Genomic DNA, 144179 nt, shown 5'->3' on the forward strand with positions numbered 1-144179 from the left:
CTGATTCTTGAACTTCAGGTTTGGGGTTTAGAGAAGCAAGGAGAAAGAAGCAGAGATAGACAGCGGGCAAGGATATAGCATAAAGACCGAAACACTCAATGACGACAACAGAATTGCTTTTAAATCGCTTGTTCTCAAGAGGACAGTACCTCGTCCTAGAGGCAGTTTGGGACATGTGATGGGGAGCCTCACTACTGGCGTCCAACAGGTGGGACCCAGTGCTGCCTGAGCCCGACTGGTTGGATCCAGTTTCCCATCAGCACAGCCTTCGACTGTGCCACCGAGCAGTTCATGGAGATGGAAACCCAGTTTAGAATTATCTGGGTCTATAATCTCATTTTATCTATAACCACACAGGGAATTTTTAGTCCAGTTTGAATAGGTGTTGGAATTTCCAGCAATTACTCCACAAATTGAGAGAAACTTGTCCAGTGAAGTGGTTATGCACAAGTTGGGCAGAGCTAGATTGCTTCGATTTTAATCCCAGCTCTGCGGCTATCAGCAGTCTACCCTCGGATGCCTCCCTCGTTCGTAAAATGGGAAGAACAGTGACACTCACCTCATAAAATGGTTAGGGAAGTGTTTAGAACAACGCTGGGCACCCAGTAAGCACTACATGGGCGCAGCTCTCACAGACTTCTGTTCCATCTACAGCTTCGTCAATAATTGGCCACATTCTAGAAAATCCTATCACTGACATCAATCTGTTCCTGGTATGGAGTCGCCAACACAGCACACCTGCTACCGGTCTCCGTTCGTACCTGCCGTATTCACAGCGATACTATCTGAGGACGCAGGTACGTGCCTTGTTTCATTATTTCCACACATGTTGTAATATAATCATGTGACCATATTTACATAGTAAAATCATTATTTCACTATAAAATGTTCATATCTGTTTATATTTCATTTAGAACATTAGATTGATATGTGTGTATAGAGGCTGGTTATATTACCTATTAATTTCATTTTGGAATAGTGAAAGTGAATGCAGGTGATGCTTTTATGTGCGAACATAGGTTTTATCATCCATGATTCTTAGTTGATGACTGTAGTCATGTTGTAAAATATTTATTACAAAAAGGGCTGGGTGTTGAGTTGGGTCTGGTAGAGTTAAAAAAAATAATCACTATTTTAATGTTTCATGTCGAAAAGTATCATTCCACATCTTCATTTGCTGGCACATGTTCACCATTAAATGACTATGGAGGTGAGCAGTTTCCATGTCATTTCTAAGAAATTAGTATTAAACTACTGTTTATGTATCTCAACAGTAGAGATACACACTTTTTTTTTTTTTTTTTAGCAGTTAATCCATTTCTCAAACACAATTCAGGAGAAAACCCCAAATAAAAATAAAGACGAGGCTGTGGCACCTGACTGAACGAAGGTAGAGGACCCAGAAACTTCTCTGGTCTTCCATCAGGGCTTGAGGGAACAACAACAACAACAACAACAACAAAAAACCTGTGCAGTCACTGAAGTTGGGCACCACCTATATAGTTAAGACTGACGTCTGAAAAACGCATTTTGAGCACGGTCATTTGATCACAAGTGGCATTTTCTCCAAAGGGGGCCAACCTCCAGCTAAGACCTCCAAAATTTACTTAACTCATTCCCCAGCTGCACTTCAGCACTAAGAACCCTCCTAACTCCAGGGAGGGAGAGGAAGTGTTGCCATCCCCTGCTCTGGGCATAAAGCCAGCCCAAGCTAACGGTAAAATGGGCCAGGGCTGGTGCTCCTCCTTTTCCATAGCTGCCTGCTAGTCTCCAGAGCCCCGTTACCAGACCTCCCGCACCCCCGTGCTCGGCCCTTACACTGTATTTAAAGCACCCAATGAATCACACATTCCAAGCCTCAGAATCACACATTTCAGCCTCCTTCTGCTGAAACTCCCTCAGAGGCCGACAGGAAAAGAGCCGGACTGAATGCAATCCCTTTAGCCCCACCAGAGGCATTCTAAAAGGAAGATGTTTAGTAACTCCGGGAAATCTCTAATTTGTTGAATTTCAGGCAGTTCAGCAAAGTAAACAATTCGAGGGGTGTGTGTGGGGAGGGGCATGTTTTTGAGGAAGGGATACCAGCTCTGCCCAGGAACATACCTCAGAAAAGTTCCCAAATGTAATGTTACTGTACCGCGTGTCCTCAACGCCCCCCCAGTTCTAATCCATAAAAATCCCAAAATGCTTGGGAAGGTTTATTTTGTTTTTTAACGATAGCGCCCACACTGGCATCGGCCACAGTGGTCACTTATAAATCTGAAAACACCTTGAACACTCTTTTTCATTAACTTCATGTAAGACGCAAAACAAAGATATTTCAAATTACATGTGACTAAGAGTAAGAAAAATATACAACTATATTTAAAACACTTAAATTAACAAGATAGTACTTTTCTGTTCTAACAAAATATCATACATTCAGTTTAAACAAGAGTTAATATCCAGACACACTTTTCCAAAATACCTGATGCTAGTTGAAGATGAGTGACCGTGAGACTTTCCAAGAGATTTCTATTTAGCAAATATGTACAATTTTGAAGAATTGCCTTTTTTTTTTCTGGAAGACAGGCATTAAACAGTCAAAATGCAAACTGATGTATCTCTCATAAACCTAAATATTGTTGCTTCATTTTTCTGCATGATACTTTGGCTGTCAGCAAATCTTATAGCTTCTTTCCCTTAAAGACAATAACGTATAACATCCCCCTCACAAATAACCGTGAACTTCTTTGTGTGTAATAAGCCCTATCTAAATGTGTTCACGTGTTTCTGCATTAATTGACTTATCTATGGAGATGGTTATGACAAGGGTATGACCAAGTGTAACAGGCCTACACTTAACCCACTTCTTTGAAACAGCATGAAATACATGCTACATGTTATTTCAAAGTCAAAGCTGCTACACTTACGAATACAGTACATAGCTTGAAAAATCAACACAAAAATGTTTTCTCCCTTGGCTTTCTTTCAGGTGAAGAAGCTGGACCACAAACCAACACATCTGTGTGACAACGGCCACCAATTTTAGCCCCACCTCCCAAGCTGACAATGGCCTCATAATGGCCATACCATCCCTGGCCAAGGCCCCAGTTTATATAGCATCTCTGTGTTCCAACTCTAAGGAAGCAAGAAAAGCCGACTCTACTCATTTCTCTCCTGCCTCCACAAGCCAACACCTAAGATCCTCTGGATCTGTTCCCACCCAATGACTTTGAGATTCCAAGAAGGTCAGTATACAACTTCCAAAAGAAAAAAACAACAATGAAATTGCATAAGGTCACTACGTAATACTGTGGATGAAAACCAGAAGAGGTTGTCAACTGAGGAAGCAAGGCACTTGGGAACAGGAGACAGGGAAGAGTCCAGGGAGGGCAGGGCTCAGTGAGTCAACAGTTTCAGGCGGGTAAACCAGCTGACCAGCAGGGACGGTTCTGTAGAGGAGGACTTGGCCGCCGCGGCCACCGGCTTCTTTCTGGTCCCTTCCTCCTGGAATGGAATCGTGGCACTGCTGTGGAGATCTGAACTGATGTAGCACCTGCTCCCTCGGACATAGTCTGCGCCTCGGACCAGCTGCCTCTCTGCTGTGGGCCTTGAGAAACGGTATGTGGGTGAGGAGCTTTCTTCGATGATGGGAGGGATCCGCTCATTGCTGAAATACCGGCAGAGGGCGTCCTCACCTGTTTTCAGACAAGGCCCACAAGTCCATTAAAATAACCATCCACTGCTCGGCCTGCTCAGACCTCTGATGCCCTCCTCCCAGGGATGGGCTATGGCGCCTCACAGACAGCCAGGCCCACCCCCACTGGATGCTCAGAGAGCAGAAATGGAAGGAGTCCATCATAGGCTGCTTTCACTCCTGAGAGGCAACACAAAGGCAGAGCAGAGGGCCCTCACTTCCTTACCAGTGTTAAGAACTTTCATAACCAGAGTGAAAGGGCTGTATCATTCTATCACCCCTTCTCCATCTGTCCTTGTTCAAGGCCTGCAGCACGTCCAGAACGGTGGTTCTTACTCTGAAGCGTAGAGAACTTAGAAAGGTAGGGGTGCCTTTGACTGTCACCCTCCAGGAAGAGGCCAGCACTCTTCACTTTTAGCAGATAGCATTCAAAGATTCTCACGCTCCGCAATCCTTAAGACATTTCCGAACCAGGAAGAATGGTCCCGGCCTAAATGCCAACAGGCAGCTCCTGGGATGGGGGTAGGGGGTAGTTAAGAAACTGAATAGACACCTAAAATGCAGGGCACCTTGGCAACATGTAGCATTCTTTTGACCCCGAAATTCTGTTCCTAAAAATGTACAAAGATCTGTGTACAAGATGCTTATTGAAGTATCATTCATAATTGTGGGATGGGGCGGGGGGGCACAAAAATAAGCTACATGTCCAACAACAGCAGACCAAATAAATATGTGCTACGGCCACAAGATGGACTGCCAAATGCAGGCATTATAGAAAATACCCATGTTTTAAATAACAGTCACCTTTCACAGTATTGTCAAACACCTGTTTCTGCCACTTCGCACCTTTTTTCTAAGTGTGTAACATTAGAAAACGGAGTGATTATTTCTAGGTTGGGGAAGCAGATTACAGTTGAGTTTTATGTTCTCGTACCTTCTAGATGTTTTTCAATGTACTTGTTTTGCTTTTGTATTTGAAGCGGAAGTTACTTTCAGGAAGTGCCTGTTGTCGGGGAGCCTGGGTGGCTCTGAGCCTCTGGCCCAAGTCATGATCTTGCAATTTGTGGGTTCAAGCCCCGCATTGGGCTCTGTGCTGACAGTGCTCAGCCTGCTTGGGACTCTCTCTCTCTCCCTTTCTCTCTGCCCTTCCCTGACTCGTGCTTTTTCTCTCTCTCAAAATAAATGAACTTGAAAAAAAAAAAGTGCCCATATTCAAAGAACCACGTATCATAGGAGTCTATTTATCTGAAATGTTGAGAGTAGGAAGATCCGTAGAGACAGAAAGTAGATTAGCAGCTGCCAGGAGCTAAGGAAGGAGGGAATGGGGAACGACAACTTGCAGGTGATAAAATATTCTGGAATTAGTGCTGATGGACACACAGCTCTGTGAATGAATGAAAAACCTCTGAATTGTACACTCAACAGAGCGAGCAGATGTATGGTATGTGACTTCTCTCTCAATAAAGTGGCTTTTTCTTTTAAGTGCCCCTTGTGCAGATAGACATCTTTTCATTCTAAAATGATCATACAACAAAAATACAGAAGGTGAGATAGGAGGTCAAGTGCGTCTCCGTTTCCGGGCTTAACTCTCCCATCACCTCTATCTCTCAATACTAACAGGAAATAAAGGGCTAAACTGGGGATTAAAAACCTAAGAGAATGGCAACGAATATGTTGAAGTTTCTAAATCTAAACAAAGGACAGGCCTGCCACCTGCTGACTGCTCCACAGATTTTCACATGCCAATTAAGGGTATCTAGGACCTGACACAGACATCTCCCTTTTCCAAGTGATTCGGACACCTAAGTGACAAACTCTACCAGGTCTCAGGGAGGGGCTGACCCTCCCTCCTCCTCCAACCCCAGTGAGGGGCTGACCACTTGGGAAGTTGAGCCTCCAGAACTTTTTTCTTCTTTCTTTGACTATCTAAGGTCTACTCCACTTGAACTTGTCACCTATTCTTTGTTTCAGCAACACACGAACAATGCTAGAATGTCTTGCCAGTGCTGATAATCAAATCATTTGGCAAAAAAAATAAGAATTTATTTAAAAACGTTTCCCTCAAGACTAGTGTAATAACCAGTAACTTTGATTACAAGAGGAATTCACACAATTTATTTTCCAATGGTAATTACTCTTTAACACAAGAAGGATTTAGGGAGGGAAAAAAAAATCCATGTCTATTCACTAAAAATCAAAGAGATTCCAAAAATAATAGTCATAAAATTCAGAATGAGATTGCTTAGTGAATAACGTAGATTTCTACTTATTTAGAAACTTACAGACCATCAATGTCCACAGCCCATTAAAACAACTTTTTTAAATGTTTTATTTATTTTTGAGAGAGAGAGAAATAGAGCATGAGTCAGGGAGGGGCAGAGAGAGAGGGAGACACAGAATCCAAAACAGGCTCCAGGCTCTGAGCTGTCGGTACAGAGCCCGATGTGGAGCTCAAACTCACGAACTGTGAGCTCATGACCTGAGCCCAAGTCAGACGCTTAACCGACTGAGCCACCCAGGCGCCCCTCCACAGCCTTTTAAAGCACACGATGCTAATTAGGAGATTCATAGGCACTAACTAGGAGTATATAATTCTGCCATTCCAGAAACAGGCAGGGCCTTAGAGATTCAGCACCCCGACTTCAGAGATGAGAAGACGGGACTCAGGCCAGGTCCTCTACGCGGTTATTACAGGACAGCGAGGAAGAGGGTTGCAACAAAGGCCCCGGCTCTTTTGACTCCTGTTGGGTGTTTTTTGGTTTGCTTAAACTTACCCTTCCTCCCATGACCTCGAGGTCTGGCAAAAGGGTCCACGATCCCCATCCAGCTCCCGTCTGCAGGCATGGACAAAGGCCGGGGCTTGCCTTTGGAGGAAGGGGAAGGAACGTGGTAAGTTGTCAGACTTTGGGGGACTTCAGAGACTCTTTCCTTTTATTTATAACTTAAGACTCCCCCATATCACACTCACGTACCCATAAGCAAGAACATTATTTTAAAATAAGTAAAGTATTTTAAAGCATCATATTTCCACAGCAAGCGATTAGGACAGAGGCGGGCTGCACTTAAGTGTTGTGTGTCTACAGAGCAAAGCAGCTCCAAGCTAAAACGCAGGCACTGAAAGTTAAAACGGTAACATGATCTCACTCCGCTGGGCTTTGATGCCAGGCAGAGAGTAATGATTCAACAAGGCTTCACTTGAGAGAGATGAATAAAGGTCTCATACTTAGAATTTCATTGAGGTTTATGTTTTCCTCAGATTACCCTTCAAGTCTGCCAAATTCATCCAACGGTTCCAAATAAGGAAGGGGGCGGGGAGGGAAGTGAAAACAAATGGCAGAACAAAACAAACACCCAGAAATGTACCATGAGACGGTGTTTTCTCTCTCATTTTTGTGGGCAGAATATTGGTTTCCACCGAATACCCGGGCAACTGATCAGAATCAGCGATGGTAAATCTCCGTCTTCGGCTCTCCTGGTCCAAGAAGGAATTTGGGGACTCTGAGCCCTTAGGTCCAGGCAAGGGCTGTTTACACTTACTGAATCCTCCATAAAGAAAACTCCCGTTCTCATCCCTGGAAGACAGTGGGCAATAATTAGGTTGCTTACAAAGGTCCTCTCATACAGATGAATTACAGGAGATACTTCCTCCAGTACATACACATAAGACAATTTAAATCTTCCTTTCCACTGGAAGGAAAAAAAAAAAAACATTACTTTTTCAATCTCAGTAACCCCCTCAGTAAACACCCCCTTAACAGATATCCTATTAAATAAGAGTAAATAGCATGATCCTACTAAATAAAGGAAAATGAAATTTTTTTTCATAGATGTTTAAGCAGCAGAAATACACCTTTGAAAAGACAGCTCTGGTTTCCCTGTACTTCTATCCTATAACTGAAATCTCCTATTTCTTACAGAAATCACTAGTTAGGGTATATAGAGCCATTTTTCTGATGCCTAAAGCAGTATCTCTGCCAAGATCCAGCAAAGAAGACACTTGATGTGTAATGGAATTGTTAGATTTGAAAATTATGTCAAAAAACACAAAGGCGCCTTTATAATTCCCAACGGAGGGTGTCTATTTTCTGAACTCAGCACAGAAACTAGCAAGTGTTGGATTAACCATTCCAACTTAATTCTTTTTAAATGTCAGCTTTCATAAAACTTGAAATTAATTTTAGTTGAATCCAAGTTACTAGTTAAATTTTTTGCATTTAGAAAATTCTATTAGGTGATCTTGCAAAAACTACTAGACAAAATACAACAGCAACTGAGTCCAAAACCGATCTCAAGATCAGCTTTGCCTCCTTGCTATTTCCAATGAACCTCCCACCTGTGTGTACCCCTTTCCCTCCTATGAGCCCATCTCCTTCTATACTTTCAAACCTGGAATTTAACTTCCCCATCCACAAAGCTTTCAAGACTCAGCCACTCACTCTCCATAACCATTTGCAGGGTTCATTCCTCAGAAAGTCTCCTTCATTGATGGTGTGTACGTGTGTGTGTGTACATGTGTGCTCGTGTGAGTGCGCGTGTGTGTCCCCCCAAGCAGATAAAAAGCCCCACTTCCCTTTCCCCTTTACTATGTACGTGACCTTTTTCCTACCACTGCTTCTGTGACCCTTTGCTGAGACCCAGATGGGAACATTCAGAGTTGGGGGTTTGGGGGGGACCTCCCAGATTCTGCTGAAACAACCTATGCCCTGGTCATGAGTGAAACTGTGTTCTCCGTGTGCAAAGGCAAGTACTTGTCACTTTAAATACACTTAACATCCTGCGACCACATGGCTCTGGTCTGTGAATGCAGGGAAGAGTTCCGTCTACTAACCAGAATGCCTCTGATCGCCTAAGAGAAGTTCTGTATACTGTACTAAGTTCCGGGCAACCCAAAACCAGGGAGAGGAAAATGATGTTAATTCTTCTTTGCGCCCACGGGAGAGACACAATAGAATCAAATACTAGCTTAAAACAAAAACAAACCAACAAAAAGCTCCAATATAAAGTAATATATCACTGTTAAATTCAGCCTGAAGTTTGTCTTATGAAATATTATAGCATAATTATATAGTTCTCAATTTACTCTTGAACAGTTGACTACGACATTGGCAGTTCTCTGTGGGCAAGAACCACATCTGTTTTGTGTAAGTTGGTGATTCTGGCCCTATACTCAGTAAGTATACGTTGAATAAATGAGCCAAAATCTCTGTAAATACGTCAACTGATATAAATAAACTTATATTTCACACCTAAATGATCCTCTATATAGCAGCTAATTTGACCATGTAACAATTAAGAGGGCACCGACTTTTAGAATTTATAATAGGCACACACAAGTACACATGCATGCACAAATACAGAGCATCATACCTACATTCACATTTTTTAAGTCCCATGAAGAACACGTCTCTCTCAGCAAAACAAAGCTGTAACCGTAATTTATGTCCCAAAAATATTTATTATCTTCCCCCCCAGAGATGATTTACCTAATACCTAATGAAACTTCAGCTTCAGGGATCCCCAAACAGCCCCTTCTCACATCCCAGGAGGAGCCAAAACAACGTATTCCTGGAGCACACGCTTTCACAAAGAGCCCGCTCCCACATAACCGCACAGCGTCAAGACCCGTGAACCCTGGATCCATGCCTACATTTCCACCTAAAGGATCACACATGTTCCCCAGTTTTATTAAGATATAGTTGACATGTAACATTGTATTAGTTGTAGGTGTACAACATAAGGACTTGATATGCATACATAGTGTGAAATGATCACCATAAATAGTTCCATTAACATCCATCACCTCACATAGTTACAAATTCTTTTTCTTGCTATGAGAACTTTACAAATGTCCTCTCTCAGCAACTTTCAAATACAAAATAGAATACTGTTAACTACAGTCACCGTGCTGTACATTACATCCCACAGCTTATTTATCTTATAACTAGAAGTTGGGACCTTTTGACCCCCTTCACTCAGCCCTCCCACGCCCACACCCAGGATCACACTTGTGAAAACTGCAATCTCAGGACTCCCTGCTGTCACACAGGAGTTCAGCAACTTCTCCCCTCCAGACCCTCACAGCCTGCACACCACCACTGAGAATCTCCAGGCACAGGAGACGCGCACACCGCCAACAGGAACAGTGACCTACCGGGGCGAGTAGGGAACGGCTGGTGGAGGAGGGATATAAAGATCCAAGATGGCGGGCTTCTCCTTCTTCAGTGAGGTATCCATTGTGCTTTCAGGGGACTGGGTTGTTGTGGGTGGAGGTGAGGTCTGAAACGGAAGCCAGTGCAAGGGGTGGAAGTGAACTTAAGAGATTATTCTTAGTTAACTCTCCTTCCCCAAAAGCAACACCGGGGACTGAGGTCATTCGTGTGTTCACAGCCATTAGCGACACTCCATTTGTATTCTCTGAGACAGTCAGAATTAACTGGAAGTTTTGAAAGACTGGAAGCACAGTAAAAAGTAGAGGCTTGGGAGCCAGGTCAGAATTCTAGCTCTGAGCAAATCACTTAAATACCATGCCTCAGTTTCCTCCTCAAAAACCAGCCATGCTGGCAGGAGGTCCTGCACAGGGCTGCCGAGCAGATTGTGTTAGTTCATACAAACCGCTAACGATGCTATCCCTGACGAGGAGCATGGGCTTGGGACTCGGTCTGGGTACTATTCTGGCTATGGCTCTTATTAGCTGTGTATCTCTGGGCAAACCACTCAACTTCTCTGTGCCTCATCTATAAAGATGGGAATCAATGGGGACAAGAACAGTACCAACATTGGGTGACTTAAGTGACACAATACACATAACAGGCTTAGCTCACTGCTTGCCACACAGGAAGTACACAACTCTATGCTATTTAGTATTATATATACATATACACATACATATAAGTTAATTTTAAAAACTTTAAATCCTGGCAGCTTAATTTTAATCATGTTATTGGTCTCGAAGGACCTATTTTTTAAAATCTTGGGTGAGACCTTCAATTTTGTCACTTCTGGAGGCCAACAACGATGACGCTGTTCACGTGCTGACACCAGGTGAAGTTCACAACCAGTAACGGATACCTGCACCAGCGGTGGTTTCCACCGTAGGTTTTTCAGGGGGGCAGGGGTAAAGTTGAAAGAGCCCGTGGGACGCTTCTTAAGCAGTAATACGACGCCAGTAGGATTCTCCCTCAACTTCCTCACCAGATTTTTCAGCTGCCATCCCACCTTCAAAGAAGGAAAATGAGGAAAACGGACTCACTCAGGAATAATGAAAAATCAAAGTTATGAATTTATTTCAAGGAAATCAGGAGCGAGCAAATAGACACCAAGATGTTCATCTTAGCACTACTTAAAATTACGGAAAATTGGATATAAATTGCAAATTAAAAAAAATTCAAGCAAAATGGCTTTGGATTTAGTTGAAAGTTCTAGAGGGGAATATTAAAAGTCTTCGTCTCGATGAACAAACTCACCACAGTTTGCTGATTAACCTGAATGACTTCATCACCAGCATGAATCTTCTGAGATCTGTCTGCAGGAGACTATTAAGAACAAACACAGAGACCTGTCTTAGTTTTTCAACCCTCTATTTCTTTCTGCTTCTATTTCTTCTTCCTTCTTTCTTCTGCAGACAAAGAGCAACGGGAACACGATTTTCTCAAGAACTATCACACGGCGCGCTTACGAGATGACCCTGAAACTACACGGTCTGTAGAGTCTGGCCCACAGGTGGACACCTGACTTCCCTACTTGATGCGTGGGCAGCTGGTACAGATCACCCGTCAACTGCAACGGCTGGGTTCATCTAGCCCCTCAGGAAGAGCGGGACACACTGTCGACACAACAAACTGATAAGAGCTGCTGGTTCACCTAAAAAATATCGTACGGGGGCGCCTGGGTGGCTCAGTCGGTTAAGCGTCTGACTCTTGATTTCAGCTCAGGTCCTGATCTCACAGTTCACGAAATCGAGCCCCGCGTAGGGCTCTGTGCTGACAGCATGGAGCCTGCTTGGGCTTCTCTCTCTCCCTCTCACTCTGCCTCTTTCTCTCTCTCTCAAAATAAATAAATAAACTTTAAAAAATATCTTACATATATCCCTATCAAAATTAATTTTACAAAAGCTGACCAACTGCTTACCACATAAAGATCATCACTGTAACTCTGTCATCCCATCTCCTTTTAAGCAATTATTAAAATTAAACCTTGTTTACTCAACCTTATTTTACACATTATCACAATGCTATTAAAATAGAAAGACGATGACAATAGAAAATGTATTTCTTCAGAGAAAATGACTTTAATTTTTTTCATTTTCACGTTGATTTCTTTTTTTTTTTTAAAGTTTATTTATTTTTGAGACAGAGAGAGACAGAGCATGAACGGGGGAGGGTCAGAGAGAGGGAGACACAGAATCTGAAACAGGCTCCAGGCTCTGAGCTCTCAGCACAGAGCCTGACGCGGGGCTCGAACTCATGGACCGCGAGATCATGACCTGAGCCGAAGTCAGCCGCTTAACCAACTGAGCCACCCAGGCGCCCCTCATGCTGATTTCTAAATGAGTGTGTTTTCAGTATTAGAAGTCCAGATTTTTATTCCCCCAAATAATATGTGTGTATATAAATACCTAGATGTAATTTATTTGTCAAATATTTTGCTCATAATATTCTTGTTCAATCAATGAAACTAGCACTCTTCATGTTTAAGATAACGCCTGTGAGCAAAAGCAAAGGATAAACCCTTCATTTCAAATTATAGTCATACCTTATCTAGGCCAGAGTATTTTATTTGGTAACTTATGTAACTGATTGAATCTTCAAACACATTTATAATTATTTTTTTAAAAATAGCACTTTTGGGGCGCCTGGGTGGCTCAGTCGGTTAAGCGTCTGACTTTAGCTCAGGTCATGATCTCACAGTTTGTGAGTTCGAGCCCCACATCAGGCTCTGGGCGGACAGCTCAGAGCCTGGAGCCTGCTTCGGATTCTGCATCTCCCTCTCACTGCCCCTCCCCTGCTCACGCTCTGTCTCTCTCTCTCTGTCAAAAATAAATAAACATTAAAAAAAAGTATATAGATAAATAGATAGCACTTTTGAATGAAGTCAGGAGGGCAGCAACTAAACCCAAGACATCCTTGCTGGATCTTCTCACTCACCTGTTCTGATGGGCTCAGCAAGAAATGAGCAAGCAGCATTAAACTATAGAAACAATCTCTTTGATTTATCTAGATCCAACATGTAACTGTGACAATTATTTTTCAACACATTTAACCTGCAACCATAACAACCAGCGGTGCCTCACCTGAGAGACCAGCACAGGGGGTACCTCTGGGAGATGGTCTATTTCAAGTCTCTTTCTCTTGAGACACTTAAGGAAAAAAGTGAGTGAGTGTAGGCTCCTTTTTGCTCCTGCGTGTCAGATGCTTAACCCTCAGTTACAGACCAACTTCGCTAAGTCTGATCAGAATCAGTCTAGCCATGGGGCATCTAGGTGGCTGAATTGGTTAAGCATCCAACTCTTGATTTCGGCTCAGGTCATGATCTCCTGGTTCATGGGAGCGAGCCCGCATCGGACTCTGTGCTGGCAGAGTGGAGCCTGCTTGGGACTCTTCTCCCTCTCTCTCTCTGCCCCTCCCCTGCTTGCGCTCTCTTTCAAAATAAATAAATAAATATTAAAAAAAAAAAAAAAAAGAAAAAAAAAAGAATCAGTCCAGCCCAGATAATCTTCCTGGCCAGGGATTCATTTAAGGTAATCTTCACTTTATAAAAGATGACCCAGAGGTCAGGAAGTTCCTGTTTATAGATATGCAATCTTAAAAAACAAGCCTAAATGACCTGAAGTGACTTTCCTTCCTCGGGATCCTCACGCATTCATTTCTCAAATGTCTTACCAGGTGACTAAGAGATGTGTTTGGCAGAACACTGGTAAAGAGAGAGCTTGATACCAAAATTCTTCCTGGGGCAGTGGCTCTTGCCTATCTTCACCACGAGCCAGACTACTGAAAAATGATGCTTGTTCTGGTTTTCTGCAGAAGGGTGATGACCCGGAGAAGAATGCATCCATTCTTCAGAGGCTAATCTAATTCCCACCTCATCTCAGAGGTGGGGAAGAGAAGTATGGATGGGATCCTGTTAAGACTCCTCTCAAGGTGTTGAACAATATCAAAAAAGAAGTCAAAGAGAATCACTAGATACTGTTAGGCTGACCTTGGAATGATCCTGATTTCTCAGGTAATGTCCACCCCCCCACCCCAAAATGCACCGTAGGCCTAAGATGGTCTGCTGTCATTGCTGCAGCCTGGAGTCCAAGATGGAGAAATAAAGGAATGCAGTGGGTGATTTCTGTCCACTACCACCCACCATACTAGGCTTTCACTAAAACATTCTGATTCTGAAGTCACAACAACCTTAAGTGCTTAGCTGGAAAGCCATCCGGGAGCTCTCACTTTCTACTGCCATTTATGTGTACAATATCCAGCATTTAGGGTGAGATACTCAGAAGCCCTGGAGAAGTGGGCTCTTACCTAACTTCCCACCCTCATCTGCAAGATTTAGCACATTCCAGGTACTCTGTGAACACAAGCTGAGTGACTGAAAACAATGAGTGACACTTTCGAATGGACTGCCAGATGGGATAAGTCAAGTTTTCCTTTTTTTCATCTTTAACAAGATGGAAACCACCTGTCTCCAGGATGACTTCTGTTTGATCCTGTATGGGATCGACTATATCCAGGTCAACCCTGAATCTCTCACCCAGTCTTATGAGGCTGGTAGGAATTCTAGGAAATGGATCCTTACATTTGACCTTTCACGTCATTCAAAAGCAGCTTGTTAAGTTGACAGTCTGTCATTCAACTCTCATCCTTAAAACCAAAGGAAGGGGGTTGGTTTGAAGAGGAGAAATGTGTGCCTTCTGGTAGTAATATGATAGCGAGCTATACGCTGATCCAAGATGAAAACTGCTTTAAGAAGACCGGTAAGGTCTGGAACCACACGGGTCTGGCTGTTAAATAATGCAGTCACTATCAAGTGATAGATGCAAAACTTCAACTCTTTAAAAACTCACATGACCGTCACCATCCCTCTGAATCCACCCAGCTCCTAAACAATGAAATGAATGGTCCATGAGTATGTTCTTGTTTATGGTTCAGCTGAAATTCGCTAAGTGTCTGACAAGGATGAGGGATGAACTGCGTCACGAGTGATGTGTTTTCTCCTTTGCACCGTCCCTGACCTAAAACCAGAGTTTCCTGTGCTGTTACTGCCGATCGGGTGATGTGCTATAAAAATTCCTACTGCTTGTCAGTGCGTTTTCACCGCCGCTCAACAGAGAATGCTTCAAGATACTACCGTCTTCTCACTCACCGTCTGCCAGAACCACACAACTTATTTCAATTTCACTGGCTGCCTTAAGCAACGCCATTTCTTTCCTGCTACAAAAATCAAGCTTGCATCACAAACCCTCATCAAAGACCATGCCATTTTATTTTATCTAAAGATCTAGCAGCTGAAGTTCAAAATGCAACATGTATTTGCACCGGATTAGAAAAGCAGTTACCAAATTTCTTCTATTTTTAGGAATTATTTCCTCTTGTCTTAGTTGATTAAATAGCAGATTAATTTCACAGACACATACTTCTTTCATACAGATCCAAGAAGCTATTCAAACATTTTTAGCTTCGTGTCAACGTCACCAAAAACTAGCCATATTGTAAGTTGCAAAAAAAGAAAGCATTCAATTAGCTCTACTTTTTACAAATTCAAAATGTTTGAGGGGCTCAAGAAAAACCTTTCATGTAGTAGCATTTCCAAAAGGAAGTTAACAGTGTACAAAGACTCTCACAGTAGAAACAGTCCTGCATTTTCTATTCAAAAGATTAGGGTGCGGGGCAGGGGAACTAAATTTCAATATCATATCAAATACTACAAAACACAACTCTATAAAAAGAATCTACATTGTGCAAACAGTCTCGAAATAGTTGCTTTGGTGACGCATATAAATTCCATTAAGCAACAACAAAAAAACTGTATTTTACACATATAGCTACCAATTCCAGTTCCTGTAAGAGTGATTTTCAACAACAAAGATATCACTGTTTTTATATTTATGGGTTAACATTTCCAGGGTGCAACAGGAATAATTAACAAGGGTGGGGGGCAAAAACCGGGCAAGGTATGTGAACAACAGCAATAAAAGACAATTTAAATAATAAATTTACAACAGCTGGTGATAAGCAGTGTGCCTAGCAACAGAAATAAACAAAACAGCACCCCTACTCTCACTATAGATAATAAAACAGGAGGCACACGTTGAAATGAAAAGTATAGGGACTATGTGTCAAATTTGTTTAAACACACAATGGCTTTTACATTTAACGGATATGCACTTACATTCTCGGTGGTTCCAGTAATCACGTGCAATCCATCATAGGTTGATTTGATGTACATGCCCTAGAGGGAGTCGCAAATATATTCACTCATTACTCCAGCATTTAGAAACATGGCCGCCAGGGAGACTTCATCTTATAAAACATTAAAGGCAATCCCTTCAGAACAACACTCATTTTTAAGACTCTGAAACTTTGTGAAACGAGATCCACAAGCAGTGAAGGGGAGCTAACAAATGGAAACACTAGTGGGAGAAATCAGAAGCCAGATCTCTTTGGTATGAGAACTTGTGTACTGGGCCCACAGAATTTTGCCATAACTCTGGGGACTCAGAAGGCATCTTCTCAGACGTGCAGGATGAATGAGGCATTTCAAACAGGGACTGTTCTCTCCTGACCACTTCTTTGTCTGGTGACACAATGTATTCGGATAAATTTGCTATCGGCACTCATTGTGGGGTGACTCACTGAAGCCACCAACAACCCAGACCAGGATATATGAACAAAGACTATTAAGAAACACCACTTAGGGAGTAAACCAGAAACAGGCACGCCTCCATTTTAAGGGAAGCATAAAGACAGATACACTCTTCCTGACAGGCCTGACAGGCAAACTCAGGGGTGAATGCCATATCATGGAGGAAAGATTTCCGCCGTTGGATAGATCACGTACAAAACATTTTTAGGAAACTTTTATAAGATGAGGGGAAAGAGCAAAATCTCGCAGTCTGGGCCAAGAGTAGTTGCTCACCCTGGTATCAGATTTGCAATAACGTAGATCTTCCTCAGAAATCATCTTGACCCTGGACTTGCCCGGCTCAGCAACTACACCACACTATAATGGGACTCTCATCAAATGCTGACACTCAACATGCATATTTCTACTTGCTAAGAAAGTGAGCTTGTCGATATCTGGTTGATTGTTGTCTTCCTGAGGAGAGAGACTGCCTTGGTATCTCCCCACAGCTACCTACAGACTACTTCATGCTTCCTCCTCCTCCTCTTCCTCATCCTCATCAGTATCTGCACAGCCACCAACTACCGACAGGAACTGTGCCCCAGCAGCTGGCACCTGACACCCATCATCTCATTGAACACCGTCCACAACTCTGTGAGGCAGTAATTATTACTATTCACTTATGACAGATGAGGAAACTGACCTGTAAAGCGGTTAGGACACTTGAGGACTTGGATTTAAACCCAGCTCTCTCAGACTCAAAGCCTCTACAAGCTCATCAAGGAGGCTCATGGTTTTTCCACTTAAATTTCAGCAAACTGGGGCACCTGGGTGGCTCAGTTGGCTGGCCATCCGACTTCACCTCAGGTCATGATCTCGTGGTTTTTGAGTTTGAGCCCCACATCGGGCTCTCTGCTGTCAGCACAGAATCAGCTTCGGATCCTCAGTCCTCCCCCCAACTCCTCCCCGGCTCACGCTCACGTGAGCACTCTCTCTCTCTCAAAAATACACAAACATTAAAAAATAAATAAAAATAAATTTTTCAGGCAATTCATCACACCAGATGCATGCTAGGCACTGCAAGATCTGTGATCTAGGAAGCCAGGTATCTACCTGTTTGTATGCTGGGGGCCTGTTATTATAATAGGGCTCATACATCATTTATGAAACAGTTCTGAACTTTTTTTAAGAAATCATTTCTTTCAACCACCTCTTCTCACGTTCATCTAAGTGCTAATAGACACTTTCAGAGCAGATGTTGTTTTGTACCCCGAGACCATCTTTCCTTTGTGTAAATGTTTTATACCTCCTCGCACTAAGTCCTAAAAATAAAACTGTTAAAACAATCCCTTCAAGATACGAGAATACAGTTTAAAAACTGTATTTATTTGTATACTTTGAAGACATAAAACCTATCAACAGTTCGAGATGGCAAATTCCTAACTACATAATGGAAGACAATCTAGTTGAATTCTATTCAGAATTACAGTGAGAGCGATAAAGAATCATTAAAAAAAACCCCAAAGTTTAATAAATGGCGATGTGTTCTTATTTGGGAAGAAAACAAGTGTTTCTAGAATCTCACCAGGCCTTCCCCAGGCTTAACGTTTGGCAGGTGAACTTCCTCCAGACACGCACACTGGCTCATAACAGGATCTGTAGCAGATCGTATTGTTTTGTCACAGATGCCATTTAAAACCTTGACCTAGAGTTGGAGAGGCACACAGGAAAGGTTCAATCATTAACCAAGTTTATCTCAGGTGCAGTTTAAAGAAATGCACTTCACCTACAATCTTCAGCTCTGGTCGGTGATCATTTTAATAATGTTACTTGACGAAGGCATGGCATTGGGACTTCGTATCTGCGATCCGTGGCAACGGTGCCACTTCAGCTTTGTTTAAAGAGCGCAGCTCTTATATGAATTAGGAGCACAGACTGTACAGAAACCCCCGTTTGGCAGTTAAGGACAATCATCTATTCCTAGCCTCTGCGTGGTTTTTTCCTGATCGCTCACATTCTATACATATCAAATATTCACAAGGTTACTTTTTTTTTGCCTATACCTGCTTTTTTATGAGTAGGTTTTATTTTAAAAGCAGTTTTAGGTTTCCAGAAAAACTGAGCATAAAGTGCAGAGTTTCTATGTGCTTCCTTCCCACCCCACCCCAATTTCCAATACAGTTATAACAGGGTTAATAATAAGATATAAAAACATTGGCCTTAGTGTGGTACATTTGTTACAACCGATGAACCAAAAATTGGTACCTTATTACTAACAAAAGTCCGTAGTTGACATTAGGGTTCATTCTTTGTGGTATATAGTTCTGTGGTTTTCAACAAATGCACACCGTCTATCCACCTCTACGGTATCACACAGAACACTTTCACTACCTAAAACCCCCGTCCTATCTATTCATCTCTCCCGCCCTCCCCCACTATGAACCCTTGGCAATCACTGGTCTTTTTACTGACTTTGTGGTTTTTGCCTCTTCCAGAATGTCAAATAATTAGAATCATACAATATGTAGCCTTTTCAGACGGGCTTCTTTCACTTGGTGATATGAATTTAAGGTTCTTCCATATCTTTTCATGGCTTTTCGATCATTTCTTTTTATTGCTCAGTAACAGTCTATCGTCTGGATGTTTATCTGGTCACTCACTGGAGGACATCTTGACTGCTTCCAAGTTGCAGCCTTAAGGAATGAAGCTGTTGTAACATTCTGTACAGGTTTTTGCGGACGTAAGTTTTTAATTCATTGGGTACAACTGCTAGATCGTGGGGTGAGCATCTGCTTGGTTTTGTAAGAAATGGCCACAGTGCCTTCCAAGGTGACCGTACCACGTTGTGTTCCCACCAGCAATGACCAAGAGTGCCAACTGCTCCACATCCTTGCCAGCATTTGGTGTTGTCATGTTTTGGATTTCAGTTATTCTAACAGGTGTGTATAGTATCTCACTGGTGTTTTAATTGGCAATTCCCCTGATGAAACACGATGCTGAACATCTTTCCTATACTGATTTGTCAGCTGTGCACCTTTTTGGTGAGATGTCTGTTCACATCTTTTGCCCACTTTTTAACTGGGTTGTTTCCTCGCTGTTGAGTTTCACAGTTCTTTGTATATTTTGGATACAAATCCTTTATCCTTTTAAAACTACTTGCTCCCAGTCTGTGGCTTGTCTTTCCATTCTCTTAGCACTGCATTTCATGGAGCAGAGTTTTCCATTTCAATGAGATCTGTCCTATCGGTTTTTCTTTCACGGATTGTGCCTTTGGTATTGGATCTAAAAACTCACCAGCAAACGCAAGGTCAACCTAGATTTTTCTCCTGTTATCATCCAGGAGATGCATAGATTTGTATTTTACATTTAGGGGTAACCATCTTTTTAGTGGTGGTTCACATTCTCTGACCCCAAACACTGACGACGTGAACGTTTTGAGACATGAAGATCCCCATGAAGTGGTGGTTACGTGTTGTTGTTTCCCCCAGATTCATCTAACCTTTCAAAATCAAACCACCAAGGAAATCAGGAAATTCCAAAGAGTGATTTTTTTTCCCCCAAGGGGGAGAATCCAAGAAGTGACACTTCTTACCTTCCCTCAATTTGTTTAGCCTATTTATGGAAAATATATTTATAGCAGTTTCACTGCTAAATTCCTCAACATCAGTAGGAGGAAGGCCTTATCAAAAGGGCCCAGGCTGGCTTATGTCAAAGGGAGGAAATGATGATGAATGGTTACAAAATGCTCTTTAAACAATCACGGCACATCCCCCTGCCATCAGAAGGGTTTTGCCAAGGATTTTTTTTTTTTTTTTTTAATCATAATGTTCCTAAAGTGAAATTTACAGATCAGGGTAACCCTGATTAACAGGCTGGCTAGTAATTTAAGTATAATTGTACCTCATGAAATGTTCAGAGGAAACAGAGACCCCCATATACCCAAGTTAAGCACAGGAATTTTCACAGTAGTAATTTTCTTGTCGCTAGATTACTTTTACTCTTCTCTTTCTACCTAAATTAATAGACTCAACTCCCAAAGAGCCAATATTTCAAAGTATATCCTAAAGTCATTAGCCACAGAATATTTACTTGAATTAATGTGAGTCCCATTCGTTTGGGAAAAGGAATTTTAGTCACTTCTAAAAGGTATACTTACTACGGCTAAAACTTTATCCTCCATTTCTGCTACAAGGCAATCCTAAAGAAGGAAAGAAGAAAAAAGAAAATTGTAAGAGAGCTAGAAACTTGGCATGCCCCTCCCTCTGCAGCCCAAACAGCCCTGTATGGGATGCGAGGGGCACGGAGCAGGCACCCAACACCTTCTCAGGCTCTGCTCTCTCCTCACCAAAGAAGCTTATCATCCAAGGAACCCATCCGACCGATTATTTCATCAGAAAACCTATGAAAATCATTGAACTGAAATCCACCCACCATCTATACCGTGCAGAGAGCAAGAAACCAGAAGTCGAGTCCAAGAAGGAAACCTGACAATGGCTCCCGAATGTGACCCCGTGCTCAGCCAGCACTTGGCCAACAAGTCAGGAATCTTTTAGCTCTGGGCCTGCTTCTATAAGAATAGCTTTCAAATAAAGGCTTGAGTAAATGTAGCCACAGAAGTTTATTTTAAGCAACACTGAGATTAAATCAGATATTTTAGTCCTTAATAAATGAAAAAGGTTCAACAAAACATTCATTAACACACTGCCAAAAAAGTGGTCTTGAGGTATGCTATTGATGATGTTAAATAAAGGGCTGGAGTGCAAAGCATTATTTATTCAGCGTAAGAACAAAAGACTCGGAACTGTATGAACCCAGCTGGCTGATTATAGGAGTCACCATTGTCCTGTCTAAAAGTGGTCACAGTGAAACCACCAATGTGAAACTCTCACTGTTAACCTCCACAGTTAACTGGCCTACAGCAAAGGTTTCCCTCTACAAGGCAGAGGACATGCAGAGAAAAAGGGGGACTGGGGAGCCTGGGTGACTCAGTCAGTTAAGCGTCTGACTTTAGCTCAGGTCGTGATCTTGCAGCCCGTGGGTTCGAGCCCAGCATCGGGTTCTGTGCTGACAGCTCAGAGCCTAGAGCCTGCTTCAGATTCTGTGTCTCCCTCTCTCTCTTCCCCTCCCCCACTCACACTCTGTCTCTTTGTCTCAAACAAACATTAAAAACAAAAAAGAAAAAAAAAGAAAAAAAAAAGGGGACCAACTAGATTCTTCAGAGTTTATTTTGCACCTTTAAGTATATAATCCCAAACTGGAACATCCTAATTATTTCATGTACACGAAAGATATTAATCAACTCTGTTGGAATTGTAAAAGATTTTCACTTCAATCAAAAGTCACTTAAGGTCACTTTTCTGCTACCACTGAGGAGTGGGGAGGGGGGCGGGAGTTAGAAATGTATGATACTCTACCCTATGATTTTGTAATCAGATTTTTGGTATCTTCTTAAATTAAAAATGTGTTAAACATTAATAGTGACTCTACTGCTCCCAAAGTTTACACTTATCCTCAGGAAAAGAGCATCCAAGTAAGAAAACACTTAAAAAAAGAAACTTAGAGATAGATTTTTATATGCGTGAAGCTGATATGAACTCAAACACTACAGGAGCAACAACTTCTGTAAAACAGAATCATTCCAGCTCGACCATGTGCCTTGCATCTTCCATCTTGTGCACAGACCTAAACCACCAAGTACCATGGATGGGATGTGGATGGCTCATCCCGTGTTAACAGCATCGGAAACACAGAATTTACTAAGTATCAATTTTTAGCGAACAGAACACTTACGCAGTCTTGCGCTAGGAATAAAAGTAATAATGTGTATTTATGGTTTTTCATTACAGATCCCAAAATGATAATCACCCACTGGCAGAGAGCTCCTCTCAACACTCCACAGCCCACGATTCAAGGTGGATGTGTGACCTCGTGGTTCCTGACACTCGACTCCTTGACAGGTCCAAGAAGCCACTAGAAAATGGGCTCCCTGTGGCATTGGAACCAATGGGTGAGAGGTGCTCTCCTGCCTCCCCAAAACTGTTCAAGCCAACGTGTGAAAGGGCTCCCTTTTTACCTTCCGCAACCGTGAACACGGGTTCCCACAGCTGTTTCTACTGGGACGAAGCAGCCGCAGGCATGATTTCATGCTTTTTGGCACAAAGGCAACGGAATGGAAAAAAGGCATCCTGAAACCAAATCAACCCTCTGGAGCCAGACGGCGGGGCTGAGCTCCATCATGTTCCTCGGTCACCTGGCTCGCAGCCTCAGACCAGCCTATCTGGCAGGGACCCAGCCAGGGCAGCTATCGGGTGCTCCCTCCCTCCACTGCTCGTCCTCCTTCTACCTCGTCCCCAGCAGGGTAGCCCCGAGCAACCTGCCCAGCTGCTCCCGGCCTGCACTCCTGTCTCTGCGAGGCGGGCACGATGCACCCTCGCTCAGCGGAGAAGCAAACGCGACAACACACGTCGAGCACGAGGCACACACGTGAGACACAACCAGCGCTCCGCAAATGCTCTCGTGGCTTTTTCCTCCTCTGCTTCTGTGGCCACGCAGCTTTCTGTCCAGTTAACTGGACTCCTGGGCTTTCTAGTGTACCTACCGCCCCCTTCCCCCCGAGTTTTCCCCCAGCGGGACTCGGCACCTGCCACCGTCATCCCATCTCTCACGGCCGCCGCTGCAGTTTTCATGGCCTCGCAGCGCAGAGGACAGACTGAAGATGCAGATCCCCACCCCTCCCCCCGGAGTTCCTCGGTCTGACATCACAGCCCAGAAACTGGAAACTGACGGAATATCCACCCGTGGACTTGGACGGCACGAGGCGTGCTCACGAGAAGGGCGCAGTCTCCTTCCAGGGGAAAAGGCAGCAACGATTTACGCCTCAACTCAGGAGACCGACACGTTATCCTTCAAGGGAAGGATGCAGACGAAGTGACAAGAAACAGGAGGGGAGATGGCAACCCGTGGAGGAGAGAAAGGAGCGAAAGGACACCCAAAGGTCTCTCCTTGCAGACAGAGACGAAAGGAATAAAGACCCAAGGAGAACACGTTCCTTGTCACCGGAAGAAGGAAGGACACAACTTTCATTCCTGAAACTTCCCAGATAAAAGGAATACACGGAAAAGACAGGTTGCTTCCGGAAAGGTCAACAGACCTCCTGCCGAGAAGTTCTGAAGACGGCACTCCCCCACCCCCACTCCGCGCCCCCCCCCCGCGGCTGGGAGGGAGTGTGAGGGCTCCCCCTTTCAGGATGCAGGCGGCACCCTGCAAAAGGCACGGGGGCTCGCTCATCAAGTGCGTTGCTTCTCATTTGTGTGCACACAAATACACCCGGTGCCAAAGCACCTGTGTTCTCCAAACGCTAGAGAAAACATATGTTCAAGGAGCTAGCCATCTTTTTCAACCCACGTTCCTAAAACGATATTCCGTGTATCGTGACGCCTTGCCAGTCTTCACCCTTAAGAACTGTTCAAATTTAAATAAGCCACAGAACAAACAAACCAAAAAGGAGCAGCATATTGTGAACTCCCTTTCCTGGAACCATCAAGTCGGTGTCCAGAAAACCAGTACAAGGCATCATTTTTAGATTTCCTACTACATGCTGTCACTTCTTGTGGGCACTGCGCTTTGCATTCAGTCTTCATAGCAAACTTTCGAGGTAGGTGTGGTTATTTTTAGATAAAATATTTCACATTATTTGTATTTAATTTTACACAAATACATAAATGTGGTCACATAATGGTCTTTGTAAATTTTTTAAAAAGTGTTTCTTTTCATCCTTGGGATTGGGGGCGGGGGGGCTGGCTCCTAGGCTCTGTCCCCACTTCTCTCCCTGCTAAAGTAACCCGACTTTTCCTCCGGACTGCCTACTGAACTTACTCCCTTGTACACAGGTTCTCGGATAGCGTGTGTGTTACGAACACGTGTCTTCCTACGTTTTCATATTGGGGGGGGGGTCACCATTTGTCTTTATATTCCACTTTTTTTCCTTCTTTGCTCGTTCAACAGTAACTTGTAGAAATCTTACCAAATCATCTGGTGAAGTAAATATTAGTATTCCCATTTTACAGACAAAAAAAAAAAAAAAAATGAGGCTCTTAAGTTTTAAGCGACTTGTCTGAGGTCCCAGGGCTAAGCAGTGGTAGAGGCAGGATTTGAACCTGTGGTGGTCTGTCTCTGAAGCATATACTCAATGAGCACCAAAGGGAAAACAAAAACAATACCTCACGTGTCCCTTAAGTTTGGGTTAAATTTCTCCTGATACATGAAAGATCTGCATCGGCTTCTTTGTCAAAAGCATTATCTCATTTGTTTAAAAACGCATTTGGGGCGCCTGGGTGGCGCAGTCGGTTGAGCGTCCGACTTCAGCCAGGTCACGATCTCGCGGTCCGGGAGTTCGAGCCCCGCGTCGGGCTCTGGGCTGATGGCTCGGAGCCTGGAGCCTGTTTCCGATTCTGTGTCTCCCTCTCTCTCTGCCCCTCCCCCGTTCATGCTCTGTCTCTCTCTGTCCCAAAAATAAATAAACGTTGAAAAAAAAAAAACAAAAAAACCGCATTTAAAAAAGTTTTAAAAACCACTTATCATGTGCCAGGTGAGCTGAGGCCCACAGAAGCAGGGGCAAGTGTGGTGAGACTGCTCGGTGGACAGGACACCCTGCTCCTGACGTGAACAGATCAGGATCTGTAACTCCCACCAAGAGATGTTTTTTCTATCATCAGTTCCCAACAGTCAACAATGACTACCAAGGGGCTGGGGCGGCTCAGCCGGTTAAGCGTCTGACACTTAGTTTCGGCTCAGGTCATGATCTCAGGGTTCACGAGTTCGAGCTCGATGCAGGGCTCTGTGCTGACAGTGTGGAGCCTGCATGGGATTCTCTCTCTCCCTCTCTCTCTATGCCTCCCCTGCTCATACTCTCTCTCTCTCTCAAAATAAATAAGTAAACTTAAAAAAAAAAAAAAAAATGACTACCAGGAAAACACCCCAAGATGAGGTAATAGGCCCATTCCATCAGGACAAGCACAGAGTCATGCTGGTCAGATTCCTCAAATGTCACCGTTGCAACGGAGGGTCCCTCCAGCCACATATCCATAACTGTATCCACCTCATCCTTCCGGGGCCCTTCCCTCAGCATTTCTTAACTTCACGTGACTTAGTTGCTCTGGAGTTTCTACGAAAAAAATTAAGTGCTCTAACAGTTTAGAGAAAGTACGGGCCTATTAGCTCAACTATTTTAAAACAAAAAACGGTAATCTTTGATGTAAAAGCCACTGCCCATTGTTCAGAAACCATCGGCAACAATGCATCTAATGGAAAGCCCTTCATCTCTCCCCAGGTCGGATGGGGAAAAAATGGCAAGAAACAGAAAGAGCGAAAAAGGCACTTCATGCCTGCATGTGAGCCCTCTGAAGAAGAGGACAAGGGTAAAGGGAGGAAACAGTGTTAAAAAAGCAACGACATACTGACCTTCTGGACTGTAGTGGTCAGGTCCAGGCAGAGCTGAATGATCTTGTTCTTCGTTACTGAGAAATCGGTGATCCCTGTAAATGGAGCCCTGGAAAGCAACAAGCATTCTTTTAAAAAGGGGGGTGGGGACACTGGGATCCCACGTTGCAGGCTGACAAGCAGAGCTGGTTTAAAGGACTCGTTATGCAATGGTTTCCTCTCCCGTTAACACACAAAACAGGAATCTGAACAGAAGAGCCGCAGGAGTGCTAGATAAAAACACATTAGAAAATGAGCCAAGAGAATTCACGTCCCTTCAGAAGTCAACTAACGGCCTTCAGACCAACGAAATAATCATGAGCGTTTAACGGCACCGAAAACACCGTTGGCACGGGGGTTCCACTCTTCCCCAAGTGGACCTTAATTTGGTCCTGCCACTCATCTGTTCAGTAGCTTCCAAAGGGACCCTAAAATCCCACCACTGATCCAGAAGTCCTGGAGAGGCCCAGTGGAAGGGACATGAAGAGGCTCATTTTCCTAAGACAGGTGTGTGTGCAGCTTGGGCCCTCCTCTGATGGGACAGTGGAGCACACGCGTAACCTACCGGTCCAGCCAAGCTAACAAGGCCTTAGCAGCACCGATTAGCTCCACCACAGAGGTCAGGAGTTCGTTGGGGGGCTTGTGGGAAGTGTCCCCATCGTAAGCCGGACTTTTCCGCCGGCTACTTATGTAATTCTGTAAGTTGTGAGAAGATGCTCGCAGTTTCAGAACCAAGTTCTTCATATTATCGGTTTCAAGGCCGTAATTCTGTGGAAAATAAAATCAAAGGGAAGAATTCAAAACAATCAGCAATGTCCAATCTCTATTAGTAACTCAAAAGCCCAGCGAGCAAAACTTGAAGAACTCCTACAACAGCCACAAAATCCTCCTCATTTACCCACAGTGCGGACCTCACCCACTCGCAGTCACACCGGCCTCCTCTCTGTTCCTCCTTCAGCTTCCTCCCACCTCAGGGACTTGACTCTCACCAGCTTCCCTTGTCAAAACGCTCCTCCCACCAATCTTTGCAAGAATAGCTCTTTCTTATATTTACATACTAGCCCAAATGTTCCCTCCTCTTGGAGGCTTCCTTGACCACGTAGAGCAGTTTCTCAGCCTGAGCCCTACTGACATTTAAAGCCCAGTAGTCTCTGTTCTGGTTGGGGTGAGAGGGCGAGGGAGGATTCTGGTACATGGCAAGAGGCTCGGTGGCACCGCTGGCCTCTCTCGACTCATTAGCCGTCAGTAGCACACTCTCCCTGGCTGTGACGACCGAACACGTCTCCAGACATTGCCAAACGCCCCCTCAGGTCACTCTCTAGCACATCACCTATCTGCCACCTCCCGGAACCACCATGGTTGGCAGGAACCATCTTCCTCCATGGGGCACAAACTGTGAGACAGGGCGAGTTCTATGTATGGTTCACCCGTATCTGCAGCACAGAAGACAATTTCCATCAGGTGAGATTCACTTGCCCAGAAACAGAGCAGCGCTGACTAAATGTCAGTTCACCAGAAATGTAATTTCTGTCCCTTGAGTTCCTAACCTGTGTTCTTTCTGGATGATGTTCATCTTACTCAGGTGCTTTGAAAAAAATGAATTTCACGTGACAGGTAAGAACAAATCCCAGAGGATGACACATAAATCTGAGATGACTCTGGGGAGGGGACGGATGAACTTCTGTATTGAACTGCACGTCCATGTCCCAAGTTGGTGTTTCATTATTTTCACAGAAAAATAAAGATATTTCTGGGGCGTACTACACAGTTTCAATAGCATCCCAAAACAAGACCGTGGTACCATTTAAAAGCCGGGAATGATATGACCAACGTTATTGAACGCTTACTCCACACCAGGGATTGAACTAAGGGCTCAACAAGTATTATCTCCGGTAAATAACACGTGAAGGTGGAAATGATCGTATCTCTATTTTACAGGTGAGGGAATAGAAGCACGGAGTCATCGAATTTACTAATCTGTGGAGAGGTGGGATTCCAATCAAAGTAGTCAGCAGCGAGGGCACAAGGTTTGGATCACCATGGGGCACTGTTTCCATTTCATCCTCCCTGCCCAAGGCAGGGCAGAAGGAGAAGACAGAAAATAGGCTGGGTAAAGACGAGCAAAAGAAAAGCAGCCAGCGGCCCCGGATTCTACACAAACTAACAAGATGCTTACCTCCCCCCAAATTCCATCCCGACCTGCTCCACCCCTGATGTTCAAAGAAATATTTGCATGGTAATAAAAGTCCCAAGTAATTTCTGGTGACAATGACTCTAAGACACCGTAGTGGGGTTTTCACTGCAGTTAATTGTTCATGAAGCTTAAATTTATGTTGCTTCCTCTAGTACGATAAAAAGTGCTTTTTAAAAAAATTTAGATAGGAATTTTGAAAAGAGTGGAATACAACAAAAAAGTAGGCTGAGAAAATAAAAATCCTTCCCAGATCCACGAACTGGAAGCTGTCTTTTGTAAACCTTAAAATTTTCATAATAAATTCACAAATTCATAATTTTATGAAATAAAATTTCAAAATAAAAGTGTTTTGTACTAAACGGCAATGTTCTATTTAACTCTTAGAGTCTTCATTTTTTTCTGTCATTTTCTACAGGCTAAAATATGACATTATCCTTCAACACAGAAGACAAAACTACAAAGACGTATTTTCATCATGCTTTTTCAATTCAGAGAATCAAAGACTCACAAGTGAATGGATAAAGAGCCACATGACAAGCTTGTTTTGAAGCACTTGTGACTGATTAAAGGGAACTGTCCCCTCATTCAGTCAATTACTCAGCCTGCCAACTTCTATCAAGAGTTCTGAACTAAAGCAAGAGAGTCAGCTTTCTATAATCGACGTCACCAAAAATGAGTGGAACTCTTATGACCGTACACAACAGTTACTTCTTGAATTCAAAGCGGACTAAACGCATTTTAGTGTTGCAAGAAGTTTTAAACCTCAATCTCCTACAAACCTACCCCTTTTAATATTAAAACAAAGGGGAAGTGTCGCTTCTTGTTAACTGGTTCTTTTCATTTCCACTCAAGGTGCTCTGATTCTGTTTTTCCACCCAAAACAAATCATAGGACTAGAAGGATAGATAGATAGATGCAGCTATAATGGAGTACAATTTTAACAAGATAGAGGGAAGAAGCAAAGAAGGAAGGAAAATACCTTCCCTTTCCACTCCATTCCACAATAAGAAGAGAACAAGAAACTGATTACATTAACTCAAGAGAGCCTCTAATGTAGAAAAATAATCAGGGAAGTATTATTGACTTAAGTGACCCACAACAAAAGACAGAAAATGAATAATTTCTCAGCCCAGATTTGATTATCTCCACTAATCTTTTCCCTAAAACTTATCTCCTTCAGAAACTGCATTAAAAGTATCAACAAGACACACACCGAGTAAGAAAATGAAAGGGTCTCTGAAATTCTATATACCTACAGAAACCCTTCCACTGAGATCTCACTTCATTAGAGGTTAGCCATCAGGGATTACTTCCTGGTCTGGTTAGAGAAATCACACAGCAGACAGGAGAACAAGAAACAGGCAGATTCTTACTCTTCCGGTGCCTGAATTATACACACTCTAGCTAAAGATGAATCTTCTATTTCTCTTCTACCTCCTTTTCCCATTCCTCCTGGCCCTGTTCATGATCTAACATATGTGTTTAAGGAGGGCCAGAGAACACAGTCTAAACCATCTCACTGACTTGGGTCAATTATTAGGTCACAACTTAAGACATATATTCTGCAGTTTCCCCAAAGGCATTTTAATACAACCTCATGAGCAGGATCAAGTTAAATACAAACTGACAGCAAAGATCACTCTTCCTGCATGATTTCTCCCCAAAAAGAAGGATAACATTTTTTAATGACTTGCCATAGATGGGTAAATTATGGACAATGAATAATCTCAGGGGTATACAAGTGCGCAGAAGCACCCTGGACAAGTAAACACATTACAAGTATTTCATTTAATCACACACTTGGGTGGCATCAGTTAACGTGTGTGCTGATCCCAACTTTGTTCACTTTCTTAACCTACACCAACCTTAAAAATCTATCTGCGCCTGCCTTGGTCTTGACAGGTTGATTTGCCACAGAAAATAGGTTACAATTATAGTTTATAGTTTATTACTCTCAGTCACACCCTCCGGACCAGTGCTAGTCAAACAGAACTTGCTGCGGTGATGAAAATGTTCTCCATCTGCACTGTCTAAATATGGCAGCCGCTAGCCACCACTAGCTATGAGCTCTTGAAATGTAGCTTAGGGAGACCGAGGAGGTAATTTTTTTTTCATTTTAATTTATTTTCATGTAAATAGTTGCATGTAGCCAATAGCTATCCTACTAGAAAGAGCAGCTCTAGAGTCTGCCCCTGACAGGTAGAGAAAAATTGGGCTCAGACTCTGAATTCAATCCCGAGAGTGATCTTGGTTCTACCTCACGATACCAGTCACTTGTAAAAGACAGTGGCGTTCCCTCCCTTGCTCTCTATCCATGACCACCTATCTGTGGGCCATCTGCTCACCAGTTCTGGAATCGTTACCAACAGCTGTTCGCCAGTTTTAGGTTTTTATCCATTCTATCTGCCCTGTTCCTTCCAGAATTTTCCAGTGGTTTTGTTTTTTCCTCCCCCTTTCTTCTAAATTCTATTCATTTCCTGTCTATCACAAAACCAACATCCACTAAACTCAGTTTACATGACAACCTCTTTTATACAGCCTCAGGGCCAACTGCAAATATACATTAACTGCCCAAGGGAGGAGTTGTTCAAGGCAAAAAATTATGACCAATTTATATATACAAAGATCTATACAGTATAAATGGATTAAATAAGATACTATAATTAATATATGCATTACAATAAGAACATTTAAAGGGGAAATTACAGCAAGATGAAAAGCTATTTTAATAAAGCTCTCTAAAACCCTCCCCAAACCGGAAAAGGCACCCTCATTTGAGAACTCTCCTATCACCCTCCTGTCAAATGCATTCACCAGCCCTCTACTGCAGAAGGCATGTCCAGAATGAGTCTGAGGTCAAACTTTGTCTACAAAGGAAATTAGAAGGAAATTGTAGGAGATAAAATGCAGCTTTAGGTTCTGGCATTTGTCCAGCTTTGTTCATTTTATCCAATATTTTAAGAGGTAAGGAAGGGGCAAAAGCAAAGAGAGGCAGCTGTTAGGTTTATTATCCGGCTTGCTGTGCACCGTGTGCCTCTAACAGACCCTTCCTCCTTACCTCTCCTATTGTGGACTGCAAAGTAATTTGCCTGTCCTCAAACCCCTTCCTTCAAGTTGAAAGAGACAAACCCATTTAGCAGAAAAGATGGAAAAGTGATCTTCCCAGAAAGCGTAACAAAAGTAAACTCAAACAAGCTGCCCTGTATTAAAAAAAAAAAATGCAGCTTTAAGAACAAACAAGACTCTAAGACATCTTCTGGGCCGTGCAAAACACACGTTAGTGTGCAGCCGCATCTAGGGAGTGTTACTGTACAGATGGGGAAAACAGACACCACCGTTTCCCTGGAGGTCGCAGAGCGAGGAGTGTGTTGCAGAGGCAGGATCAGAATGCAAAACGCCTGCCTTCCAGGCCAACACTCACACCACTTGGCCACAGCGTCTCCCCGGTGGCAGCTCATTTATCAACCACAAATAATTTCCCCGTTAGTTTCGCAAACAAGAGCAGCGCATCTCAGAGCAGGAGACAAAGCTCTGTCCATTTTAAGAAGAAGAACATGCACAGTGCAGTAAGAGTTATATAATCAACCGAACGCAGACCAGCAATGGCAGAATCATCGGGAACATTCTTCCCCACCGTTCTCAGTGATGTCATTGTATATACCCCTGGCTCAGGTTCACAGCATTACTTAACCCAGACTGAATGCTGCGGTCCTGGTCCAAATCCTGACAGTTCGGGGCGCTGCATCCTTCACACGGCATCCTAACGGACACACGTGGATCCCCACCGTGTGGCAACCAGTGTGGAAACACAATGCCCTCACAGGTGTTGTCATCCCACACCTAAAACAGCTGCTCGGGCGGCCACGGGTGTAGTGCAAGAGTCAGAACCTGGCAGGATTTAACTCAACGTTCAAGTCAAAGCTCAATCATCTGCAAAGGGTACCAAAGTTCACATTTTTTCCCTTCTAGTTACCACTCCGCAGGCTGACTACTACGAGCAAACACATCAGTTATTTAAAGATCACAAATACCTGTGAAACATAAAAAAGCTGTTGATAGTACCAAAAACACACATGAAATCAGAACCTGTATCTCACTTCAGCTTAGAATATGACATTTTCATTCAGGATTATCTCCAGTGTTTTATTCTCCACAGAAGATAAGAAAACTAACAGATTTTTTTCTGTAAAAGGCAAACTCAGTTTCTGTGACAGGCAGATTTCTTCTTAAAGGGCAAGACAATAAATATATTGGACTTGCGGGGGCCACACGGTCCCCTGAAAGCATGAAAGCAGCCACAGACCACAAATAAACGAACGGTCATGGCTGTGTGCCAATAAAACTTTATTTACAAACATGGGGGGCTAGATTTAACGTGTAGGCCACAGTTTGCCACCTCTTTATCTAGAAAATGTTTCTTTTCTTCCTTTTTAGGTTATCTTCAGCTCATGTTTCATTTCAACGGATCATTAAGAAAATGGAGGCACCTGGGTGGCTCAGGAGGTTAAGCATCTGACTCTTGGTTCCGGCTCAGGGCACAATCTCGTGGTTTGTGCGTTTGAGCCCAGCATCAGGATCTGTGCTCAAAGTGCAAAGCCTGCTCAGGATGCTCTCTCTCTCTCTCCCTCCTTCTTTCTGCCCCTCCCCCTCTCGAGTGCACTCGTGCTCTCTCTCACTGTCTAAACAAATAAATAAGAAAATGATTCTAAATCACAAACATTGAAGATTTAAGACAATAAGGTTCTAAAGAACATCATCATGGCACAGATCTCGTGAACCAACCAGTGCACAGAGAAGGTCGACAGCCTCCAACACGAGTTCCTGGTGTCCAATTCGCGTGACCCCCAGCTCTTCAAGATCCTGATGGGAAATCTGCAGCAGCTGCTCTCCGTTTATCTTCTCCCGTTCGAACTTGTGAACATACTGCTGCAGGCAATCATCTAGCCCTACCAAAAGAAGGCAGAAGTCCATTATTGCCATTTTGTTTCCTTCACTCAAAAAACTGCCCACGTTTAAATGAACTTCAGGAATCGCCAGTTATGCCCCAACTATCTGACTGTCTACACAATGTATACCCCACCCGAGGGACACTTTTCAGGTGTGTCCTCATCTTCTCATCTCAAACAGATGTGCAACGTGCAGCTTAAATTTTCAAATGGATTCGGCACAATTTTACGACGGTTACCTTCCCATTCCCTCTCAACTAAAAGAATAAACACTAAACCCTTGCTGACTTGGAAATGCGAGTTGTGTGGACTAGATATTTGTTAAGCAGTCTTCCTTTGGAGACTGTCCATCTGTCTCCCAGCCCATGTGATCCCATGGACTTGCCAATCAAGATGCTTTGCCACAGCGGTTGGCCACAACATTCTACCCACCAGCCAGGTACAGGTTCAAGGATGACCAAGCGAAACCAATCAAAATCTTCCTTGATACTTGGTATATGGACACAGGAAGAGAGAAGTTCTTCCTTTCCAGCTGGAAGTCATAAGGATATAACTTTGGGGATGCTGGTTTTTTTCTGATCAGTTTCCTGAAAATACATCCATTTGAGAAGAAGAAAATGCTCCAATAATATGCTATATGCCCCTGGATGTAACCCTGCTTAAAGGTAATTCTACCCCTACAATTTTTCACTTAAACTGAACTAAATCCCCTTTCTAGCTTAAGCTTGTTTGTGTTGGGTTTCTGCGCCTTGCGACTGAAAAAGTTCTCATGAATACAGAATCCAAAGGAGAAAATACCAGCAGTGGTACCAGAGAAAGGCAATGCTAATTAAAAGGGGTAGCTTACGGGAATTTTTCCAGGTCAAATAGTACTGTCAACAGAATTGTATTTTAATGTTTTTTTTTGTTTGTTTTGTTTTGTTTTGTTTTTTGAGAGAGAAATAGAGACAGATAGGGTGTGTGCTTGGGATGGGGAGAGAGAATCCCAAGCAGGCTCCATGCCGAGCACAGAGCTCAACTCGATCTCACAAGTGTGGGATAAACACCTGAGCTGAAATCAAGAAACCGAATGCTCAAATGACTGAGCCACCCAGGCGCCCCAATGTTCTTACATAATGACTAAAATAGGTAAGCCTCACAAAACTTGGGTTTCTTTATTCTTGTATAGAGAACTTTCTGGTCAACTTGTTTCAGTGGTTTTACTGGAATAAAATTTTATACTGAATCAATTGGTCTATTCAAGCCTAATAATAAAAGCCACCCTGAGTGTTTCCAACAATGAGGCTTATATAAATCAATCCCAACACAAAGGGTGAAAATTCAATTTAACTAGAATAAAATATGTGGAAAGCACACTGCTGTGCTCAGTCACCCTCAAATACACACACACACACACACACACACACACACACACGTGCGTGCGCACACACACACACTTATTTCATTGACCCCTCACCAAAGTTCTGCCACGTGGGTACTCTGGACTAGGAAAAGGAGACACAAGGCGCAGCACTTGCTTTTGGCAACACTAACGTCATCTATGGATCTTAAAGGCTGATGTGCTAGGCTAAATGATACCTCTGCCCCGTAAACTTTCACCATTTGCCTCCTGGTAAGACATGAAAAGAAGACCAATGTCCTTAGAACCATTTGGGACTATCAAATACAGGAAGAGGAGGTAAGAAAAAATTATTTTCTGGTAACCAGCTGGAACCCACCCGTCTTCCCTCAAGTGACACCTATCTAGCCAAGGGGCTCCATCACACAGCAAGCGAGGTTAGGGACAGTGACATAAACAAACCCAGCTCCACTTTGACAGCCTTGAGCCACAAGTGGCCATTGTGGCACGTGAGTCAGACAGGCAGTGGAGGCCACGCAAGTCAGCAGGTATGGAGACGGATGTGCCCCCCTGCCCCTGGGCTGCCTCCCAGCACCCTGCCACCCAGGGCCATCTGCAGATGGGCAGTATCTATCTGCAGTGAACAACAGCGCCAAGACCTAAGGAGAGCCTCCTAACACCTCTATTCCCAATTTATAGATGACTAACTTTAGGGCACAAGGGAGCTACAAAACCCATCCACAGCCACACGGCTGGTAAGATGCCAAGGGAAGGATTTCTGTAGTCATTTTCTTCAGCTTTGCTATAGAAGGAAAGGCCTGGAATTCAAATCAAGGCCCATTTGACACAAGCTCTGCTCTTCAACATTCCCCCCAGGAAACACGGAGTTATAAAAATTCCTCTCCAAGCATCTTCCTAAATAAGCAGTAGGGTCTACAGTAACACGCTGGATTGCGAGTAACTTGTTTTGCAAGTGTTCCGCAAGATGAGCAAACGTTTTTTTTTTAATTTTTTTTACATTTATTTATTTTTGAGAGACAGAGAAACAGAGCACGTGTGGGGAGGGGCAGAGAGAGAAGGAGACAGAATCCAAAGTAGGCTCCAGGCTCTGAGCTGTCAGCACAGAGCCCGATGCGGGGCTCGAACTCACAAACCATGAGATCGTGACCCGAGCCGAAGTCAGACACTTAACCAACTGAGCCACCCCAGCGCCCCAATGAGCAAACATTTCTAATAAATTTTCATTTGAAAAGCCAGCGATGTCTTGCAATACAAGTCGTACGTGATTCCAAACATCACATGTTCACAACTGAACCAATGGTTCTTGAAATTCGCTTTGATATACAAGTGCTTTGGATTACAATCATGTTTGTGGAACAAATTATGCTCGCCAACCAAAGTTTTACTGTAATTGCAAACAGTTATTAAGAGAGAATCACAACATCTTAGAGGTACTTAGAAGGTACTGTCATTGAATCCAAACAGTTGGAAAGTACGAACAAAAGCCTTAACTACTATGAATTTCACCCTAAATCACTTAGCCAGTTTTAAGCCAGATCACAACCAACATCCTACAATCTCCTCTCCTTCAGGATGTCCTCTCCCTTTGCCTATTTTTAAAATTTAAAGACAATTTTTGTTTTAATGATCATCAAAGTTTAGGACAACTATGTTATACATTTAAACTTCGTTATGGCTGAATTGTGTTGCACCAAAATTATACGTTGAGGTCCTAACCCTGAGCGCTCAGAAAGTGAGTGTATTTGGAGATAAAGCCTTAAAGATGTGATTATGTCAAAATGAGATCATCAGGATGGGCCTTTATCCAGTATGACTGGTGTCCTTATAGAGAAGACACACATGGAGGGAAGGCCTAGTGAAGACACAGGGGGAAGAAAGTCAAGGAGTATGGCTGCAAAAGAAGTCAACCCTGCCAACGCCGTTATCTCAGACTTCAGGCTCTAGAGCTGCGAGTGAATACGTTTCTGTCGTTTCATTACCCGGTCTCTGGTACTTTTCTACGGCAGCCCCACCAAAACCCACACAAATGTAACAGCGTTTTATTTCATGTTCATCCACAGGTCATAAACTCTTTCTTCACTTAATCTTAGCCAAAAGGTCGAGAAGCGATCATAAACTCTTTCTTAAGCAAAACAAACGACCAAGGACCAGCAGAACCGAAATTCATGTTTACTGTGCCAAGCAAGTCCACTGCTTAAAATATAAGCATAAAACAGAGACTCGTGCCAGTTTCCATGCACAGAATACATGCGTCCATTAAAATTAAAGTGAAGAAGCCATGCATCATAGATGCTGGTTAAACTTTATCCCTGAATAATAAGTTGATATAAAGGTGAGGCCAGATTTCTCTTTTAATTAACTGGAAAGTTTCACTGAAGAAACAGGATTTCAGAAGTAGCTTTAGAGCCTGAGGAAATATTTTGGACACAGAGAAAGCGGAGATGGAAGGGCCCATGTGGGGTCCTTGTAGGACAAACGCTGCGTGTGTGATCAGAGACTGAGAACTTGAAGGATGCAGAATACAGAACATTTCCCTGAAAAGGGAGTGTCCTTGAGGATTCTGAGGGAATATATGGGACCTGACCTCAAATAATCCAAAGATCCCCGACATGTAGAAGAATTATCAAGAAGGAATAGCATGTTGCCACCTACCTAAAAACAGTTTCTATAGTGGCATAAAGACTTCTTTTCAAGGAACACATATGTTGAATAGGCTAGATTAAAAAAAAAAATTAATGTTAATTTATTTTTGAGAGAGAGACAGAGTATGAGCAGGGGAGGAGCAGAGAGAGAAAGAGACACAGAATCCGAAACAGGATCCAGGCTCCCAGCTGTCAGCACAGAGCCCGACGCGGGCTCGACTTCACAAACCACAAGATCATGACCTGAGACAAAGCTGGACACTTAACCGACTGAGCCACCCAGGTGCCCCTGAATATGCTAGATTTTAAATAATGTTGCCCCCGGCTTTATTATTCCAACATGTTATGGCCTATTCTTCAGTTATCCCACTGATCAGAATACAAACATTCGCAAACAGCTAAATGAAATATGACACGGCCCCACAGAGGAGGGGAAAATCCCCAACTCAAGTAAACTGGTCTAATCGTTTTACAATTTGCAAGATCCACTTTAATCTATTTGTCGCACGTACCTGTTTGCCAGTTTCTTGCTTCGAGGAACTTACAGAATGTCTAGCAGCACCGAAACAAACACGTAATTAAATAGAATTAGATCATCAAACACATTCCAGTTACACAAATTAAGCACATAACTCAATGTGGAAGAACCAAGAAAGAGAAGGAAGGAGAGGCCCAGCGTCCCTCTGCTGTCACCAGGTCTGGCAGTAAACACTCAAACGTTCAAAGAAATCCCACACGTGAAAAGGAAAAAAAGAAACCTCTCGCCCTAGATGTAGACCGAGACGGGGCCATGGTTAAGAGCCTGAGCACCGATACGAGTCCCACTTCTTGCCACAGGAGCAAGTTACTCAGTCCCCTGTAAAACAGGGATAAAAGAAAGCACTGCCTACTGCACGGATCTGCAATGAAAATGAAATGTTAATATTTATAAATGGGCTTAGAACACCATGAAGCACACAATAAATACTCTATAAATATTGTTAAATACAAAGATGTGATTTATTCAGGCCCTCACTTTCCTAAGTGTTCAGAATAAAAGTTGCCAGAGAGACAGAGAAACCCCAAAGGCGTAGGTAGCACCCCCTCGGGAACACTGTAAATTGGAGATGGGATCTCAACAGCCCACATTATCACCTCCCCTGGAAGGTATTCCCAAAGACGGGAGCCTGCCATAATCATCGATTCCACCTAAAAGTGTTTTCCGATGGACATCAGAACATAAGCCCCATGAAAGCAGAGGTTTCCTTTTGTTCATTGTTTGGCCCCCAGCATCTAGAACATTTCTGGCACTTGACAACATTTGTGAAATAAGTAAGTGAATGCGTGAAGAAAGACAAAGAACTTCACAGAAATGTTAATGTCACACCAACGTACAAGCCGCCTGGTTTTATTTTCCCATGGAGGTGAGTAACTAAAGATAAGGAAACTACGGACTGTGGTATCTACAGGTATTTGCTTCAAGTCTCAATGTTTCAGGATTAAAGAAGGTCATTTCTACCTTAAGGATAAAGAATCATTGTCCCATACTAAGAATTATTTTTTCTTAATTAATCTCTCTAAAAGGTGGCAAGGCCTGTGTATAGGAAGATTAAGAAGTTAGAGGAAATGCTCCATCACAAAAAATGTAGAGCTATTCTCTTCCTATTTTCTGTAGGAGACTAAAATCAGATCATGGGCCACATCACCCTCTTTCTGTACATGCGGCCCACTGGAAGGACTGTTCAGTGGCTATGCTTTTGGCCTATGCTCAAGTCAGCAAAAACTGTAATTCCACAAACACAGAGTGGTCTTACAGCATTTCACATACAGTACTTTTGATCACTGAAGCATGTTTTAGCCAGAGGGTTTTGTTTTGTTTGATTCAGAAATTGGTTCAACTAAAGTTATAAGCTCGTGTCTCAGTCAGGACTTTTAAGGGCCACAAGTGACAGGTGATTCAAACAGAATCGGGTACACTAGGTTCCTCAACCAGGAGAATCAATTACAGATCACACAAATTCAATTTCATTCATTGAATTAACATGCAAGGCCTTCCACTATGAAGGAGATGAGGGCTTAGGAAGAGGTCAGTTCTCCACGATCTGAACCAGAGGAAAGGAAACCAGACTTGGGTGATACGTTTATACCTAATTAAAATATTCTTAGAATTCTCAACACTTGTAAAAACATTAAACAGTAAAGACCTGACATCAAAGCTCCTCTGCCTTCCCAACTTGCTGACCCTCCTGATCCAATATGTCATAATGTCTCCCAAACATGGCCCTTTGCTAAGGATTTTAAAATACTCAATATGGTTGGCTTCTCGATGGGCATAATACAATTAATGAAGCAAAACTAATCAGAGCATGCCAAAATTCAGAAGCATGATGTACTGGTGGGAATTCCAAGTGCCCTTTTAGGAAGTGAGCCATCCAACTATATCCCTTTGGAATGACTTTCTTTTGTCACCCTTGTTTTGTTGAAGTCTGCAGGCCTTAATTTTAAAAGTAGCTGATAAAACTGGTTTAAATATAGCAATCTGAGTTTAGACAGTAACATCACGTTTGAAACACAGGGGTGTGCTGACTTTCAGCTCTATAATTTTAAAGGATTGAGGAATTCTTTTTGCCTGGTTGGACAGGCCCTTGACTGACTGGCCTTCCCTAGAGAATCAAAACTACAACCAGTGTTGGGGCACCTGGGTGGCTCAGATGGTTTAAGCATCCTTCCACTCAGGTCGTGATCTCGTGGTCCGTGGGTTCAAGCCCTGCATCAGGCTCTGCGCTGACAGCTTAGAGCCTGGAACCTGCTTCAGATTCTGCGTCTCCCTCTCTCTCTGCCCCTCTCCTGATCGCACTCTGTCTCTCTCTCTCTCTCTCTCTCTCTCTCAAAAATAAACAAACATTAAAAAATAAATAAGTAGGGGTGCCTGGGTGACTCAGTCAGTTGAGTGTCCAACTTTGGGTCAGGTCATGTTCTCGTGGTTCATGGATTCGAGCCCCGCATCGGGCTCTGTGCTGACTGCTCAGAGCCTGGAGCCTGCTTCTGTGTCTCCCTCTTGCTCTGGCCCTCCCCTGCTTATTTCCTCCCCACACCCGTGTCTCTCTCTCTCTCTCAAAAATAAGTAAACTGAAAATTTTTTTTACATGAAAATAATTGATTAGTTAAATAAAAAAACGGTAGACTTGACGTCGCTAAGCAATGATGATCAGATCTAATGAGAATTACTTGAAATGGTATCACATTCCCTGTTAACAAAGAATCACAATTTGCCTTCCGATTTTTTTTCAATGTTTTAATCTTTAACTTTTCCTTTGGAAATGTCTATTTCTTATGTTAAGTTTTATAATATCCCTTCAAAAGGTCCCCTCCATCCCATGTCACTGTCGCAGCTAAACTCTCCCACCTAGGTTTCTACGGTAATCTAGAAACGGGCTGCCACGCTCAGTCCTCTCTTCCTCCACAATTCTTCCTCCTAATTCGCCCTCCAAAATTCCGTGTAAGCAAAACCACCCTACCCTTCACAGATCCAAGTCCGGGAGCGTCTCATGGCTAAGCGCTGGAGAGTCTGTCCTCTTCCAAACTTCCCTAGACTCCCACTTTCCTAGGACATTTGTCCTTCTGGTGAGAATGTAGAAAAATGCCCCTTTTGTGGAGTTTCTCCAAAAGGAACAAAAGCGTCAACTCACAGGTTAGCCAACACAGCTCACGGGCCAGATTCAGCCCACTGCCGGGTTTTGTAAGTCAAGTTTTATAGGAACACAGCCAGTCTTTCACTTACATGCTGCCTCCGGCTGCTTTCACGCTACAGTGACAGAACTAAGTGGTGTGCCTGAGACCGAACGGCCCACAAGGCCTAAAATATTTACTACCTGGACCTCTACCAACCCTTGGTATAACTAACAGCAGTGACGAGTACAAAGTGATGATAAATCTGCCAAGTGGAGAAATAGACTCGACCAGGATTTAAGTGAATCTGGTTTTTTCTTCTCTTTTTATATTTTTCAAAGAGTCATTTTATAGAATTACACTGAATTAACAACAGAGAAGGTATCACCTCCCCTCCCCTATAAAAAATCCTAAACATGCTTTAGGAGACCACTTACTAAAATTCACCAATTTTTAGGGTACAACCTGGTGAGTTTCAGCAGATACAGAGAGTCTTGTAACCATATCACAGCCATGATATAAACATTTCTATCACCCCAAAAAAGTTCCCTTTGCTGGTCAGTTCCCTCCCCACAGCCTCTGACAGCCAAGGGCTTATTCTGGCTTTACTCCATGGCCTTACTGCATTATACTGGCTAGGAACCACTTACTCCCAGTGCTTGGGCTCCTCACACATGGATGAGCTGGCTTTGATCAGAACAGACACCCAGGGGCGCCTGGGGGGACTCAGTTACTCAAGTGTCCCACTCTTGATCTCAGCTCAGGTCATGATCTCACAGTTTGTGAGTTTGAGCCCCGCTTCCAGCTCTGTGCTGACGGCGTGGAACCCTCCTGGGATTCTCTGTCTCCCTCTCTATCCCTCCCCCACTCATACTCGCTCTCACGCACTAAGTAAATAAATAACACTTCTGAAAGAAAGAAAGAAAGAAAGAAAGAAAGAAAGAAAGAAAGAAAGAAAGAACTGACACCCACCCTACCACTCACAGCTCTGATTTTCTGTCATCTTGCCAGGTTTCTGGTTCAATGCAATGTGAAGAAAGGGTACCACAACACAACGTCTGAGAACTGGATCAGAAGATCTCTCAGTTCCTTCCAGGCCTACAAGTATCTGAACTAGTATGAGTTACCTTCATTTACCATAGCAGAGTATGAAGAAGGAAATAAACTGCCCAGAAACTTCAATCTCAAACATCCTCAGAGCTAAAATAATTATCAAGTGAATGAACTTGGTCTTGGGGAAAGATGCTGTGAGGTTTTCTGCCCTGATTAGAGTCTGAGCCTATGAAGCCATTGCTGAGGCCTCTACTGCCTTCAAAGCAGAAGCTGCAGGAAATCCAAACACATGGAAAGAGCCAGCAATGAGAGCCCTGGAAAGCCAGTTAAGAACCAACCAAGCTCTTCCACTGTATTTATGGAATGGAGCAAGTGATCTTGAGGGGGAGGGATACGCTCCTGGGCATTTTTTAGAGTAGCAAGCTTAAAGCACAATAATGCTGAAGACAAAATAAAAATTTGTGCGCTTAACCATGTGGGAAAAGCTGGTCCACACATCACTAAAGAGGCACCAACACATAGCAACAAACCCAAGCCTCAATTTCTTGCAAGAAGCAACAACACGGAGAGCAGAGGGCAGTCAGTATTTTGTTTCTACAGCAAACCCAGCTTTCTTGCCGGGAACTAATGCCTTCTCGGACTTATGTCACCCCAAAGACATCAGAAAATGCAACCAAGAAACAACCACTCTTCGGGTTTCACTACATACACAGACAATCCGTTACCGAAAAAGAACTTGGAAATAGCAAATATATCCATGCCAGGATAATTTAAGGAAGTAAAAATAGAAAGACTACCTTAGTTCAAGGATTCAAGTTACCCAGAAAACAGTCAAGTAAACGGCCTGCCCTCATTTGAGGTTTCTGCACTGGTAAGTAATGCCTTCCAGCTGGCAATTTGCACCAGGAAACTCTGCGTCAAAGTTGTAGGCCCTGCAATCTGACCCTGTCTCACCGCAACCCCCCCTACCCCCACATCCCCACCCCCACCCCCCGCCCACAACTCCAGCACAACCTTAACACTGTGTAAAGGACCCATCCTGCCATCCCTTCAGCATCCTGAGCCCAGGCGCAAAGGGAGGTACCCAGAGTGGGGACAGGGGAAATGAAATAAGTTAGCATTGTCTGAAATCATCTTTTTCAGGAAATACTTAGGCTGACCTAAATCACTGAACTGACAAATGCAAATTCTGATGCAAATCAGAATCAACCAAAGAACCGATGGTCTAGATGGTCTAAAGAGATGATCAGCTTTGAGTCCTCCTCCCTTGCCTGTCCCCCTCAAAAAAGTATTATGAACATGAAAGGTAACACTGAGGGCAGGGAAGAAATCTGACGCTGCCTTACATGTCTGAGGATGTCGACATGTGTCTGTGCGTACACATATGTATACAAATACATCATAGTAGATGTTCAGCAAAAAACGCAAAGTAAGTTTTCAGATTCTAAAAACAAAACCAAGTTGTAGAGATGAACACAGAGGATTCCACAACGCTTGGGGGGGGGGGGGGGATGTACTTTCCAAGGTTGGTTGGTGTAATTCAGTAACCAAACAGTTGTATCTAATTCTGGAATGCTTGGAGGGGTGGGTGGGAGGAGTAATATGTGTTAAGAGGAGAAAACAATGTACTTTTCTCAATATAAGTTGTAATTCTTCCCCTCCTCCAACACAACTTATTTTGCCAATACTATACATCAGATTTACTCTAAAACCAAACACTGGCTACAACTATTGTGCCTGGCGTACTTACGCCGAATGGAAGGAAGAACTGAGTAGTTCCCCGCACACCACACACAGCAAGTTTAAGTTGACAGCTCTGGGGGGAATCAATTTAGCACAGGGACCAGGTGGTGGCCCAGAAGCTGGGCTTCAGCTCTGCCCATTGCTTAAGTGTCAATACTGCCCAGGGGAAAAGCTCCCCCATACAGAGGTGAACACACAATACATTCGCCACTTCCTTTTCACCTGGGCCATCAGGATTTCCAGGGAAAAACTGCCATTTGTCTAACCATCTACTAACAGCCATCAGCACTTCAAAAGTGCACAGTCCAAACAGCTGGGCGGCGTGTTAAATTAAGCCCCTGGGTTAACAGGAGGCTGTGCGTTTTACAGAGCACCTGCATGTACAAAACACTTCATTGATCCTTGCAATGACCCTAGGGAGGATGCTGGCCAGGTTATAATTATCGCCACTCCGTTGATGAGGAACCCAAAATGAAAGAGTGGGCTCCCTAGGACATTGTTCCAGTAAAAAAGAAACAAAACAAAACAAAACAAAAAACAAAACGGGCAGGGCTAAGGCAGAACCCAGACCTCAACTGGGCACCCAAATCCTCGTGGGGTCTAAGGTAGTTGATGAAGAAATGGAAGAATGGAAAAGTGACTTAATTAGGTACATTAATTCACAGACTATGTTTCAGGTACCATGCTGTGCACTGCAGAAATGCTCTAAGATACAAGTGATGTTCAAGTAACTGAAGACTAAAAAATTGTAAACAAAGCAAGGAAAGGGCTATTCTTAAGCTTATTTTACAGGCCAGGATCAGCAGCATGGCACAGTAATTAAGGAATTGGGCCTCTGAGGCCAAACTGCCTGGATTCAGTTCTGCTACTCCCCAGCTGTGTGACCTTGGGGAAGTTACTTAAACTCTCTGTGCTTCAGGTTTTTTTAACCTACAAAACGGAGAGGATAACAGTAGCTACCCTCAAGGGGTCATCTGGTTATCTGGATGATTAAACATGTTAAATATTCTTAAAGCACTTACAACATAATGACAGGCACACAGTAAGTGCTGTTTAAGTGTTTGTGAAAAAAAAATTTTAAGCTCTTTAAAAAAAAAAAAAAAAAGACAAGAAACTGAGGCTCAGGGAGCTTTTAAATAACTGACCTAAAGTCACACAGCCAATAAGAGGCAGTGTTGGGGATTTAAACCATTGCCTGTCTAGCACTGTTAAGGGGAACACAGAAGCCCGTCTGGGATGGATGGAACTGGAGGTCTGACGGCAAGAAGCTGACATCAGCAGCAGCTGATGGCTTTTTTGTACAGTAGCAGGAGACGGGGGCCAAGGGGATGCTCTATTCAAGGAGGGTGGAGAAAAGCCAAAAGCAGCTGTTGAACTGGGGACAGCTGCCTAGGGCAATGGAGCCTGTTGTGAGGCACCGTCAGTCTTTTCTGATTTTTGAAATGACAGCTTTATTGAGATACAATGCTCAGACCACACAATTCACCCAATGAATTCACACAATTCACTGAGTTTGGGTAGATTCAGAGTCATGCAACCGTAACCATAACCAATCTTAGTACCTTTTCAACTCACCCTGCAACAAAAACCCATACCCGTTAGCACTCACTCCGTTTCATCCACCCCCGCCCTGACCACTGGTCAACCACTAATCTGTTCTCTAAGTCTACGGATTTGCCTGGCTATTTCACATAATAGATTCTAGACATTTCCCATAAATAGAATCATACGATATATGGTTTTTGGTGACTGGCCTCTTTCATGTAGTAGATGTTCAAGGTTCAGTAAACCTTCTCAACACAGTTAAATGCCATTCCCTTGCTCCAAGCCCTACTGGCTTCCCACTGCCCTTAGGAAAAACCCAAGCCAGCAAAGTCCAGTCTGGTCTGTTGGCCTCCTACCTGCCTCTCCGGCTTCATCTGGCCAAATTCTCCGCCAACTACATGCTGGACACCAGTTTTATTTACTTCCCCCGGCCCTCAAGCTTCTTTCTACTCCCGGGCATGCCTGAATGCTATTCCTCCGCCCTAGAATGATCTTCTTCGCAGGGAGGCCCCAGCTGATCCTGGACCTAAAGTAGCCCAATGACCCCTGTTCTTCCCTGTGGATCCTGGTGGCTTCCTTCATAAGACTTAGCAAACTTCTGAGTTTTTACTTGTTCATTAGTCCTCATTTGCCTCTGTCCCTCTCTACAACACAGAGCTGGGACCAGGCCTGTCTGAATTATTCCCCATTGCAGCGTGCAGGGGCCAGGGCCCAGGGCCACTGCCTGGCCCAAACAGGCACTCAAATAGTGGCTAGACGAAGAGACAAAATGAGGAAAATTCTGGTTGAGGATGAAGACCAGAGTTTAGCAGTGTAAACCGATGAGGCCGCACAATCCCCCCAACCTGCCACACTCTAATTCTTAGCGAACCTGTTGAATCCCCCCACTCCCATTTTTTCCTTAACCCCCTGTGACAAGAGCTACGGAAATTCCCCACTGGAAAACAGAACCAGAAGGTCCCGGCCCTTGCAGCTTACAGTGTGGTAAGGGAAGAATCTTCTAGGTTCTTCCACACAAAAATTTCCGAAACTGCGCCATACCTACGGCTTGACAGAATGTCAGCTCTAGTTCCCTGAGCGATTAAAGCTTTCTCCTCGTTCTCCAGAAAACCCAGTTTTTACTACACTCTAGGGGCCTCCACGTCGTATGTTACTTGAGTGATGTTCATATCGCAGGCTCTCTTGTCTTATAAAGTCGCCTTGGTGTTGGGCAGGGGCTGGACAGATACGTAGGCCTGGGCTCTATTCTCGCCAGCTATGGGACCTCGTGTAGATCACTTCACACCCGTTCACCAATGTGGACAGGCAAGGGCAGACAGGTTGACCCCGTGGTCCCACCAGCACTGTATTTCTACGATTCTGTGATCTCAGGACACTACGTCCTTCTTCCCATCTTCAAAATCAGTAAGACACCCGCATCATCCAACCCCCTGCTGACAGAAAAGTCAAGGGCTCAGATATCAAAGCCAGCTCCCCGTCAAGAGGGCATGTAATTGGCACCATTTGTATATAGTAACAGACATGAAAAAGTAGTACTTTTGAAGATACTATATTATAAGTTCGTATAAGCCCAGAATTATGGCAGAATTTTAAAGATATATTACGCTTAACAACAACAACAAAAAAAACCAGGTCCTGTGTTGGCTCCTCTAGGACTGACTGCAGATGTGGCGCCCTGGGCCTCCCCGGAGCCCTTCCCCATCATGAAGTGGGCACTGCCCGCTCCACTCTTCCCCCTCCCTCCCCGGGAAGGCGAGAGAGCTGACCTGAAGAGCAGTCTGAGCTTTTCCAAAGAAAAGAAAATTCTCCACGGGGAAACGTTCATATGCACATATAGTACCAAGCGTAGATTTTAAAAGCCCGCCAAGGAAAGTCAAAGCCCCGGATGAGCCACGAAGCCTATGCTACATGAGAAACGTCCTGGTCTGGGAGCAAATGCAGGTAAAACCTCAGAGAGGTCTGTGTTTGCTCTTAAGACCTGCAAACCTGATGGCTTCGAATTCTCAAGGCTTTAATGTGAATTACAACACGACCCATGTCTTACCAAATACTATCGATGAGAAGAAATCAAGTTTTCTGTGATACAAACTTATGAAAAATAAACTTAGAACTGGGAAGAATAAAGATACAATTACACATATGAAAATGGCAAACAGTTAAATGTCACTTATTACATGGACGTTCCCTTTTCAAGACATATATATATAAAACCTTTAGGGGCACCCGGGAGGCTCAGTCGGATAAGCATCCAACTCCCGGTTTCGACTCAGGTCATGATCTCATGGTTCGTGGGTTCGAGCCCTGTGTCAGGCTCTGTGCTGACAGTGTGGAGCCTGCTTGGGATTCTCTCTCTTCCTCTCTCTCTCTCTGCCCTTCCCCTGCTTCTGAGTTCTCTCTTTTTCTCTCAAAGTAAATAAATAAACTTCAAAAAAACCCTAAAACCTTTAATACTCCTCCTATCTCTATGAGTGTGTAGTATAACCTCCCACTTCGAAGATGAAGAGCGGGCGGGGGGCGGGGGGGGGCGGTGCAGAGGATGGGTAGTGAGGGCGAGTGACCTACCCATGGCCACACAGAGCCAGAGCCCGGGGGCTGGCACCAGGGTCTGCACTCTTCATGCCCATATCCTGCCTCTCCGTGCTCCAATGCAGAACCTTCACCCACGTTGTAACTGATGCTGTAACTGGTGCTGTAACTGATCTAAGGAAAATACACTTTTGTATAACAGGAAAGAACACGAGTCATTTCAGCTGACTTACTCTACTGTCTACAATCACCTTTGCAAATTGTGATGGCAATGTAGGGACAAATGACCTCCCGCCTGGATAGGTCAGATGAGAAAACTAAGAGCTCCTGCAGACTGGTCATTGCTAATACCCTGACATTATCAACTCGTGTCCCATGTTTCTCATAACAACACTCTAAAACACGGTGAGATGGACTCCACCTTTTCTCCTAAGAAATCGAGATAGAATTCTTTTGTAGCTCTTTCAATTTCGAATGGAGCTCTAGAAACGGGCCCTTTAGGCCAGTTATGACCATAAGAGGGTAGTGATGCACCAGAAATCTGACCACCTTTAAAGGATTAAATATCTGCGGAGGTCACGGGACTCTCTCCCTATGTTTCTCAAAGTTACTTTTCAAAAAACTTTAACAGGAAAGAGGCAAGCTTTCTCTTTCTGGGACCAGATAAAAACACACAACATTAGGCAGTGCGCTTCGAGTCTTCCGTATGCCATCAGCATCCCAGAAAAACCAAAGGCAGAGAGACCACACTACAAAGAAGACAAAATGTCACTGTCGGTACAGGTCAACGTCTACCCCGTATATCCTGAAGGCTACAGAACAACAAAGAAAAAAGAGAAAAACAACTGTCTGCGGTGTGCTCGCTGGCGTGGAGAACAGGCCGGTTACTGGGCTCGTGCACTGACTGGCGTCTCAACACACAAACGAAAACAGCAGCACCTGCCCTACAGAAGCACACACGAGAGTGGCCATGCTGCGAAAACTGGGGAACACCACAAAACCAGAGGCTTCACGGCCCGGCGGTCTGGGGCCCAGGCTTGGCCCTCAGGGAAAGATCCGAGAACTTCTGGGGGGTGGGGGGGTGGGGAGCAAGGAAAAACGGGGAAGCTGTTCTCCCCTACTTGTTATTTTTTCCCGGTGGGGAAGAAAACGTGGGGGGTGCTGTTCTACAACGAAGAGTCAACCAGGGAGAGCCAGCGGGACAGGAACACAGGAGGCAGTATGGAAACGAGGAGGGAGGCGAAGTTCTGCCCAAGAGGAAACACAGATTGGCCGGCTGCTCTGCTTCCACTGAGAGCCACATGAACCTTGACAGTCGTTACCAAGCTGCGTCCTCAAGGGAAACATCAGCTACTGAAACATCTTCCAAGGAACCTCCTATCCCACCCTCCCGAAACACCCCCACCCTGCCCCAAAACTCACAGCTACCTGCCTGTTTCGAGTTTGGGAGAGACGGGGCACTATCAACCGAAGTCTTCTGTTTCAGAGTTCTGAAAGAATGACATTTGCCCCAGAATAAAGAGTCCATTCCATCGGAGCCAATTTAGATATATTTATTTAGCATCACATCACCTAGGAGCTGCTTGACAGCAGTCCTGGGGGGGGGGGGGGGGCGGGGGGAACGGGGGAGGTTCAGGAGTTCAGAAGCTCATAGGACAGCCTCCTCCGAGCAAGAACCTGTTCTCCGAGCTGGAGAGAAAGCAGGTAATAAGAAAAATGAGAACTCCAACTCCGAGGTGCAGACGGTTTACAGGGAGAAGACAGACAGGAAGCCTAATAAACAGGGTGATTTCAAATGGCGATGTCTGAAGAAAAAAATAAAGCAGCACGACAGACACAACAGTGACACACAGATGGACTTTGTAGATTGGATGGTCAGGGAGTGTGTCTGAAGTGTCACTGAGAGGTGACATTTGAGTTGAGAACGGAGGACCTGAGAAAGGCAGGAAGCAAAGGTCAGGTAGAAGACTTTTCAGGAAGGGGCGCGTGGTGACTGAGTTGTGTAAGCGTCTGACTTCGGCTCAGGTCATGACCTTGTGGTTTGCGAGTTCAAGCTCCGTGTCGGGCTCTGTGCTGACCACACAGAGCCTGGAGCCTGCTTCAGATCCTGCGTCTCCCTCCCTCTCTGCCCCTCCCCTGCTCACGCTCTGTTTCTCTCTCTCTCTCTCTCTCAAAAATAAATAAACATTTAAAAAATTTTTGTAAAAAAAAGACAAATACCACTTTCAACATGTGATTTTCCTGGGAGGCATAAGCCTCATGCAAAACCACTTCAAGAGGTTACCTCTTAAGAACACGACCAATGGTTTTTGGATAGTAAAACCATGACCTATGGTTTTGCAACAGTAAGTAACTGTTGACTGAACAGAGAATGAATGGACCCACACACTCCAAAGCGACAGGACAGCATGCTGAAAGCATGAAAATACAGTGGTCACGAGGTCAGGCAACCTGGGCTTAAGACACAGCTTGACTTTTTAACTTCCTATGGGTCCCGGGACAGTTATGTAACCTTCAGAACTCTGTTCTCTTAGCTGTAAACTAAAATATCATGAAGTACTGTTTGCAAGTACTTTGTCAATGATAAAGTGCCTTATTATTATCCTTAAAGACATTTTGAGTCGGTATTTACAGTGGCATCAATGGAAAGGTTCATTGGAATAAATTCTAGAACAGGAGTGCTAATCTGGCACGAGTGAACTTTCTCATCCTCAAGCCCACTTGGCAGCTCTGGCCTTTGGCCAGCTCTCTCTCAAGTGCGTGACAACTTGTTTACACATGTAGTAGAAAGCACAGTGTGGAGACCTGGGTTCCAGTCCCTAGTCTACCATTCAACTTCCTCAAGTCCCATCCCACCCTTTATATATATAAAATATAAGTGAACAACCCCCAGATCTCAGAGCACTATTGTTAATATAAAAACGCAACGTCATGCTTTGCACAAGTTACAGTTGCCCCATGTCAGTCTATGTTAGGATTCTCTCTCTCTGCCTGTCCCCCGTACACACGCACATTTTTTTCTCTCTCTCTAAATACACTTTAAAAGACAAAATCAAAACGAATTCATTTTTAAAAGAGCCTTTAAATCCCTGTTATTTATAAATCAGTACCACTTGCCATAAAGAGAAAGTATCAGAAACATAAATGTAATGAAAACAAAGTTAGCTGGATATAACTGTCTCCCAGGGCCTGTTTGTTCATGGAAAGATGGAAAATGCGAGTGACAGGTGTCGGAAGACATGCTGTCTACAAACACGGTCTTCTCTTGACCTTAGACAGACAGTCATCTCCACTATTATCAGGGACTTTGCACTTTGCTTCCGAAGTTACGCTCTGCTGTAACATTTCATGAAATACCTTTCCCGAAAGAAGTGGTCAGAAAAGGAGTTCCATTGTGATGATTATCCTGGGGCGGGGAGTTAAAAAAAAGAGTGCCCTAAACAGAGGCACATTTTGGTAGCCGGTTACACTTGGCTGAAGGGTGTCTCTTCTTCGCCTTAACAACCTTTGTTCAGCAAACTTCCAATAAGTTGGTCCATACTCTAGCTGCAAGCATCTGGCTCTTCAAGTTTCAACAAAAACAGCTTTCAGAGCAAATACAGGTAATACAAATTAAAATTCAGAGCACCTGCCTTTGGGTAGGCAAGCCCAGACAACTCGACCCGTAACTGTGACAAAGTGCCTGATGGACTTGACTGACAGCACGGGCCCCAAGTGTAATAAAAAACACAATGACTGTTTGTGCTCAAATACATTCAGCCTTCCTCACCCAGCCTGACACACGTACTATTTATACACAAGTTAGATAAAAAACAGTCAGTGACAGCATATTTGGGCACCTCCAGATTTGAAGACTAATTATCATCTGTCATCATCCAAGCTTCATAAAACACTAAATAGCACATTACGTTAACAGAAAAACAGTGAGTATGAAATTTGAAGGTATACCATTGCCTCTTTACTCGGGCACCCCTACTCAGCCCTCAGATCTCAGCTCAAACGTTCATTCCAATGGGAATATTTCCCTTCCTCTCAACACAAAACCCCAATTATGTATCTCATGGCACCTTTCTTTACAATTTAATATCTGAATAATTGGTGTCTGTCTCCCAAACACAAGCTCCATGAAGACAAGGAACAGGTTGCTTTTGTCCTACATCATACCCCCAACAGCTAAGACAGTCCTTGGCAATCCAGAATTATTTGTGGAATGAATGAGTTCAAAGGACGTCAAAATTTTATTACACATTTATAAGCCTTGGCCGTGTTTAGAATGACCACTAAGAGTACCTTTCAAAAAGGCGAAAGGACACAAGGCAGGGATCTTCAACTGCCTACAGCTTCCTGCTAGTGGATCTCAATCCAGTCCATCCCCTACAACAGAAGCCTCTCTTTTTCCTCCATGTAACCTCCAAACAACTCAGTCAGGTACTTGAGTTTATCAATGAGCCTTTATGGAAAGGCCTGCTTAGTGGAAGAGGGTTGGTGGCAGGGGAGGGAAAAAAGCAAGAAAACTAAAGTTTACTGAGTGGTTACAATGTGTAGCGTATTCCTAATTTAACCTACAAAACCAACCAACCAAACAAACAAAAACAATCCTTTGTTGTTACCATCACACAACTGAGACTTGTAGCTTTTCGTAACTTGCTGAAAGTCACACAGCTAACAAACGGCCAAACAGGAATAACTATCCGGCTCTTTGTGAGAAGTCACACAAATGTTACAGAGAATACACCAGGTGAAATAGGCCTAAAAGAAACAGACAAAAGTCAGGTGAAAGGGGAAGGCATTGTAACACGACTTACAAGAGCTAATGTGTATTGACTGCTCTCCACGTGCTACACACAGGACTAAAGCATCTAACATTATCTCATTTATTCTTAAGGTAAACTCTATGAGGTGAACATGATTACTATCCCCATTTTGTAGAGTAAAACTGTGGCTTGAGAGAACCAACTCAACCAAGGTGAGGCAGCTGGTAGGCGTCTGTGATCTGAACCCCAAGCTCTCTGAGCACCTATCAGAGTACTTATAGGTGAAGCACCTCTTCTGCCTCCTGCCATGATCTAGGGCTCTTAAGAGAAATAAGGAAGTTAGCAGTCCATGCATTTAGGAAGTGTCCACCGTATGTCAAGACAAGGCACACAGGGTGATGGGTTGAGATGAAATGACATAGCCCCAGCTCTCTAGAAGCTTATGTATCGATGGAAGCCAAGAAAGACAGAGCTGGTCTTAAGGATGTAGGGTCTGGATCCATGCTGCCTAATTTCAAATGCTGATTAGCCGTGCAGTTTTGGGCAATAACTTAATTTCCCTGTGTCTCAGTTTAGTCCACTACAAAATGGTGCTACTTCATGGTGCTATTATTTTTTTAAATGGGCTAATATAAATAAAGTCACTGGGACAAAATAAGCACGAATAAATATTAACTATTACTATGTTTGGAACAAATGAAAATCAAGATTAGGTGGGAAATGTACGACCAAATGAAAGAACTATGGAAAGAGAGGAGTTCGATAGTATCTGAAGAATGTGCAAGGTGGACGGGAGCTAACTAAAGTCAGAGAATCCCTCAAAAGAAAACTTTGAGCAATTTATTCATGCAGTGATGTAAGCACAGCAAAGATGGGGACTGTGGCATCACAAGAGAAAGAAATGGACAGGATCAGATGATGGGCCAGAAATGTCACATGAAAAACAAGAATTATTTAAAGACAACACCAAGGAGTGAATTAGGCTAACTGTAACGATTCAAACTCTAGGGTGCCTGGGTGGCTCAGCTGGTTAAGCGTCCAACTCTTGGTTTTGGCTCAGGTCACAATCTCATGGTTCGTGAGTTCAAGTCCCACATCGAGCTCTGCTCGGACAGCACGAAGCCTGCTTACAATTCTCTCCTTCCCTCTCTCTCTCTGACCCTCTCCTACTCATGAACTCTTTCTCTCTCTCTGTCTCTCAAAAATAAATAAGTAAACATTAAAAAAAAAAAAAAGAATTTGAACTCTACCCAGCGAACAACATGAAAGGGCAAACATATGAAAAGAGAGAGGAGAAGTATAGGAAGAAGATGAGGTAATGCATTTCCTCCTGCACCTGCTGAGTTGACTGTCCCCATAAGTGAGTCAGTCAGTGGGCACAGCCTGTGGGCACCACGAGGCTCCAGACCAGGCCCTGCAGAATGTCTGGCCCAACAGGTTTACATAACGCATGGCCGAATGGAGTCATAATTATTCTGAAGAATCCACAAGATCAATCTTATCACCTCCTTCCCTTTTATGAAGAAGTTCATGTTAAAGGAGCTAAGAAAAATTGAAGACAACACAACTAGAAAGTGGCAGAACTAGCCTTGAGACTCAAGTTCATCCAACTCCACAAGCTACCGTCTCTCCAGTGAGAGGCTCAGACAGTGAGGCTTGGAGGATGAGCCAGCTCTCCAAAGAGAAGATCAGACTTACGACACACACTTGGCCCTTCCTGCCCTGCAGCCTGGGCATCATTCTGCATTGGGCCAGCCCTCCCTTGCCTTCTCTGAATCAGCAGTTGTGCTCATTAGTCAAGAGCCAACAGTAATCCTCTCAGCTCCCAGTAGTCATAAGCCACCCTCCTCCCCAAGTGGAAGTGATCACCTCCCCCAAACTCCCCCCAAAGCATGTACAGACAAGCTTCAACTTAGGTACGCAGATTTAGCCGCCATATGCCTGCCCCCCCACCCCCACTGATGATCAAAGCTGATGCCACGACTGTGTCTTCCCCAGGGCCTCTTCCTTCCCCTCAGTTCCACTGGACTTATCTTGGAAGCTGCCACCTTGGTCAAAGGTTAACTTTCTGGAGAGAGGAGGACTCCTGTTTGGCCATGGGCCAAAGGCACCCTGCTGTACCTTTTGACAAATTCGAAGCACTACAGTTTTCTCCTCCACTACTTCCTCTTCCAACTGTGAATTTATGATTTTTTTTTTTTTTTACTGTTTATTTTTGAGAGAGAGACAGACAGCGTGAGTGGGGAAGGGGCAGAGAGAAAGGGAGACACAGAACGTGAAGCAGGCTCCAGGCTCTGAGCTGTCAGCACAGAGACCGACGCGAGGCTCAAACTCACGAACAGTGAGATCATGACCTGAGCCGAAGTCAGCCGCTCAACCGACTGAGCCACCCAGACGCCCCAACGACTGAATTTAAGTTCCTCTGAAGAAGTCATTCCAGTGTTGTCCACAATATCTTACCTATGGTAGATATCCAATAAATAGTCATTGTCAAAGATCATAAAAAAACAACCTTTCTACAGTAACCTCCAGCAACCTCACCCCACACTTCAGAGCCCAAAGGTAAGTCCAGAGGCTTCTAGACAAACAGTATATGAGGCCTGGGGATTACTTTCTTTTACTCTGCAAAACCAGCAGCATTGCCAGTAGAAGCAATGATATTATAATTTTTTTTTTTTCATATATGAATGGTTTCATGTTAGGAAGGCCTGGAAAACATAATATGAGTCCTTTCTCTGAAAAGTTAAAGATAAGATAAAGCCTCTTCAATAAAGTACATTCAGTTGACTCACTGAATATACTTCTGCCAACCCAAAGCCTACCTATTCTCATTTCAGGAGCAAGTGAGTTATTTTGTTTCCCAGCCTCCAAACACATAAGCTGAGTACATTTAAGAAAGGTGCTATGGAAATGGGTATGAGGCTAGAACCATCCCAGGGCAGTAACTTTGAAAACATGGCATTCCAGGGGCCATTTGGTAAGACAGTCACAGTGTCAAAACATTATCATTACAGTAATCACTCGCTTCAATAATTATGCAAAATTCGTTCCTTCATAAGGAAGGAATATTGAATGCACTCTGGTTTATCAGCAGAAAGTAAATAATTTGTTTTAGAAAGATTTCTATCCAAAATCAAAGGGGAAAAATAATAAATATCCAGGTGTTAAGATGAGGAAGTTCAGTTATCAGGAAAATTTACATATGTGGAACAGCTCATTCCCTCATCAAGCCCGGTAAACACGATATATTGTATCAATTCTCTCCAAAGAATTACAGAATGTCCACTTTCTTATCTTTTCTAATTCCACAAACAATCTAACTGTAAGACACAAATGGCTGATGAGGTCAGCTGTTTGGCACCCAGTAAAACCTGTTTTTACATAAAGAATCCATTTATGTCAAAGCGTTCAGTGCATTTCAAAGATAATTCATTAAGATTTCTTGAATCTATCACTGAATTGCCAGTGAATGAAGAAAATGATTATAATATTATGACATCGTGACTTCTGTTGGAATCCCCGGGCAGCTATTGGCTTTGTAGAGTAGGGGGGAAAGTTCTTGGAGCTTCTCTGTAATTTTTAGTACAGTTTCAAAATATCTCTAATAGAATGAGATGGATACTAGCTATTGATAATTAACCAGGTCAGCAAAGCTTGGGCGCATCCAAGGTAGCCCGAGGGGCAGGGTCACCTCACAGGCTCATTCCCTTGCCTTCCAGTGAGCTCCCTTCCTAAACACCTGCCATCAGCCCTATGTGTCATTCACACTGCTCCTCCTAACACCCAAATATACTCACGTGAACCCCACCCCCTCGTTTAGCCCCTTCAGTGGTTCCCCAACACTCACAGGATGAAACCCAATTCCCTAACATCACTCACACCAGACACTGTCCCGAGGCATTGGCAAGACAGCCATACCTGGAAGACAGTCCCTGCTCTCATGGGCTTCCATCCTAATAGGACACAGGCAACAAACACCCTGGCCTGGAACAGGTCAGGCGGTCAGTGCCAGGAAGCAGGCTAAGTGTAGGGAAAGGAAATAAAGAATGACAGCAGTCAAAGAAGGGAATGAGAAAAGTCCTGAAGGAAAAGTCCTGAACGCATGCAAAGGCCTCCCCCAGTTGGCCCCTGGCTTCCTGGACAAGCTCCTCCCCTACATTCGGGAGGCAACTCCAGCCTCTGAGTTAGGATTCCTTCTCAGAACACACTTACTGCCTCACATTTTCCTGCCTTTGCATTTGCGCCTCTGCCTGCAATGCTTCCACACTCCTCTCCGATGTTGCAAACTCCTCCTGACCCTCCAGGATTCAACTGAAGCTTCTACTCTTTGATGAGGCCTTCCCTGCACACCAGCCCCACACCAACCCCCCAGCCCAGCAAGGTCAGGGCCCCTCCCTTCTGCCACCTGGCCCAGGCCTTTTTATTCCTGTCTCTGATTTCTCAGTAAAATGGAGCTAGCTCCTTAAAGTCCCGAGTATGAGACTCACCCCAGCACCTCGTCCTTCAAGACAGCTGTACCTTTAGAAACTCAGCTCACGAATGAAATGCGTGCCCTTCTTTTTATAATGCCATCTTTGAAAAGATCTGCCCATGAAGAAAGCGTAAACCCATGGATGCCCTTTTTTAAAAAACTCTTTTTGTGAAACTGACTTTTTTTTTGTTCCTGAAAGCTGCAAGGCTTAAAAGTCTTTTTGGGTTTTTCCCCCTATAAAATTATCTGGACGCCTAGCCATGTGTCGTGGTACAGGAAGCAGCAATGACTCTACAGTTAGAAAAACATTATGCTCGAAAGAAGAAACCCTATCTGCCGGGACACCGAAACATTGTTAAAGATACAATGAAAATGTAACGGACGCAATGAAAGCAGCCTATACCCTTCTGTAGCCTGGGATGATTTTCATGAAACTTTCTTTCTTAGAGGATAAACTGTTTAAAGGCGGGGAGGAATGCATACCCCCTTTTGGCTCTTTTTCTACAGCTACACTCGGGACCTTTAACACTCAGCCTACCCGCCGACACCTCGCAGTGCCCAAACATATGGCTCTTGCTAAAGGGGATGGATTCAGGGTAAGAAATTCCGCCGTCAGGGCAGACCCCTCTGCCATTATTTTATGGTTCCCATTTCGTTTTCAATGTTGGGCAAATCAAAGTTTTAGAAGGGAAAGCCTCCCGTTTCAGTGTGAGGATGCTGGATTCAGAGTCGGGTTTTCGAGGCACAAACGTTAGCCAGATCCCACGAGGACCGGCCTGGAGCACGCAGCCGGCTGTCCCCCCTCAAGCCCAAACTACAGTCCCAGAACTGAAGACACTTTAAATACAGCCAAAGAAAACCTCAGCTGCTCCACCCCCAATTCAAGCACCAAAGGAAAAAAGGGGGAAAAATCGTTTCCATATTTCACATAAACACAGATCTTACTGCGGCAGCGAGGAATGTGTGAGTCAAACAAGGGCTGACAGTGATTAGCGCACAAATGGAGCCCCTGCTAAAAATTCATACAAGAATGTGCAGCAAAGAACTACAACAACAGACGCCCCTACCCTGAAATGCTGGTGTTTATGTTTCAAAACGGCTTTTTAAAAAACGAACTGTCCTTTTCCATGGGATCCTAACTTTTTTGTTGTTCAAGAGGAAGCACCTGGAAGAGACTTCCAAATGGAAAACTTGTGCCAAAGTAATTTGAGATTCTGTACTTACAACTTAACTGTAACTGTATATTGTTCCCCCAGCCCCCAGACTCCTTCACACGGTGGTTGAGATTAGCTGTGCCCTTGAACGATCTTTGGTTTATGGCACTAGCAGTGGTCACGGTGGGGGAGGAATAGAAGCAAATAAATCACAGAACGGCTGCAACTCCAGAAGGGTAATTTGGGGAGCAGTAAACTTTCTCTGCGTTGAGAACCAAGAACCAGAATATCTGGTGCTGGGGCCATCTCATTTCATGATAAAAGAACACAGAAGGAAAATAAATAGACCACAAGTACCATTTCCTGAGCCCTTCCATATTCCGTAACACGAGTCGGGCATTCCACTCCTAGTGTCTTGTTAATCCTCATAAGAACCCTAAGATGTATTAGCGGCCCCATTTGCAGATGGGGAAGCAAGATCTAAATGGCTAAGTGCTCAAGGTTATACTGCCTATAAGCACTGGACTGAGAATCCCAGGTAGGGCTTTTGCTCTGCCCCAGGTTGGCTCAGCCCCTCCCCTCCCCCCTCCCCCCCCATTGGCAGATGACAGCAGGTGAAGCTCCCATCCTACAGTGACCTCCCCAGACAAGTCTCATGAACAGGATGGATGTAGGGAAACCGAGCTTTTTCCCTGATTGTCCTCTACACGATCAAACTGGCTGATGCTTAATAAATGAACGAATGCAGAATGTAAAATCTAGTGTCTGAGGAACCCACAATAACTGTCATGTGAGCATGTCCCTGTTGTCTCCACTGTCAAAGAGGTGACACTACTGAGCTGTAACTAGCAATTCCATATCCAACAGAAGATAAATCATGTTCGTAACCTCATTATGTCCCACAAAACCCCAGTTTCCTGGAAAGCCAGAATAAAATAGTCAACTGGGTATGTGCCATCGTGTCTAGAGATTATGATCTCTTTATAAAGCCATGGCATGGCCTCACCTCTTCCTTCTACTGCTTATTTGATAACGGTTCCTATAAAAGATCCAAGTGACCAAGAAAGTCCATCTCTTCTTAAGAATTTCCCTCTTTAAGTCAGCAAACGACAGTAAAATATACAAGACCTGGTGCCTTCAAGAACAGAGAAGACTAGGAAAATAGGCACATATTGCCATGTGCCCTTTATGATTGCATCATCTTTTTAGAGTTTATGAATTTATGCATGAGTACATTTTGGGGTTTTTTTGTGTGTTGTTTTTTTTTTAAGAGACCGGACTACCAGGTTCTGGTCATTTTCAGAGCATTAAAGAAAAAGAATGACAGCAGGTGGCTGGCAAATTGTCAAGCCAATAAGGCATCTTCCGCCTTTGTCTAAACAACATGTACTGAGGTCATAAAGACAGCATTCCAGCAGCGACTGCTGCTCCCGGGACAGTTGCTATTGCACTTCGGGGAGTGGCCACAAAGGCCCATGGTCTGTTGGGGTTCAGCAAGCTCAAATGTACAACACAATTTTAGTGAGTTTATCATCAATTGCTTCCCATGGCGTCAGCAACTCATGAAAGCATGAAAACAATGACCTACCTCTATCTCCCTTCCAAAGGGTTCCCTTCATCAATTCTGAGTCCTACTTCTCAGCATTGAAATTCAAAGAAGTGACCTTGCCCTTTGGGTCAAAAATCAACCAATCCCTCTTAATCAGGCTTTGCCAAATTACAAAGCAAGCTGTGGAGGAAGGTACAAGTTCCACATTCTCCCTGTGCCTTGGAGATCTCAAAGACTGTATATCAGGCCATCTTCCACTCTAATACGATCCTGACATTTAAAAAAAAAAAATGACCAAATGTTTGTTTGAAGCAGAACAGGTGACACGGTAATAAAGTCTCATAGTGAGAGATCAATTCTCTCTCATCAGGCTGACCCAAGATATTTTGCCAGGTGCTGGCCAGCCTGCCATAAAACATCCTGAATCTGCTCTTCAGCACCAGCCTGGGTGGGCCATGATACCCTCCTGTTCCTAAGAGGTACCCAGATTTTCATAGAGCCATTCCTAAATGACTGATGATTTGAATTAAGTTTAACTGTATAAAAATCACTTCTAAAATGTTTGCGGTTCATTTAAATAAAATGATGTGGAAAGATCTGTAAAAGAGTATTAAATGTAAAAGCAAAGATAGGAATCAGATTCAAACTACCCATGAATGCATTTATATAAAAGAAAATAAATTACCTATCACTACGTATAAAAATTTATGCAAATATCTAGGAAGGGCTCTGGAGGTGCTCACACTCAACTCTGGAAAAGGAGAGGGTTTGGTAGAGAGAGCGACGGTCTTTTCTAATTACCTAGGGTTACATTGTTTACATTTTTCTTACAAGAAAGTATTTCTGTAGTATTACTGGACAAACAAAAATCAAATCTGTAGGCAACAGAAGGACAATGGGGGGCGGGGGAAATGTATGAAAACAAATCACATTCCTTGGCTCCCAAACATCTTATCGGAAAGGACTCTGCATTAATATTCTCGTGCTTACCAAGCTGCTCCACAAGGCTGCATCTCGGCCTGCGTCGTGAGCAGCAGCTGTTTCCTATCACTCCTTATCTGCTTCCTCCAAGGCCGTGAAAACTGCAAGGCAGCTCTGTCTGGTTCCAGAAGCTGAACTTATAAAACCGCGTCCACACCTTCACCCCAATGGCGTCTTGGGAGGAAGGGCAGGAAGGCTCCAGATAGCAACTTGCTGCCTTTATATTTCTGGGTCTAAGGCAGAGTATTACTCCTGAACCTTCTTCCCTGATATACCTAAGCCATTGTCGAGGAGCCTCTAGGCACCTGACAGTCCCCACTAGTCTCGGCCTCTACCTAGTCATGACAGCCATCATACTCAAAGACATTTAATGTTCCTTGGCCTAAAAGAAAACAGAGGGTTACTGATAAACCTTCAAGCACTTCTGAAACAGGCTGGAAAAAGAGACAATGTGAGTACAACTTATTGATTTCCACAACTGGCCATGACCCCACTACCAACTTCAGCCTCCAGCACTGCCAACGGACAGTTTTTAGTTTCCTAAATCTCTTCACCTAGAAGGTCCCACCCCCCTCCCCAACAGGCTGGAAAACTCCCCTTTATCCCATAAAACCATCCTCAAGCAACTGTCCCTTAAACTGTGTGCGTGTGTGCGTGCACACCCACCCCCCCCCCACACACACACACTGCATTCTGTGCTCCTAGACCTGTACCCATATCCATTACTGAATGTCCCAGACCATATTGTGTAGTCATTAGTGCTGACATCTCTCCTGCTGGACTGGACGCTCCTGGGCACTGGATCTCCACAGCTGACCCTGAGTCTAGCACATCACAGGTGATGAATACGGGCTTACTGATCTGGACTTCAGTGTAGACAGGACGAGGACTATGAAGCCCCACACTGTACCCGGTGGGGCGGGGGGGGGGGGGGGGGGGGACTACAAGGCTATAAACGAACAGGACTGGGAGCCGGGATGTGAATAGGGTGACTTTGGGAGAAGAGTATGATCACAAACGTTCTGGGCTGGGAGGATGGAGAATTCGGTTCTGATCTAGGTCCTGCCACTGCAGCTTGGCTGTGTTAACTCTCTGGGCCACCGTTGCTTTAGCTGTGAAATGAAACCATTTATTGGCTCAAATGAACCTGTATGTGGACTGCATAATCTAAGGTTATCACCGTCGCTCAAAATTACAGCTGGTGATGGAGAAACACGTGGAAATCAGAATGCCAGAGCCACAGACTGAAGAAAAAGGCCCTCCTTTGTTATATTCCCAGAAGTCAAAAAATAGCCCAATTTTCCTAATAAACAGGCCATCTTCCAGTTCACAAACCTAAACAGGATTAGAGCTCAGCACCGCTCAACACCTCCCTCTTCTTCACTCCAAGGAATCCTTCTGGTCTCCCTGATCTCAAACCTGTCAGGATCTGCCCCCATCCCTTCTCCCAAATAAAATGAATAAAAATTTCAAAATAAAAATAAAGTGCTATGATTTTGAGGCAAAGACATCTGTTGCCAATTTAAGCAGCAAAGGAATACTGACAGCAATCCTGGGTCTTTAAGGCTTGTAAACAGACAGTCAATTAGCCACACAGGCCTGCTGGCTCGCCTGGCCGGATTGCTTCAGGCCTTTGGAGGGGATTTTTAGCTTGGCTCACCACCCCTGCTTTCTTAGCAAAATTGCCAGTTCCACCAGTGACAGTGCTACCAATCAGCATGGATGTTACCTCTCTTTTTATCGGATCTTCAATGGATTTTTAAAATCTTTTAAATTCGGTGTACAAGTTTGAAAATTGACAGCATCTAAAATACACCGTGCATTAAAGCATGAGTAGCAGCTTGCATCTCCCTACACAGAATTCTAAAGCTGTAACGGGGAAGGGGGGCGCCTGGGTGGCTCAGTCGGATAAGCGTCTGACTTCAGCTCAGGTCACGACCTCATAGTTCGTGGGTTCAAGCCCCACGTCGGGCTCTGTGCTGACAGCTCAGAGCCTGGAGCCTGCCTCGGATTCTGTGTCTCCCTCTCTCTCAGCCCCTCCCCTGCTCACGCTCTGTATCTCTCTCTCTCTCTCTCTCTCTCTCTCTCTCTCTCTCTCTCTCTCAAAAATATCAACGTTAAAAAAAAAATAAGTTGTAATGAGAGGGTGGGGAGTGGTATGGATAGATAGGTCACAAATATATTTTTTGAAGTAATACATAAACGTAAAATAATTAAACAAATGCAAGAAGTTGAAAACTGACCTAGATGAAATTATGTGCCAGTTTCTCAAAAGAGAAAGGGACGTCTTTGGCTAATACAGATTTATTCAGTTTTAAGACAACTCTTCTACATTTGTCACTGCTGAAATCCTGTGCCAGAGCAGGTACACATGGATGAAACTACAAACACACCTCTTCCCTTGCCTCCTCCCAAACGCCTTACCAAAGTCTACTTGCTCTGTAAACAAGCAACTCAGGCAAACCCTTCCGCTTTTGATTTCACACCCCATGCCTCCCAAAAGTGACACCAGGTATGAGTCTTGCTCATAAACCCAATGACACCGTGTTTCATGTCACTCCAGGGCCCTCTCTGCGACCTGTGGGGAGCATGCTCTCCCCTTGCACAGGGAACCTAAAAGTCCTTTGAGAAGTTTGTGACTTTCTAGGATTCTGAAGTTGAGGGAAGCAACTCTGGTTACTAAAGAACAGAAGTAAATCACCATCCTGATAGCTATTCCCACAGTGCTTACAGGAGCACATCTTACGAAATAACTTCTTGGCTCCTAAGAAGAAACCGGGCTGGTTTTCTTAACTGGGCTTGGTGAGACGGAGCGCCTTCCACTGGGGCTGTTGAGCCAGATGATGACAGAGGACTATTACTAAGTGGAATACATACTACACCGAGGAGGACACACCCAAGGGTTGCTGTCACCCCACCGGTTATCAAAAGCCCCACTAAAGCAGGCAATGTAGTAAGTCGAGGACATTAATTGTGACACCACACCGGCTTAAGAGGCCAGCCTTTGGCAACAGCCTGCCCTCTGACTTTTACTGCTTGTACTCTACAGATCACTGTTAGCAGCTGTCAGCTCTCAGAACAATCAGTTAGGGGAATAACCAGGGGGAGAGATTTAAGAAATCATCCACACCTGGGGTGCCTGGGTGGCTTGGTTGAGCCTCTCATTCTTTTTTTAATTTTTTTTTTTATGTTTATTTATTTTTGAGAGAGACAGAGCATGGGCAGGGGAAGGGCAGAGAGGAAGGAAGACACAGAATCTGAAGCAGGCTCCAGACTCTGAGCTGTCAGCACAGAGCCTGACATGGGGCTCGAACTCATGAACCATGAGATCATGACCCGAGCCAAAGTCAGATGCTTAACCAACTGAACCATCCATGTACCCTGAGTGTCTGACTCTCGATTTCAGCTTGGGGTCATGATCCCAAGGTTGTGGGATGGAGCCCTTCAGTGGGCTCTGTGCTGAGCTTAGAGCCTGCTTGGGATCCTCTCTCTCTCCCCCCCTCTGCCCCTCTCCCCCACTCATGTGCTCTAAATTGGAAGGAAGGAAGGAAGGAAGGAAGGAAGGAAGGAAGGAAGGAAGGAAGGGAGGAAGGAAGGAAGGAAGGGAGGGAGGGAGGAAGGGAGGAAGGGAGGGAGAAAGGAAGAAAGAAAGAGGGAAAGAGGGAAAGAAAGGAAGGAAGGAAAAGAAAGAAAGAGGAAGGAAGGATGGAAGGAATAAAAAAGAAAAAAGAAAACAGAAAAAAGAAAGAAAGAGAGAGAGAGAAAGGAGGAAAGAAACCATCCACATCTTAAAGTTTAGGAGGTGGAACCAGCATCCCCTCTATTCTATGCCATTTTATATCAATACATCCCCCAAAATATGCGATCCAATCTTCTTTTTGCCCTTCCTCACTGAGCTGTAACTTACCATTTGTAAAAGGCAGGGTGTCTGTGTTTAATTCGAAACGATTCTGTTGGAAATGTGAATTTTTACCCAGGATATCCCTGTAGTCTATGCAGCCAAACAACGGCTAGAGTTTTATCAAGCACTTGCTATGTGCCATATAGTGCTGTACTGTGGTACCTGCCTCACCTGCATTATCTCACTTAACCCTCAATATAAACCCTGAAAATTTAGTAACAGCATGACCCAAATTTAAAAATAAGCTAGTTGACTACAACAATGTATATGACTTAGCCTACGTCACACATCTAGCGGTAATGGGTCCAGACGTCAGCAGTCAGCCCTGGTCTTACCCACTACGCATTATAGCAGCCACAAATGTTTCTGAATGAGGAATGAACCACACACAAACACACAAATGTACACAACCATGGTGGGGGGGGGGGGGTTGTTGGAGAAAGGAAGAGAACTATGAATGAATGCATGATACATTTTCCCTTCAGGCATAATCTTTAAGAGTTAAACAATTGTTCCTCTATCGCAGGGCAATTAACTTCAGGCATGTGCTCCAACCTTCACCCAAAGCAGACAGATTCCATTGAGTGCCAGGATTTTTCAAAGTCAATTCCAACTTTGTTAGAGAGACTTGAGGGTTTTACCTTCCTCCCTATCAAGTGTTTACCAAAGACCTTTATTGTCTGGCCCCAATTTGAGAAGATAAAACAGACACCATCTCAGACCATCTCAAGTGCAAATGTTAATCCCATCATTTAGCTTTAAGATGAAAATGATCTTCTTAAAAGAGAAAAAGAATGTTAACTGCATGGCATCAAACCAAAGCAAACCAACCAAAGCAACTCTATTCCTAACATCTCACAGCAACAATATGTCACGTTCATTATAATTTTGGATCTGTAAAAAGCAAACAAACCAACAATTACAATAATAAGGTCTATAGTACACAGGTTGCTTTTATAAGATAGGATAGTCTTATAATGTCTTTATAATAATATACTTATACAGTTATTACCAAGATGATAATTATCTGCCTTACTGCACAAAATTGTTTTCAGATCTTCTGATGACAATTAAGTCATTATAAAAGACAGATTTCACCTCACTGATCACTTCCAGGAAATCTCCCACAATTGCATTTAATAAAATAGATTATCTTAGATCCTTAGATTTCACCCTGAATTCCTAAGGTTGCTTATAAGCATTTATACTTTTTCTTTTGTTAATAGTCAGTCTTAGGAAATGCTCCTTTTCTCCTTGATTAAAACATGATTTTAGGAGACGGAATTTCTATGGCAGAGCTGGAACATTACATTATCTCAAGTTAGAGTTAATTTTTGAACTGGAAATACGATAAAGGGACCAACAACCATGTTACCTTAATTAAATATTTTTGCAATATCCATTCTAGGGCTTAAAAAAAAAAATAAAGGAGAAACCCAAAACACGCCTTGGGATATGAGACACAGCCACTGATGCAAAAAGAAGTTATAAAACAGAATTCCAGGTTGCTAACGCACACAAGAGAAGGATGTTAAATTGGTTAAAGTAATAGATAATAGAGATGTGCTACAAACCATCACATACTCAGAAATTATTGCGGGGGAGGTAGGGGGTGGGGGTGGGAATAGAAGCAAAAAAAAAAAACACCTGGTTTTTTAAATGGTAACTATTAAAACACTAAAATTTTACCTTGTCAAATTATTTTTAAACCACGTTCCACTGAATTAGAATTGTGGACTGCTAAGGATAGAAGCTTTCCCAGAACTGAGTATATGTTTAACCCTGGGACGATGTGGCAATGTCAACCACCCACAACAATCTGGGAAACAATGGGAAGCAAGAGAAGGGGCAGCCACACCCTTCAGAGGTGGGTTCTTACTTTGGTTTCTCATCCAACCATAATCAAGCCCTATTAGTTTTAAGTATAATCTCAATGTCCTTCCAGAGTTCAGGACCTCGGAGATGAACGCCCAGGTGGCGGCGCCTGGATCTGGTACAGCAAGTGTGATTCATCTGGGCCTGGGTCTGAAATGTTCTGAGTCTGTATTTCCAAGATGTAGGTATAAATTGCATCATGCTAAAAGTCAGAAAGGGAGGAAGAGAACAGTATATCTTAAAGGTGGAACATCCTTCTGGGGTTGGGAAGGAAGTGATTTCCTAACCTTTGAGTGAGATTTCTGACCACTTCTGGATAATAAATTCCTACAAATGCTAAGCTATGCTTTTTGGCTCACCCCACCGGAGTGCAGACTGAATATATAAAGACTACATTATAGGCTGAGCTAGAAACAATCATCAATCATTAATCAGCCATGGGCAGCAGACTGGAAGTGATAACACACAGAACACCCACAGCTCAAGGTGTAACTCCACACCGCACTCCCCCCCAAAGCACTTACTTCCTCTGAGCTCAGCCTGCCCCACCCAACTCCCAGGCTCTGTTCCTCTCCATTCCTCACAGCCTTCCCTTTTCTCTCCCACCACCACCAGACTTTGTTTCATCAAGTCCGTGTTTTAGCAGTGCCTCTGTGTGTTAACGAAGAGTTTCCATGTTTCCTTGTGCTAAAAATCTGACCGGTTTCACAATTCACAGATCAAGGAAAATAAATACCCAGGAAGTCAAGAAAATTTTCACACAGAGCATTTAACTGAGACTTCTTGAAATTCAGGGACTCCCCTACAGTGGAGGGACAAGTTCACTGTGGGTCATAAACCCAGTATCATGCTCTGTTCCAGAAGAGTCAAGTAAGTGCCTCTGCAACAGGATCCTTAATCAAATAACATATAGGATCCTTAAAAAATATAAACACATATATGGATAGTTACACGTATATGTGTGAGTAGATATATATATGTATGTACGCACATATATGCATACACACACACACACACACACACAGATATTATGTATGTATATACAGGCACATGGACTTCCTCCAGAATAGAAGGCTACTCAAAGATCATAATTTCATTTGTTTCCACCTGCTCGGAGGCATAAACAGGGCCCCGGTGATCTATTCCGCTCCCCAAATACAAACCTCTCCAACCTCATCTCCTTCCACTCAACCTCCTGATAGGTACAGCACAATCAAGTTCTTTCAGTAGCCAGTACTTAAATGCCTGGCTCTCTCTTGCCTTTCAGTTTTCTGCCAAATATTTTCTTTCCCCTCCCTAATCCAGGCCGGGTTACCTCTTGCCCATACTACAGGTCTTGATTTGAAAGTGGCTTTCTCCAAGAAACCATTCATGCATCACCCATTCATACCCGAGTTAAATACTCCTCCTCTGCACGCCTAGGACACCCTGTAGCTTAAATGCCGATGGACTGGTCTGTGTGTTCCCCTTGACAGAAAATGTCAAAGACACCAGGGATCCTTTCTTGTTCACTACACCTAAAAGAGATATTATAAATGGCAGGTTTTCAATAAATATTTGCTGACCTATATGTAAAGTTATTTGGTTTATCTATTGGCACCAGCTTTCCTGCTAACAAATGGCTTCCACCTATGGGCTGTAACAGACATTGTTTATATATTCTTTTATGGCATTCTGAGTATTTCAGACAAATCTTACGATACATGAAGGTAAATGATCAGCAACAGGAAATTCTCCCAAGGTTTAGGATCCATCCATAACAAATCTTTCCTACCTAAATGGGTTAACTAGGGAATATCACAGAACTCAGGTAGCTATTTACTCTCATTTCCAAATTTTCATTTCCAAAAAATGTGGGGGAAAAATGGGGAAGGGAGAATTTCTGCTGAATAACTCTTCTCTATGGAAGCCACAGTACACAGTCATTCACTAAGTGAATGGCTTTGTTAGTATTAAAATAAGAGATTGCATCATCTACACTGTACTGTTATCCAGTTGGCATAACACGTCCCAATAGATCAAATAGCTAGTCACCAAACAGTTAACTATTTCAAAATTTGGGTATCGATTTTAAAGAATTAAATTAAAATGCATTCAGTACCTCAGTCATACTGAGAACAAACCAGAGCTGTGTTCTTTCAGGAAGCGGATGGTCTCTCAGACATCAATTCCCCTTTTCCATTTGTTCTTGGATATACTCAGACTTCTGCTGCCATCAACGCACTGAAACTAACCCGTCCGGTCCACCCATGTCCCCTACGCGGCTCACTCAAAATGCTGGTCCGTTCTCTGTGCTCCCCTCACCAGCCTGGCCCAGCTGACTATACTCCTTCCTTCTGGGAATACTTTCTGCACTGGCCACCAGGGCCACCCTCTCCTTGCTTTCCTTCTACTTACTGGCAGCAACTTCCCAGCAATCTTCCTGGTCCCAGTCGCTCATCTTCCAGACTTTCAAAGGTTGAAATACCCCAGGTTTTCATTTCTCTTCATTTGTCTTCTCTTCCTCATTCATTTGGTGACCCATCTGGTCTTGAACCAGTCCCCACCACCCCATTAATCCAAACACATATATCCAACTGCCTACTTCACTTCACGAACACACACTGCAAATTTCAAATCGGAGTATTCCCTTAACCATCTCCTCCTTCCAACTCCCCAGGCCAAGTACTCGATGAGTATCTTCTTACACCAATATCCAATCTCCCAATTGGCCTTTCAGAACACCTGGAACATGGCCACCTCTGGAGTGCCAGTGTCATCTTTCACATGATTGGTGTCATAGCATCCTGTTCCTGATTCTACCCATGTTCACGTCAGTCTTCTCAACACAGCAGCCGCTGTAACTTTAAAATGTAAATCTGATAGCACTCCTTGGCTCAAAATCTACTGGCTCACCAAACACCAAATTAAAGCCAAACGTACAATATATATAGTGATCTCTAAGGCTTTGCACCAGCTGGTGTCTGATCTCTGATCTCACCTCCTATAGCTCTTCCCTTTGCTCACTCTGCTCCAGTGGCTCACTCTAGCCACCTTGCCTCACCAACACGGCAAGCACTCTCCTGCCTCGGGGCATTCGCACTTGCTGTTCCCTGCCCAAACATTCCTCCACTGCTCACTGAAATCCTTCCCTGGTCACCACAGTGAACACTGCATCCCCTTTCCCTTCCTGCATCCACCGATGCAGCCCGTCGCCCCTCCACGTCTAGGTGCTACAAATTTTACTTACATCCTGTCTACCCCCACTAGCAGAGCAGCTCCAGGAATATAGGAACGACTGTCCACTTTGCTCACGGTTGTATCCGCAGTTCTTAGGACAGTGCCTGGCACAATGCAGGCATTCAATAAATATTTGTTGAATGAATGCATGGTGACTATGAAACCCTCACTACACTTGGTGGGAATATCTGTTAACGGGACACTCTAGTAAACAGACTAAGAGTTAGTTAATGCAGACTAAGAGTTAGTTCTATTTCTCCTCATGTGGCCTAGGAATACAGTACTTCATCAAAACCTCATTTCTAGAACTAAATAATGTGAAATACAAGTGACTTCATTTCCGAATACCAGGTAAATGGAGTTAGTACTAATATAAAAGTCATAGATGGGAAATTAGCAAGTTTTAATAGAAATATCAGCCACATAGAACACTGGGATAGATGGTATTAAAAACAACAACAACAACAACTACCATTTTATAGCTGGCCCTATTACACAAAGAACTTATTAACTTTACCTGAGGGAAATCGCAGAAAAAAATCACACCTACTTCTTAAAGTTGGTTGGGTCAACGAGATGAATAAGAAAATGGGCCATATCATATCTGCCCCCACCTTCCCTTTAGTGCCAGGCCCTTAAGAGCCCTACACACCCTTGGCTCTCTCCAGGTTAGTCTTTCGAATCACCCACTTGCTTTGGCAACGCAAAGAAGGCACTGATCTCACGGAATCGAGCTCATGCACCCACACAGCAATTGCAACCAAGCATGTCAGCCAGGACTGCTGATACTCGCTAAGCATTGGACGAAACTTGAGGAACTACTCCAAGATGAATTTTGCATTTATCAGCACTGATTTTGTATCTCCATTTACATGCTATCCTTGTAGGACTCTAATCTTCTCTTTTATTTTGCATTCCATACCTTCTAATGAGTGGTACAGAAATAATTCTGGGTGTCATATTCATGTATATTGCATCATTTCACACTCAAGTATGAGAACCTAAATTTCAGCTAACACTATCCAATTTTAACACATTTCATGTGCCAAGCTGCATGATATTTACACCTCATTAAAACATGAGACAATCAGAGTGCTGTAATAAGAGAGGGCACGGTGTTTTCTTAGGGTTTGAATCATGCAAGACGTTGGTACATCATGCAAGATGCATCTTCTACAAACTGGATGAGTTTTTGAAGCTGGTATCTACAAGGTGTGCTCACCCTTGAACCTGCAAAACAGCTCCTCCCAGAATTCAACACATTTTACTGGTGCTTCCCTGTGGAGTCACTGAGTCACAAAACCTGGACATTGAAGTCCCTTCTACCACTCACACATCAGACCCTCCTGGGGCTTCCAGATCACTCTTGGGCGGTGCCTCTCTCACCATTCTTTTCCCTCCTTTTGTTCCCAAGCCCTCCGTTCTAGCTCAGGCCTCCCCAGCGCTCCGCCCAGGACCCCAAAAGCCCTGTAAAGCAGGTCTCTTAACCCCTAATCACTCCTCCTCCTCCTTGGAGCCTTCCCTACTTCCTACAGTTCTAGCAGCAACACGCCTCCATTCAAACCCTTCTGTAATTTCCCCAGTGAATGAAGAACAAAGTTCCTAAACGTCAGGGGCTCTCAAACCGTGGTTCACAAACCACCTGCAAAAGACACCGGGGGCTGCCCACTACAAATGGGACTCTAGGCCTCCACCATGAACCTACAACATTAGCAAACTCTCTGGCAATTAGGGCCACGAACCATCTGGTCCTTACCAGAGGCTCTTATGCCCACTAAAATCTGAGTGCTCTTGAGTCTTGCAGTCATACAACACGGCTGGACACACCTGCCTGTGCCAGACAAACCAGCCCACACAAGACTGAAAAACAAAAACTAAAAAAACACAGGCTAGCTATTTGAAGGTAACAGAGAGCTGCCACGGCAGCCAGGACTTGAGAGGTCAAGATCCCGGAAAGACAGGAAAATGAGTCCAACATTCTCTCCCACGTTGCTCTTTGCGGCTTTTCTGATTCCCAAGCATCCTGAAGACAAGAGGCCACGCAGAAAGTAGCCATGGCTTAGAATACGAGAGAAAAGGCATTTGATTATCTTTGAATGTACAAACAAGAGAATAAAAGCCACCTCTAATTCTATCATCCTGAGACAACCAATGCTGGCATTGTAAATGTATTTCCTTCCGGTCTCTTCTTTTAATGTATATTCTCATGATCTCAGAATTTTAACTTATGAGAAAACTAGAACCTAAAACCATGAAGTGATTATCCAAAGGCTACATCATCCCTATTAAATATACTTGAAAACTATCTTTCCCCATTTACAACAGCCCAATCACATATGTTTAAAAAGAAAAGAAATAGGATATTCTCCAGAATTTTTTTTTATTGGTTGGTAAAATTATAGGTTAAATTTAAGGAGGTCAATTCAAATCTTACTGTTCATAACATAAATGTTTTCCCCTTGCCCTCGTGACTTATTACCAGCCAACTTATGTTGGTATCCACCAAAGAGCAGCTAGGTTGAGAGGTCAGGTTCTGGAAGTCAAATATGTCTTGATTCAATCCCCATTTACTCATTACACAACCTCAGAGAGGTCAGGGCCTGGTGTTCTTAACTCCAAAATGAAGACCATAAAAGTGCCCCTGTGAAATAAGCATTCTGAGGACTAAACGAGATAATCCACAAAAACTCCCCAGCAGAGACCTAGCGCGTAGAAATCTCAATAAACACCACCTGGTAACGGCCGCCTCCTTACCAAACCATGACCTTCTTTTTTTTTTTTTTTTTTTTTTAAATTTTTTTTTTCAACGTTTTTTTTTTATTTATTTTTGGGACAGAGAGAGACAGAGCATGAACGGGCGAGGGGCAGAGAGAGAGGGAGACACAGAATCGGAAACAGGCTCCAGGCTCTGAGCCATCAGCCCAGAGCCCGACGCGGGGCTCGAACTCCCGGACCGCGAGATCGTGACCTGGCTGAAGTCGGACGCTTAACCGACTGCGCCACCCAGGCGCCCCTCAAACCATGACCTTCTTGACGACAGGCTTCATTTATATCTAGCTCATCTTTTTGTCCCCAGCATAAGGCAGAGTAACTGGTACGAAAAAGGAGATAGATAGATAGATAGAAAGAGACAGATTCTTTAATCTGTTAAGAGGAAATTAAGGGTTGAAATAAAAACTTAATGAACATTTAACATAAGGTTATAACGAATATATTATGTCTGTATACACATGTGTATAGTCTGTGTACTTATGTTATATGTTAATACACACATATACGGACTATTTACTTACAAAGCAAACCAAAAGATTCAAATATTCCATAATTACCCCCGAAAAATTTGTAGATTGCATTTTGGAGTGAGTTCTACCCCGGTGTAAGTACTAACACTAGTGTTTTTCTTGGTTTTTTTGTTTTCTTTTGTTTCCCAATTCAGAGCACCACGAAATAGAAAGACCTTAAGTCAACTGACAACTTACTAAATCAAACAGGATCCCACAAACTAGCACAAAAATTTGGAACATACACCCTACTTTAAAATCCTTCTGTACAAAGGAATGAATTTATGTATGAATGAACTCTTTCTGCACAAACAGAAACAGTTCCTGTCAGGAGCCAATACCGCACAGCCAACGGCAAAATAAACTCAATCAAGAGAAGCCACATTCCTTTTTCACACTGAAGAGGAACTACCTAATGGTCTGCTACGCCCAATAAGGCATTGGTATTTTTGACCTAACAATACCTCAATGGAATCACACGTTGCAATGTTGGGAATAACTGAACTAGTTAAATGGCAAAATGAAATTACGGGTAACTAACAGATTTACTAAACAGCTGAAGAATGACTGTGGAGCTAACCGTATTCACATCTTATAGGTATGTTTCTCACCTGGGCAACTAACACCTGACCGGAGTGGTCCACAGAGGGAATGACAAACTGACCCACAGATATATTTTGTTTGTCCTGTGCCAAAAAAGCCTGTGAGCGGTTTTCTAAAAACTGGGCAATGTCACATACAAAGCCAGATCTTCAGCTTCATTGTGAAACAACAAGAAAAAGCAACGAAAATCAGAAGACCTGGAAACCGTAGGTCTGGTCAGCCAAAACTGGGCAACCGGCTTGTCTTTGGGCGGGAGGCAGTCTCTACGACTTTCTGCCCTCTTCTCACATGTACTCCTCCATTTCCATTCCCGACACTGCCTGCCTGCCCCCTGCCATCAGCTGTAGTTTGTAACTCTTGTTCCAAGTCCCAGTGCCCATCCTGGTCTTGAGTGTTCATTTCTGTAGCGTCTCTTCTAGTTTGGACTCTCTTGGCCTTCCACAACCGCAGGGGCTCCCGAACCCTACCTGCACGGGTTCAGTGTCCACGTACTAAATGAAAGAGCTCTTCACCTTGATCTTCCATTTATTTGCTGCTCTGAGTATTTCCTTCCCTCACTTCTCTTTGCATCTGCCTGCCCTGTTCAAAGCCAAAACTGGAGTGCTAAGTGAGAGAGAACCACTATCCAGCCTCTCTCTTAAGATGGAATGGGGGAAGGGGTTACATTCTGCGCCTCTATTAGAGCAAGGTCTGGAAATTCCACACAAAACCTAAACAGGTCCCTTCAGACCCCGAAACATTCCTCTCCTGTGTTTTCCTAAGGCTGAGCACTCAAAGAGGTCCACAACAAAAGGCTCCCAGGGCCTGGGGTGGAGCAGCTGGCTAGGGGCCTGCAGGGATAGCAGCTTCAACTCTCCCCCGCCCACTCTGGAAAGGACACTCACAGACAGAGGTACCGTAACTCATCCACTGAAATACGCAACAGCCGTCCCTACTGGAAAAGCTCTCCTTCCTTACTCATCACTCTGTACGAGTCAAAAACCAAATGTAGACAGGAATTATGGGGGACAGTCTGGTTTCTTTGTTTTTGTTTTTGTATGCGCTGCATGAGTGGTATAGACCAATGGTCCTCAAATTTTAGCCGGTACCAGAATCTCCTGAGGGACCTGTTACCATGCAGCTTCCCGGGTCCCACCCCCAGGGTGTCTGATTCTGTGCGTCTGGGATGGGGCCCGAGAATTTACATGTGTGAGTTCCCAGGTGATGCAGATGCTGAAAACGTAAGTTCAAAAACAGTGATGGATGATGCGATGCTGGGGGACCCATGTGTTTGGGGCTGGGAAAGGGTCTCGTGAAAAATCTCAGCTTAGAAATGTCGGGTGTCAGGTCCAGTATTCCTATACTTATAGGTGCTCATCACGTGTGCTGATTAGACGGTACCCGACAAGAATGGAGAATTCCCAAACGGAGGTGGTCTTCCCAGATCAGCATTATAGAAGTTCTCCAACCTGGCCCAGGGGTACTCATAACCAAAGCGCTTCATAACATAGGTCTCTAGACATCTTCCTCACAAGGAGGATGACTGTTGTTTCCACAGATGCTACTCACAGCCACCTCATCCGTGCACAGTTAGTGTGGGGCTCCAGCTGGAATCCTCGTTAAAGAGATGCTCACAACATCAACAGCTATTACATGAAGGCTGGTCCACTCTACGTGGGAAGCTAGTTTTCTTGTCTGAAAGATAACATTCAAGGCAGTGTGACTTGACTCTCTTTATAACACGGTGGTGTAGGGGCCCCTGGGTGGCTCCGTTGGTTAAGCATCTGACTTCAGCTCAGGTCATGACCTCACGGCTTGTGAGTTCGAGCCCCGCGTCGGGCACTGTGCTGACAGCTCAGAGCCTGGAGCCTGCTTCGGATTCTGTGTCTCCCTCTGTCTCTCTCTGCCCCTTCTGTGCTTACTCTGTCTCTCAAAAATAAATAAAGACATTAAAAATACTTTTAAAAAAACACTGTAATGTAAAATTACTCTGGGAACATAAAAGGCTATTCAATGAACACAGGTTAAAGTGGGAAACGCACGCGCGCGCGCACACACACACACACACACACACACACACACACTGCTAAATCCAAAAGCACTGAAATTTCCCCTCTGCTGCAAATCTCTGAAAATAGGAAATAGAATGTTTCCTTTCACTAAAAGGTTTTCCTCAGGAAAGCATGATTCAGATTATCATAATCACCGCCTTTTCTGATAGATAACACGTAGGGGTTCTCCTCTAACAGGGCTGACAGATTTTCTTCTTGGGGGAAAAGGGGAGGGAAGGGAGCATAGGTATGTGTCGCAACCTTCCAGGCTATCTTCATATAAGCCTACCTACCGTCATTTCTCTGACACTCTACCCTACTGATAAGTAATGCATTAAATGTTTAAAAATGAATTCAATTCTTACCTGTTGAAGATCACTCAATACACCATCTATTCTACCAAAAATATGATGGCTTTCTTTTCTAAAGAAAATTAGGACAGTCTTTCAATGGAGCAAAAATATTTTAAATCAGATCTATCTACAAGTTCCTTTGACTCAAACATTTTTTAAGTTTTCCTACAGAGAGCTTTCTAGTTTTTACAACCTACTGATCTGCATTCTAAGGAACTGTTTTGCTCTAATAAACACAACTGCATTTGCCCTTCTGATCCCAGGTTAAAAACTGTTCAATCAGCCATTTGATGTCAAAGAAAACAAACTAGGCTAAGTCCACTTTCACAAAACCCCTATTCATAGATGAATAAACAGCTTCAGAAACTGTAGCTCCCAGCAAAATGTGCCAGGAAAGAACAATACCGGGAACAAAGCACGTGAACGCAAAAAGACAGATTTCCTCCTCTATTTAAATGACAAGAGAGTAATCAGGATGAGGGGAGAGTAGGAGCTCTCCTAACCCCAGGAGGAAAAAAATGAAAAAAAAAAAAAAAAACACTAATATACCTCACGATTTCAAATATAATTTCAAAATGATCTATCAGTGAACCAACTCCACCTAGAACTTGCCCTCTCCAATGCTGGAGCCACCAAAGCCTTAGTCCAAAATACCATCATCTCTAGAATGCCTTCCAGCTGGCCTCCCTAAATTTACTTCTGCCGCAAATCCAAATCAGATTTGTTACTCTCCTGCTTTCCACAACAACTAGGAAAAACTGCAAACAGCTGACCAAGATTGAGGAGCCCCTCCATGATCTGGCCTCTGTGTTATCTCCTACCCCCTCTTTGCCCACCACCCCACCATCCTTGTTCTTCAAGAGGCCACCACACTTCCTTTCCTCAAACACTCCAAATTCATTTGCACCTCGGGGCTCTGCAACAGCTGTTCTCTCTCCCCCCTCTAATTTTCCAATTGTTGGTTCTGTCTCATCATTCATGCCTAAACGTCATCTTCTCAGACAGGCTTCCCTGATGACACCATCGAAAGAAGTCCCCCACCCAATCACTTCCCTTCATAGCTTTACTTTCTTCTTTGCACTTATCAGTAGTATTTTCTCGTTCGTCTATTTTGTTGTGGTGGTCACTGTCAGCCCCATAGTTAAAGCAGGGGTCTAACTCATCCCTGCACCTGGAACACAGCTGGATTTCCAGCACCTAGAATATGTGGAACTTGGTAGGTCCTAAGTAATTATTTGTTGAATGAAGAAATACTTTTTACAACAGCATGGAACTGTCATCAAAATAAGTATTCCTTCTGCACTGTTGCTCCTAAGCTCTTCCCAAGAAAGCGACTACAATACCATTCTGATACTCTCTAAGACCTACAAGGTCCTCAAAAAAGATGAAGGAGATTGTCCAAGGAAACATGAGGAGAAGACAGAAAATGTAGTTAATTTAACAGACCACCTGTGTACCAACAAAAGGGACCACCTATGTACTATGGAATTGTTGTGAGTTATTAGTAAGCATGTGAAAAGTGACTATCAGCCACAACAGTGTTATATATTCAAACAAAAATAATCCAATTATACTATATATTAGCTTGGAGTTATTATGGATTAATCATTAATAATAAGCATATGAACATACATATGCTGTGCATTCGCTATACTACCTCTTTTATTTATAACTAAAATCCTATGTGTTGGTTATTATCAGTCCCATTTTACAGATGAGAAAACTAAGGCAGCCTTGAAGAAGAAAAGTTACTTACCCAAGCTTTCAAACCAGTTAGTGTTAAACACAGAACATGAATCCAGTTTTATTTTACTCCAAAGCCTATATATTATTCACCATAGCTGCTTGACATTCTCTCTCAAAGCAATTAAAAGGAAGACACTATGGGGCGCCTGGGTGGCGCAGTCAGTTAAGCGTCCGACTTCAGCTCAGGTCACGATCTCGCGGTCCGTGAGTTCGAGCCCTGCATCGGGCTCTGGGCTGATGGCTCAGAGCCTGGAGCCTGCTTCCGATTCTGTGTCTCCCTCTCTCTCTGCCCCTCCCCCGTTCATGCTCTGTCTCTCTCTGTCTCAAAAATAAAAATAAAACGTTAAAAAAAAAAAAGGAAGACATTATGAATAATCAAAGGCAGCAGGAAATGTGTGTGTGTGTGTGTGTGTGTGTGTGTGTGTATGTATGTCCCTGTGTATGATTCTACCAAATAGAAATGTTAATTATACCACATAGACAAAAAAATGCAATAGGACACTCAAAATAAAAATTAGATTAGAAGTGTCAAAAGAAGAAATGATGTATTCTATTACTGAGTTGCATTCTGAAACAATACAACACAATCAACAAACTACAATAAAATAAATAAATAGCCATAAATGTCTCAAATACTAAAAGGTCAGGTTCAAAATATGCACTGTCCTGCTTAAGCTGTGTAATTTCAAAAAGAAAGAAAAGGCCTGTGTCCTAGGAGTATAAATCCTAAGGGGAGAATCAGGAAACACAAAAGTTAGAGGCTCTCTGGAGCTGCCCCTTCCCACACTTGTCAAGGAGAAAACAGTACCCACCTTGGCCAGAGGAGAAGACAGGTATAGAGGGAACAACAGAATAGAAGCCTGTGGAGTCTGGTCCCAGTTCCTGGCCTTTGACCTTGGACAAGTGATTTAACATCTAAAAGCCAAGATGTCCTCATCTGCTACAGAGATATGCCTTCACTGAACATCTCTCGGGCTTGTAAAAAGACGCAAAAAAGAACAAACGTGGAAGAGCTGTGCAGAGCTTACATAAAGAAAACTTGCCTTATTTATTAAAGGCCAAAATGATGGCTAAGCCTGGGGTGAAAACTCTAGAAATATCACGAAATGAGAGTAGAGAGGGAAATCAAGGTGAGAACATGAATGTCCCAGAGCCGGAACCCAAGAGGCTAGGAATGGTCAGTCAACACTGGAGGCAGCGACACAGAAGTGTGAGGCAGAGAAGACAGGCCCCCACAGCTCTCTGCGATGATGTGGACGCAGAAAGGCTCACCTGTGAGCCTCGAGCACGAAGAGGTCACTCCCAATCTCAATGGAGACAGACGGAGACACCTGGCCTTGGCACAAGACACACTTTTAAATTATGAAAACTGCTCTGCTTATTCCCGAAATAGCATTCTGTGTCATTTTCTCCCAATTATGCAATCTTCCCTGGGATCTGCTAATCCTGACACACCCCTGTGTGGTCAGAGACTATAGGACCGGCCACAAGGCCACCCATCGTCCAATGTCCCCCTGGCGATACTGACAAACTTGAGCCACAGCGCCCACCGACCACCTCACAACGCCCTTCTTTTGAAAAACACAAAAACAAACACAAACAAATGTTGTTGCGAGGACCCTTCGAGGCCCAAAACATAGGTAAGAAATCCCAGGGGAAGTGTCTCACTTAGTTTGCAGACAAGGACCCGATGCTGTTGCCAGGTGGTGCTTATGAACAGAAGCACACCCCTGACGTCACCTTTTTGCTTTCAGTAAGTGGCCAAGTGAAGCATCCTCAAACGAAGCACCGTCCTTCAAGGACTTAAAACCGACGGAGCCCCCGTCGGGTCGGAGAGCAGAACCCAGCAGCAGAGTATAGAAATGTGCTCGCGGCCACGTGCCCGAGCAGTGCTCCTTGAACCGTAATGAGCACGCGAGTCACCAGGAGATCCTGTTAAAATGCAGATTCCGATTCAGCAGGCCTGAGCTTCTGCATCTCTAACAAGCTCCCGGGCGAGGTGGCCTGCTGGTCATGGACCGGGTGCCAGACAGCAGTCAACACCCGACAGCATGCGAGCCCTAACGCCGTGCTCGCTGGAAGTCCAGCTACTGTTTTTACAAAGTTGAGAAAACAGAGTTTGGATTTCTTTACCCAGAGAAGGTTCATGATACTGGCAAGAGACATCTATCGCTCGGCCAACCGAGAATCTTCCCGATCTGCTGGCAAGTCCTGCCCTGGTTCCTCGGAGCGGTCGACGAATGGCAGGGAAACCTCTTCAGTACTGACTGGTGCCCCTGAATGGTAGGAGTCAACCCTCTGACAGACCTGACCGCTCAGAGAGAATAATTTATGACCTGCAGCTATAGAATAACAGAGAGGAAGCAATAAAAACGAGTGGTAATTTACAGAGAGCTTACGTAAGACCATACAATCAGGGGTAGGACTGGGACACAGCCCCCCAAGTTTGATTCCAGAGCCCACACTCACCACTGAACTCCACTGCCCTGGTGCAGGCCATGGACACGATGAAGTCGTGGAGGAAACAAGAGGGCTGTTGAGCCCCGTCACTTATAAATAGGGGACCCTGAGCAAGTTCTCTGTCTCCCTCTCTCTGCTTTAGTTTCTTCGTCTTCACCATGGGTTAATAATGGTTTGTATACCTCATTGGGTTTCCTGAGAATTATGAGTCCAAACAAAGCACTTAGCATAGCGTCTGACACATAGTAAGTGCTTCAAGAAGTGTTTTTCTATTATTATGAGTAAGATAACTCTATGGCTGGAGCCCAGGAAATAGACCAGAACCAGGAAGTGTACACAATAAAGTGAAAGGTTTCTGACCTCTGAGGGAGACATACAGCTCTCGAACGGACCTCCCTTTTTCACTGACCACAGAGGCTAAAGGGAAAAGCATAACCTAATTGAAATCAGGGTTATGGGAGGAACTGACCTCTAGTATGATGGCAGCAGCAGGGGCCTGAGGGCCTAACACTGGCGTTGACCTACAATGTACCTGATCTCTACAGATAACGCTGAAATTCTAGCCCCTCCAGGACCAAACACGGACAGACACTACAGGGAAGAACGGTGTACGTGGCCAGATTACAGAGAATGAGCAAATGTCCTGAATCCCACAGGCTCAGACCATAAGCAAGAAACCCCCTTTACTCTTGGCTGGTGATGGGGAAACGGTGCCCATGCAGAGCCAGAAGCTGGCCAAAGAGACTTCTGCTCTGCAACTAAAGCTGGGTCGTGCTCCCTCAACACACTTATTGAGAACCTGCCCATTCCATGCCAAGCAATGACCAATGGCACTTATGGGAGAAACCAGTGGTCCTTCCTCCTTGTTAAAGACATTCCCCAATGGCCTGAAAACAGAAACACCACTTGGGTAGCTGCATTTCACCATGCAACTCCTAACATTTAAATCAAGCTTAGAGACAAAAGACTTCATATAACTTACAGTTTTGACCAGAAAAAGTTTACCAGGAATGAAAATAGAACACTATTTCTAAAACAGGACTGACCCACGAGCTTGACAAAAGTAGGAAATTATGACATGTATCCTCCTTTGAGAACTAATCTATAAAGATCAGTACATATAAATTACTGTGTGTTAGACACCACTGGCTTAAGTTTACCAGCATCTATTCTCCCCTCCTTCCTTATTGAACAAACTCCAATTTTTTTCAGGGCCACAATGTACCCAACCGAAAAGAACTACAGTGACTGGCCTCCCTTGCAGCACGAGGGGGGCTGCATGATAGTTCTGGCAAGTGAGACGTAAGCCAGAAGACCTGGCTCCTAGCGGTCTTTTGCCTCCTCTGGGTCTCCTTTCTCCTGCCTGGAACAAAGGGGGCATGGTCCTGGAGGTGGAACAGCCACCTCGCCACCTCACACTAAGGCATTATGCATGAGGATGAACTCCACTTGTGGCGCCACATGCTAAGAACAGCTGAACAGGACGGCAGAAGGAGCCCGGGGCCTCTGACCGCACGGCAGAGCCCCCACCGCGCTCCTGAATCCTCCGTCTCCAGACTTCATTTGCACGAGAAAATCAACGCTCCCATTTGGTTAGACCCCTGTAAGTTGGGTTTTCAGTGGTGCACACCTGACCCTACTCTCACCTGATACACGTTGTAACAGATCATTTGCTTTGCAAAAGCCTTGACTGAATTATTTGAAAGACGAGGTGCCATGAATTGTGAATTAATTTGATTTACAAATGACCCTCCTGACATACACCAAATGGGTAGGATGAGACACACATATCCCAGACAACTCTCCTCCGTTAACATGATTTTAAGAACTCACACGGTGAGAATCCTGGAGGTCTGGTCATCAATGTGGTGAAGACTCTGAAAGTCCTCTGGGAGTGACCCTGGGAAGAACCCCCTGAGAAGATGAAGTAAAGCCAAAGCACCCGGAGTCAAATGCTGCTGTCACTTCCTCAGGTACCTAACCTTTCTGTGCCTCGGTTTCCTCAACTACAAAATGGAAAGAATAGTTCCTACCTCAAGGGGTGGTTATGCAATATTCAATGAGTTAATACTCATACAATGTGGAGACCGGAGCCTGACCTACCGCTGGGATTTACTGAGGATCTACTAATATCATGATAAAATTGGTGACAGTATAGCTAAAGACTAATACAAATAAAAATTATAATAATAAAAGCCAAATGAATTAATACATTCTATACGCATAAACCTTTCTCCTAATGCATGCACCTGCTGAATAGCGTCAACATGAAATCAAGCTGTCAACTGTGGTCGGGTTTAGACAGGGTTAAATCCAAGGTTTTCTCCAGGGCTCACAACCACCATACCATACTCATGCAATACCAAGAGTGGCAAAGTCTACATGAAGAACTGCTTATCAGTAAGTAGGATGTATTTATAAAGTGGGGGGTGGGGGGTGGGTAGAGATGTTAGCAAAGACAGCTAAAAATAGACGCATAAGCAAACAAGTCTGCAGAAGCCAACAGTTGATTGAAAAGTCAATACTTTGACAACATTACTATGAGAAATATTCAAGTAATGCATCACACAATTTGGGAGAATGTAGCCTCTTGTGTAAGCGTAAGCCACACTTGCACTTTTTATCTTTCCTAGATTCTAACACGGAAAGTACCCAGGTCATTCTATGAGGCTGTACTTAAGTGTCCAAAAGGGCACAAGCATTCTGTATAAAGTTGCCACATGCTAACCACAGGTATGTAACTTAATCAGTAGCCAGAGCTCCTGATACCAAGGTATTGAACTGCTGATAATTGGCCTTTCAGGTCAGTAGGAAACTTTCTCTAGATGAAAGCAATCTCAAGTCATAACGTCAAGGCAACTGGAGACCAAAAACCTTTTAATCTGCTCTTCCTTTTTAGATGCTAAACAAACATAACAGGATGTGAATTTACACTTCTCCCAATCCCAAGAGGCCCCACCCCCCGCAAAAAAAGACACCAATCTTGAGGGTGTGAAGATCTCACTCCATAATCTTCCTGTGTGCCTGTTACCATTTTTCTAGTTGTACATTATCAAGTACGCTGGCAGAAGCTGAAGAAAGCCAAAGAGCGATAAACTGTAACCCTTTCTGTAGCCCACGAGATGTACTGTCCAACAGAAGTATACTGCAGGTCACAAATGTGAGTCACAGGTGTAATTTTCCATTTTTTAGGAGCCACAATTAAGAAGATAAAAATAAACGGGTGAAGTTAATGTTAATCATACATTTAATGCAATGTATCCATAATACTCACTTCGGCATGTGGTAAGTATAAAAAACTGAGATAACTTAAATTATTTTTTTACACCTCAGCTTCACACGCATGTAATTTTACACTTACGACACATTGCGATTCTGACCAGCCCACTTTAAGGGCTTCACATATGACTCTACAGGACAGAACGGCTCTGGAGGTCAGAAGCCGCTGAAATCATCCTTTTCTTATGCTGCTTCTATAAGGGACACCAAGGGAAAAGAGACCAACCAACTGCATCCTGGCAGGTCACCAGGTGGGGAATCTGGTGGTGTCCTGGAACAGGGAAACACGCCCTAGTTCAAAACAGGGTCTGGGAATTTACAGCTTTGAAGTTGCGTTTTGTGCCAAGCCCTGGCAATGCTCTTTACTCCTCCCCCAGGCAAAGCCAGTCACCAATGCACAAGTATGTGTTGTTTGCATCCTTGTTTTAAATGAGAGCCCTGGAAATTCTGGTCCCTGGACAAACCTCTTCTCTGGAGACACTGTATCCCTCTCCTGCTCCACTGGGATCAGGATACCCCACTGATGCACGCCATGTGTCCCATACAGGGAGGGACACCCATTCCCACATGGTCTGTGTGTACTTGGCAGGCATGGGAAATGAGATGTAAGAGATGACCAGTTTCCTTCATGCCCCAGCCATGAGACGGTCTGAAAGGCGACCTGATCTTACCAGTATTACCTACCTCACAGGCTTACTGTGATCACCAAAGGCAATAACAGAGAGAGAGTTCTTAGCAAACTGTAAAGCGCTATACAATTCTAGTTAGTATTATTGAGAAAGGGCACCATTCCTCACCTGGAAGAGCAGATAGAAGAAAGAAAAAAGAAACAGTAACTTGAAACAAAGAGATGTTAAGCCAGGGGTGGGGGTGGGGGGTGGGGGCGGTAAGGAACCCATAAACACAGTGGTTGTTCTTGTGGGCTTTGTTTCTTTGGAAGAGTAGAAGAGGCTTGAGAAGCCTCCATCACTCTTCCCTGGCAATCTTGGGAGGCACTAAAAAGTAAGCCAGACCGCTGGGTAAGAGCTTCTACCCCCGCTCAGTCACCTATGACCGCCCCACCCCACTGCTTTTCGTCGTCCCAAATACCGTACAGCTCAGGACAGTGATTCTGAACAGATCGCCTCTTCCCAGGGTCTAAATGTGGCCTAGAAATGCAGCGCCACAGGGGGTCCTGGCACCTTGGAGCAAAAGTCACCGAGTCCCGGGGAGTCTGGCTCAAGGCTTCTAGCCGGCGGGAACGCCTCCGCGTTGGCTCCGGTGCTGCCCTGTCGCCTTCTCCAACAAAAACAGAGAGGCTCGGCGAGCCGCCCTCGTCTCCCTTTACCTGTCCAACCGCCCCGTCACGCCTGCGAACTACTCCGAGCGGGCAGGCGGCATTTACGAGGTCCGAGGGGAGTCACCCACACAAAGGCGCCTTGTGCCTCTCCGCTCCAGGACGGGCAGCCTGGGAGCGGGGCACCGCACCCCGGCAGGGAAGGCGCCCCCAGCCCGGCAAGTCCCGAGATACGCACCCCCCCCCCACCCTCCATAGAAAGGCCATCTCCACTCCCCAGCTTAATGACGGGGCTCCCCCCGGCTTGCCACAGCTCGCACCCCAAAGGCAGGCACAAGAGCTAGGGGGTGCACAGGCCACTCCGAAGAAGTTTGCATTGCCACCGCACTGCGCTCTGCACGCGTCTCGCCCGCTGGAGCGGCTGAGCACCCCCAGACCCCGGCTCCCCGCCCACCCCATCACTGGGCCGGAGACGCGCTCCACCCCCCACCCCCCGGCCCCGCTCACCTCTAGTCCAGTCCACCACTTGTTTGGGGCTCCACTTGGTCACGGGTTCCATGGTAAAGGGCTCTGCTCCCAGCTGGGCTAGAGTCGGCGGTTAAAGTCTGGCTACCAGGGCCGGCTGCCCCTTCCCGGGAGGGCGCGCCCCGCGGCTGGTCCCCGCGCGCCGGAGCTCCCCGTCAAGGCTCCATGGCCGCGGTCAGCGGGTCATCCCAGCGCGGCTCAGCCTGGACAGCGCGGTCCCCTCCCCGGCACCCGGACCGCCGCGCGGCTCCTCCTCCAGCTGCCACCGTCCAGCTGCAGCTCCTCCTCCTCCCCCCCGCCGCCGCCGCCGGGAGCCCGGGCACAGCTGCCGCTCCTGGACGACGGCAGCTGCGGGGACGCGGGGCCGTGACCCCAGGCTCCCCTGGCCTCGGCTCGGCGCGGGACCCTTCGGGCCCAGCTGCTCCCGGCCGCTCGACCGCGCCGATCGCCGGGACTGCTTCCTCGGGTTCTCCGGCCGCGCGCTCCGCTCCCCCCTCCAGCTCCTCCTCTTCTGCGGCGCGCTCTCCCGGGGTCTCCGCTCCGCGTGCGCTGGCGTCCCCGAGCCTTCCCGGCCCCAGGTCCCACCTCCTGCGCCTCCCTCCGGGGCTGGACTTGGGCTGGGAGGAGCGCGGGGCCGGCGCGCTCGGGTTACAAAGTTTCGGCTCCGGTCGCTGCTCTCGGAATAAAAGAGGGGCGGGGCCGAGGACCCTGTGAAACTCGTGGGAGGGGGTGGTTCCGCCCGAAACGGGCGAATCCGGTTACTTTCCTTCTCGGAGCCTTTCGCTCACACTGCGAGAGCGTCCCGGGCCCTACTTTCCTTTTCAAGGGGCGGGCTGTAGATCTTGCGTGCATCCCGGAGAGCCCGTTGGCTTGGGTGAGGCCCGGGTCCTATTGGTAGCAGAACTATCTGTCTTGGCCCGAGCAACAATACACTACAAAAAAAAAAAAAAAGTAGGATCTGCATGTTCTGTTCATTTCAATGCTTCGCATCAGAATGGCTCTGCGATTAAGCCTTTCTCACTTTAAATTCCTCAAGGCAAAATTATTTTACTTCATACTTTGGGTGACATTGTGACAATTAAATTCATTTTTTTTAATGCCCTAAACGCCAGCCCAATGTTATTTTGTTCTCGAAAGACTTTGGCCCTCCGTGTATATGCGTTTTCATCCTTTTACTCATTCTGAAACCAAGTCTTCCCTGTGGAACATTCAAGGCCAGTGTCTAAGAGCAATTATCTCTCATTTCAACTCTGGACATGGGCCAAGTTCTCAAGTCCCATGAATCTTGCCTGTAAGATGGTCCTTGGGGACAAAAGGGCCAAGGCATTTGAAGGTGCCCAGCGCAGAATGTTTGCATGGAGGCAAAGCCAGAAGAGGCGGGAAGGAAATGGCCTGGCTTCTGGGGCCTGGGGAGATGGAAGTAGTCACTTCATTTTCAGCTTTATCCCACCCTTATCTGAAATGAAAAACCTTGGCCCTCTGTTATCCACTCCCATCGCCTTCTGGTTTTCTACTTAGGTCTTGGGTCACAGTCAGGGGCCACGGGGCTTGTCACTCGCAGCAAGCACCCAGGGCTTGAAGGCCAGCCCCCACTCCAGCCCTGGGCTAATGGAAAGCAATCACTTTCTGATATGCCACAGGAAAGACTGCCCTCCTGTTACTCTGAGGTGCTCGGCAGGCTGGGGTTGGTGTGGTAATCACTGCCTTGCAAGACTCAACGCACTTCTTTCTGTAATGCTGCGGCAATATTTCAGCTTCGCAGCTAAAATGAATCATAATAAATTGGTAGCTTTTAGCATTATTTATTGTTGTATTATCATATTCATACTTGCAAAGTGAGCTAATGCTCATTTGGATTAGTCATCAATCTTGAAGGAAAGGTTGCTAGCCAGCCAAAAAAAACACAAAACACAAAAACCAAAAAAGCGAGCGCACGACTGCAGAGACTGACATCGGGAGGGCCCTTCCACATTTCATGGGACTCAATCTGGGGCCAGAATGAACCCTACATGGAGGGAAAATCCTCAATGTGAATATTTACCTTTCCTCCTTGAAGCCTCCCCCTCAACACCCTCCCCAGCCTGAGTGAGCTCACAGACATTCTTTCGGCACTTAATGATTCTTACCTTCAATTATGATTATTTATTCACACCTTCCCCTGGGAGACTTAACCCCTTGAGGGCAGAACCTACCTGATATTATGTAGAGCATTCTCTCCTCTCCCCTCCTATCACCTAGCTGGTACCACCTCACACAGAGTCCAAGGTGTGGTTAGTATTTATTCGTTCAATAAATATCTGCGAATGCCTCCTATGTGCCAGCCACTGCTTTCACTAAATATTTGTTGAATTTGTGTGATACGTACTATTTAAGGTCTGTGGGGATGCCCATGTTGGAAAGGTGGTGGCAGCGGGCCTACGCCTCTGTTGTACACTGAGATGAGCTGGAATAAGAGGGAAAAAAACACCTAAAAAAGTGAAGCAACATCAGACCCACCTTCCACGCAACTTATCTATAGAACTGAGGAAACACAACCACACAGATAATGCAGTTATCAGATACGATGATTTTTTTTTTGAGCAAGAGTTATTGGCAGAACACAAAACTTGTCAAAGGAAATGACAAGCTTCCTGGTAGAGTAAATGACCTTCAAAAAAGATGACCTTTTTAAACTTAATAATATCACATGTGAACCATCTTTATGGCAGAAAGTAGGGAGAAGGATTTTGACATTTGTCATTAGAGTCACTAGAAGATATAACCAGTCATCTCCACACCTTTTGTTACTGTGATCGCCGTATGGTGCCGTCTTTAATTATGATTAGGAAGACCACATAATTTATCTACAAGCCAGGATATTCCTGAATCCTGAAGGGGAGCTATCAGGGACAGCTGGGTGGCTCAGTCGGTTGAGCGTCCGACTTCCCTGATCCCACACAGTTCTTGAGTTTGAGCCCCACATCGGGCTCTGTGCTGACAGCTCAGAGCCTGGAGCCTGCTTCGGATTCTGTGTCTCCCTCTCTCTCTGCCCCTCCCCCACTCATTCTCTCTCCTCTCGCTCTCAAAAATAAATAATAAACATTTTTAAAAGTTAAAAAAAATAGCTCTAAAGGGGAGCTATAAAATTGGGTCATGGGGTCCCTGTAATTATGAAGAAAAGTCAAGTGTTAATGATTTTGCCATAGAATTTAACTTGATATTTTTCACAATGTTTTCAAATTCATTTGCCTTAGTCACTACTGGGGAGTTAAAAGCTAAAATTCTGAAAGTCAAGCAAGATTTTGCAAAATTTCATCCCACTGAGTCAACCCACTGACTGTACTCAGTACATAAATACATCATGGCTAAAGAGGAAGGCCATGCTAAGATCTCTAACCCAGAAGAGCAATTAACTATCTAAATGAATTAGCGTTCTGTTTACATTTCAAGTCCTGAAGGCTAATTACTATTTAAATAAGGCCTTCTACTTTAATTACAGCTGTTAGCATGTGAAAGTTTTTGGGAGACTGCCTTCCTGTCTGAAATGCAAACTTGAAGACAATCAAAGTCACTAATGGCGCATAACAAAGGCAGAATTTTAGGTGAATAGCCTTGGAAACTGAAGTGTGTACAAAAAGATCATTTATAAATTTGCCAAGTTTGCTTCTCTGCCAGCTGTAATCCGTAGCTATGCTATCACACTGTAAACGCGTGCATGGTACCAAAATGCATGGCATTGCTATAGCATTGCACGGCATAGCTATGCTGTCCTCTTCAGAAGCAGAATTACTCATTTGGGCCTTGATGTCTATGGCCAGTTCATGACACGTAACAAGTACCTGAGTAAATCCTTTTCTACACTGAATTGAATTTGTAGACCTGATAACTAAAACCCAAGTCTCGATTTCTCTTCCAGCTCCTTCGTTTTTCTGACTTTGGGTCTGCTTGCACATGGAGGTCATTTATTCGACCAATGAAACATTTATTCAGTACTTGGAGGGCACTAAACTAGGCACAAGGAAGAATCATAAACAGATGCCAGTAATATTTACAGATCAAAGTCACCACGCAGGGCGACTGGGTGGCTCAGTCAGTTAAGCGTCTGACTCTTGGTTTCAGCTCAGGTCATGATCTCAGGGTTTCTGGGTTCAAGCCCCACATGGGGCTCTGTGCTGACAGTGCAGAGCCTGCTTGGGACTTTCTGTCTCCCTCTCTCTCTGCCCCTCCCCTACTCACGCTGTCTCTGTCTCTCTCAAAATAAATAAATAAACTTAAAAAAATAAAAAAGGCATCATGTGATTTTCTAAGGGGGGGTAGATTTCTCCAGCAGTTTTATCAAAGGAAAGTATGCTGCTAGACCCAGACAAGAAAGCTTTAAGGGCCGATATGATATTAACATTTTGAGCTAGTCCATATTTTATTAATTTCTTTTTTTAATGTTTGTTTGTTTGTTTATTTTGAGAGAAAGAGAAAGACTGGGGGAAAGGTAAAGAGAGAATCCCAAGCAGGCTCCACGCTGTTCGCAAAGAGACTAACATGGGCCTCAATCCCACAAACCTGGGATCGTGACCTGAGCCAAAATCAAGAGCCAGTCGCTCAGCCGACTCAGCCACTGAGGCACCCCCATATTTTATTAATTTCTTAATTTGAGAACTAAGGCTGGAACTCTTTGGATTAGTGGTTATCACTACAATTGAGTTGATAAACAAGGAAGTAGCAAAAATAAGGAAGCTTTTAAACAGTTTATTAATCTGGCAAGACCCAGTCTCCTTCCCCAGTCCAAAACACTGTTTCTAAAGAATGAAAGAAAAAAATAAATAAATAACACAAGCTACTCCAAAAATGCAGCTTTATCTTACCATCAGAGGTCCTCTTAATTATTGTTTTCTTCCCATCCCATTGCCTTTACTATTTGCAGAACATTCCAAATTATTCAGTGTTTCCTTCGCAAATAATTGTCTCATGAATGTCTCTTGGGTTATCTTTTATTTGAGCGATCCCATACAATTCTGCAAAATGCCACCTGGGAAATATCCTGCATTTAGGGCTAAGCGTTCTTATCTATGACATTACCTCACTGCAAAGTCATCAGTTAACTAAATTATCCAGGCTGTTGATGATCTTGTCTTTCGTTCAACTCCATTTGGTCTGAATTCTTCGCACCACAGTAATGTAGTTATTTTCCTAAATACCCAGGCTCCCCATCAGATAATTCAGGTAGTAAAGTCCTCAAACTTTTGTTTTTTTGTTTTTTTGTTTTTTTAAGTCTCACGAGTGCTGCCCTACTTATTCGAATTCTTTTGATCATTCAGTTAGGTTAATTAAGTCATCCTACAGTAGGAAAGCTGATATTTGGCTTTCTTTTACTGAACCCTATCTGTTAACTCGGAGATCAATGTCAATTGGATAAATGTTCAAAAACCTCACCTATCTTAAATCAGACTTGGAGGTGTTGACTACACTTTTCTAACACAAAAGAGAAACAGTGACACCGTTAAATCCTGTTTTCCAGGATTTATGGCTGTTATTTTTGAAGAGCTGTTATATGAAGCAATATCCACAAAAGAGTTGAGCTTCCTTACCCACAAGGGCTAAAGCCACAGCTAACAAAGCAGTATGCTATAGACAAAGAAGGAACCATCCATTCTGCATTTCCCCCACGGATTTATGCTCCTTTTCATTCCCACTATCAGATTGCAAAGTGTCCAAAAAGAACAGAATGCCATTGGCAACGTGTTCTTATAGTTTCATTTCAACTTTGTGGGACTCATAATCTCTGAACGAGTACACAGAATACCAAGAGTTTCAGACTCTGATTTTTGTTTCAAATATAAACTCCATGTTGATAATGATAGACCAAAGTTTGGGGTAAAAAAAAAAAAAAAGATTAACATAAGTCATTTTGAACCTAAAAATAAAACTCTAATTGAATTAGGCCAAGTCAACTTTTAACGTGAAAAAGAAAACACAACTTTGAATATCATAAACACACTAACCCAAAATTTTACAAAATTTTTAAGGTGCTAACAAAAACATAAAAATAACTGTCCATTTAGTATTTTGTATTTTTCTAATTTTAGTTTGGCCTAACAAAAGTATTTATAATGACATTTCAAATCAAATAGAAATACATATCCAAATGCTCCAGACTATAATTCAGCAACTTTAATGAAGTTGGAGTTCAGTCTAAAAGATGTTTGTTCTTTCATTAGGTAGCTACAATTGCATGCAGAGGAGGGCAATTTCTTTTTCTTCAAGTTTTAACCTACCAAGGGCATTTAAATTCCACATTCGCTACTAATCAACACAACCAGATTTTCACTAACAGCACATTCATTCCTCCTATTTGGATCCTATTTGGACCCTTCATCCTTTGAGCCTATAACAGGACCCTATTCTTGAATTTTCTACAACTGGCCCCTTGTATTTGGAAATACTATAATCATTTGGGATGGGGGAAAGGTGGAAAGAAAAAGAACACAGCAGAAAAGGAGGAAGTGCTTCAGTCTACTTCAACATCAAAAGGCAAAGGATGAAAATTAATACCAATCAGTGTTTTCCTGTAGGAGTCAAATGATTCGACAGGATTTTAAGAACACTCCCAAAGACCTAATTGAATAGGAAAACTCACGCTTGCTGCCAAAAAGTCAGCAAAATGGTTGTTCAAACCCACAACCAGCTCCCAAGTGATAATAACAGGAATTGTTTTATAGTATGCACTGCACTCCCAGATCAAACCTCTTTTTTCCATTTGAGCTCCATGTAAGTTTTTCTTTCAGTTACAGAGGAATGAGGTTAAATTCGTTCCCTTTCGGGGCGCCTGGGTGGCTCAGTCAGCTGAAGATCCGACTTCAGCTCAGGTCATGATCTCACAGTTGGTGGGTTCGAGTCTCGAGTCAGACTCTGTGCTGACATCAGAGCCTAGAGCCTGCTTCAGGTTCTGTGTCTCCCTCACTCTCTGCCCTTCTGCCTCTCTCTGTGTCTGTCTCTCTCTCAAAAATAAAGACTGTAAAAAAATTTAAAATTCATTCCTTGTCTACTTTTTCTTCTTTCACCTGGGCTTTGTCCCAGAGAAACAGCTGTGGGGTCAGGGGAGAACAGATGCCAAGAGCTGGAGTATCCTCTGTTTAGAGGCCAACAGAGAGAGAGCCCTTTGGTGGTTAAACTTGCGATATGGGCTCTGGAGTCCCAGGAAATCCTTGCTGCTGGGCAGAACCAAACAAAGGAGGTAACTTGAACAACCCCAGAGGGAACCGGCAGGCTCCACTTCCGTCCCACTCCATGTAACGTCCCCTGTGGATGCCACACAGTGGTCAGTCACAGGAGGTCAGACACGGGAAGCTGGGAATCAGAATGACTCCGATGCTGGCCTCACCAGCCAGGACGCAGGCAACACAAAGAGGCCAGGCTCGCCTTCTGTATTGCCTCCTCTTCCAAGGGCCAACTCCTCTCCCTCTGTGCCCATGTTTCGTGGTTCAATAATTTCATCCCTCCAAGATGCTGACCTAAGAAGAACGTCCTTTTCTCAGAGACTTCACCTTTTGAAGGGAAACTCTGTGAGGTCCCAACTAACTTTATTATCTCAATCTCTTAACGAGTCTAAAGCCAGCCGTGTAACCTTGAGCAAGGCAGCCTCTTTGGGTCTATATATGGAAGATTTAGGTCTAAAGGAACTTTAAGAATCCTTCTAGCTTTGGGGTGCCTGGGTGGCTCAATCAGTTAAAAGTCTGACTCTTTTTTTTTAAGTTTACTTATTTATTGGGGGGGGGGGTGCAGAGAGAGAGGGAGAGAGAATCCAAAGCAAGACTGCACTATCAGCACAGAACCCAATGTGGGGCTTGAACCCACGAACTGTGAGATCATGACCTGAGCCAAAACCAAGAGTCCAATGCCCAACCAACTAAGCCACCCAGGTGCCCCCAGTTAAGCATCTGACTCTTGATTTTGGCTCAGGTCATGATCCCACCTTCCCTGAGATCAAGCCCCACATCGAGCTCTGTGCACTAGACAGCACAGAGCCTGCTTGGGATGCTCTCCCCGCCGCCCTCTGCCCCTCTTCTGCTTGTGCTCACTCTCTCTCTCTCAAAATAAATAAATAAATAAATTTTTAAAAAGAATCCTTTTAGCTTCAAATTTCTCTGTTTTTTAATAGTGAGGTATCGGTTGTTGGGGCCAGATGAGGGGGAAGGCAGTTTTCCACCAGGGACCTGACTGACTTCTTCTAAGTCTGGAGGGCTGGCCACAGCTGTATAAATTCACCTGGTGACACTGGTTCTGAAAACAGGAAACATAATAGTGCTGAGAGGAGATGAAGGAGGAGACTCAGGATTCTGCATATTATTTACAGATTTTACCACAGAATGAACATAAGCAATTTGTCGGAAGCTCTCAATAATGTAATGATAGCCGATCATACTTTGGTTGCCAAACTGAGGGTTTCACTTCTGCCAGTATTAAAATAAACTAAGTAAAAACATTAAATGCACAGAGAACGGGGCGCCTGGGTGGCTCAGTCAGTTGAGCGTCAGACTTTGGCTCAAGTCATGATCTCGCAGTTCGTGAGTTCAAGCCCCATGTCGGGCTCTGTGCTGACATCTCATCTCCAGCCCTCTTCACGTTGGTTTCCTCCCGTTTGGGAGGTCTTACAGGCAAACAGTGTCCACATTTTCATTTCACTAGATTTTTTTTTTAACAATTTATATTTTATTTAGTTCTGTGGGTTTTTCCATTTTTTTTCCTTCAGGTGAAAACATATCCACCAGATGACTTCTAATTAAGTTACTATTTTTATAAAGAGTGAAACCCTAAAGTTCAAGAAGGAAAAAAAATATGTACAGGAATGTTTTAATACTAGCTCATACCCCTTCACCAAATTGTGATTCACCAAATCATTTCATCTCTCTGGAGTCAGAGACCAGAAAGAAGCAAGCCATCTATGAAGGCTCGCACAGCTCTATGTCGTCATAAATTTAACCACTGCAGCACTGCCTAACATTGTTTAAAAATCAACATAAATACATCTGAGGTTTGCCTCCTACCCAGAAGAATTCCCAGATACAAGCATGGCTTTAATCATGATTTTTTTTTTCATTCCACACTTGCTGTGTAAAATATTATGTCTTTCTAAGACAATGAGCTTCCGTCCTCCTCAGTCGGTGTCTCTGTACAACTAGAAAGTCTGAGATATTCAAGGCACTAAACTCCTCCACCAGTGCAATGAGGGAAAAAGTGTCTCTCCTACTCCCCCTTTTCTCTTTAACATCTGACTCCATGACCAGCTTCTTCTATTTAGGGTAGGATCTAGGAGTAGAAATGAAATCTCCATATAATGGACAAAGTCGGAAATCTGATCATCTTTTATATGATTTTTTTCTTATTTCTTCTTCTGATAGCACTTGTCTCTCTGCAGTTATTTGTTGTAAAACTGGGAACAATTCAAAGAATGGCGTTATCTTCAGTTACTAATTAATCCACTAAGAAACTTAAAAGCATTCCCTTCTGGGAAAAGGGGGTCCTAAATAGTCGACAAGAGTCCTTTATCTTCAAAAGTACAGAGGCTAAATCATTGTCAATCTCCAGTAGAGCTGCCATACTTTTTAAGGACTCCATAAAGGCTTCCCATGGAAGGCTGCCCAAAGGGGAAGTCCAGTCACAGAGAAAAGTTGAGCTTGATGAATTCCAAATTGGCCATTTCAGTCTTTAAGAGGAACTGTCATCAAATACGGGCCACAAAGGGGAGCCTCTCATGTATTGCAGTCAATTATGCAAATATTATAGACAAGTAGCCAAAGAATTATTCTTTTCTTTTGCCTTCATTTCTCTGCATGTTATTTATATCCTCTGAACAAGGACACACAATTTCTCACCAGGTTTTGGAACTAAAGTCTAGTTGACCACAGTTTTAAATGTTTATCCCATTGTACAGCATTTATGAACAGACAAGCCTAAGGGTGCCACACAGGAGCTTTGTTTCTATAGGCAAAGGATGTCCCATCAAAAGTAACTTCTTTGAGAACCAGAGGGGATTTTATTTTAACCCTGGGTCATGAAAGCCCAGTCTTCAGTCATTCAGATAAATCATGTTCAATACAAATATGAAGTAATAATAAGTGACCTTAAATTCATCAGCTAATCCCATAACTGAAAAAAGAAACCTCCAATGTTTTCACTAGTGGAACCCTAAACAGGATTGACACATAGTAACAAAACAACCAAAATAGTAAGAAAAAAATTAAGCTCAAGAAACCTACTTTTCAATGATTCTTTGTCCAAAAATAATAACAATTAAAAAATGGCTATAAGGCATAATACACTAGCATAATATACTGTATATAAAACAAGGCAAAATTAATTTTGAAATATCTCTGAAACATACCATTTAATCTGTTCTTAAATGTATCAGAGTAAAAAAAATTATAAGACTAATTACGGAAGGTTTTTTTAAATTTTATTTACTTATTTTAAGAGAGAGAGAGAGACAGCACAAGTGGGGGTGGGGCAGAGAGAGAGAGAGAGACAGAGAATCCCAAGCAGGTTCCACACTGCCTCAATTTCTTCAATGTATGGATCATTTGAGGAATCTGTCATAATCTCTATCAGATAAAGAGTGGAGGGTAATAAAAACACAAAAGACCTTTTTGAAGTATGTCATCACTAGGAAACTCCAGTGAAGTGGCTAAATGGTAATAATATTTATAGTAAAGGTGGGATAACTTTTCTAATGTTAAGGTAATTTTATGACATAGTGTATCTGTGAAATCTATTTGTTGACAAAAGGAAAAGACTAGAGATAAAATTCTATAATCTCTCCATGCAGTGCCTACCAAAGAACAAGTATGAGAAGAGTTCTACAGAAAAACAGCCAAAAAAAAAAAAAAGGAAGAAAGAAAGAGAGAGAGAGAAAGAAAGAAAAGCAAGGAAAAATCAAAACAATAACCAAACATACACACACACACACACACACACACACACCCTCCCCAGAATCTAGTGTGGGAGAATGGATATGATTAACTCTATTGATAACTTGAAAATGCTGAAAGACTGTAACATGAGTACAATGTGGTCAGCCTTCTAAGGGCCAAAATAAATAACATAGTGCTCATTTTCAACACTTGCGAAGCTGTTGCTTTCCTGTGTGTACTACAGAGCCAGATAGGTCCGTTGGTTTTCCTTCAGCAGCTTTCCTATTGGCATCTAAAGACCCGTCTAATTAACATTATTTTCTCCTTGTGCCCAACTAAATCCTTCTCCACTAAACTGGCTCTTCATTCAAGTCATACGTTTCTTCTGTGCCCTTCCGTGGCAGTCACTGTGTCATTTCACTTTCTTTGTGCTCACTGGACATAAGAGGAATGCTTAGGGACTAACGATGGTGCGTTTTAACTGTTCAGATCCAAGATAGCTTTAAAAAAAAATCTATGATTATGTTGTTACCAATTCAACAAGGAGTTGAGTATCTACCACCAGCCTCCACTGTTCTAGGTCACATAAAGAAAATGATGTTTTTAAAAATTAGATAATGTTTTCTGGGGCACCTGGATGGGTCAGTCAGTTAAGCATCCAACTCTTGATTTCGGTTCAGGTCACGATCTCATGGTTCATGAGATAGAGCCCTGCGTTGGGCTCTGCGCCAATATCATGGAGCCTACTGGGGATTCTCTCTCTCTCTCTCTCTGCCCCTCCCCTGCTGGCATGTGCTCTCTCTCTCTCTCTCTCTCTCAAATAAAGAAACTTTAAAAATATTAAATAAATAAAATAAAAAGTAGATGTTTTCTAAAAAATATATAACCCATCCCCCAAAATGTCACAGCAGTAGACAAGATCACCACACTAGCCTTGTGTTAGGCACTTGGGGGAACAGTATAACAATTCAACCTCCGGGCTGAGTTGTGTCACAGAGATGGAAATCAGATTTCAGTGAAATCAGAAATAGGCAGACATGTCAGCAGGAGAAAAGTTTAATGCCAGTTCTTGTATGGGTTGTGTGAGCTACAGCCAAATTGGCTTACATCTGTCCTGAAAGAAAAAAAACCCTAGAAAATAAAAAGGGAAAAAGAATGAACAGAAAAAAAGTGATAATGAATAAATAAATCAGAGACACAAAGCTTGACTTAATGGAATTCCACTTTTCATAGAAAAATGACACTTGATGCTTTATGAGTTATTAGTTCCTTGGGAAAGAATTAGGATTATTGAAATATCTTCAATGCAATCTTACAAAAGAACAAAGCTAGAGGCATCAGTCTCCCTGATCTCAAACTATACCCCTATAGTCATCAAAACAGTATGGTATTGGCATTAAAACAAATACATCGACAGGGCACCTGGGTGATTCAGTCGGTTAAGTGTCGGATTTTGGCTAAGGTCATGATCTCACAGTTCGTGGGTTCGAGCATCGCAAGGGGCTCTGTGCTGACAGCTCAGAGCCTGGAGCCTACTTCAGATTCTATGTCTCCCTCTTTTTCTGTCCCCCCCCCCGCCACACTCACACTCTGTCTCTCTCTCTCTCTCTCAAAAATAAACATTAATAAAAAAATTTTTAATAAAAAAATAAAATAAAAACAAATGCATCGATCAGTGAAACAGAATAAAGAGCCCAGAAAATAAACCCACGCAATAGGTCAATTATGACAAAGGAGCCAAGAATACACAGTGAGGAAGACATCAATAAATGATGTTGGGAAAACTGGACAGCAGCATGCAAAAGAATGAAGCTAGACCACTATCTTACACCACATACAAAAATTAATTCCAAATGGACTAAATACTTGAATGCAAGACCTGAAATCACAAAACTCCTAGAAAAAAACATTGGCAGTAAGCTCGTTGGTACTGGGCTTGACAATGATTTTTTTGGATCTGACGTCAAAAGCAAAGGCAACAAAAGCAATATAAATAAGTGGGACTACATCAAACTAAAAATCTTCTGCACAGCAAAGGAAACCATCAGCGAAATGAAAAGGCAACCTACTGAATGGGAGAAAATCTTTGCAAATCATGTATCTGATAAAGGGCTAATATCCAAAATACATAAAGAACTCATATGACTTAACAGCAAAAAGGAAACAATCCAATTTAAAAATGAGCAGAAGAGCTAAATAGGCATATTTCCAAAGAAAGCATACAGATGGCCAATAGGTACAGGAAAAGATGCTCACATCACTAACCATCAGGGAAATGCAAATCAAAACCACAATGAAATATCTCCTCACACCTGTTAGAAAGGCTATTATCAAAAAGACAAGAAATAATAAGTATTAGCAAGGATGTAGAGAATAGGGAATCTTTGTGCACTGTTGGTAGGAATGTAAACTGGTGCAACCACTATGGAAAACTCTATGGAGGTTCCTCAAAAAATTAAAAATAAGGGCTCCTGGGTGGCTCAGTTAGTCGTCCAACTTCGACTCAGGTCATGATCTCACAGTCCGTGAGTTTGAGCCCCGCATCAGGCTCTATGCTGACAGCCCAGAGCCTGAAGCCTGCTTCGGATTCTGTGTCTCCCTCTGTTTCTGCCCTTACCCCACTCACACTCTATGTCTCTCTCAAAAATAAATAAACATTGAAAAGAATTTTTGAACTAAAAATAGAACTACCATATCATCCAGCAATTCTACTTCTGGGCATTTGTCTAAAAAACATGCAAACACTAATTCAAAAGGACACATGCACCCTCATTTTCATTGCAGCATCACTCATAATAGACAAGATATACAACCTAAGTGTCCACCAATGGATGAATGAAAAAAATGTCACACACACACACACACACACAAACACACACACACACACACACACACACACACACACACACACACACACAGGAATATTATTCAGCCATTAAAAAGAATGAAATCTTGCCATCTGCAGGAATATGAATGGACCTTGAGGGCATTATGCTAAGTGAAATAAACATAAGTTAAAGAGGAGCACTTGGGTGGCTCAGTTGGTTAAGTGGCTGACTCAATTGTGGCCCTGGTCATGATCTCACAGTTTGTGAGTTCGAGCCCTGCATCGGGCTCTGCACTGACAGTGCAGAGCCTGCTTGGGATTCGGTCTCTCTCTCTCTCTCTCTGCCCCTTCCCTGCTTGCACTCTATCTCTCTCAAATTAAATAAATAAACTTAAAAAATATAAGTCAAAGAGAGAAAAACAAATACTATGTGATCTCACTTACATGTGGAATTAAAAAAACAAGTTCATAAATACAAAGAACAGACTGGTGATTGCCAGAGGTAGGGGTGAGGGGTGGATGAAAGAGGAGAGGGAGGTCAAAAGATACACAAAAGGTACAAATTTCCAGTTATAAAATAAATAAGTTCTGGGAATATAATGTGCAGCATGGTGACCATAGTTAATAATACCATATTGTATATTTGAAAGTTGCTAAGAGAGTAAATTAAAAGTTCTCATCACAAAAAAACGTTTTGTAATTATGTATGATGACAGATGTTCACTAGACATCATGATGATCATTTTGCAATATACACAAATACTGAATCATTATTTTGTATACCTGAAGCTAATATAATGTCAATTATACCTCCATTAAAAAAAAAGAGGGGTGTCTGGGGGTGGCTCAGTTGGTTAAGCATCTGACTCTTGATCTCAGCTCAAGTCTTGATCTCATAGTTGTGAGTTCAAGCCCCGTGTTGGGCTCTGTGCTGGGCATGAAGCCTACTCAAAAGGAAAAGAAAAGAGAAAAAAAAGAAAAAAGGAAAAGAAACATTGAATGATCTTATGTTAGAAGTATCAGGGAGGAGATTGAGGGACATATTTGTGACTAGAGTGATTACTTGGATAGACCAGTAAAGCAAAAATCATATTTCTCCCTTGATCAATTATTTTAGAAATTTAAATAAGCCTAGTACAAATAGTTCTCAAATAATCATAATATTGGTGACAAGGCATGAAAATCATGGTCAAAATAAAGCAAGATGATAAAATGCAGCATCACATGTAATCAGAACTTTTTGCCTCCTAATCTCCCTTCCTCACCCCATGAGTGCTGCCATTCTCTCTTCTGAGGGTCCACATCCCCCACAGCATTGTGCCAGGCCCTGTGTTGGCCTGGACATACAGCAGCCAACTAAACAGATAAAAAAAAAAAAAAAAAAAAAAAAAAACCCATCTTCTTGGAGTTTGCTCTTTAATGTGTAGGACACAAAAAATAAATGAAATACACAAGGGAAAAATACATATGTATGACAATTCAATATTAGTATCTTTTAATGGAATTTTTTAATGATGGGGAAAGGCTTTGATATTGACCTACGTATTTACCCTTTCCTCAGAATTCTCCTTCCTAACAAGCCAGAGAACTGGATCATGTCCCAACTCTTTTCAGTCATGGATTAAGGGCTGCTCCCAGGGGAGTGTTATTTCTCGGTACAGAGCAGCCTCCTTGAGCCACAGAAAACCTTCAGGCAAAGGGATGTAGATGCTGGTAGTAGGTCATGGGTCCAGCTTGCTCTGAAATGGTAAGGCTGAGAGAAAAGGGTGGAGTAGAGTTTGCTATAGTTTATAATTATATGTGCTACATTATAGGATACATTACTAACAGGCACACTACCAGCTGGGCCCCTAGGGCTCTCCTCTGGCTGTGGGCCTCCCTATAGAGGAAGGTGTCCATGGAGCTAAGAGGACATGGCCATCTGGAGCCCATGGAACCCCCTCTAGACCATGCTCCGTGGAATCCCAGAATTCCTGTCTGGTAAGGGTAGAATTGTGTCCCCTAACTAAAAATCCACCGGAGTCCTAACCCCCAGTACCTCAGCATGTGACCTTAGAGACAAAGTCTTTATATAGATAAACAAATTGAAATGATATCATTAGAGTGGGCCCTATTCCAATATGACCAGTATCCTTATAAAAAGGAAAATCTGGACAGAGGCAGACACAGGTAGAAGGAAGATGATGTGAAGAGATATAAGGAGGAGATGAACATCTATAAGCCAAAAGGAGAGGCCTCATAGTCCTCAGAAGGAACGACCCCATAGAGATCTTGATTTGGACTTCGAGCCACCAGAACAATGAGGCAGTAAATTTGTGCTGTTTAAGCCACACTGTTGTGGTACTTTGTTATGGCAGTCCTTAGTATAGGAAACAAATACGCTGCCCACACAGCCCCAAGTCTGTGGTCAGTGCCTGTGCAGGGCTCTCAAGTCCATCCACCCACGTGTGAACAGGCCACCAGCATGCCCTCCCTAGTTCTAAGGGGTAGCAATTTGAAGGTAGGTGTAGACGAAGCTTGGGTACTCACATGCTTGCATGAAAGGCCTTCAAGTATGAGATGGGGCTAGGAGTGAGAGAGAAGTGGGTTAAGTCAGGGGCCATGGCAAACTCTCCAAGACCACACTGTGCCACAATGGAATTCTGAGGAGTCAAGGACTTCTATATTCAAATCTGGTCTCCAAATGATATTTCGGTGTTGGAGAGGTATTTAACCTTTAAAATAAAACAGCTACCGGAAACCACTCTAAACAAATGTGAAGGATAGTGAGTTTCTGTAAGAAAAAAACAATGAAACCACCCAAGAAATAGAATTTTGCCAGCTCCCCCAGATGCCCCTTCTTTGGTGCCATACCCTAATCATAGCTACCCGCCTTCCAAAAGTAAGCACTATCTTGACTTGTAGAATAATCATTTCCTTCATTGGCTTTATCACCCAAGCATTCATCCCTAGATACTATAGTTTGGTCTTGTCCATTTTTTTTTAACCTGGTAAATCTTTTAATCTACAAACTACTTTTCTCTGCTTTCTATTTCTTTTCCTTACAACGTGTCTGTTCAACATTCCAGCTCATCTGACATGGAGTTTCCCACAGTCTCAATGGTGGTGATTACATTTTCATGGTACAGTTTAACACATTCCTCTGTCCTCTGCATTTTCTACAAATCGGATCCAGAAACTTTATTAAACTCAGATTTAGATGTGATATTTTTGGAAATTCTAGTAAGTGTTGTGTTTTTTCATTAGAAGGACTATCTGGTTTTCATTCTTTACGTCAGCAGCTACTGATGCTCTATGCCTAGATCCATTCAATAACTGGAATTATAAAATAGGGATGCTTCAGTGTTGCCATTTTTATTTATTAAATGAATTAATTATATAAGATGATTCTTCCTCTCTCCTACTATTCAGTTACTTAGTGGTATAGTTTATATGAGTAAGGCAGATAAAAGCTTGATTTCTTTTCTCCCTTAAGCCGTTTTCAAAATAGTAAATTGCTGTTTTGTTTTGGCCAATTTTAAGAGGAGACTGATTTATTTATTTTTATTATACCCATTTTCAAAATCATAGATTTAAATATATTTGATAGTTTTGAATACTTTGCAATTCTTATCTTCGTTGATGCTCAAATTTTTCCATCTCTGGTCAGTGAGAACTTCAAATCAGCTCAGTGAGTCATTTTGACATCAGGTCCATGTCCTTAAATCCTCAAAGCAATTCTATGTTGTAGATAGTATTTATTACCCCTATTTTACAAGTGTATTTAGTGCAGTTAAATAATCTCCCCAAGGCCACTTGGTAAATGATGGAGTTGGAATGCAAATCCAGGTAATCTGTTTACAAAGCTTGACCTCTTAATCACCATGACAACTCGCCATTAAGAAAAATATGGCTAACTCTAACTTTACCATTTTTAACCATGTCAGGTAATATTCTATCATATAGTTTTCTATAATTAATTTTTAGGTGAAATTGTTGCAGACTACAATGCAGCCAGGCAATGAGCATAGAATTGCCATTGGCCATTGTCACTGTTAGATGACGTTTTACTGATGGTCACGGTTCGGTATTGCCGAAACACAGAGGCAAAGCAGTGTGGTGGTGGGCTCAGCATTATCATGTAGGTTACAGTTAAACAACAGCAATTCCCCAGATATTCCTGTAGCACTGTTAGATTTCAGCCATTTCTTTCAAAGGGGCCTAAATTCTAAACTGGACTCAAATTACAATTCTGTTCTCCATCTTGATTATGATCTATAACTTTAGGTCAATAGACAAAAGCAGAAACCATAATAGCAACATACAGATTAAATGGAATCCGTTATGGGTTGAATTGTATCCCCCCAAAAGATATGCTGAAGTCCTAACACCCACCTCCGCCCTGCTACGTGTGAATGTGATCTTACTTGGGAATAGGGTCTCTACAGATGAAATCAAGTTAAGAGGAGGTCATTAGGTTGGGTCCTAATCCAGTATGACTGGTGTCCTCATGAGACAAGAAGAGACACAGAAGCTGAAACGCATACGGGGAAGAAGACCTTGTGACAACAGAGGCAGACACTGGAGTACTGGATGCATCTAGAAGCTAAGGAACTACAAGGTCTGCAGGCAAACATCAGTATTTAAGAGGCAGGGAAGGATTCTCCCCTATGGGTTTCAGAGACAGTATGGCCCTGCAGACACTTTGATTTCAGACTTCCAGGCTAAGATCAAAGTAAGTCAATAAATTTCTGTTTTAAGCTACCCAGTACTTGGTACTTTTTTTTATGGCAGCCCTATGAAACTAATATCCGATCTTTCATGGGTCATCATTTTCCCTATGAGGAAATCGAAAGCCAGTGAAATAAAAAGATCTGTCAAAGATACCACAGCGCAACCAAGACTAGAAAGCAGATCTTTGGACTCCTTTTCTAGTCTTCCACAAATATACTGCCTCTCAATTCAAGAATAAGAATTCATTCATTCACTCATACCCCCAAATACTTATTAAGTATCTACCAAATGACAGTCATTAACACAGACAAGAACATACATTTGGTCCGGAAAAAGTTTTGTTCCTCATGGTGCTTAGAATCTGGTGGGGAAGACATATAATGACGAATAATAATGATGATAAAACAATTTCACAAGAATATGTACTAAAAATAATAATTTAATATTCCGGTAAAGGGAACTATACAATAAAGAATGAAAACAAAAAGTTACAATAATATTTTCACACACAAAAAAAATAAATTGAGTCCGAAATTCTTCCACTCGTTTCGCTAAGAAATCAAAAGTTAGACACACTGTAATAAATTTCTAAAGACTAGACCAGCAGAGAGTGCTTTTCCCCCACCCCCAAGAGGACACTGGGTAAAGTCTGGAGACATTTGTGACTGCCATGACAAAGCAGGTGCTGCTGGCACCTAGCAGGCTGGGACAGGCATGCTGCTAAACATCCATCAGTGCACAGGACAGCCCCAACAACAGAATCACGCACTCGAACTGTCAAGAGTGTCCATGCTGAGAAACTGACCTAGTCTAAAATAGAGGCTATTTTCTTAGCCATGCTCAAGTTTATCACCAATTCCTGATTAAAAAGGACCTGAAGATGAGTATCTGAATCCACTGTAAATCCATCACACTTTATTTATGATAAGCTTATAGAAAAATGCACGTATCTCATTTCATACCCAATAAATCCTTCTGTCTTCCTAATAATGTCGTAGCTATTATTTTATACGGATATCTGGTCTTGGTGAATTCATGGGAATTGCTGTCAAGACTCTGGCAAAATCTGGGGCACCTGGGTGATTCAGTCAGTTAAGTGTCCAACTTCGGCTCAGGTCATGATCTCACAGTTCGTGGGTTCAAGCCCCATATTGGGCTCTGTGCTGACAGCTGGGAGCCTGGAGCCTGCTTCGGATTCTGTGTCTTCTGTGTCTCCCTCTCTCTCTGCCACTCCACCACTCATGCCCTCTCTCTCTCTCTCTCTCTCTCTCTCTCAAAAATAAATAAACATTAAAGAAAAAATTTTAAAGATTCTGGCAAAATCTAATAAACAGCACCCTTTATAGGATGCTCTCTCAATCAGAGTCATCTCTGATAGAGTACACTATGTATTTCATAGGCATCAGAGAATATTTCTATGTTCGCCATTGTTCACCAAGCTAAGTAATTTGCTTCTTATATAAACCTATACATTATAGATATAGGAGACTTTAGATTCATTAGACACCAAGAATCAGCAGTTGAAGCTCAGACAGACACTTGTGAAGTGACCATCAAGGATCAAACCCCAATGACAGGATGAAAAGCATGCAGGAAATAATCATATGGATATTAAGTTAAGTAGGAAATGAGTAATGCATTCAGTACAGAAACACACATAGAGTCAAAACCAGAGGAATTGGAACTTACAAATTTATCCTAGCTGAGCAGAATAATCAAGAAATTAAAAGGTTACTAAAATAGATGATTCCAAATCCAATACAGGAATGACAGGGCAGAATGAGGCACATTCCAAAATAAAATGGACAAGAGGCCAATTCAGACTGGCTGGTCTAGAACTAGGGATTGTAGCTTAGGGTCAACGAACCATGGACCTATCATGTGCCAGGCCCAAGTTAAGGTTGCCAAAGACAGGTGTGATGCATAGAAGTGTGATTGTGGAAGTCTAGTACAAACGATTTTAAGCAGAAAGACAAGATGCAGTCAAAACTCCTAGAATAATCTAGACTTTTCAAGTACCCCTCAATGAGGAGATCATGATTGTAATTGCATTACCATTTTCATCTAATGAAGTTTCAGAATCAGGTAAAAGGAAAATTAAGGAAAGATTGACTTTCAAAATAAGCCTTTGATTTATAAAGTGATGATAATTATGATTAGCAATAATAATAAGTAAAACATATGCTTCTATGGGAACAAGACATTTTCTCATTTAGCACTCACACTAATCTTATGAGGTAGGAACTATCGATAATTCCAATATACAGGTTAAAAAAATAGGTATTAAACAGATCAAGTAACTAGGCTAAGGTTATGTAGGTAGTAAGTAGCAGACGAAGGCTCCAACCTAAATCTTTCTGAATCTAAAGATTTTGTGGTTTTTTATTTTTGTCATTAACTACATATTTTGAGAAACTAATACATACACCTGTAAAAAACAACTCATGAGCTACGTAAGTGTTGGTAGCTGTCCTTTTCCCCAATCCTCACTTCAGAGAGAACCACTATTTTTAGTTCTTTATATATTCTTCTAGAAAGGTCATAAAGCAACTCTTGCTCACTCTTTTTATCTCTAACACAAATGGTAGCACTAAGCACACAATATTCTGCACCTCATAAAGCTATTTTTTTAACCACGAGATTATATTGCTTATTTCCAAATGTTGAGCTCTTCTAATGATAGGTAAATGAATGAATTTACTACCCTCTCCCCGCCAAAATCACACATATATAACATTGGCAAGAAACGACAATCTACAAGTACACCTTCAGATAACCAACATTTTGGAGTGGTTTAAGTATGACCATGATTGTTAGCAATGATCTCTTTGGTTCCTTAAACCTTATCATGATGATTTAGGGTAGTGATTATCCAAGTGTGGCTTGGGGACCCACTATGGTCCCTAAGACCTTCTCAGGCACTCTACAAGGTCAAAATTATGTTTGTAATAAAACTGAGATGTTATTTGTCTTTGTTTTTCAGTGGAATTTTCCAGAGGCTGCATGATGTGTAATATTGCAACAGACTGAATGCAGCACTAGATACAAGAACTAAGCTGTCTTCTATTAAGCCAGATATTGAAGGTATTTGCAAAAACGTAAAACAATGCCATTCTTCTCATAAATTCTTTTTTGTTTAAGGTAGTTCTATTAAAAAATGTTATGTCACTTAACATTATTGCTGTTATTTTTAATGCATCATAAATAAATATTTCACAAGTTTCTTGGTTTTAATTTCTATTTTGGTAAATATTGGTAGATATACCTCACATAAACCCACATAAGAATTTTATGGGTTTTCTGATAATTTTTAAGAGTAAAAGAGATCCTAAGACCAAAAAGTTCCAAGAACCACTGACTTGGTAATTTAGAGACCTGCTTGCTTACTACATTGTAAGTAACATATAAACCCAACTCTACTTATAGAAAAATGATCTGAACATGGAAGTCACAAGGGAAGAGTAGGAAGAGAAAACTACCATAAGAAAAACAACTGTTCCCTAACTGCTAAGAGTGGCCCAAGAATATTGTGCCACCCAAAAATAGATTTTTTAATGCCACTTAAAAACTAAATGAACTTTTTTTCTTCTTATTTTAAAATGAGAAAGGAACAGGATTAGCAGGGAAGCAGCTCAATACTTAATGATCTATGGTAAAATATTTTATAGGTGACACAGAGATAATTTTATAGGTGACACAGAGATAAAACAATAGAACCCAGCTATTCCAAGGAAAGAAAGCCTCCTAATATTTCTCATAGAAGCAACATTTCAATGCCAGATGTCAGCACAGCAGAAGGATTTTTACAGTCCCTTCAAATTCATTATAAAGAGTCTGATAATATGATTAGAATGAAAACTGTAGGAGACAATTTCCAAAACTAGGATGGATTCTTTTTACAGCTTTTCAAAACTGCAGCTATTAATTCTTGCTGAGATGAAGGAGTACACCCTCAAAAGGCCCGACTGCTGAACCACTGTGCGTACAGGTCCTGACTGCACGCAGAGATAAACGAAGCCAGCACCACAAAATGGGAGGGACACAAGTTTGTCCCTCTAGGGCTTCCTTCTCTGCTCCTTCACCTTCACAGTCTTCCTCCCCATTTTCCTTCCCTTTCTACCCAGAGTTCACTTCCCCATCTCCCAGGGCTCTTGGCTTTCTTGACCCGAGTCTGGCTTCTGCCTTGACCACCAGGTAGCTGTGGGACATCGCCTTCCTGAGCCCAAATTTACTCATTTAAGAGTGAGTATAATTAAAATGTGCTGGGAGCACCTGGGTGGCTCAGTCGGTTGAGCACCCGACTTCAGCTCAGGTCATGATCTTGCAGTTCCCGGTTCGAGCCCCACACTGGGCTCTGTGCTGACAGCTCAGAGCCTGGAGCCTGCTTTAGATTCTGTTTCCCTCTCTCTCTGCCTCTCCCCCACTCATGCTCTGTCTCTCAAAAACAAAAGCGATAAAAAAAATTTTTTTTTTAAATAAAATGTGCTGGGAGGGTGGAACTTCAATGTTCTCACCAGGGGGGTAAAGGACATATATATGAAGGGAGGGAGGTGTTAATTCACTAATGAAGGAATCCTTGCACCATGTACACACATATCAAATTACCATGATGGGCAGTTTGAATACAACTTTATATGTCGATTATACCTCAGTAAAGCTGAAAATTTTAAAAAAGTATTTATCTAAAACTGGGGATGTTGATGGGGCACCTGGTGGCTCAGTCAGTTGAGCGTCAGACTCTTGCTTTTGGCTCAGATTGTGATCTCATGGTTCGTAGGATTGAGCCCCACATGCAGCTCTGTGTTGACAGCTCAGAGACTGCTTGGGATTCTCTCTCTCTCTGCTCCTCCCCCACCTGTGTGCACGCTCTCTCTCTCTCAAAATAAATAAACATTTTTTAAAAATGGGGATGATGAATAATGCTTAACACACAGGGTTATTAGGATTAAATGAGAATGCTCTTCATAAATTGTACAGCTCCAAATAAAATTGGTATATTATTATTATTAACCCCTTAAGGTCCCCATCATTGTAGAATATTCATATTAGGCATACTCCCGACTAGGTAGGGTGTTAGAGATGGCCCTGATTCCCTGTGTGGCATGAATGTGGGCCACAGAAAAGTTAACTGTGGGGGGCGCCTGGGTGGCACAGTCAGTTAAGCAACTGACTCTTGGTTTTGGCTCAGGTCATGATCTCACAGTTGATGAGATCAAGCCCCACCAGGCTCTGTTCTGACAGCAAGGAGCCTGCTTGAGATTGTCCCTCTCCTCCTCTCTGCCCCTCTCCCATTCATGTGTGTGTGTGTCTGTCTGTACGTGCACGTGTGCAAGTGCACGCTCTGTCTCTCTCAAATAATTAAACATTAAAAAAAGAAAAGAAAAGAAGTTAGCTTTGGGTCAGCAGGTAGAAGTGGTAAGCCAGAGGATTAATGTTGCTTGTAACAGACCTGTTCTCCTCTCCTTTCTTCTGAATACCTCTACTTCAACACACCTGATCACAACTCAAGATTAAGGGGAACCAACTTTAAAAACTTTTTTTAATGTTTATTTATTTTTGAGACAGACAGAGACAGAATGGGTTAGGGGTAGAGAGAGAGGGAGACACAGAATCCGAAGCAGGATCCAGGCTCTGAGCCGTCAGCACAGAGCCCAACATGGGGCTCGAACCCACGAGCTGCGAAATCATGACCTGAGCCGAAGTCAGACGCTCAACCGACCGAGCCACCCAGGCGCCCCAAGGGGAACCAACTTTTAATTTCAATGAATCCTCTTATTCATATATGACTGTTGCTCAACTTTGGCCTCCCGTCCCTTTTACAACATTGCATTGATTCTTACCCACCCTCCTTTGGGATCCACAGCCCTCTAACTCATGCCTCTCTATTCCCTTGGTTCTGAGGGCCAGAGCACCGTAGGGGAGGATGGAGGAAGCAGGGTGTGGGTCCAAGCACATAAGCAGGACTTTGGCTTGGGGACATAGGGGAATGCCATAGAAGGCAAAGGAATCCCAAATACTCTGTGAGTAAATGCAGTTAGATTTGGTAATGATGATGACAGAAAGGAATGATAGGCTTTACAGGGAACATTCTGGACTGATTACAAATACGCTGAAGCAAGAAATTAAAAGCCTATCTTTTTGTAAAAATATAATAATAATAATTAAAGCAATTTATGTAAAATGCTAAACATTTATGCTTAATTGCCATGCACCTCTGTGACAGTTGTTTATGTTACTAGATGTGTGAGCTCACTTTTATTGTTTTCTTTGACAATATAGCACCAGCTGCATCTGGGTGTCCGTGACTTACCATGAGGTACGGTCATCAGTTCGCTGTCCTCAGCAAGACCCACAAAGGCCATAAAACACCAGCTGAGCCTGCAGAGGGCAGCCACAGAGGCAGCCCCGTGTGTGTGTGTGTGTGTGTGTGTGTGTGTGTGTGTGTGTGTCCACCTTCTCTGTGTCCTCTCTCTTTTGACCGGCTTCAGTTTAAAGAAGAGCGAAGTTTGGCGAGTCTTGAATACCTGCCCACGATAACTGCATCTGGAGTCATGATCTGAGAGTTATTTAAATGGCAGCAGCAAATTAAAACATTCAAACAAAAAGATCTTGTGTGAGTTTTAGCTATAAAGGAATCTAGAGAGACTGTCCTGATTCAACCTCTCTTATTTTTACCCAGAAAGCTACTGAAATGAATGACTAATTGGCACAAATGAAGCTTTATTTCTTTTTGGAGGGTATGTGATGACAATGACCTTATTATCATCTTCCAGGGGGTTGGGGGGAAGCAATGATGAGAAAGATTTTTCCCCCTAATAATTTATGTGACAAGTTAAGAGCCAGGGGGAAATTCAAAAATAAATAAAATCCAGCCCTGATTTCAAAGGCATTACAACGCAGTACAAGGGTCAGGCAGCTGTGGGTACTGTTAACATGACAGAAGGAGATACATGGTCTTTGCCCATGTGACAACACAGGAGAAACTGCAAAACAGAAAGTTTTCCACTTTCATTTAGGTTTTAGGTTAAAAAACAGAAGAGGAGGGCAAAACCTGCTTATATCACAATATGATATCAAAATTTACTGAACAGATTTAGCAATCATCAATGATCATTTTTAAGTGGCAAATCCTATACTAAGAAGCTAATCCATGAAACGAGAGTTTCTGTTTCATTGTGTGCATTCATTAATTTGCTTTTAGCTTTCACATACTAAATCCTTTTCTCAGCCCTGTTTTCCGATGCCATCTTCAGGTACAGCGGATTTACTTTTATCCGCCATTTAGGTGACGGCAAAAAATCAGCGCAGTACACGACATTCTTTTGGAAGCAGTTAGAAAAGTAGATACTGTGAGTGAGGACTAGAAAAAAGAAACAGGCAGATCAGGAGCTAAGTTTTTGTAAGAAAGCTTTGTACAGAGCATGAAAGTAACATGACAGCATTTGGGAATGCAGACTCACACTCACAACTGCTAGCGTGTTGGGAAGGCCAGGGGGACTCACACACTGGCAAGCAGTTCTCACAGGCAGAGCTGAGACTATGCAACAGCATGTCCTGGCTGCAGTGGGGGCGACGTTTGGGAAACTGAGATGTGTTGGATTCTATCAAACATCTGACATAAAGGTTCCTCTGAACTTTCCCATTGTGAGCTTTGAGGCCCGCACCTGGTGGGGCCGAGCTGAAACCTAAGAGACCAGAGTCAACAGCTCTGGGTGATGAAGCCAGAGAAACACTGAACATTTTTTTTTTCCCAATATATGAAGTTTATTGTCAAATTGGTTTCCATACAACACCCAGTGCTCATCCCAAAAGGTGCCCTCCTCCATACCCATCACCCACCCTCCCCTCTCTCCCACCCCCCATCAACCCTCAGTTTGTTCTCAGTTTTTTTTTTTTTTTTTTTAAATTTTTTTTTCAACGTTTATTTATTTTTTGGGACAGAGAGAGACAGAGCATGAACGGGGGAGGGGCAGAGAGAGAGGGAGACACAGAATCGGAAACAGGCTCCAGGCTCTGAGCCATCAGCCCAGAGCCTGACGCGGGGCTCGAACTCACGGACCGCGAGATCGTGACCTGGCTGAAGTCGGACGCTTAACCGACTGCGCCACCCAGGCGCCCCTGTTCTCAGTTTTTAACAGTCTCTTATGCTTTGGCTCTCTCCCACTTTAACCTCTTTTTTCTTTTTTTTTTCTTCCCCTCCCCCATGGGTTTCTGTTAAGTTTCTCAGGATCCACATAAGAGTGAAACCATATGGTATCTGTCTTTCTCTGTATGGCTTATTTCACTTAGCATCACACTCTCCAGTTCCATCCATGTTGCTACAAAGGGTCATATTTCATTCTTTGTCATTGCCACGTAGTACTCCATTGTGTATATAAACCACAATTTCTTTATCCATTCATCAGTTGATGGACATTTAGGTTCTTTCCATAATTTGGCTATTGTTGAGAGTGCTGCTATAAACATTGGGGTACAAGTGCCCCTATGCATCAGCACTTCTGTATCCCTTGGGTAAATTCCTAACAGAGACACTGAACATTTGAAGGAAGGAACAGAAAGGGAAAAAAGCCACTCTTCGGATCTATTCTGTTACAGAGTAAAATGAATTTATTTAAGTTAGAGAAGGAGGGGGAGATAGTTTCTAGCTACAGTATTTGACAAGGAATGGTTTATTACTCATTATAATTAGTTTAACTTGTGTAGAATGCCACCAAAAACATTTTTATGTGGTGAACTCTTTTATTGACTGTAAAATATGCATAAAGGACTTTGTAAAGGCTACATAAATTTTTATCACACAAACATTGTTACTTAATTGGACCTGCTCTGTACAGAATTATTCTTGCTTTATCCAGAAAAGCTGTGTTGGGCCTCTCCCATAAAGACGGCAAGCCCAGGCTTTCCAGTGTTAATAGACAGTGGTGACAGGGTCTCCACTATTTAAGTTTAAAACAGAATGTTGATCCTTGGCTTCTTAGCCAATATATTAGGATTATAAAAAGATACACACACACACACACACACACTATATATATATATATATATATATATATATATATATATATACATATATATATACACATACATACATATATATGATAATTTTTAGGTATGATAGTAACAACAGTAAACCATTATCTAGACATTCTACAGTTATAGTGATTTTCTTAACAGCAACCAACTTTTGCTTTAGCTTTTTCCTACAACACATCAAAAAATATATGTATGTCCAGAGGTACTTGGGTGGCTCAGCTGGTTGAGCATCTGTCTTTGGCTCAGGTTATCATCTCATGGTTTGTGAGTTTGAGCCCCATATCCGGCTCTCTGCTGTCAGTGTTGAGCCCCCTTGGGATCCTCTGTCTCCCTCTCTTTCTGCCCCTCCCCAACTTGTCCTCTCTCTCTCTCTCTCTCTCTCCCTCTCTCTGTCACACACACACACACACACACACACACACACACACACACACACACACTCTCACTCTCTCCCTCTCTCTCAAAACAATAAACATTAAAAAAAAAAGAAGTTCCTAATATCAATCCTGTAAGAAATGGAATATACCACCTCCCATGCTGCTACTCTTCCTTCCCAGGGGAATCTTCTCTTTTTTAAGGATGTTGGTGATACACTTATGTGGTTTGACAGCCAGGGTGGGAACACCCACACCAGCAGATCTTGCAATGATTCCATTTGCCACCACATCTGGAATCATCTGTATAGCATCATAATCTTCTGAGAAGCTTTGCAAACTATCCTAACTATAGTTATCCAACTACAGTGACCTTTCAGCTCTTGCAGAAGTTTGTACTGTTTTGTGCTGATTAATCCTTCAGATTTGACCATCACTAGCTAGAGTTTAGGAATGGAGGATTCTAAGGACAGAATATATCAAATCATGGTCCCCACTGTCTATTTTGTTTTCCTATAAGGCACTGAGTTTCATAACTGTGAATTCTTTACTATAGTATTTGCTGGAACTTAGGTCTAGGAGGAACTTAAGTCAACAGAGGCACAACAACATACTACTGTGATCAACACCTAACAGAACTACAGTGATCTAAAAGTAAGCCCCCTAGTCACGGGACCTGCCTAAGCTAAGATCCAGGGGCAGGGGGAAAATACTCCCACTGAATATATTAAAAAAATTTTTTTTTAATGTTTTTATTTATTTTTGAGACAGAGAGAGACAGAGCATGAGCAGGGGAGGGGCAGAGAGAGAGGGACACACAGAATCCAAAGCAGGCTCCAGGCTCTGAGCTGTCAGCACAGAGCCTGACGCGGGTCTTGAACTCAGGGACTGTGAGATCATGACCTGAGCTGAAGTCGGACGCTTAACTGACCGAGCCACCCGGGCACCCCGCCACTGAATACATTTTAAAAGAAGAGTGGGAGACAAAAATAAAGTGGTATTTTTAATATATCCTGTGTTCGCCACACTAATTTGCATTGTTTTTAAAGCATCCAGACAGATATGGAACATAATTTTCTCTTGATGACTAAATATTGTCTACTTAAATATGTAAAAATTAGTATTTCTACACATAACACAATATTTTAGAGAAATCAAGTCATTTAAAAACTACTGTCTCCCTAATATGAAAAACTGGGAGTAAAGTTTGGCTAATCCGTGATTCCTACCGTGTTTGGCTAATGTGGTACATTCACCTTGCTGTGTTCTCCACAGACAGATCTCTTTCCTCATAAGGGAAAAGTTCCTTATGATCTGGAGGCCAGGGGCCACATTTTCTGCATCTACAGAAATGATGCCCATATTCCATGGTGCAAAGTGTTAGAGTCAATCCTTATAAACCCTTTGCTAAATGAATTTTCTTTATTTTTAGTAAGCGTTTTTGAGCACTTCTCATTCAAAAATCTTATGTGTGATCCCTATCCTATTTCAGAGATAAGGAAACTGAGGCTCAAAGAGGCTGAGTCACTAATGTGAGGTCCCTTGGTAAGATCTGAGTCAGATTCACACAGAGGCGGGTAACTCCAGAGCCTGTGCTCTTAAGGACTTCACTGTATGCCCGTGTCTTACTGGTTTGTTCAATTAAAGATATGCTGAGCACCTTCTGTGTGCCAAACTCTGTTCCAGGTGTTGTAGAGATACAGCAGCAACCACACACGGCAGACCTGGACTCTCACAGGGGTTATTCTAGTGCAGGGAGTCTGAGAGTACACGTGGAGAAGGGGGAAGGAGAGTGGGAGAAAGAGAAAGAGGAGTGGAACCGCCCACCCCCACAGTAACTCCAGGCGTCACTGTTTAAGGGAGCGTCACTGTTTTCCGAAGCAGCCGCACCATTTTGCATTCCGCCAACAAAGTATGTGGGTCCCAACATCTCTGCATCCTTGGCTACGATTGGTACTATCTGACTTTCGTTTCTAATTACAGCCACGATGAGACTCATTTTCAATTTCTAACGTAATTAACTTCTTTTTTTTTAATTTTTAATGTTTGTTGTTTTTTTTTTTTGAGAGAGAGACAGAGACAGAGTGTGAGTGGGGGAGGGGCGGAGAGAGAGAGGAAGACACAGAATCGGAAGCAGGCTCCAGGCTCCGAGCTGTCATCACAGAGCCCGATGTGGGGCTTGAACTCAAGAACGTTGAGATCAGACCCGAGCTGAGTCGGATGCTTAAGCGACTGAGCCACCCAGGAACCCCAGACATAATTAACTTCTAAAACACTATTGGATGATGTCACAAATCAACCAGATTAAGAAAAAACGAGCCCTTGATGTCAGCAGGAGAACTCCTCTGTGGCTCCGGGGGGGACAGTGGCTGCTCAGGCCCTCAGTGTCCAGGATACCCTCCAGCTATTCGGAGGAAGTTTCCCAGATGGTCTTTCAATGATCAGTCGGGCTACTTTTCATTGCAAGACACACATCTTCCTCCCTGCTGGGCCCATGGTGGGAAAAAAAAAAAAAAAAAAAAAAAACAACAACAGGGAAAACACTAACTGTTAAGAGACAGCCAACTGAGAGGTATGTGTTTATTTTCTTTATTTTCTACAAATTTACATTGACAAGGGTGACCTCTCATTAAGGCAAAAGTAGATCACCAGTGCATTAGAGCTTTACCAGAAAAAAAAATAAAAAGTTACTTCTTCTTAACTGACTTAAATCAGATTTGGAGTCACTTTTAAATTAATGTAAAATAATAAATTTTTTTATATTGGCCCTACATTTTTCCATCTTAAATGCAATTTTTACTTTTTAAAGCACATTTTCCAACTTGTATGCATATTTGACAACAGGGCCTAAAATAAACAAACAGTGTGTAACATGTAAGTGGTGCATCCATTTCGCAACTGGGTTACCTACAGTACAGAACGTAAGTGTAAGAGCTAACACCCCCGCACAGCCACCTCAGCTAATGCACATTCCTGAAGACTGCTCTGGCCACCACTGTGGATCTATAATAGGAACGAGGAATTGACTATACATTTGGACTTGCCCATTTTTGGTATGACTAAAGAACTGCCTTTAACTCAGTAACACAACCGAGCATATTTGTGTTAAAGATTAAGAAAGGAATAAAGCGGGGGCACCTGGGTGGCTCAGTCGGTGTGATCTCACGGTTCTTTAGTTCAGGTTCTGCGTAGGGCTCTGTGCTGACAGTGTGGAGCCTGCTTGGGATCTCTCTGTCTCTCTCTCTGCCTCTCCACCACTCTCTCGCTCTCTCAAAATAAACAAACTTTTTTTTTTTTTTAAATGAAAGGAGTAAAGTGAGATTAAAATCTTGGCCTCATGCCACTTTAAACTATGAAAGAACATTAATAAGATGTAACTGAAAAGTTCTTACCTGAAGAATTCTTTAGGCAGTTTTATAAAACTCTTGTTTCATGGTTTTTCACTTAGTGCTTTGATCTCGTAACTATTTTTCTCATTAGGAACTCCCACTGACTCCAATTTAAATAAATATGGTTTGTTTTGAGACCGGCTTCCATGGAAAGGGACTGCTGAGAGGCCTGTAACGCACTCGGTATCGCAAAGTCCTTCCACATTTTCTTTTTGTCAGAATATCTCACGTTCTTGTTCCAACAACATTTGCGACTTTCAACATGATACCATCTTAAAATCGTTCTGAAAAATAACTTGTGCTTTCATTTGAAGAGCTCACAGCACTTGGTTTTATTAATACAACACCTCCTTGTTCCATCCCTTCCAAAAGCCATTAAAGTACAAAGTGTTAACTTTCAGTTTGCTAAGGTTAAGAAAGTTAAGAATCTTTTGTGTGGTAAAAAAAACCCTTTAAGGTGATCTGTAGACCGCGAGTTCTAGTTCTCAAAACGTGGTCCTCTGTCAAACTGCAGACTTACTGGAAAGGCAAATTCGCAAGCCCCACGTGAATCTATTGAACCAGAAACTTGGGGGTTGAGCCCAAACAATTAGTTTTAACGAGTCCTCCAGGCGATTCTCTTCCTAACCACTGATTCAGGCCAAGCCATTTATTTCACAATTGAGGCATCTGAGCCCAAAACTGTTAGTGTCAAAATGAGAACTGGATTCCAAATCTCTTGCAGACTTCAAAGGTGTGAAACACATCCAGACAAATCTCGACTCCTTTTCCCCTTGACACTACTTGGGTTAGCTACATCTAGTTGAGTTATAGGTTCCAAACAAAGCTGGTTCAGGAAAGGGAACTCGGTGACCATTGTTTTCAAAATCCTGCCCCAATTCCCTATATTCTCTACACTTCAACGTTCATATTTTGTTATACAGTAAAAAGAGCATTGAATTTGGACGCTAGGGAATTCAGTTCTAGTTGCTTCTAGCAGCTACGTACCTTCAGATAAATCACCTACCTTCTCTCTTATGCTTGCATTTCTATAAAAATAAGAGAGTTGTTTACATAAAATTGTATTAGAATTTAAGATTCTCTCTAGCTCAGAAATTTCATGATTCTCTGACCATGACTTAAAAAAAATTTTTTAAAGTAATCTCTACATCCAATATGGGGCTCAAATTCACCACCCAAGATCAAGAGTTCCATACTCCACTGACTGAGCCAGCCAGGTGCCCCTCTGACCGTGACTTCTAAATAATTTTTCTCATTGTCACCATGCCAGATGGAAAAAATACATTCCCTGGTGACTGATCAGAAAATCCAAATTCCCAATGCTTTGACTTCACTTTTCCTCCATCCTAGGTCTGTATTCTTTAAAATAGCTAATGTGCTACTGTTGTTCAAATGCCAAACTATGATTTGGTTGTGGTCATCAAAGCAGAATTTAAAGAAGGAATCATAAAAGTAATCAAAAGAAAAGGACTGACCAACAACACTCGATATTTTAACTTTCCCAAGAATGGGGATTTAGCATGCATAGAAGTTCAGTCTGAATTAATATTCGCATAGTTTACTTTCTGGATTTGACCATAGTTCAAAAATAGCGAGAACATTTTTTTAAATGCTTGAAGTAAATAGTGTTAGAATATAGGTTAAGACTCTGGCAATTGGCAAGATAGTTACTTTTCAGTTTGCCCATGTGGTATCGTATGTTCACAGACATGGTATTCAATACACAGGTGCCATTATAGACCTACGCAAAACAGCTTGCAATTTCATTTAAACTGAAATGGAACAGTCCAGAAAGTGAACCCACCTGGACTGCCAAGAGTCCCAGCACCAGGGAGAGGGTTATCTGGTCCGAGACCATAATTACATCGACATCTGATCGTATTTTAAACCAGGACGGTGTACAGAACATCGACGTCTGGAGTGTTGATGTATTTCTTAGACTTCATATCAAGAAGAAAGCATCATTAATAAATCCCTTACAGTGTCTTTTCCTCTCTTAATGATTCTCCAAATAATCTCTATTTAACAGAAAAAGTTCACTTTCTAAGAAAAGGCCAAAGAGAGCTGCATTACGAAGATCTTTCCACCCATCAGCAAGACATTGTCTCCTAACTTTGACATGAGTCTAAAGTCATAAAATTCATTCTGAGTTTTTAATTTCTGTGTAAGGATGCTTTTTGAAGGATATCAACCTTAACAATTAGACACAGAAATACAGATCCTAAATTAAATTTGAAAGTATGTGAGAAAAAGGAAGAGGGGGAAATAACAGTACTTCAGGAAATTTCCCAAGTTGTTTCATTACAACAAGCTCCAGCAATTTATAGAGAAGAAAAACTGTGAAATCAATATCACTAAGGATTAAATTAATTTCTTTTGTTAATAGTCACATGAAACTACTTCTACATTTTATTTTCTTATAGAAAAAAAAGGAAGTACAAAAGAAGTTTAATTCACTTAGTGACTTCATCCAGAGATGGTGGGCATTAAGAAAAAAAAGCACAATATTTTAATGGTGACATTACATAGAGATTAGTTAAGCAAAGAAAACTAGCTATAAAGAAAATAGAAAACAAGTAATTTTTTAATGTAGGAATATTATATACTTTCAAAATATGGTTTTTAAATTTGTTTTTATTTATTTTGAGACAGAGAGAGGCAGAGAGAGAGAGAGCAAGCTCGCGTGCACACAAGTTGGGGGGGGGGGTGCAGAGAAAGAGTCCAAAGCAAGCTCCATGCCCAGCGCAGAGCCCAATGTGGGGCTTGATCCTACAACCAAAAGATCATGACCTGAGCCTAAATCAAGAGTCAGACACTTAGCCGACTAAGCCAACCAGGCATCCCTTGAAATATGTTTTTTAAATAGGAAAAAACAAAACAAAACAAAAGACAGAGAATGAACTGAGTATTTAAATCCATTGAAATATTCCCTAATTGGACCTTGTGCATATAAATTGTGTATCAAAATATTGTGTGTCATGCCTATCCCTCACTCCTCTTACTGGATGCAACCAAATCCCATGCCCCACATGTGGATTGGACCTGGAAATAGACTGGCATAGGCACCATTGCCCCCACCCCCACCTCCCTAATGGCATCCCTTTCCAAGGTAAGGTCAATTCAGAATGTTCAGGTTGGACCAGACTCAGGTCAGTCTGGGGGATTTCAGGGAAGGACAACCCACTAAAGAAAGCCTCCTCCCCATCCTGGGGAAAGTTCCCTTGGGTACTGTTTTCCTGTCAAGTCTTATATTTGCACTGACTTCTGTTGTTCTTGGGCTCTGTACAAAGAGACTTCAGTTTTGGATGAAACCGTTGGCTTAAAAAAATACTTCAGGGGGAAAAAATATCATTGAATCACAGAGTTAAGGAGGACCTTAGAAGTCATAGTTCCCGACCCCCCTCAGCCTCCTCAGCAGCAGCTTTCAAAACGTTATCTCTCTCCTTCCGCCCTTGTGCCAGCAGCCACCCCCAGGACCTTGCTCTCCGAGAATTTTCTCTCCTACTTCACCAAGACAGTAACGACCACTGGGAAGGTATCCCTGCAGGTGCCTTCATCCTTTAGCAGCATGAGCCCATCTAATCCCAAGGGTGATTCTCTGTTTCACAAAAATGTCTCAGAGAGGTTATGTAATTTGCCAGCACCACAGATCATCTTTTCATTTATACATTCCCCTTCTATGTCTAAAAAGAAGCATCCCAGAGTTAATAACACTGTGCTGTATAATCAAAGTTTGCTAAGAGAATGGAATTTAAACGTTCTCACCATAAAAAAAGTAAATATGCAAGGTGACGGATGTGCTCTGTTAAGTGACTCAACGTGGGGAGTCACAATGTGTATACATCAACTCATCGTTTGTACACTTCAAATGTGTTACAATTTTACCTGCCATTTACCAATTATATCCCAGTAAAAGCTAAAAAAAAATGAAATGAAATGAATTGAAATGAAATGAAATGAATTGAAATGAAATGAAATGAATTGAAATGAAATGAAATGAAATGAAATGAAATGAAATGCAGCACCCCTGTCCTTCCTCCCAGCTCATGCTCCACCCAAATACCTGGCAGCTCTTGTCTTTTCATGTTTGCACCCCCAGAGCCTACCCCCTGTTCTGGGCTATGTAATGTGTTATGTAATATTTGCTATATGCATTTGTTATATAAGCACTTAATATTTGTTGAATGAATCAATAATTAAGTCCTCTGACCCAGATTATCACAGTGTCTTTCTTGAAACTCTTTCTTCTTTTGCCTTTCAAAACAATGTCTTGCTTTTCCCAGGTGGCCATTTTACTAACAAGTGTTCTTTCTCAGTCTCCTGCATTGGTCTTTTCCTCCACCAGCAATATATGTTCTTTCTGCTGCGTTCCAGAGAGATCTCATCCATTCCAATAGCTTCTCTTATCACTCACAAATTGAAGACTTCCCAGTCCATACCCACCATCCCAATCCCTTGCTTAAGCAGATGTCTGCAATTTCCAAAATATACCTTGACACTGATAATGCATAATTACACCAAGTCCAGTTCACAATCCTGCCCTCCTAACTCCAAATCTACTGCAGTCTCATGTGTGTTACCAGCAGCCTCAATCGGCTGCCCAAATTAGAACCTCAAAACATTGCCTTCTATTCTCCGCTGACTTTGTAAACCATTAGAAACAGGAGAAAATGGGGGGCATGGGAAAGAGGGACTGAGAATTTTGTGTTCCACCTTATACCACCACTCCTCTTTGAACTTTGCACATATAGCAAGTGTGCAAAACGTTTCACACACTCCAATTGAGAGGTGAGGAAAAATGTAGTCTTTAGTTTGTCTTTTTCCTAAGTCTGGTAAATAGAAAAGCAAATTAAAAGCATAATCCGATCCAATAATCTAAAGACTATTTAGGGAAGGCCACGTCTTTCTTGGGGAAAAGGGTCTAGTCTCTCAAGAAGCCTCCCCCTCTTCTGCTTCTTTCTTGACAAGCTGTCCAGGTATATAGGAACCAAGATGTGAGACAGATGTGTCTTTGAGGTTTGGGGGGAGATACTGGGGTTCAGAACATGATTCCAGAGTTCCTTGTCATCCTAGGTGTTGGTGGAATAAGTGATGGGGTCCTCTTGGCTTGGTCTGGAACAGAAGGCCTCTGTGGCTAATTCCACCTCACCTGGGCTCCCACCAGCTACCTTCCCTGAGCTGAGTGCTCTGGGCTACATCTAGCCCTGGCCAGGTTACCTTGCCATACCTCAGCATTAGCTTCATTCCTGCCCAGGAACTGAGGCTGAACCTCAGAAAGTATCCACACCGCCATGTTTTTCTGAAGCCACAAACTAGCAAGACTGGGGCTAGGTTATACTCTTGGTATAACCCACCGATTTAATGGACCCTTACCCTCTCAGAGCCTTGGCCTGATGTTTGGCTCTCTACACCCCCCTACCCTTTCACACACTCTGTCTCCCTTTTCTTCCCACCATCCCTAGGGCCAGAAAATGGGTGGCCTTTTCTTTCCCTTCCCCCATCCTGTCCTCTTCCTTTCTGACTCCATCTATAACTGGGGGCAGGAGTTTCTCCCGGATACTGTGAGAGAATCTCTCAGCTCACTTCTCCAAGTTAACTTGTTGGTATACTAAAAAAGGAATTAAAAGAATTTGGATAATACTTTCTCAACATATCCTGGCAACCTGATATAAATTAAAGCTGACGAAGTGAACTTTATCTGGCAGGCTAAGGGGTTTTGATCGATTCTAAGGGCAATATGAAGAGTCACTGACTGTTAGAAACATAATTACATGTTTTCCTTCAAAGATCCATTTGGCTGCCATGTAGACAGTGAATTAGACACCAGTGTCTCCCAGATTTTTCATCCATGACATCTACAGAAAATGGTAATACTATAAAGCACAACAGCGGAACAGAAAGAAGTGGCCCCAGATCCTGCCCAGCTGCCATGAGGGCTGAGGGGATAAGTACACCTGGAGTCCATGTAGCCACTGATGAAGTACAAATCTGGAAGGCAGGAAGCCAGTTAAAAGGCAACTAACTGCAGTAATTCATACAAGAGATGATAACTGTCTAAATGGTTCATGGCGGTGGATAAAGGGAGAAGGAAATGCATTTGAGGGATGGCAATCAAACAGAAGAAGGACATTATATTTGCTTGGACAGCGTGGTAAAATGTGGTGCCAATTCATGGCGATTGGAAAGAGTTTCCAAAGTAGTGGGGAAAAGGTTGATGTTCTTGCGAAGTCTGAAGTAAGAAAGACATTACTAGGGGGCAGAGGAGTTGCTGATAAGATTACTTAGAGGTTTTCTAAGTTATACAAGACCCCAGAGATTCATGTTAGCCAACCTGCTCATTTTACAGATAATAATAATTCTTACTGTTTACTGAGTACCTCCTCCCACGTTTTAGGCAATGATCTAGTTGCACTACAAATACCGTGCCATAAATTCACAACTGACTCTGTGAGATAGCTGTTATTATTAAGAGTGAGGCAATGAAATCCCTAGGAGATAAGAAACTTGCCTGGACAATTCAGAAATTCAATCACAGAGCCGAGATTCAGATCCTGAACTCTCTGTTGCCAACACCACTTATTTTCCTACATCCTATATCTCCCTAAAGAGAATACAATTTATTTTTAAAACTTGCAAATTTGTGTATGCTTTACAACTTCCAAAATGCTTCCATTTTATGTCTAAAGTCATAGAACCGCTTGATAGCGAGCCAGGATTACATCTGGGGTTCTGCCTCATCTTCAAGTTTCTTTCCATAACCCATGCCTTTCCCTTCCTAAGCAAAATGCATGATCAGAAAAAACGAGACTGCATTTCATTTGTGACCCATGGAGGCTCAACATTTTAACTTTGACAGCCACTTAGATATGCCTAACCTCCTCCGCTAACACTGTGTCACCATGCTATCTCAGAGACTTCGCGTTTCTGGGTTTCGGCATCCCTCTGTGTCGTGGAATCCCCATATTTTGTACTATCAAGAGTATCATGTGGAGGTAAAGGATGGGGAAATGTGGACAACCTCCAATCTTCCCCAAAAGAGTTCAGATACAGACCATTACTTCTTCGAGTTCAATTCTAGTAGCCACAGTTGTAAGACTGTGGCTTAAAAATGCATTTAATTCAATGCATTAAAATTAATTAATTAATTATTTAATTAATGCATTAAAAATGCATTTAATTCAATTTAAACACAGCTGTAAGACTTTGAAAATGTATTTAATTCAATTTAAACCTGATGTCTTTTCCTTCTTATGGTGAGAGACATAGAATAACTCTCTCCATTACGAAGGATTGCACATGTGATCAAATGCCCAAACACACTCAGGATGATGTCATTTCTATGTTCAACTTAACCATGCCCTAGCCCAAGGGGAATGACTCTCTTACTCATTATAAAAAGTTACAACTTTCTACCTGGGTTAAGACACGCTTGGTGATATGATTTCATTTTTACCCTGACATTTCTAAGACATTAGGCTTTTGCTAAGTTAAGCTTCTTAATGATGTATGTTGTTGGTATAAACAGACGCCAACCTTACCACCAGCACTGTCAAATTCCTCAGATGCCTCAGCACAATTAAGAGAACTAAGCTGTTGCAAGGCAATGGAGTTGTATGGATTAATGTGTAATCCCGAAGAGCTAGAATATCCATCCCAAGGTGAACTTTGTTTTGCTACTGTGGGGGAGAAAAGTCAGATGGTTCAGGGAGAAATTCCAAAGCATAGGCTTTTGTCTACAGGCTTAGTGTTTTGGTAACTGAGTATCTAACACTCCTGAATTCTTCAGCTACAGCCAGAACACTCTGGGAAACGCATTCTATCCCTAGGCCTGGCACTACACCAAAAGTGCTCTTCTGAGAGCAGAGAGATGGGTATCCTTATGCAATTTCTTCTAGAGTTTAAATTGGCAACTGTTTCTACAATTATCACTATTTATTTTCTGGGAAGGAGAAAGTTTTCCTGTTTGTCTTTGTTTCACGTCAGCAAAAAATGCTCTACAATATTCTAACCATGTATAAGGTTAGCAAATCAAAGTAAAAAAAAAAGCTATAATTATGGCTCTGATTAAAATGCTTTCTGTATCTTACTACTATGTAACAATTCTATAAAGGACTGAAAAATAAAATGTATTCCCCACATTTAAAGGCAGGGTTAATGCAAAGAAGTCATCTTCATAGGGTGACTATAATGTTAGTTCTGTAAGTCAACGTGACTGAGTCATGGCATGCACAGATATCTGGTCAAACGTTATTCTGTATGTTTCCATGAGGGTGTTTTTTCAGATGCTATTGACATTTAAATGGTAGACTAAGTAAAGCATATTATTCCCCCTAATGTGGGTGGGCCTCAACCAATCAGTTGAAGACCTGCACAGAACAAAATTGCTGGTTCTTTCCTGAAGAAGAGGGGATTTCTCCTGCCTAACTGCTTTTTTTTTAAATTAAAAACAAATTTTTTAAATGCTTTTATTCATTTTTGAAGGAGAGAGAGAAAGAGAGACAGCATGAACAGGGGAGGAGCAGAGAGAGAGGGAAACCCAGAATCCAAAGCAGGCTCCAAGCTCTGAGCTGTCAGCACAGAGCCCGACGTGGGGCTCGAACTCACGAGCCACGAGATCATGACCTGAGCCGAAGTCAGACGCTGAACTGACTGAGCCACCCAGGTGCCCTTCCTGCCTAGTTGTTTCTGAGCAAGGACACTGGTTTTTTTTCCTGCCATCGGACTCAAATTGAAACATCACCTCCTCCTTTAAAGTTTTTCAACCAATTCCCCCCAAATTAGAGTCTACTCTGCAGCCGACCCATTCAATACCTCTGCTTTCAGGCTCTTCTGGTGACTCCAACTTGAGAGCCTTTTAAGGTTCTGCAGTACAAGTTAGCTCGTTGCTGACTGACTCCCACCCACAGCAGACACCTAGCTTTCAATGTTCCCTAATCGAAGTCAGTTACAACTCACCTGTTCACTGTTCAGTTCCCACAGTCATTTAGAATCATCTGCGGGTACCTCCCCTCTTCTTATGTTTGTCTTTGAGTTTTATGGTTTTTTTTTCCCCCCCAGACACAAACACATGTATTAATCTACTGAATTTAGGCAGAATTTCCAGGGCTATAATCACCATATACAAAAAACTGCCTGCGGGCTACGAATGGGTGTGTGGTTTCTTCGGGGGGTGATGAAATGTTCTAAAACTGATGATGTTTACTTTTGCACAGTTCTGTGAACTTACTAAACGCCACTGAATTTTACACTTTAAATAGGTGAACTGTATGAATCTTAAGCTATATGTCAGTAAAGCTATTATATTTTTCAAAGAACTGTCCATGGAGCTGAAATTCTTAACCTATATATACCAAGGAGTGAAACTATATATACCAAGTTGAAACACAGATAAGTGGTCACCTTAATGAATCAGCAAAAAAGAATTATAATTCAACATCTCTTCTATAATTCATCAAAACTCCCAAGAAAAGCATGACTAACCATTTCTGTACACTTTTGTGACTGTAATACCAGATAAATATTTCAGTTTGAAAATGTGAACTCACAATGAATGAAATCAGGAGAGGCAAATTCGTACCATCTATCAATGTAACAATATAAAACGTAGGGTGCTGGAGTAGGTTTGTTTTAGGTGTCAAAATCTTAAACGGCTGTCAAAATAGCATTTTGTGGCAAACACTTTCGAACAAACTCTACTGGATGATATTTTCAGATCTTGCTGTATATGCCAGCTGTTAGCTATCGGGGGAAAGCATCTTGTAACTTGAGGACATGTCAAAACCAGAAGGCATATTCAGTTCTTATTTCTCCGTCAATTAAATTGCTGCCAGGAAGTAGAAGAGCGTCCAGGAAAATTTCAATCAGGTACCAGAAATCTACAGGGATAGCTTTGTGTTTCAGTAACCGCTTTGTGGATACAATGAGGGGAAATGAGCCACTAGAAGAATAACATCTGGAGTTGTCCCAATGCATTACTCCAGACCTGGCCAGTTAAATGCCATGAGAATGATGATACCATCAGTTAAAAATATGTTTCCATTTAGGTGCCAAATGAGGTTGGACACAGTATTATATTGTGCAGCATGGAACATTTGCTCTCCTATCATCATGGAAAGTGGTATTTATTTTTTAGTTTGCGTTTTTATGACTGGCTGATACTACGTTCTTACTTTGTGGGTCAAAACCTCACTACCCCAGAAACAAAACAATAACCCCCAAGCCCAGCACTAAACAGACCACTTGGCCCCGAGTCAGGTGGAAAGCAAGCTAAGATGGACGCCCATGACCGGCTTCCTGCTGGTGGCACATTCACTACATCATGTGAACTTGATGTGGTCACAAGATCTCTGACCTTTAGTTTCCTCACTTATTAAATGGGTATAGTTGTGCCAGCCTGACTCACAGAATGAGGTCGAGGAACAATAAGATAATGCATGTGAATGTGGTCTGTCAACTCCAAAGTACTGGAAGTCTGAATTATCATTTTAAGTGGACAGACGTATGTAGGAGAAAAAAAAAAAAAAGAAGAAATAAGAAGTGGAACATGGCCAACGAAGGAAATTCTCTCCTCCAGTTCTAATAATTTTAAGATAAGAGAGATACTTGCATAGTGTCCACAAGGGAAACTCTCTCGATGGCTGGTTTCTACATTCAATACCCATCAACAGTGACTCACTCAGTTTCAGATGTGCTGAAGTGGTTCCCTGAATGCAGGTTGCTTCAGAGTCCACAAAAAAGCACTTGCAAATCTTTGGACATAATTTGACCATGGCCACAACAAGCAAGTCCGCTTACAGCCAACACTACAGAAAGTAATTTTTCTTACCCGGTTCTGAACTGCCTGACACTACCCATGCAGCACCTTCAGGGGCGTGTTGAGGAGATGAGGTGCTTCTCGCTTGTGGAGAGTTTGGGTACCTCAGTCATGTGAGAAAAGGTTTCTTGAGTCAACAACCGGCATGCTGGGCAGGGTACCAGGGGAAGGCTTACCCAGGCCTAGGAGACATGACTACACAGTTTAAAACCAGGCACTAGAGAACTGAACTTAAATTTTGCAGAAACACAGAATAGATTTGCTTTATCAAATACAATCATAGTCAAGTAGCTATTACATTGAACGTTCGTTTGGCTTTTGATGACTAAACCGTGATGCCTTCAACAATGGTGGACTTATTTAATTGCGCTAACTCGTCCCTTGAGAACATTCTTTAGGAAATGGAAGAAATAATGGCATTGGTATATTCTGTATCTGCTGCTGGAGTCCTGTGTGAGGCAGTCCTACTCCAGATGGTCAGAGCCTCAGGGGGAGCCCCAGTGGCCCCTTGAGTTAAAGGACCATGCTCTCCTGGGAGAGCCCAGCAGCCGATGCCATAGCTTAACTTGGGATGGAGGAGGGAGATCAGAAGAAGGTGACAAGATCAATGTAGTGAAATATTAATAACAAGTAGAACTGTCTGCACACAAACCTTAGCTCTCCCTCTCTCTCTTAACAACTCAGCTTCCCATCACTTTTACCCTGCTGGCCCTCCACCACTATTGGTACCTTTGATTCAAAGGAGCAATCTTCGCCAGGATAAAAATGTCAGAAGTGGACAAGGGATCTCCCACACAGTGCTTCTGAGCAGAGAGAGTTCCTCTTACCCTCTTAGGAAGACTTCTTGCAGTAAAGAAATAAGTGCATGAATTCGAGCCCCATTGACTTCATTTCCACTTATTACCCAGATGCCCGTGAGCAGGTCACTTACCGTCTCCAAGCTTCACTTTCCTCACCCATAAACAGGAGTCTGCAGGTAATAATATCCATCTTAGAGGGCTCTGTGTGTGTGTTGTGTGTATACATTAAATAAATAACATCATAGAAGGCAAGTACTCAGTGTGTCTTAAGAGTTATTGTTCTTGTATTTATTAACGGGTTTTGTATTAGGGGATTACTTTTCAGGAAAAAATCAAACAGGGTGTTAGAGAAGAGTTATGGTTTCAAACGTGAAGAAAAGTGATTTATTAAAAGTGGGAGGGAATCAACATTAGCTTTGTCAAGAGAGCTCTGTATCTCAAACAATCAGCTTCTTGTTCATTGTCAAATTCAGTGGAAGTACACAAAGTCCTAGAGACCTGATAATAATTAAGAATATTCATAGGCTTCTTCCTAAGGCTCCTTTTAATCACTGATTCGATATTTGGGTGGTCTTTCAATTGGCCACTTTTGTTGTTTTATATAAGCTCTCATTCTCAACCTGGAATAAGTGGGGGCAACTTCTAAATTAGAATATTAACTGCAACAGTTGTCTTTTTATGTTCTTATTTTAATAATGAGATGTGATTATTTGAGAGAAACCTTTCAAAAACTGAATACTGTTTCAAAATCTGCTTATTTACATTACTCGTGGAACTTTCTGTGGCACACTGTGTTCAGTAGGAAACATCTGTCTTTGGAGCTTTCATCACTGAGAGGTGGTTTACTACTGGGCTTGGCATGCCTGGGTGCACAAAGATAATTCCCCAGCAGGGACGGGCCCATGCACATGGGTCCTGTGACAGCCACAGCCATATCCTCAAGGGAACACTTGTGCTCACAAGCACAGAACATACAGAGGTGTGGTCCAAATGGAAATGCCCCCTGAGTTTCCAAGGAAAGTGTCTGTGAGCAGTAAGAGGCGAGCCTGTTGCTAGGACAGACCTTTTGGTATTTCGGTGATACTGTAACACTGGGGGCTCTTGTTGAAGTGAATTCAGGTCCTTTGAGGGATGAGCACATTGGGAAATTCTAATTAATCAGAGTTTTAACTTCCCATTGACATCTCTTTTCCATGGAACTCCTATGTGAGGAGTACAATGAGAGCCTCTTCTGTTTCGCTTGAGTAGATCTGGCCTTCCTCTATCAGACTACCAAGTGAAATCCTCTATTTGTAATCTATAGTATCTCACAGAGACCCAGGATTTTAGGGGGAAAAATCCATAAAACTACAAAGCTCAAAACCAGAAGGCAAACCTCCCCAAATATAGACCAACACGCAGTAGATGGGGTTTTTTCCCCATCTCTATATGTTGCTAGCTTTTAATTGAATGGGTTGACTGAAATTTCCCAGTGTTATTGCCCACCCAACTCCCCGGAGCAGCACTTGATGAGAAAATACAATACCCCTCTCTACTTGGAGAAGGGTGCCGCTTGCTGTAGAGAGCTGTGGCTGGCCCCAACCTGCTCCAGAGTCATGGCTGTGCCTCTCTCTCCAGCTCCACATTCAGTGCCCGCACACTGGGAGCCTGAAATCCACTACGGTGAGAGTATTTACACCATAGAAATAGGCATATGCTACAAATTTGGGCTTGATTTTCCTCTAGACAGCTGGACGCTGAGCACTGACAGACAGCCTGGTTCTAAGCCTCCTTCGTAAAACTGATGCCATGCAAAGTATGCTGGCCACAATGAGGCTGTCTAGACAGCTGCAACCAAGTGATGTGTAAAGAACCAAGCAAGGGCCACTTAGCATTCAGGAACTGCCACCTAGAATTGGAATATCAAAGCTGCTTACTGAAGAAAAAGCACCACAGTGAGGGATGGGTTATTTCTTTCCCTTCTATATATGTGTATATGTGGGATTTCTTTTCAAACTAAGGCTTGTCTTTTATAGTTGTTCCTATTTGATTTTATGTCTTGAATTTAAATCATTTTTCAAGATACTTTCAATATTTTATTTGGAACATGATTCTACTAGGCAACCTGTTATTCAACCTGGGTGAAAGCACTTGCAACTATAAAACCCAATATGAACATAAAATATTATTAGTATTTTCATGTGAATCTGACAAATAATTCCATTGATATTCACATCTGGATCATTGATACAGTGTTGAAAAGGGCAGTCGGGTTTCCCGGGTGCAAGGACTTGAAGGCGGATGGCGTAAGAGGAAGCCAGAGAGCAAAGGAGCAGGCAGAGTGAGGGGAGGGACAGGAGCATCATGAAAAGGGTTTACAAGCTACTTATCAGTGGGGACACAGGCCTGCTGAAGACGAACTCTGTGAAAGGTACAGAATCATCCCTCTGAAGGAGGCCACCCAGAGCATTCATGCAGACTGCCTTCCTCCAGTGGTTGGAGCTTGCCCCTGGGGATTATAACTCCCCGGCATTTCCAGGCTGTGGGGCAACTTTCCAAACAACTTCTGAGAAAGTCTGTTGCAGCACAGCAGGAGACTGTCCTCACATGAAGCGAACCAGCAGTGACACACACAGAAATTGTGCACAGCTTCAGGCCGAGGTGGACCGAGGGAATGTGACACAGGGCACTACGGGCACCCGCTACAGACAGGGATTGAGGGGCACGCTCTGAGAATTGTTCATTAATTCAATAACTCTTTACTGAATTATTTAGCAACTGATTAGATCATCACATATTTACTCAGCACCTACTATTTTCCAGGCACTGTTTTAAGGCCTGGGGATGCAACAGTAAATGAAACAAAGTCCTTGCCCTCAATAAACTTATAATGCAGGAGAGGAAGACAGACTATTTTTTTTTTTTTTTTTTTAATTTTTTTTTTTTTCAACATTTATTTATTTTTGGGACAGAGAGAGACAGAGCATGAATGGGGGAGGGGCAGAGAGAGAGGGAGACACAGAATCGGAAACAGGCTCCAGGCTCTGAGCCATCAGCCCAGAGCCCGATGCGGGGCTCGAACTCACGGACCGCGAGATCGTGACCTGGCTGAAGTCGGACGCTTAACCGACTGCGCCACCCAGGCGCCCCCAGACTATTTTTATAAGTAATAGTATAATGCCAGTCAGTGATTTGTGCTAGGAAAAAATTTTTTTAAGTTTATTTATTTCTTATTTATTTTTTTTTTTTTTTTTTTTTTTTTTAATTTTTTTTTTTTTTCCTTTTTTTTCAACGTTTTATTTTATTTTTGGGACAGAGAGAGACAGAGCATGAACGGGGGAGGGGCAGAGAGAGAGGGAGACACAGAATCGGAAACAGGCTCCAGGCTCTGAGCCATCAGCCCAGAGCCCGACGCGGGGCTCGAACTCACGGACCGCGAGATCGCGACCTGGCTGAAGTCGGACGCTTAACCGACTGCGCCACCCAGGCGCCCCTATTTCTTATTTATTTTTGAGAAAGATAGTGAGGGCAGGAGAGGGGAAGAGAGAAAGGGAAAATCTCAAGCAGGCTCCATGCTGTCAGTGCAGAGCCTGACGGGGGGCCTGAACTCATAAAACTGTGAGATCATGACCTGAGCTGAAATCAAGAGTAAGACGCTCAACTGACTGAGCCACCCAGGTGCCCCCTCAAAATTTTTTATTTAAATAAAAAAAAAGCAAAGGACTGGGAGGTGATGGACCCAGGGTAGGAGCAGGGAGTGTTATTTAGAAAGGGTGGTAAGGGAGGGCTCTCGGATGAGGGACCGTTTGACCGAATCTTGCATGAAGTGACACAGGGGCATGCAGGCATTCTGGGGAATGGCTTTTCAGGCAGAGGGAACAGTCGGCACAAAGGTCTGGAATCAGGAACAACCCTGATGTTTAAAGGACCGCCGACGGGTGCTGCATTAAGCAAGGCATCCAGGGCAAAATGAGAGAGATGCTCCCTGCTGTGTCAAGCTAAGTGTCGACTGGGAGAGACTACCATTAACTTAAAAAACAATCACACAGATGAACACAAACGTATACATCCACATAATTGGATTTGTGTTTTCAAATGATTGCCCCGGCTACTGTAAGAAAGACTGGCAGGGTCCATCTCCCACGTGACTCTGTCTATTGTGCTATGCTTTACTTCTCACCATTAATAATCTCAACATAGCTCTGGATGCTTAGGGTGATTCACGACAATCTGCTTCACAACATGCTTCTTAGAAAGATTTCAATTTGTAAAAATTGGAACCACCTGTACCCTATCCTCCACCCCTGCATGGAGAGGCTAACGAGAACCTAACTAACCCAAAGCTCACAGATAGTACTGACTTCCAACATCATGCCAACGACTAACCCAAGATTCAAGACCCAGGGTGGTTTGGTGGAAAGAACACAGACATGGATTTAAATTCACCCACGTTCCAATTCCAGCTCTAATGATTACTAACTGTGTGGCTTTAAACAAGCTATTATTTCCTCACATATGAAAGGAGAATAATAATGCCTACTCTGGAGCAATCTGGGGATTAAATCAGATCACATACACAAAGCACTTGATTCATAACAGAGTCTGGAAAATGGATTACTATTATTATATTGATCATATGCTGGAAACCCTGTGATTTGTATGTTTTTGTCTAAGCTACAAAAAGTATTAAAACAGTACATGTGGAATTGAAGCTCAGTAAACAAACTGAAAGGAACCTGTCAATAGATCTGATAAACCAGTTTAGGCCAATTAGTACAAAGACCAGTATTTAGTATTTGTAAGTAACTGTTGGGGTAACGAGAAGGGGATTCAGTAGAAAGTAAAAGTCCACAGCATGTGGATGATTTCCTGGAAAAGTGTCTTTCCAGATCTCCTTTAAAGAGAGGTCAGACTGACAATGAAACAGATGCAGAAGCCTGAAGCCTAGGAATAAAGGTTCTACAAGGTCCGATCCCCAAATGGGAAACGCATTTTGATGATCCAGCAAGAAATTCTCGTTAGTGCAGGAACACATGCCTGCCATCTGTCAGGGAGGCTGTAATCGCATCACTGACTCCCACACAGCAAGCAGAACCATAATCATGCTTTACTAGGTTGCAGAGATCACAGGAGCAAGCATGCCCTCTTAGCCCCAGGACAGGCACCACCCTGCAAGGTAAGTAACTCACAGCTGCGCCTGGGTCTACTTGAGGATGGGCAATTTGAGACAGCTACACAGGGACCTCCCCAAACCCGCAGGAAGTCAGCCCCAGGCAGAAGCTCCCATACTAATGAAGGGAAGCTGGGTACTGTGTGCAACTACATCACTGTATCTTGGGCACCAAACTTAATCACATTAGACTCACGCACCATAACAGCAATGCATATGCGTACATAGTACTGTGTGGCTTTCAAATCATTCTGATATACACATTTTCATTACAATCCTTATACCAACCCCCAGGAAGGTTATTATTGCCCTTGTTTTAGAGTTGGGGTCACTGATCCACAGAAAAACATTAACTGGTTCAACCCAGGACCCACATGAAATAGATCCCGAGTCAGGGATTTTATCCTGGAGCACCTGACACCAAGTTTTATCTTTGTGGCTGCACATTCCATAGTTTTAGATCTCTCACTTCTCAGTGTGATCCCACACTGGTATTACAGCTGACTGGGGGCAGTGGAAAACATGTGTTTTACCCATGACTCTGGCTGAGGCCCCATCAGAGAGCAAGTAGCCCAGAGAATCAGTCCAAACAAGCCAAGTGGTCATCGATCCAGAACTCAAGTTGCCAGATCTAAGGAAGTGTGTTCTGTAAGTGAGATCTCAGCCAACCCAGTAATTTCTCGAAAGCTAAGGTGATCCTGGCAAATGACTTCAGTGAGAGAGAAGGCCTCTTCCTCTCTCTCAGTAAAGCATAAGGCGTGGGTTAAGCAGTATAATTTGGAGATCTCTTTGAACCTATTAATAGAATTGAAGCAAATCATCCAAACTTTGCCTGAGGGTCTGGTCTTCAACTTTCATGTACGAAGTCTTAACCAAAACTTTCGTTGGAGGCTTTGGCTCCCATTTTGTAAACTCTACTATTTTTGTAACTTGTTGTACTAGTTAACGGAAATGTGTGATGCAGAAATGGTCGTTACAATTTGAGAGAAATGTGAAGCATTTCCTTTGGTAGCCACCGTCTCTCCGTCATGAACCTTAATAAACATGTAAGCTCCTGGAGGGCAGGCATTCTCATCTGTTTGGATCGCTAATACAGTCCCAATGCCTGGCACGTATTGGAAGCTCAATAACTATTTGTTGAATGAATTAATGAATGAATGGCAATGATGTGGGGGGGGGGGCATTTTGCACTGCATTTTAGAGAAAGAGTCATTTCTTTGGAAGAAGAACTAAAAACAGATTCTCTCATTGTAAAGTACCATGATTATCTTGGTAAAACAACATTAAGTATCTTCCCCTCTCCCTGATAACAGGAGCTACAGCTAAGATATAACTTATTAATTGCTTTTCTAATAGCATGTAGGTTTCAAAATTACTACAAGGTTATGCATACAACAGATAAAATATGTGAAGTGTGAAAAGTACCAATTATGTACGCAATGATTTCCGATAAGGGTCAAGATGCCACACCACAGGTCAACACAAGGGATTGTGATCTCATATCCTATGTGACTTTTCTGTAAAGGGAAAACCTGCTTATATTATCTGAGCCCATAACCTAAATCCATTTTACAGGTAAAAACAAAGTATTTTTCTCCATTTTAATATATATGGGATTCTCTAGGAATATAAGTATCATGTAACTTGAGGGAAGACTGAGGCTTGTGTTTGGAAATATACCAAAAGTAAATGACCACTGAAGAAAATCACCATCAAAAAATGCTTCTAGCATTGGAGGCATCAGTAAGAGACCACCTATATCAGTTTGCTTTTGTAACTGCTGTATTCGCAGTGATGCTAAATTAACATGCAAATGTACTTATTTAGACTTTCACTTCCATTCATGAAGAATTACTGGCTACAGTAATTATCCTCCTACTATGCACAAAGTGAAAACCGAACAAACTATATGAAACAACTGTTTTCAGACTTGGACAACTGGCAGTACTAGTCAGACTGTGATCCCTGAAAGGAGAGATCAAATAAGGTTAGGGCTCTAGATGCCGAGCTTACTGCCTGGATGGTGTTTCCAAGCCACAGCCTGGAGCCAAGGTGTCTTAATGGGGTAAGATCAGGGTTAAGGAGGCCAGGGTAGCTAGAGTTTGTGAGGCAGAGGACAGGCAAGGAGGAAGCAGCACAGAGAGAAAGAGAGAGAGATTCCAAGATCTGCGAAAGAGTTCTCTTGAAACTCCTGACTAAATACTGATGATAAATAAGATTACTTACATGGAAAAAAGACATTAGATGGGATTGACAGCAGACAGACAATGCAGAAACAAAGATATGTAAACTTGAAGCAACAGTATCTTTCTAAAATGAAGCACAAAGAAAAGAAAAACTGGAAAAAATACAGAGTGACCTATGGAACAACATCAAGTGGTCTAAAGATAATAACGATAGTACCAGATAGAATGAATGGGAGAAATAGAGAAAATATGTAAAGAAATAGTGGCTGGGATTGTCAAAATTTGATGAAATCTATAAACTCTCAAATTTAGGATTCTCCAGGATTTCAAAGTAGAATAAACATAAAGAAACCAAACTAGGAGATATCATAAAATCAGTGATAAACAGAAAATATTAAAAACAAATGGTAGGACACATTACATACAGAGGAACAAAGACAAAAATTATAGCAGACTTCTTATCAGAAACTTTGCAGGTCAGAAAGCAATGGAGTAACACCTTAAGTACTGAAGATAAAACTTTCTATCAAGAATTTTATACCCAGAGAAAATAGCCATCAAAAATGAGAGCAAAGTAAGTCTTATTCGGGCATACCGAAGCTGAAAGGATTCATCACCAGAAGAATGTACTACAAGCAACATGAAAGGAAGTCTTTAAGACATAAGGAAAATAATATCAAATGAAAATCTGGACCTACACAAAGGAATGAAGAGTATGGAAACCTCTTTTCAATGCCTGGTAACATATTAAAAAAAGTTTCCTTTTCCTCATTTCAAATCTTCTTAAAATATAAATGACTAGGGAGCCTGAGTGGCTCAGTAGGTTAAGCATCTGACTCTTGATTTTGGCTCAGGTCACGATCTCACAGTTTGTGAGTTCAAGCCCCGCATCAGGCTCTGTGCTGATGGCACAGAGCTTACTTGGGATTCTCTATCTCTCCTCTCTCTGCCCCTACCCCACTGTGCTCTCTCTCTCAAAATAAAAAAAGATAAACTTTAAATAAATAAATAAATAAATAAATAAATAAATAAATAAATAAGAATGACTATTTTAAACCACAATAACAATATGTATCATGGGGCATATATAACAAAAATAGCACAGTGTATGACAACACTGTGTACAGAACAGTAATGCAAAAGACAGGAGGAAGAAAATGGAGACACTCCATCATAAGCTACTTACATTCTATGTGCAATAGTATAATGTTATTTGAAGGTAGACTGTAAACCTTGGTGCAACCACTAAAAAAATAAAATGTATCAAACAATTAAGAAATAAGATAAAATGTATCACTGATCAGCCAACAGTGAGGAAAAACTAAAATCATAAAAAACAGTAACTGATTAAACCATAAGAGACTCTTCAAAACTGAGAATAAACTGAAGGTTGACGGTGGGTGGGAGGGAGGGGAAAGTGGGTGATGGGCATTGAGGAGGGCACCTGTTGGGATGAGCACTGGGTGTTGTATGGAAACCAATTTGACAATAAATTTCATATTAAAAAAAAATAATATGGACTCAGAAAAAAAATCCAAAAGAAAGCAGGAAGCAATAAAAAAGGGGAACAAAAATCAAACTGGACAAATAGAAAATAAATAACAAGGTGGTAGATTTAATCCCAACCATATCAATATTTACATTAAATGCAAATAGCCTAAACATTCCAATTAAAAGACAGAGATTGTCAGGTTAAAAAAAAAAAAACAAGACTGAACTACAGAGCTGTTTATGACAAAAGCACTTTAAATATAAGGAAACAAAAAAATAGAAAGGGAAGGAAAACTTCCAGACTCATTCTATGAAGCCAGTATTACTTTGATTCCTAAACCAGAGACCCAGTAAAAAAAGAGAACTACAGGCCAATATCCCTGAGGAATATGGATGCAAAAATTCTCAATAAGATACTAGCAAATCGAATTCAACAGCATATGAAAAGAATTATTCACCATGATCAAGTGGGACTCATTCCTGGGATGCAGGGCTGGTTCAACATTCACAAATCAATCAATGTGATACATCACATTAATAAAAGAAAAGATAAGAACCATATGATCCTGTCAATTGATGCAGAAAAAGCATTTGACAAAATTCAGCATCCTTTCTTAATAAAAACCCTCGAGAAAGTCGGGATAGAAGGAACATACTTAAACATCATAAAAGCCATTTATGAAAAGCCCACAGCTAATATCATCCTCAATGGGGAAAAACTGAGAGCTTTCCCCTGAGATCAGGAACACGACAAGGATGTCCACTCTCACCACTGCTGTTTAACATAGTGTTGGAAGTTCTAGCATCAGCAATCAGACAACAAAAGAAATCAAAGGCATAAAAATCGGCAAAGATGAAGTCAAGCTTTCACTTTTTGCAGATGACATGATATTATACATGGAAAATCTGATAAACTCCACCAAAAGTCTGCTAGAACTGATACATGAATTCAGCAAAGTTGCAGGATACAAAATCAATGTACAGAAATCAGTTGCATTCTTATACACTAATAATGAAGCAACAGAAAGACAAATAAAGAAACTGATCCCATTCACAATTGCACCAAGAAGCATAAAATACCTAGGAATAAATCTAACCAAAGATGTACAAGATCTGTATGCTGAAAACTATGGAAAGTTATGAAGGAAATTGAAAAAGATATAAAGAAATGGAAAAACATTCCATGCTCATGGGTTGGAAGAATAAATATTGTCAAAATGTCAATACTACCCAAAGCTATCTACACATTCAATGCAATCCCAATCAAAATTGCACCAGCATTCTTCTCGAAGCTAGAACAAGCAATCCTAAAATTCATATGGAACCACAAAAGGCCCCGAATAGCCAAAGTAATTTTCAAGAAGACCAAAGCAGGAGGCATCACAATCCCAGACTTTAGCCTCTACTACAAAGCTGTAATCATCAAGACAGCATGGTATTGGCACAAAAACAGACACACAGACCAATGGAATAGAATAGAAACCCCAGAACTAGACCCACAAACGTATGGCCAACTAATCTTTGACAAAGCAGGGAAGAATATCCAATGGAAAAAAGACAGTCTCTTTAACAAATGGTGCCGGGAGAAGTGGACAGCAACATGCAGAAGAATGAAACTAGATCACTTTCTCACACCATTCACAAAAATAAACTCAAAATGGATAAAGGACCTGAATGTGAGATAGGAAGCCATCAAAACTCTAGACGAGAAAGCAGGAAAAGACCTCTCTGACCTCAGCCGCAGCAATTTCTTACTTGACACATCCCCAAAGGCAAGGGAATTAAAAGCAAAAATGAACTATTGGGACCTCATGAAGATAAAAAGTTTCTGCACAGCAAAGGAAACAATCAACAAAACTAAAAGGCAACCAACAGAATGGGAAAAGATATTTGCAAATGACATATCGGACAAAGGGCTAGTATCCAAAATCTATAAAGAGCTCACCAAACTCCACACCCGAAAAACAAATAATCCAGTGAAGAAATGGGCAGAAAACATGAATAGATATTTCTCTAAAGAAGACATCCAGATGGCCAACAGGCACATAACAAGATGCTCAACGTCACTCCTCATCAGGGAAATACAAATCAAAACCACACTCAGATTCACCTCATGCCTGTCAGAGTGGCCAAAATGAACAAATCAGGAGACTATAGATGCTGGAGAGGATGTGGAGAAACCAGAACCCTCTTGCACTGTTGGTGGGAATGCAAACTGGTGCAGCCGCTCTGGAAAACAGTGTGGAGGTTCCTCAAAAAATTAAAAATAGACCTACCCTATGACCCAGCACTACTAGGAATTTACCCAAGGGATACAGGAGTACTGATGCATAGGGGCACTTGTACCCCAATGTTTATAGCAGCACTCTCAACAATAGCCAAATTGTGGAAAGAGCCTAAATGTCCATCAACTGATGAATGGATAAAGAAATTGTGGTTTATATACACAATGGAATACTATGTGGCAGTGAGAAAGAATGAAATATGGCCCTTTGTAGCAACGTGGATGGAACTGGAGAGTGTGATGCTAAGTGAAATAAGCCATACAGAGAAAGACAGATACCATATGTTTTCACTCTTATGTGGATCCTGAGAAACTTAACAGAAACCCATGGGGGAGGGGAAGGAAAAAAAAAAAAGAGGTTAGAGTGGGAGAGAGCCAAAGCATAAGAGACTGTTAAAAACTGAGAACAAACTGAGGGTTGATGGGGGGTGGGAGGGAGGGGAGGGTAGGTGATGGGCACTGAAGAGGGCACCTGTTGGGATGAGCACTGGGTGTCGTATGGAAACCAATTTGACAATAAATTTCATATATTAAAAAAAAATAAAAATAAAAATAAAAAATAAATATAAGGAAACATATGAATTAAAAGGATGGAAAAAGATACACCATGAAAACATTAACCAAAAAAAGTTGAAGGGGATATATTAATATCAGCAAAGTAAACTTCAGAACAAAAAATATTCCCAGGAATACAAAGGGCACGTTTCTGAGTGACAAAGATGCCAATTCATCAAGATGACATGGAATCTTAAATGCTGACACTCCTAGTAACAAAACAGCATAATACATGAAAACTGATAGAACTAAAAGAAGTAAAATAATTTGACATTTCAACACTACTTTCTCAGTAACTGATGGGACAAATAAGCAGGAAGCCAGTAAGAAAAGAGAAGATTTGAACAACACTATAAACAGAGTTGACTACTGTTTATAGAACACTCCACATTAGCATAGAACATTCAAAGATAAATGATATCCTGGGCCATAAAACAAATACATTTATTTAGCCCTTAAATAAATTTTCAAAATTTCAAATATATCAAATATGAAGACAAAGTATGGGAAATATTCAGTTGAATATTGTTTTTATTTATAAATCTGAATGTATTCATTATAACAAGAAGCAAACATCTAACTACTTGTGCCTTCTTTTATAGCAACTGAGTCCCTATATTGAATTGCTTTTTATTTTTCTTATATATTATTTATAAGGTATCAAACAGAATTGTGTGAAATTATCTGTGTAAACTACTAAGAAATTTCATCGCATGACAGAGACGTATTACAAAGTGGTTACAAAGAGTGGCACAGGGCACACTAGAGTAGAGTCACTGGTCTGGAGCAAAAACGAGAACGTGCTGATGCCCCTCTGGTCTTCACCAACAGTCTGGTAGAAAAGCAGCAGTGAAATGGACTGTCCCATAGGTACAGGCTACAATTTCTTCCACATGCCCAAATGATATTCTAAGGTACATTTCTATTAATTTGTATTTTGTGGGTAGAAAAGTCACAGTTAAAAAGGAATTAGTAATACCACCAATGGGATCTAAACAAAATAGAGTACAGTGGTGTCATTACCCTCCTAGATATGGAAGCCATATTCTTGTTAATGTAGCCAGCAGTTGTAGCTAATTATTTTAGAAGCCTCTTCATATGGCTCCTATCACATTTATAGTTCGTAAGTCTCCCATACGTAAAATGAGTGAAACACTTGGAGTTTTTTTAGTGCAGACGAAAACTTTGCATTTACTTATTCCTGTTAGATTGCATCTCATTCACTTGTGAATCCTAGTTCTAGTCGACTGAGAAACTTTTGAATATTAGTTCTGATGAGCTTCTTAAAGTTGCCTCCTATCCCCCATTTTTGTTGGGGGGGGCCAGGGGGGGCATTTGATTAGCATGTCTTTAGGCAGAAGGTAAACTGTCTCTGACATATTCACATTCATGCTTTTTAATCAAGCAGTACTGTTTTGCTCAAAAGCTCCAATATATTTAGCACTATGGATTCCAACACTGAGAGTTCCTAGAAGTCTCAGTGAGTGTTGTTTCTCTGCTCTGTGCCCAGCTCCCTGTACCACTGGGGCTGGAGGTCTGCAGCCCACAACCTGCAAACTCTTGTCAGCATTTTTGTTGATTGTATGTTTATTTGTTTTACAGAGAGTGAGAGTGGGGATGGGTGGTGGGGCAGAGACAGAGGATCCCAAGCAGACTCCACTCCCAGTGCAGAGCCCGAGGTGGGGCTCAATCCCACAACCCTGGGATCATGACCTGAGCCAAAATCAAAAGCTGGACACCCAACCAGCTGAGCCACCCAGGTGCCCCTCTCACCAGCTCTCTCATTAGGTCACTTTCTCACACCATTCACAAAAATGGTCTGTCAGAAACAAGCACTAATCTGAAGCAGAGAGAGAAGCCTTTTGTTTTAGTGGCAGCTACTGGCAGTTTTAGGCAGTTGCTGAAGCATCGGGAAGACGGAAGCTACTTGGGCAGCACAGGAAGTGACCGCTTCTCTAATGGTGGCAGCCTGGTAGAGAAGACCTCTCCGGAACATCCAGAAGCAACGGTGAAACAGCAGGTGTTGTCTCCAGATCATGGGCTTAGATCACCCCAGGGATATTTCCAACTTCTGATCTGTGACCATCACCTCTTATTCCTTGTTGTTCTTCCAACACTTCCTCTTCATTCTTTCGCCCTTCCAATACATGTGAAACCAACTTCCTGTACAAAATCTGTTCTATGTGAAACACCCAGAGTGGTCTCTGCTTTTCAGTTTGGACTCTGATTGACATAGCGACCTTTGAACAATATTCTCAAAATCAATCACTTTTCAGGGAAAAAAAATCATTCAGTGGGCAATTATGACATGCCAGGCACTTTGTTAAGCACTGAAAACACAAACTCAAGTTAAGATATGATCCCTAGGGGCGCCTGGGTGGCTCCGTCGGTTGAGCGTCCGACTTTGGCTCAGGTCACGATCTCACAGTCTGTGAGTTCGAGCCCCACATCAGGCTCTGCGCTGACAGCTGGGAGCCTGGAGCCTGCTTCTGATTCTGTGTCTCCCTCTCTCTCTGTCCCTCCCCCACTCACACTCTGTCTCTCTCCCTCTCTCAAAAATAAATAAACATTAAAAAAAAAAAAAAAGATATGATCCCTACCCTAAAGGAGATTATACTATGGCCAGTGAGAAAGAAAAGTAAATAGATGGTTACAGCTACTAGATGCATGTTAAGTTAGAAATATGTATAGGATTTGGGACATGGAAAAGGAGTATCTAAATAAAAATGGTGGACTTGGGAAGTGAACCAGGAGTAGGCAATGCTCATGAAGGTTAAGTAAGACAGACATCAGTGAAAAAAGTGGGAAGGGCATTCTAGGTAGGTGCAATGTTGCTATGAACTACCATGAAACTTGGGATGGGTTAGGTTCTGAATGTCCTGTTCTGAATAACTGGATTCCACAGACGTACACAGAGTAAACAAGGGAACAATCACCCACTGAGGACCCCCTGCCTTCCATGAACTGCAACACTGTTCAAGCCCTGGTTTTCTACTCTTGTTCTGACATCAACTCATTCGAGAGCTTTCCTGAAGGCCTTTAGAAAACATACTATGATATATTCATTTATACTCCTGCGAACATACAAACACCACTGGAAGAGCTTTCCATCTGTAAGGAAAGATTTTTATTAATCCCACCAAAAATTTCCCATGTTTGTAGAGTAAAGTCAGTATTTCTAGCCTACCTCTGTTACAGGTGCTACACAAATTAATAAGGAAATTACTAACAATCCTGTGGCCTGCAACTTATTATCTGTTTTCATCTAAATGGGATGATTTTAATGTGGGCACCTTTGAAGATGGAGAATAGACCTCTTTTGCTGCTTATAAAATTCAAAGATTAAGAAACAATGGCAATGGGATAAAAGCAGCATTGTTTTAACTACAGTATTTTGTAAGATGAAGATTTTTCATTTGGTTACAAATCCCTTCAGGCCACGAACTCTGTTCATTAATTCAACAGGTATTTAACTGACAGCCATTTCATGCCAGGCCCACTCAGGTGCTTGTAGTAGAATACTTTAATTCTTGAACAAAACAGTAACCTTAATTTTTATCCAGTTTAGGGGTTTGCAAATCTTTTTTAAAAAAATATTTATCGTTACTTTTTGGCCTTACAGCTCTTTCATCAAACGAAAGTGCACACACAAGCCCAGTAAATCTAGTAGACACAAAGAATACTCTCCATTGGGGCAGGTGATATGGGAGCCCAGACCCCCAGCAGCATGTGCCCACTGCCCCTACCCTACCCAGTGGTCCCCAAGAGTAGCCACAGTCACACCAAGACTTCATAGAGAACAATCTGAAAACCACTAATGTATGTATGCAGCCCCTCAATTTATAGATAAGGAGCTGAGCACCAAACTGACACAGATTGCTGTCTGAGGCACACAAGTAGTGAGTGGTGAACCCACCCAGAACAGAGTCTGTGACGACTGAGGTCCATGGGATCCCAGATTCAGCAGGGCCAAGTCTAAAGGGATTCGAAGTTCAAGCCTGACCAAAAGGAACACAGGTTATATATAAGAAAGTAAGAATTTTTTAAATTAAAAATATAAGATATTTTGTGGGGTGCCTGGGTGGCTCAGTCAGTTGAGTCTCAGAGTCTTGATTTCAGCTCAAGTCATAATCCCAGGGTTGTGGGATCGACCCCTGCGTCGGGCTCCCTGCCGAATATGGAGCCTGCTTAGGATTCTCTCTCCCCCTCTTTCCTCTCCCCCGCTCTCTGAAATTAAAACAACATATATAAGACAGAAAAAATATGTAAGATATTTTGTATGTTGTAACTTATATCTGGATCCTGAGACTCATTTATATGTTTTCATCATATATGTAAGAAGACCTTAAAAAAATGTAGTGAGCACATAGGTTTTTAGGAATTAAGTTAGAAAAACGAATCCACAGCTAATATCATCCTAAATGGGGAAAGTCTGAAAGCTTTTCCTCTATAGTCAGGAACAAGACAGGGATGTCCACTCACCACTTTTATTCTACGTAGTACTGGAAATCTAATCATAGCAACCAGACAACAAAAAGAAATAAAAGGCATCCAAATCAGCAAGGAAGAAGTAAAACTTGTACT

General features: G+C 42.8%; 1 protein-coding gene across 2 annotated transcripts; it reads right to left on the bottom strand.

Annotated features, from left to right (window-relative positions):
* Positions 1–2335: 2335 nt before the first annotated feature.
* On the bottom strand, positions 2336–85780 carry CNKSR3 (CNKSR family member 3). Of its 2 annotated transcripts, none has more exons than XM_047858603.1 (13): positions 85084–85780; positions 32964–33127; positions 26553–26755; positions 25970–26057; positions 20667–20708; positions 18096–18215; positions 16058–16117; positions 11143–11211; positions 10661–10894; positions 9831–9955; positions 7043–7251; positions 6454–6543; positions 2336–3680 (listed from the first exon to the last, which is right to left on the bottom strand). In XM_047858603.1, the coding sequence occupies exons 1-13, from the start codon at positions 85133–85135 to the stop codon at positions 3382–3384; spliced, it is 1755 nt and encodes a 584-aa protein (XP_047714559.1). In that variant the 5' UTR covers positions 85136–85780; the 3' UTR covers positions 2336–3381. The 2 variants fall into 2 exon arrangements, with proteins under 2 accessions (XP_047714559.1, XP_047714560.1); XM_047858604.1 differs by having other exon boundaries at positions 10748–10894; positions 85084–85778.
* Between the last annotated feature and the right edge of the window lie 58399 nt (positions 85781–144179).

Source organism: Prionailurus viverrinus, chromosome B2 (genome assembly GCF_022837055.1).
Source record: "Prionailurus viverrinus isolate Anna chromosome B2, UM_Priviv_1.0, whole genome shotgun sequence".
Classification (NCBI taxonomy): Eukaryota; Metazoa; Chordata; class Mammalia; order Carnivora; family Felidae; genus Prionailurus; species Prionailurus viverrinus.

What these genes read in the sequence shown, in the direction of transcription:
- CNKSR3 (XM_047858603.1), bottom strand. Translation starts at nt 85,135, where the DNA reads ATGGAACCCGTGACCAAGTGGAGCCCCAAACAAGTGGTGGACTGGACT. An exon ending in TTGTTAGCTTGGCTGGACCG is followed by an intron (nt 26,058 to 26,552) that starts GTAGGTTACGCG and finishes GTTGCTTTCCAG; the next exon opens with GGCTCCATTTACAGGGATCA. An exon ending in AGGTTAATCAGCAAACTGTG is followed by an intron (nt 10,895 to 11,142) that starts GTGAGTTTGTTC and finishes CCTTCTTTGAAG; the next exon opens with GTGGGATGGCAGCTGAAAAA.